The sequence below is a fragment of the Haliotis rufescens genome, unplaced genomic scaffold (assembly GCF_023055435.1).
Source record: "Haliotis rufescens isolate VD_foot unplaced genomic scaffold, xgHalRufe1.0.p SCAF_10, whole genome shotgun sequence".
NCBI classification, from domain to species: domain Eukaryota; kingdom Metazoa; phylum Mollusca; class Gastropoda; order Lepetellida; family Haliotidae; genus Haliotis; species Haliotis rufescens.
Window position 1 is genome coordinate 8,150,150 of NW_025963780.1, and position 138,822 is coordinate 8,288,971.

Consider the following 138,822-nt stretch of genomic DNA (forward strand, 5'->3'; position numbering starts at 1 on the left):
GAGGGAAACCCTGAAACTTGATTTATATGCATTTACAATGGTTTGTCAGTAACTGTAACGAACTAATTATAATTTCTCTAGGACAGGTGGTTTTGCCAGCGATCATCCTTTCTCTTGGCGTTTTGTTCTTATAAAAGCTATATTCTAACAAATCCATAAATGCATCAAAATTATACAGCCAGATACATAACATGTAGGGTTGTTCGTTTTTTATAAAATATTTATTCGTTGTCCCTTTCAGCTGGGAAGACGGCTTAGATTTTCTCATAGCTGTGTGACTTTCAATAGATATGTGACACATGACCAAGGAGTTAAGCACCTGTTGGTGCTTTCATCATCAATAGATTGGATGCCAGAGAATAGTGAAATCTCCGTAAACACGTAAGCAGAAACTAAACAACTACAACAGTCACTTTAAGTCACTGTGTCGTTACCAAGGGACCAAAAGCCTGATTTTACACATATAAAACAAAGGCAAATACAATAGAAAAGCCCCAAGCACAGGTATGGTTTTGACAAACCTAGAAACATAATTGGGGCGAACCGGGACTCTGCACAGCGAATTGCGGCGCCTTAGACGACTGGCCCGCCCGTAATCCCCCCTAATATGAACTACTACGCAGTTAATTAATATGAAGCTACACCTAGGATACATATTATCATTTTCTATGGACAGGTACTCTTGTCGAGTGTTGTCATTATTCCTGTGGCGGAAATCACTCACTCATTCACTCACCAGTCCTGTAATCCTGATAATCTCTTCAGCCATTGGGTATTTATACTGACATGTAATCATTCGCATTGTGTATTCAATTTTATATTTGGGTATCCAATATTTTCTTACTCCTTTGTGTCAAGTCTACTGGGTGTTTTTACCAATGACATTATTCACTGCTGCAGGGATCATGTATTTATGTAGCCTGCATTCGATCAGCATGCAATCCTCATATCATCTGCCATTAGTATGTTCTGATTAGTGCAACAGTCAATCCCCCTGCATGGAATTGTCTTATAGACACACAATATAAAACTTATGAATATACTGCCAGCCGACTGGTGTCCAACATCAGTATCGCAATGACTAAAAATATTTCACGGTGGCCCTATATTCAAGTCGAATATATAAGGGTTCCATTTCCTTACATCCTTAAAGTGTATTTCCTGTAAGTCTGTGTGTGTGCGTGCTGCATATACAACCAGGGAGTTTAATTTGGTGGATATTTAAAATCTGTTGACAGCCACTGAACTTACTTATATTGGAGATTTAACGTGCGCTTTCCGACTGCAAGCGTATGTCGCACACGGGCCCGGCCAGGCCATTTAATGTGTTTCCAAAAAGGGGAAAAGTGAGTTTGTGCAACCCAGGAGGGGGGCTTTAGGGGTTGCTTATATAGTAATTTTGAAATTTTGAGATTTGGAAAGAATGCCAAGAGTGGATGTGGGACGAACTAAGGGAGCTGTGTGTGTTGGGTGGTTGTTAGATAAGGTAGTTTTGGTTTTAATATTTTATTTGGGATTTAAATGCGACTAATTAGTCCTGTTTTAATTAGGTATATGCCTAAGGCTTTGAATTTTTCTAATTTATTTTGTGGATTTAGGATTGATTCTAGTGTAAGTCCGGTTTTAAGATTTAGGGTGGTCTGTAGTGTTGTTCGGTGTGTTTGGTAGTGTGTGCAGTGAATGAGTACGCGTTCTGGTGTTTCTTGTTGTTTGCAATGTGGGCAGTTTCCTGTTGTGTGTAGATTAGCTATTTTACGGTGATTATTTAGTTTGGTGTGGCCTGTTTGTAGCTTAGTAATTAATCTGTCGATTTTTTTGGATGGGTGTAGTATTTTTGGTTTATTTAGGGGTTTAGTGACACTTTTGTTTCTGATTTTGAGCTGGGTAAGTATAAGCTTATTTCTGGGAGTTTAAGGGATAATTTTGCTGCTTTATCTGCCTTTTCATTTCCAAAGATTCCTACGTGGGCGGGGATCCAAATGAACTCTATTTGTTTACCTGCCTTAGTTAAGTTGTTTGAGCTATTGAGTATTTGATTTATTAGTTTGGGGTGGTTTTTAGTGTTTTTATTTTTGAGGGCTTGTAGTCCACTAAGGGAGTCGGTTAGGATGAGGATTTTTTGGTGTTTTTTAGATTGCTGATTGTGTAGTGCTGAGGCCATGCCCATTAGTTCGGTCGTAAATATGGATTGGTTGTTTGGGAGTCGGTAAGATTGTGTGTTTTTGGTGGGTTGTGCGATGTGGACTCCGAAACCTGTGTGTTTTGAGATCGGATCGGATCTATATGTGACACCAATTTGGCCAATTTTCATGTATGTATGCTAGTGTGGTGGTTTTAGCGATGTTAGGATCGGTCTGTTTATTTAGTGTTTCGGCTAGTAGCGTGTCTATTTTTGGTATTTTAAGTTTTGGAGTAAAGATATTGGATGATTTATTGTTTTGTTTAAGATTATTTATTTTGTGTTCATTTAGGTAATTGGTTATTCTTTGGGAAATTGGAGTAAGTAGTGGATGTTTCCGGGCTAGGGCCTTGTTTCTAGGGCTAACATTGTTTTTTATTAAGTTTTCGATTAGAGGGTTTGATTGGGACGCGGCCCAGAAGTTTAGGGTAAGTTGTTCCTTACGTAGTTTAAGTGGCATTTCTCCTGTTAAGGCCTGGAGTGAGGTGGAGGAGGTGCCATGTTGAGTTCGTGTGATTAGTTTTAGGGTTTTAGTTTTTTAATGAGAGAGTTGTTTAAGGTGTCGTAAATGGCAGTTTGGATCTAATTAGTGATATATAGAGTGAGAGGAGGGTGTTTTTATAGGCCCCCCAGTTGGAGCCGGTTAGGCATCTTAACGTGTTTAGGTCTTTGCTGCATCTGGTTACTAGGTTTTTTATGTGAGCATCCCAGGTGAGATGTTCATCGAAGATTAATCCTAAGAATTTGGTTTGTTTTTGGAATTTGATTGGTTTGTTGTTTAGTTGGAGGTTTAGGGAGGCGGGTTGCATATTTTTGTGTTTAAATACTATTCCTGTGTTTTTTTCTGAGTTGAGGGAGAAGCCCCATTTGTCAGCCCATTTTTGTATTTTATTTAGAGATTTTTGTAGTAAGTTTTGGGCCATTTTAATGCTTTTAGTGCGGATCCAGAGGGCTCCATCATCCGCGAATTTTGATGTGCTTACTTTGGGGGATAGTCCCTCGAATAGATCGTTAATCATAATATTGAAGAGTGTTGGGCTTAGGATGCTGCCCTGGGGAGTGCCATTTTCTAGGGGACATTGGTCCGATAGCGTTTGGTCTATGCCCACGGTGATTTTGCGGTTTGTTAGGAAACTTTGGATGTAGTTAATTATTTGACCTTTAAGACCTATTTTTTTTAGTTTTTGTATTAGCTCGTTATGCCAAACCATGTCGAATGCTTTGGAGAAGTCTTGAAAGATGCCTGTAGTATATTGTTTGTTAAGTTGGCCTGTTTTAATGTCCTGCTCTAGCCGGGCGAGGTTATCCAAGGTTGAGCGTCCAGGAGTGAAACCGCTTTGGTCTGGATTTATTATGTTGTTTTGTTCTAAGTAGTGTTGTAACCTGTTTTTTTGCCATTGATTCCATTACTTTGCATAAGTTAGAAGTTAGGGAGATTGGCCTGTATGAATTAGCCTGGTCAGCTGGTTTATTAGGTTTGGGGATTGGTATGACCAGGGCTTGTTTCCAAGGTGATGGGACCTGTCCGTTTAGATATATGAGGTTATAGAGTTTTAGAAGAGTTTGGAGTAGTTTGGGTGGTAGTTGTTTAATTATCTGGTATGAAGTAAGGTCTAAGCCTGGGGCTGTGCCCTTTTTCCTATTTTGTAGGACGTGGAGTAGTTCTTCCATTGTGAAATGGAGATTAATTTCTAGGTTATTATCTTTTGGCTCTTTGGTAAATTTGGTTTCTGATTTTAGTTGTTCCTGGAATTTTTGGTTGCTATTGCTACTGACGTCCGAGAAGTGATTTGCTAGGTTATTAGCTTTTTCAGTGGGGTTTGTTGAATTGTTTATGTTGGGAGTTTTTGTATGACGTTTAATGCCCCTAATGGCGTGGATTTTGCGCCAAACTGTTCTGGCGTCTGTATGATTGTTAATTTCTTCGCAGAATTCTTTCCAGTCTCTAGTTTTAGCTGTTTTAACTAAGCTTTGTACTTTGTGATTTAGTTCATGTGCTATCTTTAGGTGTTTGAAGTCACGTTTGGCTTCATTGAATGCGGATTTGCGTTTACGTCTAGTTTGTTCTATCTCCTCGTTCCACCAAGGAACCGAGAGTTTGCCTATGTTGGTTGTTTTGAAAGGAATGGAGTTTTTAGCTGCGTTTATAATATAGTCAGTGAGGTTTTTACAGTTGATTTCGGGGTCGTTACTTTCTAGGTCAGTTAGGTTAGCCTGGTTGCAAATTTCCTGAAATTTGTCCCAGTCGGCTTTGTTGTAGTGGAATTTAGGTTCCTGGTTTTGGGTTGGTGTTGGGATGTTTACGTCTCCTATAGTTATATTTATGGGGAAGTGGTCACTACCTAGTGGTACCCCGTGTACTTCCCATTGAATACTTTGGGCTAAATCTGGGGTGTATATGGTTAAGTCGATAGCCGACATTTTGTGGTGTATTTTGTCGTATCTAGTAGGTTGGTTGTTATTTAGTAGTATTAGGTCATTTTGTTCTATCCATTCTGAGATGAGTTTTCCGTGTTTATCTATTTTATCTTCTAAACCCCAGGTAGGGTGGTGGGCATTAAAGTCTCTTAGGAAGATTGTAGATTTATTGCCTATTTGGAGGAGGGTGTTTAAATCCTCAGGTTTGACCTGTTTTTCTACCCAGTGGTATATATTTATGATATTAATTTTTTGGTTATTATTTGTTATTTGAATACCGTTTGCTTCTAGGTTTGGGGTGTTTATTTTTAGTTCTTTGTAGCTTAAGTCTTCCCTGACGTATATGATTAGGCCGCCTCCGGCTCTACCTTGGTTTGTTTTGGCTCGGTCAGTTCTTATTGAGTTATAGTTTGGTAGGGTGAATTTAGATCTAGTAGAGAATTTAGTTTCTTGTATCCAGACTATGTGTGGACCTTTGTCTCGTTTGAATATAGCTTTTAATTCCTGGCCGTGGGAGGCTAATCCGTTGGCGTTCCACTGAAATATATTTAGTCCTTCCATTTTGGGGGGATGAGAGGTTATTAGTTTGTTTTGAGTTTTAGGTTGTGTTTAATTGGTAGCTTCCCTAAGTTGGGAGAGATATAACTCAAAGGAGAGAGTTGTGAGTTTTAGTTTTTGCGCTACTGAGTGAAAAGCTTTAGTACTAGCATTTGGTGAGTTTTGCTTATGCATGTAGGCTAGGAGTAGTGTGAGGTTATAAAGAGTTTTAGTGCTAGTTAATTGAAAATCTTTGCGCCTGAAGTTTTGGTTTGTTTTAGGGGCTGAGAAAGTGATTTCATTTATTTCCTCGGTGGAAGAATATTTCAGCCACTGCACTTACTTACTTACTTACTTACTTTGGAGATTTAACGTGCGCTTTCCGACTGATGCGTATTTCGCACACGGGCCCGGCCAGGCCATTTAATGTGTTTCCGAAAGGGGCGAAAGTGGTCTGTGCAACCCAAGAGGGGGGTTTAGGGGTTGCCTTTTAGAATTTGGGAATTTTGAGATTTGGAATAGATGCCGATGGGGTTGGGGAGGAGAACTAAGGGAGCTGGGTATGGTGGATGTTTGTTTGTTTATGTGATTTTGATTTGGTAGGTTATTGTGTTTTTAGATGCGTTTTATTAGTTCCGTTTTTATTAAGAATACGCCTAAGGCCTTGAAGTTTTCTAGTTTATTTTGTGGGTTTAGTATTGCTTCTAGAGTGAGAGCCTTGTTTAGATTGCGGGTGGTTTGTAATGCGGTTCGATGTGTTAGGTAGTGTGTGCAGTGGATGAGTGCGTGTTCTGGGGTTTCTGGTTGTTTGCAGTGTGGGCAGTTACCTGTCGTGTGTTTTTTTATTTTTTTAGGTGGTTATTTATGTTGGTGTGTCCTGTTTGGAGTTTAGTGATTACTCTGTCGATTTTTTTTTTATGGATGGAGAATTTTTGGTTTGGTTAGTGGTTTGCTGAGCACTTTTTTGATTTCGCTATTTAAGTTTAGATATAGGTTATGCCATTTTTTTGGTGATTTTTTGCTTGTTTACACTTTTAATTTCTGATTTTGAGATGGGTAAGTTTAAGCTTATTTCTGGGATTTTGAGGGATAGTTTAACTGCTTTATCGGCGTTTTCATTACCGTATATTCCTACGTGGGCGGGTATCCACAAGAAGGTTATTTGTTTGCCTGCCTTAGTTAGGTCGTTGGAGCTTTTAAGTATTTGATTTATTAATTTAGGTCGGTTTTTGGTATTTTTGTTTTGGAGGGCTTGCAGTCCACTTAGGGAGTCGGTAAGTATTAGGATTTTTTTGTGGTTTTTGGATTCTTGATTATGGAGGGCTGAGGCCATGCCCATTAGTTGAAGGTTTGACAACAGTACTTATACTTGTCCTTGTATTCCAGACGAGTATATGGATCACAACGGAATATATAACTAAGTAAGGATAAGAATTTATTGACTTCTTTATTACAATTAAGAAAACTACAAGAAGCTATGAACATCAAAAGACTCCAACCGCCAATCAACCGTGGTCAAGTCTACTACATTTCCCAGGCGTAACATCAACTCACCATGACCCCAATCAGGCATAATCCTGTTGTTTTTATTACTGGCTTCATCCTTTGTTTATGTCACTGACTTCACTGATGATTGTCATTACTACCCTTGTGTGTACTTAACAGGCTTCACCACTGTCATCTACTCCTACTGTATAAACATGGCCTCATACTTGTATATATACCTGTCAACTTCACTCTGTATATCTCATAGCTGATAGCTGTATAGCTGATGACGGAGCAATATGGGTAAAGCACAGTCAGAGATTTTTCACAAATCAGAACAAACTCCAGTCAGCCCTGGACTGAGTAGATCAATGGTGCAATAAATGGGGATTAAACCTTCAAGTGAAAAAACTGTTGGAGTTCTATTCAAACGCCGGGAGAAAGATGCTATGATACCCCGTGTCTCCATAAAAGGCAAATTTATCAAATTCGAAAAATCAACAATTTCCTTGATCAACACCTCGCTTGGCGCAAACATATAGAATATGTGGAAAACAGATGTCAAAAAGACCTGAACGTATTACGGGCAATTTCAGGCACATCGAGGGACACTCAGCTGGACCTCTACAAATCTCTTATCAGATCAAAAATTGACTATGGTTGTGAGGCTTTTCATTCAGCATCAAATACTGTCTTGAGGCGCCTAGACAGAATACAATACAAAGCCCTAATGCTGGCCACAGGCGCAGCAACAGGCACCTCACTAGAAGCACGGGAGAACTCCGATTGAAAATAAGATGGGAGCAGGCAATATTATCGTTCTGGGGACGAACATCAAACCCTTTGGTTAAAAAGATATGGCAAGACAAAAACACTCGAGATGAAGCCCTAGCTCGAAAAAATCCCTCACCAAAGCCATCTGGGATATTAGTACGTGAACTCATTCGAAGTCACAATTGTGATGACATTCAGCCTCCAGAAAGTCACTACAAAGGGTTACTCCCTCCCTGGACTTTAAAAACTCCCAAAGTTGACACTGCTTTAACATCAGAAGTCACTAAATTAAGAAAACCCAACCCTACTACGATCAGTAGCTATCACTAAAATTCAAACTACCTGGGACAGCTGGGCCCATATACAACTCATTCCGAAACTTCCGGAAGCAAAGGCAGTCGTCCTATCAGACTCGCTAAGTGCACTTCAGGCCATCAGTGGCAGAAACTGAAACTCCAGGCCAAACACAGTCAACAGTATTCTATACGAATATACAAAACCAGCGGACCAAGGGCAACAGGTAGAGCTGTGTTGGATCCCCTCTCACATAGATATTCATGGAAATGAAAAAGCAGACTCACTGGCGAAGCTAGCTCTAGACAAAGCGGATATACAGCCTATTCCCTTTAGTAAACTAGAGATAAAAAGCAAATTCAAAGCCTCCATAGCAGAAAGATCGGCAGAAGGCTATACAAAATTCAACCCGAGGTCCAACAAAAGCCAAACTCATACTCAAATGAAAGGGAAATTGAAATTGCTATCTCACGCCTCGGTCACAAAAAGCACTATGACAAGGTTTGTTCATCTTGCAATCAGGCTGAAACCATTGATCACGTGTTACTAGAATGTCAAGACCATGCCCCAGCCCGGGCTAGGTTAAAACAAGAATTGCAGTTAGATCCGCTATCTGTCATAGATCTCCTAAAGCCAAGATATGCAATAGCGAAGGCCAAACTAACTCTATTTCTGAGAGATGGACAGCTACTCGAACGTATATAAACAGAGCAGCTAAGGATAGAAATGAAATCATATCAATATAAGAAAATAGAAAGCATATCAATACAAAAACAGAAATTATGTGAACACCAAACTCACAATAGATAGGTGTACCCTACTCACACACAGGAGTCCCAAAGAGGGACAGGTCAGCCGAAATTTCCTAGGCAGAAGGCGACCTCCTAAACACTAATATGCAACAACAACTCAGTATATCAATCGCTTGATAACGGTGTTAGAACTTACAACGAAACGTCGCTCTTAATTGTAATAAAGAAGTGAGTGAGTGAGTGAGTTTATTTTAGTAAAGAGGCCACCGGCCCATTATACAGTATGGATTACAACAATAGCAGGCGATTGCATTATTGCATATATTTAAAAAAACTGTTGTCGTTTCTTAAAAGCAAGAAAAATATATTTAGCTAATTTATTAATAACATGTTCATTTTGGCAAGACATAAGAGTGCAAAATTTATCAAATGAAGGTTGTGAATGGTAATACTTAGGTATAAGACTATTTCTGAGATCTGAGTAAAATTGACATTCAATGCAGAAATGATACTCAGTTTCAATTACACGGACTACACAAAATGGACATAAGCGTTCATCTCTAGAAAGACAAAATATTCTACCTTCTTCAAGCATTAGGTTATGGCTAGAACAACGGAAAGAACTAAGAGCAAATTGATATAATCTAACAGGTATTGATGTTAAATATCTTTCTAATACAATGCATGGTTTAATTTGTGAATACATTGTAAGTTTGGAAAATGTTTTTAATTTACTTAACCAAGTTTGCTGATCTATATCTATACATCTTTGTTTAAAACAAACAATAAACTTATTTACATTTTGAACATCTTGATTACACCAGACAGAACCAAAAACATATGATGATAATAATTGTTTTACATGAAAAGCCTAACATTCAATACCTTTATCCGCCAAGGACACTTGATAATCATAGACATATTTCAAAATAGGATTATCAGTTTGAAATAACTGTAATAAAGAAGTTGTTCATCCATAAATTCTTATCCTTACTTAGTTCTCCAACTTCTAAATGCCTTCTTGCATTCCTCTTTTAAATTTAATAATAATTCTCAGATAGAAAGCGACTATGATTTTGACAAGCTATCTAATAACGATAATATTATGTTGAATGAAGAGATATCGGAGAATGAAGTACTGATTGCCATACAAATATTAAAGCGAAACGTCGGGTATTGATTGTATACTGAACAACAAAATTTCCTGTGACATTGAATAAGATGTAATGTAAAGTTATATCTAATAGCTTTTGCCATTGACCTCTTAATGTCAATAAAATCTTTAAAAACAAAACACCAGCTTAGAAAGACACACGGATCATCAGTTTTGCACCAGTCAAATGACCGATGTTCAAGGTGACGGACTCATCTCAGAGGCGGAGTTCATGAGCGTGTGGGATCACGCTACCGCCGCAGCTCACGATCTGGCACGCGATGACTCTGCGGGGAGGAAGCTGTTCAAGATGGAGGACCACGACCATAACGGCAGTCTAACCATGACAGAGGCTATGAACATCTTTACAACTGCCTTTGATTCAAACAGTAGGTTTGGATTCTTACCTTATGGGGATTTGGAAATTGTTCACAAAAAAAGCCGTAATAGCAGAACCAATGCTGCAGATCTAACCGTAGGTGCAGGCGTCTGAAAGTAGTGTACAATACAAGCTGTAGTAGAAGTACATCAAGCTAATGCTGTTCATGCTACGAGTAGATGTAAGTTGAGGAAATTCTTCTTGGGGTACACCTAGTACGTATCAAAACTTGTATTAGGTGTATGTAGGGTAAATGAAGTTCATATTAGAAGTTGTATTAGTTGTATGTGGGGTAAATGTAGTGCATATTGGAAGTTGTATGCGTTGTATGTGGGGTAAATGTAGTGCATATTTGAAGGTGTATTATTTGTATGTTGGGTACATGTAGTGCATATTAGAAGTTGTATTACTTGTATGTGGGGTAAATGTAGTGCATATTTGAAGCTGTATTAGTTGTATGTTGGGTAGTACATGTAGTGCATATTGGAAGTTGTATTAGTTGTATGTGAGGTAAATGTAGTGCATATTGGAAGTTATATTAGTTGTATGGTTAATAAATGTAGTGCATATTGGAAGTTGTATGAGTTGTATGTGGGGTAAATGTAGTGCATAGTATAAGTTGTATTGGTTGTATGTGGGTTAAGTGCAGTGTATATTCGAAGTTATATTAGTTGTATGTTGTTGAAATGTAGTGCATAGTACAAGTTGTATTAGTTTTATGTGGGGTAAATGTAGTGCATATTGGAAGTTGTATTAGTTGTATGTTTGGTAAATGTAGTGCATATTGGAAGTTGTATTAGTTGTATGTGGGGGAAATGTAGTGCATACACTACTGCCTAGAAGTTCATTCCCCTTACACGCATGGGCAACGCGTTACGCAACCAGTGTGCATCGGGTTGGTCACGCGTGTGAGACCCGTGTGCAACGCGTTGCACACGGGTGTGCACCCCGTCCGCCACTCGTGTGCAACGCGTGACACACTCATTAGAGGGGGAACAAACTTTTGACCAAAGGAGGACCCGTCTTAAGCTGAACCTGGAGGTGGTAACAAGGAGAGAAAATTTTGTTATCCTGACGAAAAATGATAATACACATGTATTTCCTAATGTCTCCTTTCTTTATGTGATTTTGTGGGAATAACATGAATACTGTTGCGATTAAATAGATCTGTTTTGTTTTATACGACCATTGCTTCTAAATCCGATGGTGTTAAGAGAATACATGGTCCTGGAACATGTTATTGCAATTGAAATGCTTTTATTGTGATTTGACATTAACCGTCTGTAGTACGACTTTCAGTGATAATATGTATGAGGTTTGGCGGCGCATTGTTTTTATTGGACCCTAATTACTTTATGATGACTTGGACTCTTTATCACAGCTCCATAGCCGTGAGGCTGGAAAAGAGCAGCATGTAATTAATGAGGGTGGGTTATATCATTGAGGATACACTTGAGGGAGAGAATACTAATTACCGTACTACAGGAAGAGACCTGTAGAAGTAAGCGCGGGGTTGTGTTTTAGCTGGCCGTTTGATAATGGCCGCCAGGAGAAGTGAGCTTTGCCTGCATCATCTAAAATAAATAATAAGATACAGCAGTGTTATTTTCACGGTCTGTTGAATAAACTCCCAGCGCAACGGTCAATGTATCTTCTACTTGATCCTTGATACATCATTTTGTCTTTCACAATATATAGTATTTCAACGTACAAAGGACACTGATCTAAAGCAATTCCGCGGGAGTAGTTGTTACCTGTGCATTACTGTATTTTCCCAGTGAGTACCCGGATGATATAGCAGAAATCTAGACTTGTTCGCGACCTGTGCTCGCCATTCGTAAGCGCATTTTAATTGAAAGTAGAAGGACGTATGGTCACACTGATCAACAAAAATGAAATACAGTTTTTGAAATGTAGGTATATTTGTGGGGAGCATCGGTAATGGTGATGCAGTTTTGATAAGTCACTTGCTTGGTAATTGTGCGATCTTCGTGTACACTATTTTGACTTGCAACACAGAGTAAATATTTCACTGAACATTGCTTATTTTACCGTGTGTATATGTTTACATTCAAAATGTAAACAGATTTCACTAAGGAAATGTATTAAAACGCCTAAATATTCAGTTTATTTTACAAATTAACTGAAAAATATGTCCATCTTCATTAATATGATAACGAATTCCAAATATTTGTTTATGTTTAATACCATCACCAAGTACAGTTCTGTATTGTTTGGCTTCTTTTCTTAGCATAATTAATATATTGTGATGTGTTTAAGCTCTCTTGGTCGTCTTTATCATTTTTAGTCAGTCGGTTAAATAAATGAATGGATTATTCAGTCAATTTGTAAAATGACTGAAATATTTAGATATTTAATAAATTGCCTGAGTGAATCATATTTTACACATTGACTGTAACATATACACGCTTACAAAAGAAAATACTTGTGAAAACACCGTCTATCGCGCATCGAAAAACTTCCCAACCAAACGGAAAGGAACAAGAATGATTCTGTTCAAAGCTGCAGCGAATGAATGAAAACAAAATGCAAAAATCATTATAACAACCTACCAAAGTTATAATGTATCCGGGAATATCAACATACAGGAACAATATCCATTGCGTCTGCAGCTGTACAAAAATACTTATTCGATGTAAAATGTCTATGTGAGAATCAAATACTTTAATAATAATTATTTGGAGACAATATTTGGAATATATATGAAATATATTAAAATATTTAAATATATCGTTTTTAAACGTTATTTAAATGTATCGAATAGTATAACCAGTGTTTGTTTCTTAACTGATCACTTATTTTGTTTCAATTGTTTCACATAGGTGCCAAGTTAGCTGAGAAAGCCCACGTGACAACTATTTTTATAATGTCCACGGTTCTTAAAAACATACATTGAGTTAGATAACAATGAACAACCAGTCAGTGTATTATCGGTTACCCTTTGAACAAAGTATGTTGTTTTTACATCTGTACTTCACGCCATGATATGAGTATTCCCTAGGTTTAGTAACCCTACCTTCACATGTAAACACTTACTTTTGACATATCCACTGTGCAAGATAACAGTAATTAATCAATCAACGTATTTCCTGTTGATCCTTTGATGTCTGGGAATGATCAGTTGATTTACAAAAAAAGTAAAGCAACTGATCATACATCACTTGCTGGGCTGCGACGTGCATAACTCACATTCCACCTCACTTCAAACCTGGATTTAGATTAAATAATTACCCCAGGTACAAGAAAGACCAAATTTGAACCTTTATCGGGTAATCTGAGTGGTGCTACAACTAAGAATACATGTTATAAATTCATTAACTGAGCAGCAAGTGAATTACGACAAATACTTAAGTGTAGGGTTATACCAGAAAATGTGGATGACAACAAGGGAGTAGTAATTGTATCATCCACGCAATTCGAAATCCGCAAATGCTTTCACTCAGGGATACTTTTTTATTATCAAACTGTAACAATCAGGGGTATTTCCAAATGACGACATCCGATGAGCTTTCGCCGTTATTTGTCTGTTTGATTAGGCTGAAGAAATTAATTACCATGCGCCCTTTGTTGAAATCTTCATAGATCACGGGTAACCAATCAGTTTTCAAAAATGCGTAAGTTTATTTAGCTGTCCTTGCAGACTGGTAGCCCAGTCTCTTGTCACGCTCGGTTGCGTTAACGAGCAAATTGACTCACGGCAGCTAGTAAGCCCAAGCGGAAATCCAAAGGTCGTGTTACCTGAAGAATCAACCTTCATTTGCGAAATATCTACTGCTCTCAAAATCAATATTTCTCCCAATACTAAAAGTTAGAACTTTCTAACCAAGGAGTACCAGTTGAAACTGGTCGATGGCTGAACATTCCCAGGGAAGACAACCAGTGTCCACTCTGTGATTCTATCGCCGTGGGAGATGAATTGCATTATATATTCCGATGTGAAGCTTTTCACCAACGGCGATATGAACTCTTAAATATACAATATCTTAAGTTTCCAAACATTTAAGAAAATTATGACCACTAACAGTGTAAGAAATCTTAAAGGCCTATCTAAATTCCATAACAATGTGTACAATACAATTGGTAAATTGTATTTGTATCCACGTATCCTATTTTTATTAAATTGTACATAATAAAAATTGTAGATAATTGTATGTCATGTTATTCTAAGAATAAATGAGTTTGAGTCCGACACCCGAGAAGAAGCAAGAGATTAGTGCCCCTTTTTGAATAGTTTACAATCATGTGTTTTACGGTTAGCTGTGTGTTGGCTTAAACGTATTTTTATTTCAAAAGAAATCTGGATCGGTAAACAAGCAAAACATGCTTATGTAATACCTCTCCAGGTAACAACTTAACAACAGCTGGATATATATAAGAGAGTGATGAACATAAACATACAAAATGCACAAATGAAAGCAAGCAAGTGGTGTCTTTGAAATAAAGTAATGCAGTTTTCCTTTACTACATGCATAAAATTAAGCTACTCAAACCTTTTGCTTTTGACAATGATGTCATGAACTGATTTAAGAAGAGTCATGTTTGTAGAACTGCTTAACTACTGCCATGTAATATAATTTTTAGACCATACCCATGTGTGTAGAAATACACAGTGTTTCTGATATTATCGTATTTTTTAACAGTTATAGAAAAAGTGAATTGCATCTTCAAGGTGATATCCACAAGTGCAGTCTGGTATGTCTGATACATGTCGTCTAAACTTATCAGCGTTTAAGTCACTGCAGCCGAGCCTAAGGCGACAGTGGACAATTTGGCATGATCTATGAAAATATTTGAAGTCAAAATTATTAATAATTGCATCAGAACGATTAATTAAGGATTTGATTTCTTTTAATGAGCGAGCATTAGTTATTTTATCGGATAGAGGGTTCCGCAGGTTGATCATATCCAGAAGAAATGATAATAAGCATAGGACTGTGTTCTACATTTGATTGTTTGTATGTTGAATCTTTTTCTAAGGTTATATTTCCTGTTATCAGAGATTGAATATACACTTTTCAAATAATTTGGCTAAGCAACTTGTGAGTGCTACAAGTCTATAATTTGAGCATTCATGTTCATCGCTGACACTGACACCGCATCAGCCCGGCAGTGGACTTGACACAATTATTTGCGCACCGATTATATAACACCTACAGACAGGTGGGGTGGTTGTTCAAAGCGAAACGGACGACCCCGTCTGTTATCTAATAAATGCTGTGCGGCGCCTTTGATCTTGCCTCCAACCATACACCTTATAGTAGTAAACGACGATCAGGATGGCCTGGAAATAAACACAATTCTGTCTGCCCAATGCATCCACAATTAACTAGAATGCTTCATATCTACAAATATATATAGAAATTAGATATTTGCCCACAGCAAATATTCATTTGCTTAATTGCATCAGTGTGGTTTATCAGAACGTGTACAATGCTTTCTTACGCTTGGTGAGGCAGACTGAAATTGAACATTAGGATAACGTCAGCAGGGATAAAAGAGGTCATACCAAAGAACTTTATGGGGTGGGGGGGTGGGGGTGGGGGGTTGCACTTCTTTATTTAATCATTACCCTTTTTTACCCTAATAGTACAAGTGCTTCCCCGTGTGCGAGATAGGCTTAAGTCGGAAAGCGCACGTTATATCTCCGAGGTACCTATCTACCAGAACTCTATTTGCTGTTCTGGCCATACATAAATATATGTAAGTTACGTACATGGGGAGGCTAGATTATTTACAGCTTACAGCAATATAGTGCAAATATTATGTTCAATAAAAGAAAACGTTGATAGATCTATAACACACTTTTTGTACTATTAAACCAACTGTGGACTTTTAAGACATTTTCGCTTATTGTAATAACATCTAGCTAACCAATCATGTCTATCTCTGAAATCCACAAGCATAGTTGCTGTCAAACCTAAAAAACATATTCAGGGAGGTCAGTTTTGATTTGCCAAGCACCTTAAGGTGAGTTTATTTTTAAACTGTCAAAAGCGATTGTCCCTTCAATACTAGTATATGAAGAAGAAGAAGAAGAAGAAGAAGAAGAAAATTGTTTTATTAAAGTGTCACATGCTGCAGTACTAAATATATGGACATATAAACATTTCATTAAAAAACAGCACCCGGCCAGTTGGCCTACGAGACACTAATTACATAATGGTACATTTAAAATATTTAAAATAAAAAATAAAAAACTAATTAAAAAAATATAAAAAAAATAAAAATTAAAAATAAAAAAAAAAAATAAAAAAAAAAATTAAAAATTAAAAAAAGAAGAAGAAAAAAAAAAGAGGGAAAATTAGTTGCAACTTTGTATATTACTACACCCACACTCACACCGATACACCCACACACACATCCGCATTAAAATCCCGCTCAAAGCATTCAAACAGGTAAGCATACAAACAGGTAAGCATACAGGACGCTCACAGCAATCTCATACAGGACACTCACAGCAGTTTCATACAGAACACTCACAGCAATCTCATTCAGAACACTCACAACAATTTCATACAGAACACTCACAACAATCTCATTCAGAACACTCGCAGCAATCTCATACAAAACACTCACGGCATTCTCATACATGTCATACATTTATACACATATGCGTCCATATACACACAACTTTATACATCAATCGTGTATACTAGCCTACATGTATAACTAGCATACATACTAACATACCAACCTATATACATACCTATATTCATCAAACATAAATCAATCCTTATTATACATACACAGGTCCATCCATACCTATGTCCGTTTAAACACACCTCAATCCAAATATACTAACACACATACGACCATACATCCATACCTATATTCATCCATACACATATCGATCCATATATACATACACACATACAACCATACCTATATCCATCCATTCACACCTCAGTCCATATATACATATACATATACACATACAACCATACCTATATCCATCCATTCACACCTCAGTCCATATATACATATACATATACACATAGAACCCTACAAGTGTCGTACTGAATACAGTATGAACATACATTAAATACAACAGATGATATAAATGAGAGGCACTGTGTACTAACGTACATAAACACACCCGCCTACACACCTACGTGCATATATAAGACAATGCATAACATTATGGATGGGATAAAAAGTAATTAAAAATAAAAGCTAACAGTTTATATAAAGTTTACGGCGCCTGTACATTCTGTAGACAAGGGAGGCTAGGGATTTACTTATACATGTAGTATTCATTAGATAGCAGGTCTGTTGCAGTAGAGAAAAGGTCGGGAAGGAGGGCTCCAAGGAGGCAATGTAATTCCATAAATCATATCTTAGATCAGAATAAAAGTTACATTCAGTTAGAAAGTGGATTTCATCTTCGATTGCTTTAGAGTCACACATTTTACATATCCTTTCTTCCAAGGGGACAGTCGGTCGTGAAAATCTACCGGTCTCTATTTCAAGAGGTAAAGTTCCTGTACGTATTTTGGCGAGTGTACTTCGATAAGATCGGTCCATTATAAGTTGAACATATGGTTCAGTGTTAAGCGAGCCCTTAAAGCGTCTATATGTTCTAAGTTTGTTACCGTTTATAAGCCCTCGATCGTTCCACAGCTGACGTAGCCAGTCGTGGTAATCATTGGATATAAGCCAAGTCTTTATGTAGTCCATGTCAGGGGGTGTTAAATTAAATATATCTAAAATAGGTAGTTGCCACGACTTGATAAGTGTAAAAACCTTATTAGTCCATGATTTACGATAATTACGTGACCATAGATGGACTTTACTACTCACTCGAATGTTGTCACAGTTTTGTAGACGATACCATAGTTGTAACATTTCTAACTTTTGCTTGGTATAAGGCGAAGTCCAACCCATATCCCCTCGAACTGACAAGTTTGGTGACTTACAGCCCACTCCGAGAAAGAATCTACATGCTCGATTTTGTACAGCATTGATACAACTGAACTGACGGGTGCCCCACACAGCAGCTCCGTATGAGAGAATCGGTTGCACAAGGTTTTCATATAACTTATTAAATACACCGTAAGCCATTCCTCCACTGGCTTTGAATTTACACACAATCACACCTAAGGCACGATGAGCAGACTTGGCTATTTCCTTGGCTGTAAAATTAAGATCTAGGTGTTCATGAAACCAAACACCAAGATATTTATATGCATGAGTATAACACACTTCATTTTCACCGATAGTGAAAGTAACACCTGATATACTGGAACCTCTTGACCGGAAATGGACAACTTGTGTTTTCTTCAAATTAACAGACATACGCCATTTAGTACACCAGGTATTTACACAATTTAACATCTTCTGTAGACAACTTTCGTCGGGTGCAATTAAGGCAATGTCGTCTGCATACAACAGAACACTTAGTTGATAATTACTTATATTAATCCCACAATTCAGACAGTTGATTTCATCCACAAGATCGTTGATATACACAGAAAAGAGTGTAGGGGGAAGCACACACCCTTGGCGCACACCAGAGTAGACTGGAAATAGGTTTGTGTACCTATTATTGACACTGACTCTAGACCACGTTGAGGCGTACATTGAATTCACAGCTCTTAGAAAGTTTCCTTTAATTCCGAGTTTGTTGAGCTTGTACCATAAGCAATCACGGTTAACTTTATCAAAGGCCTTTGAAATGTCGATAAAACAAACAAATGTTGATTTTTTGGAGATTTTTCTATTTTCGATTGTTGAATGAAGACTGTAGATATGTTCCTGAGTGCTACGTTTACTTCGGAATCCGTTTTGTTCCTGTGCGAGAATATCGTTATGCTCTAACCATCTGCTGAGGCGAGTGTTGAGAATATCCGAGTAGATTTTACAAGGTATGGAGATTAACGAAATTCCTCTATAACCAAGCGGATCACGGGGGTCACAGTCAGGTTTTCTGATTGGCTTAATGTCACTAGTTGACCAGATATCAGGGCAAGTTGAGTTGTTAAAGCAGAAGGAGAATACCTTGAAAAGCAATTCTATGCAAGTTTTATTCTTCAGAGCCTCTGCGGGCAGATGATCTGGGCCAGCAGCCTTACCACATTTCGCACGTGCAATAGCGCGCTCGACCTCGGCGAACGTGATTGGTGAATCTAGGTCACTAGTGTCGTACGTCACCTCTTGCGTAACATTGTCGTTGTTGAGCTCGGCCTTGACCTTGTTCAGGTGATCAGCGTCGAAGCGAGTTGAAGGCGTGTCTTTGAAGAGGGCTGAGTAGTCTTGTTCCCATCTATGAAGCACTGACGAACGATCGGTGAGGACTGCACCATCCTGCTCTATTTCCCAGGGAATATTTTTGACACGATCTTCTGCGATTCCTATCTTTCCGATAGTTTTCCAGAAGGAACGAGAGTCTTTGTTATTGTGTTTATCTAATAAACGTTGATGTTCGCATTGTTGATAGTTCCGTTTATGTTTTCGTAAGGATTTGTCGAATAGTTTCCTGCGGTTGATGTAATATTGCTTCAGGTTTTTACGTCGATGGGTTTTACACGACAGCCACAGTGTTTCGGCAACACACACCTCGTCCCACTTGTTTTGAAGTTCCTCACACCAGTAAGGTTTGTAAAACGACTTTGGCTTCTTATTTGTTGGTTGTCTGAACGTACTGGTGGTAGATACTTTGTCCAGTTCGAAGCTCATAAATGTAAGAAAATCGGAGTATGCCTTATTTGCATCACTGCTAGCTGAAAGTTCATGCTCAATTTTAGAGATAGTTTCAATCACCTTGGGTCGAATATCTTCACTTTGTAGGAATGATGAATTGAGTTTATCTCGGCGGTATTGTTTCACTATAGCTATAGGATCGGAAGTAGTATCTGGGCTGTAGGTCTGTTCACTGGGTTCAACGGGGAGCTGGAGACTCCAGGTAAGTATGGAGTGGTCCGGAAGACTGTCAGGTACATTTGTTCCATCGATCAGACTTGTCACTCTTGTTACGTTGAAGTCTCTAAAGGTGAGTAGATTTTCATGGGGGGTTATGACATAATCCACGACAGAGGACCCATTTTTCACATAGGTAAAGTCTTGTTTTTCAGATCGGCCATTGAGCATGCACATGTTGCTATTCACTAGAAACTCTATGAATGCTGCACCATTCGAGTTTTCTTGGTAGTCAATGACTTTCCTCTCAGGGACGTCGTCTACTCCCTGTATGAAATCACTGTTACTAACCACCCTCGAGTTGAAGTCTCCACATATGCAAACAATACCTTCGTTCTGGTAGGTATACAGTTTACTGAGAAGTGTGTCAAAGAAGCGTTCAGAGTCACGTGTCCTTGAAGAACACGATGGGGGAAGATAGCACACACATAGCACCAAGTTGAAATCAGTATTCTTTCGTGATGACAGTTTAATGAAGAGAATGTCTTCGTCTGAGTCATCCAACACTTCCACAATGAAGTCACTAGTAAGAGTCTTTTTGACGAATACCCCAACCCCTCCTGACCCCCGTTTAGCACGCTTGTTGATATTTTTCCTGTTATTACCATACCATGTAAATCCGTCTACATTAAGTTTAGATCCATTTTTAAGGAAAGTTTCACACACTCCAAAAATGTCGCACTCCATTTCCGATATGTCTGGAAGCTGTCTCTCGGACTGTTATGAGTTATGATGTATTTTATGATATAACTGGGGAATGTTCAAATTAGTTACTGTCGTTTAATCCAACGTTCTAACTGTCAACTGTCTCAACAGGATCATAGGTTTGGTTATATATCTCCTCCCTGTCTCTATGTCTTAAGTTGTTAATCGGTAACTGCGGTCCAAATGTATCAACTTATTCATCTATTGTTGCAAACTTGACTGATTTAAACATATCTTATTGATCATGAACTACTCAGTCAGTCAAGCACCTGTATCAGAAATGTAAAACCAGCCATGTTTCATGTAGTCCCAATATCACTGAAAAATGCCGATGTAACGTGACAAATAAATTTACTCACAGACAATATATTTTTCGTGAGAGTGAAGCACAATTTTATTAAAGTTTTATTAACAATTTCATAAACTATAATAATATTAATATTAAAATTCATCATCACTTGCCAAGTTTATGAAAATGTCCCCATTTGGGAGATGTCACATATAAACAAGGATTCGAACTAAGTTTGATCGTCTTTGACACTGAGGTTTATCCCCACTTTGCCAGCAAACTGCAGAAGATTAACAGTGAGTGAGTGAGCATCGTTTCTATGTTTATACAAGAAAAGATGTCATGCCAAAAACGCTCACAGTAGTTAGTAAGTAAACTCACGACCTGTCATGACCTGGTTGAGTGACTTCCTCAAATGAACGTGAAAGGATTACCCACAGAGAAAGAAAGGATTAAAGTCACCCATAAATCTTATCCTAACGTAGTACTCCAACTTCTAAATGCCTCTCAAAGAAGGATTAAAATCCTAAAGATATCCTGTCTACGTGGTATAGGTACTCACAACCTCTAATAATAAACTGTTACGTTTGGTATCCCCAGCAATACTCACTATGGTAATTGGGCAAATGTAAAAATCACAAACCCTAACGAGATTCTGTCTACATGGTCACACCCGGTGATTGTGAAGATCTCAAATTTTATCAACTGTCAGACAGCATGGCTGTTCAGATTCATTTACAATATCCTCTTATAATTAGTATAAAAGTGTCCCACACAAAACCTTCTTTTATTTATTTTTCAAAATACAACACAGAAAGTTGGGTGTGGGGAAATGGGACATATTCCTACGTGAAATAATGAGACATTAGTGGTGGTGACGGCTATGTCATAATTGAACTGTCTAAAGCATAAATTTGGCGAACGAAAAACGTTATATTTGCAATCAAATGGAATGACTCGTGTGGGCAAATGAATATGTTTGCAATCCACAAACAATTATTTTATTAATGGCGAACATTTACCAACCCGCGACAATCGTGTCAACACGGGGGTTTCTTAGCAATAAACTCGCATCTAAATTCACTACTGTTCTACTGTCGGCTAGCCACAATGGCTAGACTGGACCCTAGTGGAATGGTTCATGCCATAAAAGTCTAGCAACCGAACACTAATTAAGATGGGCCGACCTTGTATTTACGGTCTGGTGAACACAGCTCAATGGCCGCTCATTAACTCAAATTTCACATCTCACTGTTTTGTTTTATTTCACTATTCATTTGATAAATTTGGAATCGTTGGAATCGGGTGTGCAACGGGTGTGAATCGCGTGTGCAACCCGTTGAGCACCCGTGTCACATGCGTGTTACACGCGTTCTCAACGCGTGTTAGGGGAATGAACTTTTAGGCAGTAGTGTAGTTCAAGTTGTATTGGTCGTATGTGGGGTAAATGTAGTGCATAGTACAAGTTGTATTGGTTGTATGTGGGGTAAATGTAGTGCATAGTACAAGTTGTATTAGTTGTGTGTTGGGGAAATGTAGTGCATAGTACAAGATGTTTAGCTGTATGTGGGGTAAATGTAGTGTATATTGGAAGTTGTCCTAGTTGTATGTGGGGTAAATGTAGTACATAGTTTTAGTTGTATTGGTTGTATGTGGGCTCAATGTAGTGCATATTGGAAGTTGTATTAGTTGTATGTTTGGTAAATGTAGTGCATATTGGAAGTTGTATTATTTAGCTGTATGTGGGGTAAATGAAGTGCATATTGGAAGTTGTCCTAGTTGTATGTGGGGTAAGGAAGTGCATATTGGAAGTTGTATTAGCTGTATGTGGGGTAAATTTAGTGTATATTGGAAGTTGTATTAGCTGTATGTGGGGTAAATGTAGTGCATATTGGAAGTTGTATTAGCTGTATGTGGGGTAAATGTAGTGCATATTGGAAGTTGTATTAGCTGTATGTGGAGTAAGTGTTGTGAATATTCGAAGTTGTCCTAGTAGTATGTTGGGTAAATGAAGCTCATATTGGAAGTTGTGGCATGTGGTGCTTATGACACCAATACATGCATCATAGAGCTGCCATGATACGTTTGTGGGTTTTTTCGAATCTCAGAAAAAGTATTAGTCCACGAGCCTGCGCCCTCTGGATATTGCAGTGAAAACAGTGTCAATGTGCGAGTTGTATTGCAAATAATGTGTACATAATTAAATTAGTAACTCCTGGATAAGAAAACCACATTATAAATCATTAGTGCTATTGTTTATCCTTCTGCGTTTATCATGATTATTTGCTTATATTAGGTGATGGTATGATTACCAAACAAGAATTCAAGATGGCATGGTTTAAAGTAAGTACATATCATTACTAAGAAGTTATCCCTGGGTAGATCAGATATCAAATGTTTTGCAATATCATCTTAGGATTAAATCTACAGTACATATAGTATATTAGTTTAAGAAATTCTGATCCATATATGTGTTAACGTGAACAATAACGCTGATATTGATGCACTACTTAGGCTATGTCTGTCAAATACATAAGTTTTGTATTGTTTATAGTGCAGACGACCCGTGAAGATCCGTGGTAGAATAGGTCTTCTGCAACCCATGCTTGTCGTACAACTCGACTATGCTTGTCTTAAGAGACGACTAATGAAATCGGGTGGTCAGGCTCGCTGGCTTGGTTGATGCATGTCATCGTATCCCAACTGCTCACGATGTCAATCGCTGGATCGCCTGGTCCAGACTCGATTATGTACATACAGACCGCCGTCATATAGCTTGAATATTGCCGTGTGCGGTGTTAAACAACAAACAAACATTATAATGCAACTTCATGACTGATATTTACACCTTCAACCAATGTACACTCCGAATACGCTTTGCGGACAGTCCAAAGTCCAGCAAGGCATATACAATTGCTGAATATATTGGCGATCGAGTGGTAGGAATGTGTGATCTGGTTTGTTCTGTCGCTTCGATCGTTTGTCTGTACGAGACTAGACTATTTACAAGTGATATTTACTCAGTGATTTTTACTTAGTGATTTTTCTAGTGCATATTGCAGTGTAAAACCAGCTATCATACCATCACACGGACTGGACAAACATAGGTAACAATGTCAGGGGAGTCTTGACCCGATGATCCTCTATATGAAGTTGTTATTCATAATTATGCATCTGCCATTGCTACGGATTCATCCTACCTTATCGAATGTAACAGTGCTCAATTCCTCTCCAGATTCATGACCATGGTGGACATGTGCCCACGGGAACGTCCATTCTTGGATAAGAAGATCAAATAAATGTACAACATGTTTAATGTTTGTTTTTTAGTGAGTAAGTGAGTGAGTATGGTTTTACGCCGCTTTGAGCAATATTCGAGCAATATCACGGCGGGGGACACCAGAAATTGGCTTCACCCATTGTACCTATGTCGGGAATGGAACCCAGGCCTTCGGCGTGACGAGCGAACACTTTTATCACTAGGCTACCCGACCGCCCCTGTTTTTTCAGTAAATGAAAGGTCAATATTGACCTTGATTCCTTTGTACTGACTTAAAAATACAAATATCTTTTTATTATTATGATACATGTACATGCATTTTTAATAAAACCTAACCGATTAATACCATTTTCAACACAATTGAATTGACCTGCATTTCAGTGAAAATTAAGTCTTGTAATCGACTATCAAAACAGAAGCTCAAATAATGCACATTTGAAGAGAGGCCAATCGTATCTTTGGACCTACGTACTGAGAACCGTTGACGCGGCGTTTTATGCGTTGTCACAAAATATTCATGGAAATGTAAATTTCTATATATTTACACATTATACGCATTTATTTGACGAGGACAGCAGTGCGGTCTTATTTATATATTGAAAGGCAATGTTTGCTTTGCCATATGCTTATTAGCATGTTCCAGTTAGAATGAAATGAATGAACCTAGGACACCTGCTCATCGTATTTTCTGTACACCACACGTCACAGTTTCACGCTAGATTTATCCCCTAAGTTTGGAAAGAACATGTAAAAACTGATATTTCCAACTTTTCCATGAGTGGAAATACAGATTGTAGCAACTGTGGCAGGTCTTCGTAATCATCACAAGTCTGTCTTTTCTATGCATTCTTTATTACAAGAACGGTACTCATAGTTTCGTAAAAAAAAAGATATCTCTGTTATCGAAAGAATACAACTGACATCGTTCTGGTTTTTTTCGTAGCATCGCATAGTCAGACTATAGAAGCAGAAACGGAAGAAACCGAAGAAAGAAATATTAACTCTTCACGCGGAGAGCTTTGAAGGGGAGTCAACTCTTCGTATTTTTAACCTCTAAAAATAAACATCCTGATCTACCGTTGCACTGATCATTCCAAAATTTCTAGCAGTGGGAAGAAAGCTTTTCCCAATTTTCTAAAATACATGAAAGGCTTTTGGAATCCATTGAGTACAGTGGATTGTTAATTTGGACAGGACATATTGGTCATATTTATTTTTATACGTAGTTATATTGCTTGTATAGGATAAATATTATGTTATCTTGCTATATTTAAATCCATTTGAGTACAGTGGATCCATTGAGTACAGTGGATTGTTAAATTGGACAGGACATATTGGGCATATTTATTTTTATACGTAGTAATATTGCTTGTATAGGATAAATATTATGTGTATCTTGCTATATTAATGGAAAATGTTTAAAGACATTTTTCATTAATATAGCAACATGATTTAGTTTGACGTGACCTCCACTTGCATTCGAAACCAAGGTTTTGCAAAAATGTTACAAATAAAAGAACTGAAACTTCAAATCATAATTCGAGTGGCAAAAGTACCTCTGTTGAAAACTCATTTCTTAGGAGTTTTTTTGCTAACTGAGAAAAGAAGTTAAGGAAGATCAATTTCGCGAGGGAAACCCTGAAACTTGATTTATATGCATTTACAATGGTTTGTCAGTAACTGTAACGAACTAATTATAATTTCTCTAGGACAGGTGGTTTTGCCAGCGATCATCCTTTCTCTTGGCGTTTTGTTCTTATAAAAGCTATATTCTAACAAATCCATAAATGCATCAAAATTATACAGCCAGATACATAACATGTAGGGTTGTTCGTTTTTTATAAAATATTTATTCGTTGTCCCTTTCAGCTGGGAAGACGGCTTAGATTTTCTCATAGCTGTGTGACTTTCAATAGATATGTGACACATGACCAAGGAGTTAAGCACCTGTTGGTGCTTTCATCATCAATAGATTGGATGCCAGAGAATAGTGAAATCTCCGTAAACACGTAAGCAGAAACTAAACAACTACAACAGTCACTTTAAGTCACTGTGTCGTTACCAAGGGACCAAAAGCCTGATTTTACACATATAAAACAAAGGCAAATACAATAGAAAAGCCCCAAGCACAGGTATGGTTTTGACAAACCTAGAAACATAATTGGGGCGAACCGGGACTCTGCACAGCGAATTGCGGCGCCTTAGACGACTGGCCCGCCCGTAATCCCCCCTAATATGAACTACTACGCAGTTAATTAATATGAAGCTACACCTAGGATACATATTATCATTTTCTATGGACAGGTACTCTTGTCGAGTGTTGTCATTATTCCTGTGGCGGAAATCACTCACTCATTCACTCACCAGTCCTGTAATCCTGATAATCTCTTCAGCCATTGGGTATTTATACTGACATGTAATCATTCGCATTGTGTATTCAATTTTATATTTGGGTATCCAATATTTTCTTACTCCTTTGTGTCAAGTCTACTGGGTGTTTTTACCAATGACATTATTCACTGCTGCAGGGATCATGTATTTATGTAGCCTGCATTCGATCAGCATGCAATCCTCATATCATCTGCCATTAGTATGTTCTGATTAGTGCAACAGTCAATCCCCCTGCATGGAATTGTCTTATAGACACACAATATAAAACTTATGAATATACTGCCAGCCGACTGGTGTCCAACATCAGTATCGCAATGACTAAAAATATTTCACGGTGGCCCTATATTCAAGTCGAATATATAAGGGTTCCATTTCCTTACATCCTTAAAGTGTATTTCCTGTAAGTCTGTGTGTGTGCGTGCTGCATATACAACCAGGGAGTTTAATTTGGTGGATATTTAAAATCTGTTGACAGCCACTGAACTTACTTATATTGGAGATTTAACGTGCGCTTTCCGACTGCAAGCGTATGTCGCACACGGGCCCGGCCAGGCCATTTAATGTGTTTCCAAAAAGGGGAAAAGTGAGTTTGTGCAACCCAGGAGGGGGGCTTTAGGGGTTGCTTATATAGTAATTTTGAAATTTTGAGATTTGGAAAGAATGCCAAGAGTGGATGTGGGACGAACTAAGGGAGCTGTGTGTGTTGGGTGGTTGTTAGATAAGGTAGTTTTGGTTTTAATATTTTATTTGGGATTTAAATGCGACTAATTAGTCCTGTTTTAATTAGGTATATGCCTAAGGCTTTGAATTTTTCTAATTTATTTTGTGGATTTAGGATTGATTCTAGTGTAAGTCCGGTTTTAAGATTTAGGGTGGTCTGTAGTGTTGTTCGGTGTGTTTGGTAGTGTGTGCAGTGAATGAGTACGCGTTCTGGTGTTTCTTGTTGTTTGCAATGTGGGCAGTTTCCTGTTGTGTGTAGATTAGCAATTTTACGGTGATTATTTAGTTTGGTGTGGCCTGTTTGTAGCTTAGTAATTAATATGTCGATTTTTTTGGATGGGTGTAGTATTTTTGGTTTATTTAGGGGTTTAGTGACACTTTTGTTTCTGATTTTGAGCTGGGTAAGTTTAAGCTTATTTCTGGGAGTTTAAGGGATAATTTTGCTGCTTTATCTGCCTTTTCATTTCCAAAGATTCCTACGTGGGCGGGGATCCAAATGAACTCTATTTGTTTACCTGCCTTAGTTAAGTTGTTTGAGCTATTGAGTATTTGATTTATTAGTTTGGGGTGGTTTTTAGGGTTTTTATTTTTGAGGGCTTGTAGTCCACTAAGGGAGTCGGTTAGGATGAGGATTTTTTGGTGTTTTTTAGATTGCTGATTGTGTAGTGCTGAGGCCATGCCCATTAGTTCGGTCGTAAATATGGATTGGTTGTTTGGGAGTCGGTAAGATTGTGTGTTTTTGGTTGGTTGTGCGATGTGGACTCCGAAACCTGTGTGTTTTGAGATCGGATCGGATCTATATGTGACACCAATTTGGCCAATTTTCATGTATGTATGCTAGTGTGGTGGTTTTAGCGATGTTAGGATCGGTCTGTTTATTTAGTGTTTCGGCTAGTAGCGTGTCTATTTTTGGTATTTTAAGTTTTGGAGTAAAGATATTGGATGATTTATTGTTTTGTTTAAGATTATTTATTTTGTGTTCATTTAGGTAATTGGTTATTCTTTGGGAAAATGGAGTAAGTAGTGGATGTTTCCGGGCTAGGGCCTTGTTTCTAGGGCTAACATTGTTTTTTATTAAGTTTTCGATTAGAGGGTTTGATTGGGACGCGGCCCAGAAGTTTAGGGTAAGTTGTTCCTTACGTAGTTTAAGTGGCATTTCTCCTGTTAAGGCCTGGAGTGAGGTGGAGGAGGTGCCATGTTGAGTTCGTGTGATTAGTTTTAGGGTTTTAGTTTTTTAATGAGAGAGTTGTTTAAGGTGTCGTAAATGGCAGTTTGGATCTAATTAGTGATATATAGAGTGAGAGGAGGGTGTTTTTATAGGCCCCCCAGTTGGAGCCGGTTAGGCATCTTAACGTGTTTAGGTCTTTGCTGCATCTGGTTACTAGGTTTTTTATGTGAGCATCCCAGGTGAGATGTTCATCGAAGATTAATCCTAAGAATTTGGTTTGTTTTTGGAATTTGATTGGTTTGTTGTTTAGTTGGAGGTTTAGGGAGGCGGGTTGCATATTTTTGTGTTTAAATACTATTCCTGTGTTTTTTTCTGAGTTGAGGGAGAAGCCCCATTTGTCAGCCCATTTTTGTATTTTATTTAGAGATTTTTGTAGTAAGTTTTGGGCCATTTTAATGCTTTTAGTGCGGATCCAGAGGGCTCCATCATCCGCGAATTTTGATGTGCTTACTTTGGGGGATAGTCCCTCGAATAGATCGTTAATCATAATATTGAAGAGTGTTGGGCTTAGGATGCTGCCCTGGGGAGTGCCATTTTCTAGGGGACATTGGTCCGATAGCGTTTGGTCTATGCCCACGGTGATTTTGCGGTTTGTTAGGAAACTTTGGATGTAGTTAATTATTTGACCTTTAAGACCTATTTTTTTTAGTTTTTGTATTAGCTCGTTATGCCAAACCATGTCGAATGCTTTGGAGAAGTCTTGAAAGATGCCTGTAGTATATTGTTTGTTAAGTTGGCCTGTTTTAATGTCCTGCTCTAGCCGGGCGAGGTTATCCAAGGTTGAGCGTCCAGGAGTGAAACCGCTTTGGTCTGGATTTATTATGTTGTTTTGTTCTAAGTAGTGTTGTAACCTGTTTTTTTGCCATTGATTCCATTACTTTGCATAAGTTAGAAGTTAGGGAGATTGGCCTGTATGAATTAGCCTGGTCAGCTGGTTTATTAGGTTTGGGGATTGGTATGACCAGGGCTTGTTTCCAAGGTGATGGGACCTGTCCGTTTAGATATATGAGGTTATAGAGTTTTAGAAGAGTTTGGAGTAGTTTGGGTGGTAGTTGTTTAATTATCTGGTATGAAGTAAGGTCTAAGCCTGGGGCTGTGCCCTTTTTCCTATTTTGTAGGACGTGGAGTAGTTCTTCCATTGTGAAATGGAGATTAATTTCTAGGTTATTATCTTTTGGCTCTTTGGTAAATTTGGTTTCTGATTTTAGTTGTTCCTGGAATTTTTGGTTGCTATTGCTACTGACGTCCGAGAAGTGATTTGCTAGGTTATTAGCTTTTTCAGTGGGGTTTGTTGAATTGTTTATGTTGGGAGTTTTTGTATGACGTTTAATGCCCCTAATGGCGTGGATTTTGCGCCAAACTGTTCTGGCGTCTGTATGATTGTTAATTTCTTCGCAGAATTCTTTCCAGTCTCTAGTTTTAGCTGTTTTAACTAAGCTTTGTACTTTGTGATTTAGTTCATGTGCTATCTTTAGGTGTTTGAAGTCACGTTTGGCTTCATTGAATGCGGATTTGCGTTTACGTCTAGTTTGTTCTATCTCCTCGTTCCACCAAGGAACCGAGAGTTTGCCTATGTTGGTTGTTTTGAAAGGAATGGAGTTTTTAGCTGCGTTTATAATATAGTCAGTGAGGTTTTTACAGTTGATTTCGGGGTCGTTACTTTCTAGGTCAGCTAGGTTAGCCTGGTTGCAAATTTCCTGAAATTTGTCCCAGTCGGCTTTGTTGTAGTGGAATTTAGGTTCCTGGTTTTGGGTTGGTGTTGGGATGTTTACGTCTCCTATAGTTATATTTATGGGGAAGTGGTCACTACCTAGTGGTACCCCGTGTACTTCCCATTGAATACTTTGGGCTAAATCTGGGGTGCATATGGTTAAGTCGATAGCCGACATTTTGTGGTGTATTTTGTCGTATCTAGTAGGTTGGTTGTTATTTAGTAGTATTAGGTCATTTTGTTCTATCCATTCTGAGATGAGTTTTCCGTGTTTATCTATTTTATCTTCTAAACCCCAGGTAGGGTGGTGGGCATTAAAGTCTCTTAGGAAGATTGTAGATTTATTGCCTATTTGGAGGAGGGTGTTTAAATCCTCAGGTTTGACCTGTTTTTCTACCCAGTGGTATATTTTTATGATATTAATTTTTTGGTTATTATTTGTTATTTGAATACCGTTTGCTTCTAGGTTTGGGGTGTTTATTTTTAGTTCTTTGTAGCTTAAGTCTTCCCTGACGTATATGATTAGGCCGCCTCCGGCTCTACCTGGGTTTGTTTTGGCTCGGTCAGTTCTTATTGAGTTATAGTTTGGTAGGGTGAATTTAGATCTAGTAGAGAATTTAGTTTCTTGTATCCAGACTATGTGTGGACCTTTGTCTCGTTTGAATATAGCTTTTAATTCCTGGCCGTGGGAGGCTAATCCGTTGGCGTTCCACTGAAATATATTTAGTCCTTCCATTTTGGGGGGATGAGAGGTTATTAGTTTGTTTTGAGTTTTAGGTTGTGTTTAATTGGTAGCTTCCCTAAGTTGGGAGAGATATAACTCAAAGGAGAGAGTTGTGAGTTTTAGTTTTTGCGCTACTGAGTGAAAAGCTTTAGTACTAGCATTTGGTGAGTTTTGCTTATGCATGTAGGCTAGGAGTAGTGTGAGGTTATAAAGAGTTTTAGTGCTAGTTAATTGAGGATCTTTGCGCCTGAAGTTTTGGTTTGTTTTAGGGGCTGAGAAAGTGATTTCATTTATTTCCTCGGTGGAAGAATATTTCAGCCACTGCACTTACTTACTTACTTACTTTGGAGATTTAACGTGCGCTTTCCGACTGATGCGTATTTCGCACACGGGCCCGGCCAGGCCATTTAATGTGTTTCCGAAAGGGGCGAAAGTGGTCTGTGCAACCCAAGAGGGGGGTTTAGGGGTTGCCTTTTAGAATTTGGGAATTTTGAGATTTGGAATAGATGCCGATGGGGTTGGGGAGGAGAACTAAGGGAGCTGGGTATGGTGGATGTTTGTTTGTTTATGTGATTTTGATTTGGTAGGTTATTGTGTTTTTAGATGCGTTTTATTAGTTCCGTTTTTATTAAGAATACGCCTAAGGCCTTGAAGTTTTCTAGTTTATTTTGTGGGTTTAGTATTGCTTATAGAGTGAGAGCCTTGTTTAGATTGAGGGTGGTTTGTAATGCGGTTCGATGTGTTAGGTAGTGTGTGCAGTGGATGAGTGCGTGTTCTGGGGTTTCTGGTTGTTTGCAGTGTGGGCAGTTACCTGTCGTGTGTTTTTTTATTTTTTTAGGTGGTTATTTATGTTGGTGTGTCCTGTTTGGAGTTTAGTGATTACTCTGTCGATTTTTTTTTATGGATGGAGAATTTTTGGTTTGGTTTGGTTAGTGGTTTGCTGAGCACTTTTTTAAATTGGCTATTTAAGTTTAGATATAGGTTATGCCATTTTTTTGGTGATATTTTGCTTGTTTACACTTTTAATTTCTGATTTTGAGATGGGTAAGTTTAAGCTTATTTCTGGGATTTTGAGGGATAGTTTAACTGCTTTATCGGCGTTTTCATTACCGTATATTCCTACGTGGGCGGGTATCCACAAGAAGGTTATTTGTTTGCCTGCCTTAGTTAGGTCGTTGGAGCTTTTAAGTATTTGATTTATTAATTAAGGTCGGTTTTTGGTATTTTTGTTTTGGAGGGCTTGCAGTCCACTTAGGGAGTCGGTAAGTATTAGGATTTTTTTGTGGTTTTTGGATTCTTGATTATGGAGGGCTGAGGCCATGCCCATTAGTTGAAGGTTTGACAACAGTACTTATACTTGTCCTTGTATTCCAGACGAGTATATGGATCACAACGGAATATATAACTAAGTAAGGATAAGAATTTATTGACTTCTTTATTACAATTAAGAAAACTACAAGAAGCTATGAACATCAAAAGACTCCAACCGCCAATCAACCGTGGTCAAGTCTACTACATTTCCCAGGCGTAACATCAACTCACCATGACCCCAATCAGGCATAATCCTGTTGTTTTTATTACTGGCTTCATCCTTTGTTTATGTCACTGACTTCACTGATGATTGTCATTACTACCCTTGTGTGTACTTAACAGGCTTCACCACTGTCATCTACTCCTACTGTATAAACATGGCCTCATACTTGTATATATACCTGTCAACTTCACTCTGTATATCTCATAGCTGATAGCTGTATAGCTGATGACGGAGCAATATGGGTAAAGCACAGAGATTTTTCACAAATCAGAACAAACTCCAGTCAGCCCTGGACTGAGTAGATCAATGGTGCAATAAATGGGGATTAAACCTTCAAGTGAAAAAACTGTTGGAGTTCTATTCAAACGCCGGGAGAAAGATGCTATGATACCCCGTGTCTCCATAAAAGGCAAATTTATCAAATTCGAAAAATCTACAATTTCCTTGATCAACACCTCGCTTGGCGCAAACATATAGAATATGTGGAAAACAGATGTCAAAAAGACCTGAACGTATTACGGGCAATTTCAGGCACATCGAGGGACACTCAGCTGGACCTCTACAAATCTCTTATCAGATCAAAAATTGACTATGGTTGTGAGGCTTTTCATTCAGCATCACATACTGTCTTGAGGCGCCTAGACAGAATACAATACAAAGCCCTAATGCTGGCCACAGGCGCAGCAACAGGCACCTCACTAGAAGCACGGGAGAACTCCCATTGAAACTAAGATGAGAGCAGGCAATATTATCGTTCTGGGGACGAACATCAAACCCTTTGGTTAAAAAGATATGGCAAGACAAAAACACTCGAGATGAAGCCCTAGCTCGAAAAAATCCCTCACCAAAGCCATCTGGGATATTAGTACGTGAACTCATTCGAAGTCACAATTGTGATGACATTCAGCCTCCAGAAAGTCACTACAAAGGGTTACTCCCTCCCTGGACTTTAAAAACTCCCAAAGTTGACACTGCTTTAACATCAGAAGTCACTAAATTAAGAAAACCCAACCCTACTACGATCAGTAGCTATCACTAAAATTCAAACTACCTGGGACAGCTGGGCCCATATACAACTCATTCCGAAACTTCCGGAAGCAAAGGCAGTCGTCCTATCAGACTCGCTAAGTGCACTTCAGGCCATCAGTGGCAGAAACTGAAACTCCAGGCCAAACACAGTCAACAGTATTCTATACGAATATACAAAACCAGCGGACCAAGGGCAACAGGTAGAGCTGTGTTGGATCCCCTCTCACATAGATATTCATGGAAATGAAAAAGCAGACTCACTGGCGAAGCTAGCTCTAGACAAAGCGGATATACAGCCTATTCCCTTTAGTAAACTAGAGATAAAAATCAAAATCAAAGCCTCCATAGCAGAAAGATGGCAAGCCCAAAGGGACGCAAGTAAGATCGGCAGATGGCTATACAAAATTCAACCCGAGGTCCAACAAAAGCCAAACTCATACTCAAATGAAAGGGAAATTGAAATTGCTATCTCACGCCTCGGTCACAAAAAGCACTATGACAAGGTTTGTTCATCTTGCAATCAGGCTGAAACCATTGATCACGTGTTACTAGAATGTCAAGACCATGCCCCAGCCCGGGCTAGGTTAAAACAAGAATTGCATTTAGATCCGCTATCTGTCATAGATCTCCTAAAGCCAAGATATGCAATAGCGAAGGCCAAACTAACTCTATTTCTGAGAGATGGACAGCTAATCGAACGTATATAAACAGAGCAGCTAAGGATAGAAATGAAATCATATCAATATAAGAAAATAGAAAGCATATCAATACAAAAACAGAAATTATGTGAACACCAAACTCACAATAGATAGGTGTACCCTACTCACACACAGGAGTCCCAAAGAGGGACAGGTCAGCCGAAATTTCCTAGGCAGAAGGCGACCTCCTAAACACTAATATGCAACAACAACTCAGTATATCAATCGCTTGATAACGGTGTTAGAACTTACACCGAAACGTCGCTCTTAATTGTAATAAAGAAGTGAGTGAGTGAGTGAGTTTATTTTAGTAAAGAGGCCACCGGCCCATTATACAGTATGGATTACAACAATAGCAGGCGATTGCATTATTGCATATATTTAAAAAAACTGTTGTCGTTTCTTAAAAGCAAGAAAAATATATTTAGCTAATTTATTAATAACATGTTCATTTTGGCAAGACATAAGAGTGCAAAATTTATCAAATGAAGGTTGTGAATGGTAATACTTAGGTATAAGACTATTTCTGAGATCTGAGTAAAATTGACATTCAATGCAGAAATGATACTCAGTTTCAATTACACGGACTACACAAAATGGACATAAGCGTTCATCTCTAGAAAGACAAAATATTCTACCTTCTTCAAGCATTAGGTTATGGCTAGAACAACGGAAAGAACTAAGAGCAAATTGATATAATCTAACAGGTATTGATGTTAAATATCTTTCTAATACAATGCATGGTTTAATTTGTGAATACATTGTAAGTTTGGAAAATGTTTTTAATTTACTTAACCAAGTTTGCTGATCTATATCTATACATCTTTGTTTAAAACAAACAATAAACTTATTTACATTTTGAACATCTTGATTACACCAGACAGAACCAAAAACATATGATGATAATAATTGTTTTACATGAAAAGCCTAACATTCAATACCTTTATCCGCCAAGGACACTTGATAATCATAGACATATTTCAAAATAGGATTATCAGTTTGAAATAACTGTAATAAAGAAGTTGTTCATCCATAAATTCTTATCCTTACTTAGTTCTCCAACTTCTAAATGCCTTCTTGCATTCCTCTTTTAAATTTAATAATAATTCTCAGATAGAAAGCGACTATGATTTTGACAAGCTATCTAATAACGATAATATTATGTTGAATGAAGAGATATCGGAGAATGAAGTACTGATTGCCATACAAATATTAAAGCGAAACGTCGGGTATTGATTGTATACTGAACAACAAAATTTCCTGTGACATTGAATAAGATGTAATGTAAAGTTATGTTTTTTACCAAATCTGAAACAATTTCGGTTTGCAACAGATAAAAGACTCCTGTAAGTGTTCAAATGGTTTAATTTGCCATACTAACTTCAGAAAATGCGTGATTTCATTTTTAAAAAAACCATGAACATGCCAAAATGTCAATTTACAAATCAATAGCGTGGTCCATATCCTTATTTATTACAAATAGATGCGTTATTAGCAGCCCAAAGGACATCCTTGACTATACTTAGTTCAGCTGAACCTCGGGAAATGTTTCGGAACATACCATGAAGTTCAAGGACACGAGATAAATGGTTGTGATTACAGTTTTTTCCAAACATAACAATGCTTATTCATTATACAGTACACTGCAATCTCTAGGACGGGGTTATTTATAGGTCGATGTCATCGTCCAGATTTGAATATATCCTTATCTATAAGGAAGCAACTTGATATAACATCTTCGCAAATCCTATATCATATGTCAGTGGCAAAGTTTATCCGTGATGTTATATTGAAAAGTGTTAATATCACTCGTTGTCAGTTACTGTTACATCTCTACATAAAAGGTCGCTGTCAATCTCAGAAAGGTCGTATTCAATAGAACGATCTTTTTGTTTTTTTACCTGCGGTGGTTATATGATTTATATGTAATTATATATAACTGATATCCGACGATGATGTACACTTAGCAGTTGTTTATGTAATACTGAACATGAAGTTTGTATATTCCTTATGGATTAGGCTAAGTGCATTAGACTATGTGCTACTTTTACTATTTCTTCAACCACTGGAAGTGACATCATTTCATCTTTCCTATATCCAACAACAAAAGTTCCTGTGACACCAATATTTTAGTGTATTTTTCAAGTTTGGTTTTCAATATTATAGTACATGTACATGTATGGAATCAAGTCACAAAAACGCAACTGCTACAGAAAAGCATTCATTCCGTGCAAAAGTTTACTTTTATGCAAGCCCCATGCATTTCGCTACCAAAGAATGCGTTAACGGGATTCCATATGCATTGTTTAGCATCGTGCTGACAACAACCACTCAGAAAAACAAAAAAATTACGCAATTATTCAACATTACGAAATGCCACGCATGTCCGAAAATGAGCGTCTGCGACCCATTGGTATGCTTGGAACAGGATCGAATCAACGTGATGTTGCAAGACAATTTAACGTCCACAGACACACCATTTGGTGTTTATGGCAACGTTGGCAACAGATGAATGCAGTAAGAGACCATCCTCGGAGTGGCAGGCCACGCGTAACCAATAATCCACAAGACAACTGGATTCGAACAACACACATACGAAATCGATTCCAGCCAGCAACAGTGACTGCAAGAAGCATCCCTGGCCTTCGACGAATATCTTCACAAACCGTACGTCGTCGCCTCAGATGTGCAGGGATTGTCGCCAGAAGACCCGCCAGACGCCCCATTTTGACAGAGATCCACCGCCAAACACGTCTACAGTGGTGCAGACAGCGTCTACGTTGGACGGCCATGCAGTGGGGACAAGTTCTATTCACTGACGAGTCTCGTTTCCACCTCAGCCACAGCGATGGACGGATTCGAGTGTACCGACGTCGAGGTGAACGCTACGTCAATCATTGTGTCATGGAAAAAAATCGGTTCGGGGGCGGCAGCGTTATGGTATTGGGTGGGATTACAGCAAGACAGAGGACCCGTTTGCTAGTGGTAGAGGGAAATCTCAATGGACAGCGCTACCGCGACGAGTTCATCCGCCCTGTTGTTCTACCGTTTTTGCGTCGTCATGACACAGGCATTACCTTTCAACATGACAACGCCCGGCCTCATATTGCTCGACTTGTTCAGGATTCTCTTCAACAAAACAACGTGAATGTCATCCCCTGGCCGGCTCGCTCCCCTGATCTCTCACTAATCGAGCACACGAGGGATGAGATGGATCGGCGCCTTCGACATCAACCACGTGTTCCACAGACACTCCAGGAACTTCAGAAACATGCTCCAGCAGGTATGAACAGATATCCCACAGGACTTTGTGCGACGCCTGGTCCATTCCATGAGACGAAGATGTGTTGCTTGCAACGCAACCAGAGGTGGACACACACGCTATTGTTTTGTAAATTGACATTTTGGCATGTTCATGTGTTTTTATGAAATCACGCATTTTCTGAAGTCAATATGGCAAATTAAACCATTTGAACACTTACAGGAGTCTTTTATCTGTTGCAAACCGAAATTGTTTCAGATTTGGTAAAAACATAACTTTGCATTAAATCTTATTCAATGTCACAGGAACTTTTGTTGTTCAGTATATTTCTAAACCTTTACTGATTTTTAGAACTGGTAACCACAAACTACCTATAGAAACAGGCCGATGGGAAAATATACAACGAGAACAAAGGATATGTCTATTGTGTGACTCACAAGTTATTGGTGACGAGTTCAACTATTTATTTAGATGTAATTCACTTTTAACCTTACGCTTTGGATGTATTAATGAATACTTCACACAATGGCTAGACATAATGAAATATCATAAACTGTTCACAAATGGTAAAGTATCTACTTTAAAAGAAACTGTCAAAGTTCCTCAGACATTTGAATGCTGTACTCTGTCATACTACCATATATACCATCTTGCTGTACATCTACTGTATTACTGTAAGTTTTGTTATTGTAAAACTCATGTGCCATCGATGGTGGTTATCGAGTAATAAAAAAGAGAATACAATCAATCAATCTTTATTACAGAAATACTGAAAGGTTATAGGCCTATAGTACATATCTTAGTGGAGATACTGGGTGGACACTGATTTCTATATTTTTAAGTCACTCATCTTATCATTTCTAAAATTCATTGCATGGAATATATACGCAGTCAAAGGCTTCTGTACACTAATATTTGTAGAAGACATTCCTTCATTAAACTTAACAATATTGGAAATTGGTACATTGATGGGAGTAGGTATGCAATTCGTAAATTCTGATAAAATGGACGAATGAGAACAAACTGCTACTCATCCTCTATAAGCTGTAGATTTCACATTTTACATAACATACTTTCCTTTGGGATTATGGAATAACTTCCCGTGTCAATATTTTATTCATGTGATCAGCATCTGAATCTAGAAAATGCAATTCTATATTTGTACAAGAGTGGTTTCAAAAGATATTTTACCAAGTGAGTGAGTGAGTATGGTTTTACGCCGCTTTTAGCAATATTCCAGCAATATCACGGCGGGGGACACCATAAATGGGCTTCACACATTGTACCCATGTCGGGAATCAAACCCGGGTCTTCGGCATGGCGAGCGAATGCTTTAACCACTAGGCTATCCGACCGCCCAAGCATAACCTGAATCATTAATGATCTTTGTAACTGACGAAACCCAGTTTTGCTTTCCATTTTTGTCATACAATACCATCATTTCTTGGGTATCCTTCATTTGGTATCCTTAATAGCCTTAACCAATACTTTATGACTTTAATTTGTGCAAACATATACATGTATAGTGGAATCCTACCACAATCATCATATACAACTATATTTTTGGTGGCATATAAATGGACCCTTTCAATCAAATTTAACTGATGTACACCCTAAACCTCAGCCCCATGTAGTAGAATTGGCTTTATTTTTGTGTCAGAATTTTAAAACAACATATTAAAGTTTAGACTCTCAATAGATCTGAGACGTTTTAGTATCCCATAGGGAATTGCCTTTGCTTCTGTTGCAGCCTGTATTGAATGAAGATTCCAAGATAATTTAATCGAAAAATGTACTCCCAGATATTTATAGCTTGTAATTGCGTCCAGATAATTGTCTTTGTAAAACCATCTCTCCCTTTTTGATAACATACCGCCGTTTTTAAATACAATCACTTTGGTCTTTTTAGTGTTAACACTTGAACCACATTGTTCACAAAATTGCCCCAGCACATTTATCTGACTTTGAAATCCGGGTACAGTACTCGAAATCATTACATCATCGGCAAACAGAAGAAAAAATATTTTAACAATATCTGGGTGTAGCTGTATACCACCTCTGCAATTATTTTGTATTTCTTCTTCCAGCTCTTTCATAAAGAAAATAAGGAGAAAAGGACTTAATATACATCCTTGTCGTACACCCATTACTTCTTACACAAGTTTTTACTTATTCATAGATAGTTGATAATTGTTTCAACATCTTGCTGCTTACTCTTCGTAATTTAAGCAAGGCCCAAAGTTTATCACGGTTAATGGAGTCAAATGCTTTAGAAAAATCTGCAAATCTTAACTTGTTAAATAACGTTGAATTAAGGAATGTAACACAAAAAAATTGTTTACAGTTCAATACCCTCTCTAAAACCAGCTTGTGCCTCATCTATTTTCTTAAATGATTCATCCCAAAATACTAATCTGCTATTAATGATAACTAAGAATATTTCGAAATAAAACATCTCATAGAGAAGGAGCGTGATTCTAGACTTGGATCATATAAAAAGTATCGCAGAGCTGTGAATGCTCTCGACGGAGTTGACACTGCACTTGTAAGGGCTTGGCGTAGCCAGTGTTGATTTATTATCAACTATAATCGACGCATGTATTGTACTTGGCATGGAAATAGCGGCCGCAGTCTCTGGACTGGCGGGAATTGTGATAAAATGTATTTCACGTAGGTTGCAAAAGACATTAAAACATGACAGTATTTGTGCACTCACCGAAGCAAAGTTGAATAGCGTTGAGGATCATATTTCAACAGCACTGGCTGATTGCAAGATATCCGAGGTGGAGTTCCATTTAGTGTTGTCAGAAGTCATCAAATACAACGCAATGAAGCAGGAGATTCGATCAAATTCTCATAAGACCAGTGGTATTAGGGAAGACGAGAAACAATGTTCATAGAACAGGGGAGACAACAAGCGAGTTAATTATTCCATGCCAAAACCAAAGAACTGGTTGGAGATTAAAAATAAATTGTTTCCTGGATACATCGTTGGATTGCACATTCATTTAGACAAATATCTACGTAAGTCTATACTAACGGAGAATTACAAGTCAACAAAGGAAGAACTTGAAAAAGCTATCGCAGCATTTATGCTCCGGGACAAAATTATCAAATGGCGAGAATTACCACAAGGTATATATTATATCAGTGATGTCAAACCATCCAAATACGGTTATCAATTTTTTCTTTCCAATGGCGATGAAGAGTATACAGTCTGGTCTCCTAGTAAAATGAATGAAGAACTTAGTAAAAATGTTGAAATATCACTTTGTTCAAAATGATGGTATGCGTATGAGTAAAAATAATAGAGAATATTTTAATTACAATTCAGTTTAGAGTCATGACGATCGTTGGAATGGCTCCAGGTAGTGGTGAGCTAGAGCCCTTTCTTTACAATTTAGCTTAGTCTCATGACGATCGTTAAATTACATCGTGGTTTTTGCATAAAAAAATACCTCTGTTGTATAGGTTTTGAGTATAAAACTGGCTCCAGTGGAAGTGAGCTAGAACCCCCATTGCCTATACTACTCTCGTCCCATTATGACCTACGTACGTAAAATCACCATCATCGAGTTAGAGCCAGATCTCCCATTCATTATGTGAATGTTAAGTACTGAGCACAAATACAGCAGACATTTACCGAATTTATTAACAGTAGTGTTACATGAATATCGCCTGATATGAAACTGATCAAGCAAATAGTCCTTATGGTTGTGCTCATAGCCCTGAATGTGTTCAATAATGTCATCTTCATCATAGTCCGAGTCATTGCCTGTGCATTAAAATTTCCACTGAAAAAGGGTATGACGTTACCTTCTATATCCAACAGTATATCAAGAATATCTTTTCAAAAAGGAAAATACCAATTTTACTTTCTAGTCCAGTATTGTTATACCATGTTGAATTCTCAGGGTCAATAAACACTGTGGAATATAAAACATCTGATGTAAGACCAAATCGTGGCCTGTCAAATAAAAACAATATGCACCTCTTAGTATTTTTAGTCTATTTCATGTATTTAAGATCCTTTCTTTACAAAACAGTTATTCCACCTGATAATCTTCCAGTTTGGGCTAGCTTTTCTGCTTCCTTATTTAGTATGGAGAAGTCATTTAACAAAGATTCAAGTTGCTGTGGTATGTCTTTAATCCATGTTTCAGTGAGGCCTACCACATCAAACGTTTTCAAGTAGTTCAGTGTATCTGTCCTCCATCTGTGAAGTTAATCCTGAAATGTTCCAAAATAAAAAAAATAAATCTTATTTCCTATCTTATTATCATGTGTTGTTTGGGACTATTGACGTTGATGCGTCGTAAAATCTTCCAGGCCCTGGCTGCACCCCTATCTCCTCTGTTCCTCTGTCTGGATTGCTGTGCACTATTCCCTGGGTGTCGATTATGTCGACCAGAGGAGTGGTAATTCCTGGGACTCACTTCTTTCCTGTGCCTGTGGCTCTACGTGTTGTCTCTCACTCTCCACTATCCTGCTCCCGTTATAGTAAAATCGCCTGTTGGAGTTCTTTTCTCTGAGACATTGTCAAATCATTAGCAATCCCCCATCCCACTTCTTTTAATGGCTCTCTCATTCCAATTGCCTGTAGTTTATCCTCCCAGTGGGTCAACCGTGCAATTACTGGGCTTGGTTTCCCATTTCTCTTAGATTGCAGTCGGTGAGCTCATAGATTATGATATTGTCTCTTCTACTTTGTCTCTCCTGTCGCTCTATTCTGTTTTCAAGTTGGCTGATATATTCCCAGGAACCTTCCATATCTTCAACCTTTTGTGCCAACTCTTCCACATCTAGATGTGTTTTGGCGTTTTGTCCAGGATGGTGTGCACACAACCAAACATGTCTGTACACACGACGACAGAAGACAGTTATCACGCTAAGTAACATTTTTCAATAACTAATCACTTTGTTTTCTCCTCTGTTACTATTCTATGATGAAAAATGATGATTGCGTTTTCATTGCCTCTCAGTATATATTGGCCAATTATTAAAGTATGGTTGTAATCACGTTCTGACACTCCAAAAATCATTACTATTGATTTCGAAACATTAACCTCAAGCTTCCATCTATCACAATACTTATCAAAAGAGTCTAACATGTTTAGCAAGTCCTATGTAGCAATGAAGACTGCATCATCATGTTGATCATACTATTCACTCAAGTGGTAGACTGTTCATTGCTTTTCTGATATATGTCACTTTATGTCTCCTTAATGGCAGAAACAATGTTGGAAATGATTTTACCTTTGTTGATCCCGAGGGTTTATCCGCGGTGGACTGTTTAAGTTAAAGTAGGTTTAGTAATGTGCTAGGCCCCAACTGTCTGGTAGATACAGCGGGATTAGTTGGGAATATTGACCCAAGTGCAGTTTCGAAGTTGGATCATCCATTGTTGACATAGACTGTGTGGTGTTTGGGATAACGTCAAGAATCCAACCATCACCTAGTGTATTACGTCCCAGGTCCCAGGAGAGTTTTTAAGCTCCCCAGCAAGTCTTCCAGCTGTTACAGCTAGAAGCAAACACGAGATGCATCCAGTAAGGAGCGGCAAGATATTAATACAGCTTTTGACAGGTCTGCCGTTGTGTCTTAAAAAACATGTGTATTGATTTTCCTAAAGTACTTTTTGACATTATTCAAACTCAAAGCGGCGTCGACGTAGTAAGGAATGTTTGTCAGACAGCTGGACGCTCTTTGGAAGAGAGATGTGCGTTGCGGAGAGAGCGTGGCGACCAAATACGTGGCAACCAAAATCTTACAATTTGAACTCAATAGTTGTATGTGTATATTATTTCATGTTTGTTGTAACGATGTGAGAAAAATTCTGCCTGTCAGTCTGTCTGTCTGTCTTGTTTGGCATGAGTGCATATACAGCTGCAGCTGTGATGCGTCTTTAAATGGCACACGTATAAAACATACCTGGGAGAATACATTGCAGTGTTTGGTTGGGCAAGAAGGACAATGGTCTCTGGGTTGCCAGAGGCGATGAGTGGAAGTCACCGTTCAAACCTGTAGGAATATATATTAAACTCGAAAACAATAAGTCTTTAATCCCTTTCTTTTCATAACTATTTGAGTTTTTAAAGAATTTTTTCATCCATTTAATAACCCCAAATGCTGATCTCTTTAACTCGAAAACAACAATTTTTAGTCTTTAATTCATTTGAGTTTCAAGGAATATTTTTCATAGTTTTTTCATGTTTGTTTAATTTCTATGACTTTTCTTCGCTGACTATTCTCTAAGTTGTATAACTGTGACTTTTTTTCGAGCACTATGTTGGGAACCAAGATGTGCTCAGGGCTTTGACAAAAACTGATCTCCGACACTAGTCCCGTAAACAACCGAGGCCAGCCTCATAGTAACGTCCCTTTTGTAGATGTTGTAACTTCCCATCACTTTTCTCTCATGAATCTATAAATTATGAAAGCATCAACCGTTTGGTGTCAATAAGCATTATAAAACAAGTGCTTATGATTATCTGCTTAGTCATGATATTTAAAGGTGTTGAATGTTACTCAGTCAACACAACAAAGTCACACAGCTACGTTAAAAACTATAGTTCTTGTAATTTACTGACGTTAAAACTTTTGAAATAATCCAAAATGAGAATTTTAGGGATGTGTGAGAACACGTTATTTATCTTTCCTACACAACACAGCGAAATTATGCGTAACCATTGTTTCATGAAATGTTGCCTTTCAAGTTTTTTTCCAGGTGTATTCTGATTTAAAGAATAGAAAAGAATATGTTTAAATAACAACGTTTAGATAGTTCGTCTTGTTTGGTTGTTTGTTTCTTTGTTTGTTAAAATAGATGAAAAGCAGCGAGTGTCGCAATATATAAATACATAAATAAATAGGTTAGACATGAAAGGTACATTTCTCGGCAAGATGAAGCCAACGGATTAAAACAGTATCCATTAAGTTCATATGCGGATTGTTATGCAAACATACAAGGTCAGGTAAGTATCACTTTCAATGTTTACAAGCAAACATGGCGCCGCCCTTGTCTAACGCATCTTCCCGAAGCAAGGGAGTTAACTGACTGTAAAAGTCCAGTTTGCACCCTTGCCGAACTAGGCTGGTATTATGGACTAACGAGTCTATGCATAGTCCAATCAAAATCGCAAACCGAAATCGAAATCCGGTTCGTAAACTGTCATGCAGAGTTCGGTCGACTGCAGGATTTGCGAAGCATGTACACCACCAATTCGTTGTCAACAGATATTTTCAAACTCTTTTCAAGTTTTTAATCAAGATGCTCACATGATTTGATGCACTTCGCGATGTAACACCCGTTTTATCGCAATATAGATCTTGATTGTCGCTCAGTTCGTCTTGTCTGGGCGCCGCCATTTTGTTTGAAACAAATGCAAGTGATACAAGAGGTGGAATCTTATTGGTCCATAGGGGAGGCGTAAAAGGTACATACCTCATAACAGCCACTGGTGGCGCTACAATTGAGCCCAGGAATTTCAGCCTAGTTCGGCAAGGGTGAAAACTGGACTTTAAAAGTCAGTTAACTCTCTTGCCTCGGGAAGATGTGTCTATCGGTGATCGAGTCAGAATTAACCATCGGGAATCTGGACAATTACTTGGATAATTTTCATTATTTTTAAAACTAATAATCTGAGATAACCGAAAATGAGTGTCTGACAGGGACGTAGCTGGGGCATTTTAAACATTTTGGCACCTTTGGCTATATATATTGCGGTTTGGTATCCTTTGCCCAATTTAAAACAGTTGGATTTGGCCGACAAATGTCCAAATTGTTACCTTCTTTCATTTTGTCACTGTGTCGACATCTGACTGCACTTCGTAACGTTGTGAGTAGCTGCCCTTTAACAAAGGGCAATTACAATAAATGGGCGGACCAATGGATTGCCACGAAAGGCAAATATAAAAATAGGTGCAAGTATTTGTTATTTGGCCTATATGTAGTAACACCACTGTCTAAAACACACAGGATTCAGCTCGAACTATATATCACCAGTTCGACTGACTAATCGCTGACCTTCCCACGCAATAAAATTTTACGCACACATTCCAGGAAAACTTAATGAGATGATCACCAGTGTCTGTTTGGAAACAGCTCATATCCTGTATAAGGAATAAACGCTATTTATTTAGAGAGCTTTGTGTAGTGCTAACAGGAGACATTTAGCATCCCAAACCGCACAAGCGTGATACATAATCAACTTACATTTTGGCTTTCCTTGTGAGTTGTTATGTTTATTTGATCCATTAACCTATTAGAATATTGAGTCCTACTCATATAAACATACACTTTATCAATTAAACTCAATTTATTATTTATATGTGAATACTTACACAGAATGATGTTAACGTACTGTCGGATATGCTGGAAAAATGATTTTCTAGCTTTAGTAAATAAATACGAGCCATAGGGCTATGAAAAAACACATATATCAAAATAACGCAAATGGACCTTATCTAGCCTATCCTAGCTGAAACTGTTGGTGGCCTTAAAATGTACTTTTACAAATAAAAAGATTGTAAACTTAGAAAGTATTCGTGTGTTGTAATGCAGGTGTGAAACGGCCTATAACCTCACACCGGCCAGTGCATTCTCACAGGCGCAAATGTCACCTGAGTTGGGGGTGGTCTCAAAATATTGCTGTTATTGTACTTAATTGATATGTGCGTTGATGGGGTAGCAATTTAGAATATGTACTGCATTATATTTGCTTGGAAAAATGATAGGATAGTTAAAAGCTATAACGGGTTGAGTATTGGGAGGTTGCAGTTCTTTAATCAAGAAGTATTTCTTGTTCTACAGATGATTTCTTCAGGTTGCATCTGACTCCGCTGATGACGTATGTGAATCTGTACTATCACCCATAGGTATGATACTGGTTCAACAAGGCTGATATCTGGCAAAGACTGCATTGATCCTCCCTTTTACATGTGTGAGTACGAATGTTGTGTTATGTCTTGCCACGAACCCTTTACAGTTACTAGGATAGGCACAATAGGGTTAAGCTCACAATGTCTGACTGGCGTATGTAAGACAACATAGCCATGTTATGCCGCCAGGACATATGTCTTGACTTTACTGGTTTCTTATTCAGGTTAATTTTCTCCATGAGTTGAATTTTCGTTTCAGATGGTCTGAAGTCGACATTGCAAGATATTCCTGCATAACCACCTTCAGACTACTCATGGTTGGCGCGACAGTATCTGGTTCCCGACGTTATATCAGCTGGCGTTATCCATGACAGTGACACTGGGGTTGTTTAGATTGGGCAGTGGCTGATGTTCCAAATAGTCAATGAACACATCACCTCCTATAATTTTCTTATGATAATCACCACTTTTCGTTTTCGCCTCGAAAACTAGCTCACATCCATCAATAAGCCCCAGATCATGGGGCCCGGAGTGCAAAACAATGACACGTGCTTTTCCTCCATCTAACGTAAGTCACATGTTGTCAGTGGAATGATTCTTATTCACCCAGGTTTAATCGTGTCTTTAATTTCCTCCCGATTTTTTCTACAAATCGGGAGTACCTTCTGCTCATAAAGCTTGTCCACTGTACGCCTAATCACTCTGTATCAAAGCTGTCTAATATCCTTTCACGTCCCGGGTTGGGTTTTGAGACCACCCCCATACCTTCTCTGTTTTATTTATCAATCCGGAGACTTGGTATGAATTAAAAAACCCATAGCTTGGCTGGTTCGGTAATACACCCATTCTAAACAAATAAGTGGTTACCCTCTATCTCTCTAAAGTGGAAAGAACTCTCCTGGTACAGACTCCATGTCGTGTACCATGGCTATGGCTATGCAAATGCAATGTAACATGCATCATGGGAGCAGTGTTGACAAAACAAATGCAGCACCTTTTTGATATTTTAGAAGACGCACATCTAAACTTTTTTCTAAATGATTTTTGGGTGTGAATTAGATGTTTTATGAAGACATTATTAGCAGTATGATTTCACATTTCTATAGACTGCCATCACTGGACTCTAAAATCTGTACATCTGTTTTCGTTCGGATTTTTCTCCTGCAAAAGTGTCGATAGGACTCCTTGTGACTTAAATACTTCAAACCACAGGGAGGTCAATCGGTAGTTACTAGATATTTCAATAGCAACAATCTGTGACAAATCTATCCTTTTATAACGGACAAAAAGAATTTTTTAGCATTTCCGACAGTACTTTATATTAGTAACTGTGGTCCTCGTATCGACGTTATATACATTTCACAGCTTATACTACCTGTTAATGACAGGTGATTCGTCCTACAATTGTGGTATTATGGCTTTGATAGAAACAGGTTCTCCGGTTTACGTTATTGTATATCATTAAATGCAGCAGGTACGGATTGTTTTCACACAAGAAACCAACATAATTCAATTCTCTTTCTTTTATGAATATGTTACATTTTGAATGCTTGTATCAAAATGCATTGGAACAGGTACTCCGTGTGTATTATTGTTTCAGTCTGAAACACATGTATATTACATACATATCAGTTTGGCTAAGTCAAGATGTTGGCGATAAACCATCATTCATTAATAGTTTTAAAAACGTTTTGATAAATATGTTCTACCAATCATGGAATGGTACTATCAAGGATAGTTCTAGGTACATCCTGTATAAAGAGTTTAAAGTCTCATGGAAGCAGAAAAATACCTTTCCATTATTGCTGAAATAAAATATCGAAATGTTATGATAAGGCTTAGAGCCGGGCTACTATGACTTAAGGTAAACGAAGGTAGATGGGCTGATATTGATGTACGTTTACGGATTTTCCCTATATGTGAAACACGTATAGAGAATGAATATCATTTTACTTTAGAATGTGAATATTACAACGATATTAGACAACTGTACTTACCAACAACTTTTTGCCATAATCCAAATATGCATAAATTTAAGATGCTGCTGTCATTTCCATGTAAACAATTGCTTGGAAAACTATGTAAATACCTGTATTGCAGCTAAGAAAGAGCCTGCAAATCTGTAAATGTGTACCTGACATTACCTTTTTTCCTGTACCACACTATTCCAAATGCGTGCAATGTATATGGGCCAGTGGCCTTGGTACAAATAAAATACATTTTCTTCTTCTTCATATCCATTCAGGGATTTGACTTCACAATGCCATTTAGAAAGTGATCAAAAGTAACAAGGGTTATATTTGGGATTCGAACCCACATTGCCAATTTACACTTTTCAGAGGGGTACACAAAGTACGTGATCTAGACAACCAGTTGTCGGACTTTCATTTTTTTGGAAGCCTCGGTGTCTGAGTGGGTTAGATCGCTGACTTTGTGTGATGTCGATTAGGTGCCTCACTCTGGCAGTGTGGGTTCGAATCCCGGACGGGACTCAGCAAAAAAAAGTTCAAGAATCTGTACTTTACTAAGAAAGTGTTTTCCCAAATATAACATTTGTTACATTCGGGGATTTATCTAGGATTCTAAAATAAGTGTCTCTGGAGTGCAAATTGGGAAAATCGTTATTTTCTTCAAATTCTTTTTTTTAGTTAATATTTTCTTAAATCCACAGGTATTGTTGATATTGCATTTAATGCAATAATATAAAACGAATAATTAAAACCTGTTCCTATTTGTTGGTATTGTTATGAGTGAATACTGATTGTGGGTTCGAATCCCGGTTCGCCCCAATTATGTTTCTAGATTTGTCAGCACCATACCCGTGCTCGTGGGTTTCACCGAAATGGTAAACGTCGGAGACCTGCATCACTTTGGGCTTTCATCCCACATTAAGCTGACACGCCGTGATATAACTAAAATAATGTTAAACTCGGCGTTAACCCGAACTCACTCACTCACTCTACAAAGCCATCAAATTAGTTATATATAACAATACATTGTAACATGGACTGAGAAAGGTTTAGTTCCAAATTGGGAATTTATATTGACAGTTTCTGCAAGCTTGGAGATCAATATCGGCCTCGAGCAGGTCCAGATATTAACCGTCAATAAGCATGTGACCGTCGTTATATGTGTGAAATAATGCCGAGACGACGTGAAATAGTGACTCCCACAATAAGCATAAGACACTACATGCATGTATTATGTTAATCTCATCCTTTTGACTACACTTGCCCGATATCGTAAAGAGTTTTTACTGATCACTCCCCCCCCCCCCCCCCCCCCCCCCTGCTTTGTTGTCAACCTCCCATTACATGTTATCCATTCAACACATAAAATCCAAGATTTACAGCCCGACTTGATATTGAAGCAGACAAACCATTGCTATATACCTTAGATACCGTTATCCACCCCAACCCCCACACACCACGTCCCTAATGCAGAACACACATGTTTCTAGACTTATGCTTTGGACATCGATGTTAACAAAGGTGTTAGTGGAAACAATAAATAGCGCCATATCTTGCTATTTGAATTTTTTTTTTTAGGCGAATGACACCACCAATAGCAGATAAGCGTCTGTTTCACAACATATGTATGTTATTTAACACAGAATCTGATATGACACCACATTATTTGTATGAAATGTTCAGGCTGCATATTTCCACATGGCTTGAAAATGTCCTTGTTTGGAAATATTATCTTTCAAAGTTTCCAAGGATGAAAGGTCAGGAAAGAGAGCCAGTTTTTCCAGTGATTTATCCAGATACGTCACACTTGCCAAGCCGCATTTAATGTATTGCACAATGTATTGATGCTTCTATAAATCACGATGCATGGATATTATTCTCTATATATTCTACGCGCTTTTCTCAATTTCGTTGATATGTTTCTACACTATCGACCTGTTGTTGATTACGTTGGCATTTTTGGTATATATATCATCAATAGAGGTAGTTGCTGGTCAGTGTGTGACCGTGCACCGTCCTCTACACCTCGGTCCAGAGAATATTTTCCCAAAACCACTCCTGTCTATTACCTCCATCACAAGCCCGGAGGTCAAGTTTATCTGAATGCTCTAGCCACGTCAGACACGTATTTGATGGAGGGTGGTAGATTGTTCGATTCTGAAATGAAAACACACATGAATGAAAATTGTAATTGTTTAGGTTTCAAACAGTTGGAGTTTCCAGGTGTTATAACTTCACAGAACCGACGACCATCCATGCAAAACACGTTCAACTGAATAGTCAGCTAGTTGGCGTGTTGCACACATATACATAGCCTGAATGTATCAGCTATTTGCCGTGTTATACATGTATACATAGCCTGAATGTGTCAGCTAGTTGGCGTGTTGTACACTTATACGTAGACTGAATGTGTCAGCGAGTATGTTGTACACATATACATAGCCTGAATGTGTGAGCTTGTTGTCGTGTTGTACATGTATACATAGACTAAATGTGTCAGCTAGTTGCCGTGTTGTACACATATACATAGCCTGAATGTGTGAGCTTGTTCCCGTGTTGTACACATATACGTAGACTGAATGTGTCAGCTAGTTGCCGTGTTGTAAAAATATACTTAGCCTGAATCTGTCAGCTAGTTGTCGTGTTGTAAACATATATATAGCCTGAATGTGTCAGCTAGCTGCCGTGTTGTACACATATACGTAGACTGAATGTATCAGCTAGTTGGCGTGTTGTACACTTATACATAGCCTGAATGTGTCAGCTAGTTGCCGTGTTGTACACATATGCGTAGCCTGAATGTGTCAGCGAGTATGTTGTACATATATACATAGCCTGGACGTGTCAGCTAGTTGCCTTGTTGTACATATATACATAGCCTTAATGTGTCAGCTAGCTGCCGTGTTGTACACATATACGTAGACTGAATGTGTCAGCTAGTTGCCGTGTTGTACACATATACATAGCCTGAATGTGTCAGCTAGTTGCCATGTTGTACACATATACGTAGCCTCCATCTGTCAGGTAGTTGACGTGTTGTACATGTATACATACCCTGAATGTGTCAGCTAGCTGCCGTGTTGTACACATATACGTAGACTGAATGTGTCAGCTAGTTGCCGTGTTGTACACATATACGTAGACTGAATGTGTCAGCTGGCTGCCGTGTTGTACACATATACGTAGACTGAATGTGTCAGCTAGTTGCCGTGTTGTATACATATACATAGCCTGATTGTGTCAGCTAGTTGCCGTGTTGTACATGCATACATAGCCTGATTGTGTCAGCTAGTTGCCGTGTTGTATACATATACATAGCCTGAATGTGTCAGCTAGTTGCCGTGTTGTACACATATACGTAGCCTGAATGTGTCAGCTAGTTGGCGTGTTGTACACTTATACGTAGACTGAATGTGTCAGCGAGTATGTTGTACATATATACATAGCCTGAACGTGTCAGCTAGTTGCCGTGTTGTATACATATACATAGCCTGAACGTGTCAGCTAGTGTTGTGTACATGTATACATAGCCTGAACGTGTCAGCTTGTTGCCGTGTTGTACACATATACGTAGACTGAACTTGTCAGCTAGTTGGCATGTTCTACACTTATACGAAGACTGAATGTGTCAGCGAGTATGTTGTTCACCTATACATAGACTGAACGTGTCAGCTAGTTGGCGTGTTGTACACTTATACGTAGACTGAATGTGTCAGCGAGTATGTTGTACACATATACGTAGACTGAACTTGTCAGCTAGATGGCGTGTTGTACACATATACGTAGACTGAATGTGTCAGCGAGTATTTTGTACACATATACATAGCCTGAACGTGTGAGCTAGTTGCCGTGTTGTACACATATACAATGCCTGAACCTGTCAGCTAGTGTTTTGTATATGTATACATACTCTGAACTTGTCAGATAGTTGCCGTGTGGTACACATATACGTAAAATGAATTTGTCAGCTTGTTGCCGTGTTGTACACATATACGTAGCCTGAATGTGTCAGCTAGTTGCCGTGTTGCACACATATACAATGCCTGAACGTGTCAGCTAGTGTTTTGTACATGTATACATAGCCTGAATGTGTCAGCTAGTTGCCGTGTTGTACACATATACGTAGCCTGAATGTGTCAGCTAGTTGGCGTGTTGTACACTTATACGTAGACTGAATGTGTCAGCGAGTATGTTGTACATATATACATAGCCTGAACGTGTCAGCTAGTTGCCGTGTTGTATACATATACATAGCCTGAACGTGTCAGCTAGTGTTGTGTACATGTATACATAGCCTGAACGTGTCAGCTTGTTGCCGTGTTGTACACATATACGTAGACTGAACTTGTCAGCTAGTGTTTTGTACATGTATACATAGCCTGAACGTGTCAGCTTGTTGCCGTGTTGTACACATATACGTAGACTGAACTTGTCAGCTAGTTGGCATGTTCTACACTTATACGAAGACTGAATGTGTCAGCGAGTATGTTGTTCACCTATTCATAGACTGAACGTGTCAGCTAGTTGGCGTGTTGTACACTTATACGTAGACTGAATGTGTCAGCGAGTATGTTGTACACATATACGTAGACTGAACTTGTCAGCTAGATGGCGTGTTGTACACATACACGTAGACTGAATGTGTCAGCGAGTATTTTGTACACATATACATAGCCTGAACGTGTGAGCTAGTTGCCGTGTTGTACACATATACAATGCCTGAACCTGTCAGCTAGTGTTTTGTATATGTATACATACTCTGAACTTGTCAGATAGTTGCCGTGTGGTACACATATACGTAAAATGAATTTGTCAGCTTGTTGCCGTGTTGTACACATATACGTAGCCTGAATGTGTCAGCTAGTTGCCGTGTTGCACACATATACAATGCCTGAACGTGTCAGCTAGTGTTTTGTACATGTATACATAGCCTGAATGTGTCAGCTAGTGTTTGTACATGTATACATAGCCTGAATGTGTGAGCTTGTTGCCGTGTTGTACACATATACGTAGACTGAACTTGTCAGCTAGTTGGCGTGTTGTACACTTATACGTAGACTGAATGTGTCAGCGAGTATGTTGTACACATATACATAGACTGAACGTGTCAGCTAGTTGCCGTGTTGTACACATATACGTAGACTGAATATGTCAGCTAGTGTTTTGTACATGTATACAATGCCTGAATGTGTCAGCTAGTGTGTTGAACATGTATACATAGCCTGAATGTTTCAGCTAGTTGCCGTGTTGTACACATATACGTAGCCTGAATGTGTGAGCTAGTTGGCGTGTTGTACACATATACAATGCCTGAAAGTGTCAGCTAGTGTTTTGTACATGTAAACATAGCCTGAACGTGTCAGATAGTTGCCGTGTTGTACACATATACGTAGACTGAATGTGTCAGCTTGTTACTGTGTTGTACAAATATACGTAGACTGAATGTGTCAGCTAGTTGGCGTGTTGTACACATATACGTAGACTGAACGTGTCAGCGAGGATGTTGTACACATATACATAAACTGAACGTGTCAGCTAGTTGCCGTGTTGTACACATATACGAAGACTGAATGTGTCAGCCAGTGTTTTGTAAATGTATGCATAGCCTGAATGTGTCAGCTAGTGTGTTGTGCATGTATACATAGCCTGAATGTATGAGCTTGTTGTCGTGTTGTACACATATAAATAGCCTGAATGTGTCAGCTAGTTGCCGTGTTGTACACATATACATAACATGAATGTGTCAGCTAGTTGCCATGTTGTACATATATACATAGCCTGAATGTGTGCGCTTGTTGCCGTGTTGTACACATATACGTAGACTGAACTTGTCAGCTAGTTGGCGTGTTGTACACTTATACGTAGACTGAATGTGTCAGCTAGTTGGCGTGTTGTACACTTATACGTAGGCTGAACACGTCAGCGAGGATGTTGTACACATATACATAGACTGAACGTGTCAGCTAGTTGCCGTGTTGTACACATATACGTAGACTGAATGTGTCAGCCAGTGTTTTGTACATGTATGCATAGCCTGAATGTGTCAGCTAGTGTGTTGATCATGTATACATAGCCTGAATGTGTGAGCTTGTTGTCGTGTTGTTCACATATGAATAGCCTGAATGTGTCAGCTAGTTGGCGTGTTGTACACGTATACATAACCTGAATGTGTCAGCTAGTTGCCTTGTTGTACATATATACGTAGACTGAACTTGTCAGCTGGTTGGCGTGTTGTACACTTATACGTAGACTGAATGTGTCAGCGAGTATGTTGTACACATATACATAGACTGAACGTGTGAGCTAGTTGCCGTGTTGTACACATATACATAGCCTGAATTTGTCAGCTAGTTAACGTGTTGTACACATATACGTAGACTGAATGTGTCAGCTAGTGTTTTGTACATGTATACATAGCCTGAATGTGTCAGCTAGTGTGTTGTACACATATACATAGACTGAATGTGTCAGCTTGTTGCCGTGTTGTACACATATACGTAGACTGAATGTGTCAGCTACTTGCCGTGTTGTACACATATACGTAGCCTGAATGTGTCACCTAGTGTGTTGTACATGTATACATAGCCTGAACGTGTCAGCTAGTTGCCGTGTTGTACACATACGTAGACCGAATGTGTCAGCTAGTTTCCGTGTTGTACACATATACGTAGCCTGAATGTGTCAGCTAGTTGCCGTGTTGTACACATATACAATCCCAGAACGTGTCAGCTATTGTTTTGTACACATTAACATAGACTGAATGTGTCAGCTAGTTGCCGTGTTGTACACATATACAATGCCTGAACGTGTCAGCTAGTGTTTTGTACATGTATACAAAGCCTGAATGTGTCAGCTAGTTGGCGTGTTGTACACATATACATAGACTGAATGTGTGAGCTTGTTGCCGTGTGGTACACATATACGTAGACTGAATGTGTCAGCTAGTTGCCGTGTTGTACACATATACATAGCCTGAATTTGTCAGCTAGTCAACGTGTTGTACATATATACGTAGACTGAACGTGTCAGCTAATTTTTTGTACATGAATACATAGCCTGAATGTGTCAGCTAGTGTGTTGTACATGCATACATAGCCTGAATGTGTCAGCTAGTGTGTTGTACACATATATATAGCCTGAATGTGTCAGCTAGTTGCCCTGTTGTACACATATACATAGACTGAACGTGTCAGCTAGTTGCCGTGTTGTACATATGTACGAGGACTGAATGTGTCAGCGAGTATGTTGTACACATATACATAGCCTGAATGTGTCAGCTAGTTGCCGTGTTGTACACATATACATAGCCTGAATTTGTCAGCTAGTCAACGTGTTGTACATATATACGTAGACTGAACGTGTCAGCTAATTGTTTGTACATGAATACATAGCCTGAATGTGTCAGCTAGTGTGTTGTACATGTATACATAGCCTGAATGTGTCAGCTAGTGTGCTGTACACATATACATAGCCTGAATGTGTCAGCTAGTTGCCCTGTTGTACACATATACGTAGCCTGAATGTGTCAGCTAGTTGCCGTGTTGTACACATAAACAATGCCTGAACGTGTCAGCTATTGTTTTGTACACATATACATAGCCTGAATGTGTCAGCTAGTTGCCGTGTTGTACACATATACGTAGCCTGAATGTGTAAGCTATTTGCCGTGTTGTACACATATACGTAGCCTGAACGTGTCAGCTAGTGTTTTGTACATGTATACATAGCCTGAATGTGTGAGCTTGTTGCCGTGTGGTACACATATACGTAGACGGAATGTGTCAGCTTGTTTGCGTGTTGCACACTTTTACGTAGACTGAACGTGTCAGCGAGTATGTTGTACACATATACATAGACTGAACGTGTCAGCTAGTGTTTTCTACATGTATACATAGCCTGAATGTGTGAGCTTGTTGCCGTGTGGTACACATATACGTAGACTGAATGTGTCAGCTAGTGTGGTGTACACATATACATAGCCTGAATGTGTGAGCTATTGTTTTTTTCACATATACATAGACTGAATGTGTGAGCTAGTTGCCGTGTTGTACACATATACGTAGACTGAATGTGTCAGCTAGTTGCCGTGTTGTACACATATACGTAGACTGAATGTGTCAGCTAGTGTTTTGTACATGTATACATAGCCTGAACGTGTCAGCTCACCTCGGTATAACGAATTTCTTGATTGCCTTTTAATCTGTGACAGGGATATAGAATCGGGCGACCTTTCCCTATGTCCATGCAGTTTGCTATGAGTCGCAGTTCATCATTTGGCATGACATAAAATATCTGCAACAAACACATGCGCAAACAGAACACACAGTTGACGGCAGTATGAAATCAGTATGTAGTGATAGCATGGCATGTTGTTCAATGCCATTACATTCTATTGAGCATAATAAAAAAAACATCATTAAATTATATTTTCCCACTTTAATTAAATTGTTGATGTTTTTCGTTTTCGCTCCGAAAATGAACCCAATCCTCCCTTAAACCTAAGTCCAATTTGTTGCCTTGGAAACCATAAATATACAAATAAAACATTCCAATGCATCCTTCTACCAAGAAATATTAAATGGTTTTGTGTTATCATGAGGATGCGCCACATGACGGGGGAACGGTTTAAAGGATGGTTAGTGAAAAAAGGTTCTGACGTCACCTAACGTATATCTTCTATTTCAGTTCAGAAATAAACTTTGACTCACTTGGTTATGAAAATACTTCTTTTCACATTTCCGCACAAGAACAAGTCTGTTAATGTGATCACTTTCGCCGTGCAAGCAGAAAGACGAGTCATGCTTGCTGTGAATCTGAAATAGAGGGCGACGTGTGGCAGACGGACTAAAGCCGTATATTATCTGGTAACAACAAGAGGGGCAGTCAAAGAAGTGGCAGGAGTGTGAAGCGGTTATAATATCCCCAGAGGTTGTGGTGGTGGTAATAATAGTAGAAGTCACGGTGATTGAAGTTGGTATAATGTCAGCAGTGGTCGTTGTGGTTATGGTAATAATAGTAGAAGTCACGGTGATTGAAATGGGTATAATGTCAGCAGTGGTCGTTGTGGTGGTAATAATAGTAGAAGTCACGGTGATTGAAATGGGTATAATGTCAGCAGTGGTCGTTGTGGTGGTAATAATAGTAGGAGTCACGGTGATTGAAATGGGTATAATGTCAGCAGTGGTCGTTGTGGTGGTAATAATAGTAGAAGTCACGGTGATTGAAATGGGTATAATGTCAGCAGTGGTCGTTGTGGTGGTAAAAATAGTAGAAGTCACGGTGATTGAAGTGGGTATAGTGTCAGCAGTGGTCGTTGTGGTGATGGTAATGATAGTAGAAGTCACGGTAATTGAAGTGGGTATAATGTCAGCAGTGGTCGTTGTGGTGGTAATAATAGTAGAAGTCACGGTGATTGAAATGGGTATAATGTCAGCAGTGGTCGTTGTGGTGGTAATAATAGTAGAAGTCACGGTGATTGAAATGGGTATAATGTCAGCAGTGGTCGTTGTGGTGGTAATAATAGTAGAAGTCACGGTGATTGAAATGGGTAAAATGTCAGCAGTGGTCGTTGTGGTGGTAATAAAAGTAGAAGTCACGGTGATTGAAGTGGGTATAATGTCAGCAGTGGTCGTTGTGGTGATGGTAATGATAGTAGAAGTCACGGTAATTGAAGTGGGTATAATGTCAGGAGTGGTCGTTGTGGTGGTAATAATAGTAGAAGTCACGGTGATTGAAGTGGGTATAATGTCAGCAGTGGTCGTTGTGGTGGTAATAATAGTAGAAGTCACGGTGATTGAAATGGGTATAATGTCAGCAGTGGTCGTTGTGGTGGTAATAATAGTAGAAGTCACGGTGATTGAAGTGGGTATAATGTCAGCAGTGGTCGTTGTGGTGGTGGTAATAATAGTAGAAGTCACGGTAATTGAAGTGGGTATAACATCAGGAGTGGTCGTTGTGGTGATGGTAATGATAGTAGAAGTCACGGTAATTTAAGTGGGTATAATGTCAGCAGTGGTCGTTGTGGTGGTAATAATAATAGTAGAAGTCACGGTGATTGAAGTGGGTATAACATCAGGAGTGGTCGTTGTGGTGATAGTAATGATAGTAGAAGTCACGGTAATTGAAGTGGGTATAACATCAGCAGTGGTTGTTGTGGTGGTGATAATAGTAGAAGTCACGGTGATTGAAGTGGGTATAGTGTCAGCAGTGGTCGTTGTGGTGATGGTAATGATAGTAGAAGTCACGGTAATTGAAGTGGGTATAATGTCAGCAGTGGTCGTTGTGGTGGTAATAATAGTAGAAGTCACGGTGATTGAAATGGGTATAATGTCAGCAGTGGTCGTTGTGGTGGTAATAATAGTAGAAGTCACGGTGATTGAAATGGGTATAATGTCAGCAGTGGTCGTTGTGGTGGTAATAATAGTAGAAGTCACGGTGATTGAAATGGGTATAATGTCAGGAGTAGTCGTTGTGGTGGTAATAAAAGTAGAAGTCACGGTGATTGAAGTGGGTATAATGTCAGCAGTGGTCGTTGTGGTGATGGTAATGATAGTAGAAGTCACGGTGATTGAAGTGGGTATAATGTCAGCAGTGGTCGTTGTGGTGGTAATAATAGTAGAAGTCACGGTGATTGAAGTGGGTATAATGTCAGCAGTGGTCGTTGTGGTGGTGGTAATAATAGTAGAAGTCACGGTGATTGAAGTGGGTATAACATCAGGAGTGGTCGTTGTGGTGATAGTAATGATAGTAGAAGTCACGGTAATTTAAGTGGGTATAATGTCAGGAGTGGTCGTTGTGGTGGTGGTAATAATAGTAGAAGTCACGGTGATTGAAGTGGGTATAACATCAGGAGTGGTCGTTGTGGTGATGGTAATGATAGTAGAAGTCACGGTAATTGAAGTGGGTATAACATCAGCAGTGGTTGTTGTGGTGGTAATAATAGTAGAAGTCACGGTGATTGAAGTGGGTATAATGTCAGCAGTGGTCGTTGTGGTGGTGGTAATAATAGTAGAAGTCACGGTAATTGAAGTGGGTATAATGTCAGCAGTGGTCGTTGTGGTGGTGGTAATAATAGTAGAAGTCACGGTGATTGAAGTGGGTATAATGTCAGCAGTGGTCGTTGTGGTGGTAATAATAGTAGAAGTCACGGTGATTGAAGTGGGTATAACATCAGGAGTGGTCGTTGTGGTGATGGTAATGATAGTAGAAGTCACGGTAATTGAAGTGGGTATAACATCAGCAGTGGTCGTTGTGGTGGTAATAATAGTAGAAGTCACGGTGATTGAAGTGGGTATAACATCAGGAGTGGTCGTTGTGGTGATGGTAATGATAGTAGAAGTCACGGTAATTGAAGTGGGTATAATGTCAGCAGTGGTCGTTGTGGTGGTGGTAATAATAGTAGAAGTCACGGTGATTGAAGTGGGTATAACATCAGGAGTGGTCGTTGTGGTGATGGTAATGATAGTAGAAGTCACGGTAATTGAAGTGGGTTTAACATCAGCAGTGGTCGTTGTGGTGGTAATAATAGTAGAAGTCACGGTGATTGAAGTGGGTATAATGTCAGCAGTGGTCGTTGTGGTGGTGGTAATAATAGTAGAAGTCACGGTAATTGAAGTGGGTATAACATCAGGAGTGGTCGTTGTGGTGATGGCAATGATAGTAGAAGTCACGGTAATTGAAGTGGGTATAATGTCAGCAGTGGTCGTTGTGGTGGTGGTAATAATAGTAGAAGTCACGGTGATTGAAGTGGGTATAATGTCAGCAGTGGTCGTTGTGGTGGTAATAATAGTAGAAGTCACGGTGATTGAAGTGGGTATAACATCAGGAGTGGTCGTTGTGGTGATGGTAATGATAGTAGAAGTCACGGTAATTGAAGTGGGTATAATGTCAGCAGTGGTCGTTGTGGTGGTGGTAATAATAGTAGAAGTCACGGTGATTGAAGTGGGTATAACATCAGGAGTGGTCGTTGTGGTGATGGTAATGATAGTAGAAGTCACGGTAATTGAAGTGGGTTTAACATCAGCAGTGGTCGTTGTGGTGGTAATAATAGTAGAAGTCACGGTGATTGAAGTGGGTATAATGTCAGCAGTGGTCGTTGTGGTGGTGGTAATAATAGTAGAAGTCACGGTAATTGAAGTGGGTATAACATCAGGAGTGGTCGTTGTGGTGATGGCAATGATAGTAGAAGTCACGGTAATTGAAGTGGGTATAATGTCAGCAGTGGTCGTTGTGGTGGTGGTAATAATAGTAGAAGTCACGGTGATTGAAGTGGGTATAATGTCAGCAGTGGTCGTTGTGGTGGTAATAATAGTAGAAGTCACGGTGATTGAAGTGGGTATAACATCAGGAGTGGTCGTTGTGGTGATGGTAATGATAGTAGAAGTCACGGTAATTGAAGTGGGTATAACATCAGCAGTGGTTGTTGTGGTGGTAATAATAGTAGAAGTCACGGTGATTGAAGTGGGTATAACATCAGGAGTGGTCGTTGTGGTGATGGTAATGATAGTAGAAGTCACGGTAATTGAAGTGGGTATAACATCAGCAGTGGTTGTTGTGGTGGTAATAATAGTAGAAGTCACGGTGATTGAAGTGGGTATAATGTCAGCAGTGGTCGTTGTGGTGGTGGTAATAATAGTAGAAGTCACGGTGATTGAAGTGGGTATAATGTCAGCAGTGGTCGTTGTGGTGGTAATAATAGTAGAAGTCACGGTGATTGAAGTGGGTATAACATCAGGAGTGGTCGTTGTGGTGATGGTAATGATAGTAGAAGTCACGGTAATTGAAGTGGGTATAAGATCAGCAGTGGTCGTTGTGGTGGTAATAATAGTAGAAGTCACGGTGATTGAAGTGGGTATAACATCAGGAGTGGTCGTTGTGGTGATGGTAATGATAGTAGAAGTCACGGTAATTGAAGTGGGTATAATGTCAGCAGTGGTCGTTGTGGTGGTGGTAATAATAGTAGAAGTCACGGTGATTGAAGTGGGTATAACATCAGGAGTGGTTGTTGTGGTGGTAATAATAGTAGAAGTCACGGTGATTGAAGTGGGTATAACATCAGGAGTGGTCGTTGTGGTGATGGTAATGATAGTAGAAGTCACGGTAATTGAAGTGGGTTTAACATCAGCAGTGGTCGTTGTGGTGGTAATAATAGTAGAAGTCACGGTGATTGAAGTGGGTATAATGTCAGCAGTGGTCGTTGTGGTGGTGGTAATAATAGTAGAAGTCACGGTAATTGAAGTGGGTATAACATCAGGAGTGGTCGTTGTGGTGATGGCAATGATAGTAGAAGTCACGGTAATTGAAGTGGGTATAATGTCAGCAGTGGTCGTTGTGGTGGTGGTAATAATAGTAGAAGTCACGGTGATTGAAGTGGGTATAATGTCAGCAGTGGTCGTTGTGGTGGTAATAATAGTAGAAGTCACGGTGATTGAAGTGGGTATAACATCAGGAGTGGTCGTTGTGGTGATGGTAATGATAGTAGAAGTCACGGTAATTGAAGTGGGTATAACATCAGCAGTGGTTGTTGTGGTGGTAATAATAGTAGAAGTCACGGTGATTGAAGTGGGTATAACATCAGGAGTGGTCGTTGTGGTGATGGTAATGATAGTAGAAGTCACGGTAATTGAAGTGGGTATAATGTCAGCAGTGGTTGTTGTGGTGGTGGTAATAATAGTAGAAGTCACGGTGACTGAAGTGGGTATAACATCAGGAGTGGTCGTTGTGGTGATGGTAATGATAGTAGAAGTCACGGTAATTGAAGTGGGTTTAACATCAGCAGTGGTCGTTGTGGTGGTAATAATAGTAGAAGTCACGGTGATTGAAGTGGGTATAATGTCAGCAGTGGTCGTTGTGGTGGTGGTAATAATAGTAGAAGTCACGGTAATTGAAGTGGGTATAACATCAGGAGTGGTCGTTGTGGTGATGGCAATGATAGTAGAAGTCACGGTAATTGAAGTGGGTATAATGTCAGCAGTGGTCGTTGTGGTGGTGGTAATAATAGTAGAAGTCACGGTGATTGAAGTGGGTATAATGTCAGCAGTGGTCGTTGTGGTGGTAATAATAGTAGAAGTCACGGTGATTGAAGTGGGTATAACATCAGGAGTGGTCGTTGTGGTGATGGTAATGATAGTAGAAGTCACGGTAATTGAAGTGGGTATAAGATCAGCAGTGGTCGTTGTGGTGGTAATAATAGTAGAAGTCACGGTGATTGAAGTGGGTATAACATCAGGAGTGGTCGTTGTGGTGATGGTAATGATAGTAGAAGTCACGGTAATTGAAGTGGGTATAAGATCAGCAGTGGTCGTTGTGGTGGTAATAATAGTAGAAGTCACGGTGATTGAAGTGGGTATAACATCAGGAGTGGTCGTTGTGGTGATAGTAATGATAGTAGAAGTCACGGTAATTGAAGTGGGTATAACATCAGCAGTGGTTGTTGTGGTGGTAATAATAGTAGAAGTCACGGTGATTGAAGTAGGTATTATGTCAGCAGTGGTCGTTGTGGTGGTAATAATAGTAGAAGTCACGGTGATTGGAATGGGTATAATGTCAGCGGTGGTTGTTCTGGTGGTAATAATAGTAGATGTCACGGTGATTGAAGTGGGTATAATGTCAGCAGTGGTCGTTGTGGTGGTAATAATAGTAGAAGTCACGGTAATTGAAGTGGGTATAACATCAGCAGTGGTTGTTGTGGTGGTAATAATAGTAGAAGTCACGGTAATTGAAGTGGGTGTAATGTCAGCAGTGGTCGTTGTGGTGGTAATGTGACCGATGTAGTTTTTTTATATATTTGTTTTAATTTCATTTTAGGTTTTTACGTATATTTATTATATATAACTAGTTGTCCGTTACAGTCAGCTATAACAAAGTGTATCTGACCTGTCTTACCTACTAACTGCCCCATGGCCAGAAGCTTCATTTGCTGATTGGCCAAGCTAACACCTATTGTTAAACTGCATGCTTTGATTACACTGCATACTCTCTCAGCACATAAACTGACAGAACTGCTCAGACCAGCAAAGGATAAAGAGAGAATATTAAATCAGGTGAGTTAAATGGTTATAATCTCTATCTTGTGTTGTATTTAAACAATACAGTATGTTTAAAGTGTTATATGAAGTAAACTAAATGTATGTAATCTAACATAAATGTTGATTATGTCTAAATATTTAAATCTGCATAAGATAAGCTAAACACCCATACTTTATCACTAAAATGTATTCTATCACTTCAATGAAATATGTGTGAAAGTGTTTTACCTCAAGAGTGTTTTAATAAGCTTTGTAATGTAGAGATTCAGATGTGATACAATGCAAATCATTGTAAATAAAATGTGTGTATTACTTTGTTCAATATATTAAATGTTAAATAGTGTTTTAGTCTATGTATTGTTTATTCAGATAATCTATGGTGTTGCCATACGTGTGGCAGTTGGGATCCACACCCTTGTATCACCCACAGGGTATGCATTGTGTTATTTATATTTGTCTAAGACTTACAATGTAATCTAATTGTGATGACCACATTTAATGTAAGATCATATCATTAATTTCTGTCTTAAAGTATTGTATATGTTTATGCCGAATGTGTAAGCGTTATGCATTTATATTATGTATATATATTGTGTATATATTATAGTCAAATGAAAGTCAAGGAGTTATCTCCCTTGAATGTCGGTATTGTTGATCATGTACATACTGTATATCTTCTAGTATAATCGTTTAAGGTTCAGTCTATCTTGTGTTTAATGGATGACTAATATATGTAAATAATTACTTGTAATAAGCCTATGCTATGTATCTAGCATTAATGATAATGTTTTACTTAGTATGTATTGTGTTATTATGTGTTTCAGGGTGTATGATATATAGATCCTTGATCACACTCAACGCATCGCAATAAAGACCTCAACCCCGTAGCATGTGTTTGTTCGCTCTAAAAAGACCTTCACTAAACTGCTACAGTAATACTAGTAGAAGTCACGGTGATTGAAGTGGGTATAATGTCAGCAGTGGTCGTTGTGGTGATGGTAATGATAGTAGAAGTCACGGTGATTGAAGTGGGTATAACATCAGCAGTGGTCGTTGTGGTGGTAATAATAGTAGAAGTCACGGTAATTGAAGTGGGTATAATGTCAGCAGTGGTCGTTGTGATGATAGTAATAATAGTAGAAGTCACGGTAATTGAAGTGGGTATAATGTCAGCAGTAGTCGTTGTGATGATAGTAATGATAGTAGTAGTCGCGGTCATTGAAGTAATAGTAGCAGCAGTAGCGACAGTAGCTGAAGCTATAATAGTAGTACTTGCCCCTTTCTCGGAAAGAAGGCTCGCCGTATTTTGGAAGACATGTTAATATCTAACCAACCATCATTGCAATACATATGTGGCAAACCTCAGCCAAACGGAAGAGACAGCCATTAATTCAAGGGCATAAATCTACCAACTGCTGAGCAAAACGGTTCCTTCAGATAAGTATTAATATTGTAGCCTTGTTTTGCACCACATCATTTATCAAATACAGAATTAAATTCACGTACAAGGCCACTAAGCTTTGCTCTTGTCGGTAAGAAAACTGTTGTGTAGACGTTTTCTAAATACCACTGAAAACTTCTACACTTGAGTTGTTGTCTGAGTTGTAGACGCGCCGACACATTCCCGTAGTTAACCTGAAAACCGAACAAATATGTTAGCTTTGTGTACTATATTAACAACAACACGGCTTCCTATCAGTTTGATGGGTTGTTTTGGACTATCTTTCATTTACAAAGATGTTGACATGTCACAGCTGACAGAGGTACCTGAAACTGACATAAAATATTGACAAAAACCATAAATAGTTTCCGTACTGGAGAAATCACTCGCATCCTCTTATTCTATTTCCGGAATCAATCGATTCGAGTGATTTCTTGGAGTTTAACCAGGTTATGACTGATATATAAATTTCTCTGTAGTTGTGCATAATGACCTATATTTGTGTCAGTGGGGCTGGGAATTTATAGAAAACAATGAATAGTCCCAGATAATGCTTGTAAGCAATAATCGTACTTGAGATTGTTGAAATAAATGATAATGTCTGTCACAAAAATACAGTGTTACAATTAAAACAATATTTAGGCTCATATTTTATATCAAAACATATCTTGTTTTGCAGATGAAGATGAAAATATCTTGTCTCCATACAAACCCCCAAGAGAATTTGGGAGTTTTAGAGTTTAAGAGTGAGTGAGTGAGTGAGTTGTGTTTAACGCCGCTTTTAACAGTATTCCAGTCATATCACGGCGTGTCAGCTTAATGTGGGAGGAAAGCCCAAAGTGATGCAGGTCTCAGACGTTTACCACTTCGGTGAAACCCACGAGCACGGGTATGGTGCTGACAAACCTAGAACCATAATCGGGGCGAACCGGGATTCGAACCCACAATTATAGGTTTCTGGCGTGCCCAAGGGACGCAACTCTGCACAGCGAATCGCGGCGCCTTAGACGACTGGGCCACCCGTGCCCCCCTAGAGTTTAAGAAGGTGGCAAGACTGACAAACCGGAAACTCCTTTATTAAGACCTTGTGGCCTCCCCATCCCAGTGTTCCTCATCCCCAGTTGGACTACTTCTACTGCATATTTCTTACCAGTTTTCTTCCTGACACCCTAGAGTAGAAATGCTTGTACTCGTCTAGCCACACTGCGGCTGTTCTCAGTGTGTTCCGCAGCCACTTGCCGGTGTTGGCGCCACCACTGTTGGGGTTTTTGGACCGAAAGATGTGACCAACTACAGAACAAGGTATCAGCTCGATTGTCCCTCCACACATCCAGATCTGCAAAACACATGAAATCAATGAGTTCATGACTAGTTGTATTATAGTTAGTGGAAGCCTCGATGGCTCAGTGGGTTAGATCGCTGACTTTGAGTGCTGGCGATTAGGTGCCTCATTCTGAGAGTGTGGGTTCGAATGCCTTATGGGACGCAACCCTCAAAATGGACTAGAATTTGTACTTTACTGAGAAAGTGTTATCCCAGGTATAATATGTGTTACAGTACACAAACATGTTCCCTCTTCCACTTACCCGAAATGATATTTCCACATTCTCGGCTCCCCAGAACGACATACCGTCATCATACGTCCCAACATGAAAGAAGAAATCCTTGTCTATTGCAAACAGTCCTCCTGGCATGGTAGGACTCCTGAAGAAAAATTCATACATGCTCTTCTGTTTCGACTTTCCATTCTTAAAAATATACGCATACTGCTACTTACATAATACGAATGGTATTCTCAAGTTGTGTTTTAGGATAAAACACGTCCGAGGGCTTTAAATGTCATAAAACCCCGAGGGGAAGTGTTTTATTTATCTGTTTTGGTTTCAGAAAGTTACATGGGGATGAGTAATAATTGGAAAGATGTAAACAAACTTTTAAAAGAAACTCTATCTTTGTCTCACATATGTATATTGATATGCGTAAATACGAAATACATAAATAATAATGAAAATAAATGTTGTGGCTCTCAATTGTTGACAGTATCTGAATGTCTCCACAGTTCTCGCTCATTATAAAATAATATTACCATAATGTAGCTATTACTTTGAAAAGATTAATTATGAAGAAATATTAATAACATTCCCACTGTAGATATATCAATGTCAATAGTATCGTGTATACCACTATGATTGTGTCCCTTGACAAATCAATAACAAATGTTTATGGAAGACATTGTTGTGAAAACATATCACTAGCTATTATTTTCATAATATGTTTGTTTTTCTACTTTTTATATATTACATAAACATTTAAACTGAAATGTGCCATAATCGCATTCCTGATTCTGAAGGGACCACAAGCAAATTACAATAAGTTTTACCTTCTGGGTTACACATGTGCGCTTTATGACAGTGTAGGTACTTGCATCAATAGGTAGGTATGCTTCAAATATTATTATTGCCGTGTTAATGCTATGAAAGTTATTTTGTCTTATATATAAACCGAACGAAACGTCTGAAACAATATTTGTCAATAACTTTTGGTTTCAAACACCTCAGAAAAGCCATGAATGTTAAAAAAGGAACGCAAAATATCTCTAGCTGGTGTATATATTCTTGAAAAAGAGATTCTAAAAAGCATTGTGGTTTTCCAGCTAAGCTACAGATACGAAGGTTGCAAGTTCGATCCACTGAAGTATAAAGAAGTCATTTTTCATTTCTTTTGCACATTTCGTTTGTGTTAAAATGCAAAATCCACCTCTAGCGAGGGGCGTGCTAATATAAAATACCCCAGGGGATAGAGGTACTTTCTATAGACACCCCTGGGACAGAGGGATATTCTGGAGTAAGTTCGTGCTGAGAGGTTATCCTCTATACGAAGGCACATAAAGTCAAGTAGATTTGGGTCGTGTTTCACATGAACAAACTTGTACCTACTTCACCGGGGAGATGGGCGTTGCTCTGTCCTCTAGACGAGGAGTTTCCCAAGTGTATACCAACGACCAGGTAAATATTCCAACTTGAAGAACTTTAGCATCCACATTTGTCTTGAATGCAAACGTGTTCTTATCAATACCGGGTATGGCTGGCCAAACAACTCTTGTTGAATTGCCACGTATTCTCATCAGCAGGGGAGGTAACCAGTCTGTAGTACAACACAAAGATATATCATCTAATAATTAATTCAGAGTATTACTAAACAGGATATGGATGATATTCAAGATATTGATAAAACTGTTCTCTGTTCAGTGAATGACCCGGTGACCTTTGCTTGCAAACAAGCACACACATCGTATTCTTCTATGAAGTGCAATTTCTTGGTGATTGTACAATTGGGGACGTTGCAGATGGCTGACTGAACCAAAATGCTTACTGAGCAACGGTGATTGTTTGAGATCAAGACTATTTGATCCCATCCGACTTCTATGAACTCATTAAGCAATAATCACCCCATCGATGTATACTTATCCTGTTTAATTGGCTTCCTGTGTTATTGGCTTCCTTATCATGTGTTCTCAGTCCACCATGTTATTACTGTATTATCCCTTTGTTGTCATGGAACACCTACAGGGGCGGTCGGGTAGCCTAGTGGTCAAAGCTTCGCTCGTCACGACCCGGGTTCGATTCCCGACATGGGTACAATCTGTGAAGCCCAGTTCTGGTGTCCCCCGCCGTGATATTGCTGGAATATTGCTAAAAGCGGCGTATAACCTCACTCACCATTTAGCCTTGCTTGACAACAGTAAGGATCTTTACCGAAACTTCGCCTCTACAGTAATTAAAGAAGTTGTTATCCATAAATTGTGACTACTTTGATTGTTTGGTAGTTCTCATTAATTTCTCAAGCCTTGCGTGAATTTCTATCGTTATTGAATGATAAGATCTTAATGTTAATTACTAATGATAGCCAAACGTATTAAATTCATCAACTCCATGAAAATCTTACTATCAGCACTAGTACCCTCATGAAAATATTACAATCAGCAGTAGTAACTTCATGAAAATATTACAGTCAGCAGAAGTAACTTCATGAAAATGTTACTATCAGCAGTAGTAACTTCATGATAATATTACTATCAGCTGTAGTAACTTCATGAAAATATTACTATCAGCAGTAGTAACTTCATGAAAATATTACTATCAGCAGTAGTAACTTCATGAAAATATTACTATCAGCAGTAGTAACTTCATGAAAATCTTACTTTCAGCAGTAGTAACTTCATGAAAATCTTACTATCAGCAGTAGTAACTTCATGAAATTATTACTATCAGCAGTAGTTACTTCATGAAAATATTACTATCAGCAATAGTAACTTCATGAAAATCTTACTATCAGCAGTGTTAACTTCATGAAAATCTTACTATCAGCAGTGTTAACTTCATGAAAATATTACTATCAGCAGTAGTTACTTCATGAAAATATTACTATCAGCAGTAGTAACTTCATGAAAATATTACTATCAGCGGTCGTAAATGGTGCTGGGATGCTTAGTAAAACCACAATTAACACACTCGCACACACTTAACCCTGCTTTAAACCTGGTTTTGACTAATTATTTTACTTTGTTTCCACGTAGGGGTAATTGTATTAGTAAAGTTTGAATTGGCAGTAGTTGGTACATATATTATATGTATGCCCTTACTTGTCGTGCATTCAATATGTGAGTCAAGGAATGTTAAGACTTTCCCTGAAGCGGCTTTAGCTCCCAATATGCGTGACCGCATCAGTCCTTCTGGCTGCATGTTCCGGAGGATCTTCACTTTCGGAAATCGCGTCATGTAAACCTCAAGGGGTTTCTTCAGATTTTCTGTGATGAAGAAAGCATTGTATCACATTTGCTGATGAGGGTAGCGAGTCTGAAACTTTCATATTGTCATCTTAATTCAAGTGGGTGAGCGAGTTAAAATTTAAAATCACATCGGCAATATTTCAGCCATATCGTGACTTTCAAAGGTTATATATAATAAATAGATGTAAACCATAAGACACCTCAATTCAAGATAACGAAATGCATAATCATATTTTACCATGACTCGAACCATCGTCGACAAGAATTATTTCCCTTAGTAGATGTGGAGGTGTCATGTTGATCACAGAGTGCACACTTCTCACGAGAACTGACCAAGCCTCGTTCAGGAAACAGATGATCACACTGGTATCCGGTAATACACCCGTGTATGTCAGATTTTTACATCTGAAATGATACAAATTGCATAAACATTCAAGTAAAAAACTTTATAAACAGAAAGTGATTTTATGACATCTGATTGGCTAAACAAGCAAAACAATTATGCCACGCCTACTAACGGACTACTGTTTCTTGATTGGATAATAATAGAATGTGTGGAGGGCTTGTGTTGCCTTATTGGGCTGAACAATGTCACTGCCTTTTTTTGTTTGAAAGTTTAAATAAGCAGTCTGAAGTTATTTTTGTTGACACATTTTATTATAAGAATTGACTCCAAAATGTTTTACGTTCATAACTCATTAAACGCAAAATATATTGAAGTCAATACTTCAATAAATCTGTGAAGAACCATAATTAAAATTGAGTCGGAGGGGCAGCGACTTGTCAAAAAACTATACTAAATGATATTATTTGCGAACATATTTGCCTATTTTGGTCAATCAACCTGAGTTATTTTCACAAAAGCAACTTGGCCACATCCGCCATCTTTGTCCCTCGGCGCGCCCCCTTCTCAAAATGCGCAGCAGGCGGCTCTCCTTCATTAGGAATTCTACCACGACGACGGGAAATACTCTCAAATAATATTTGATTGGACAATGAATACAACCACAATAAAAGTAGACATAACCAACTGGGATTGGAAAATCATCTGCTGTACCTTTTTGTATTTCAGATAACTGTTTATTGAAACGATGTGCTGTTACGTTCGATTTAAATGTGTTTGTCCTTTCATTGAAACTGGTATTGGCGCTATGAATGGTCTGTCGAAATAGTAAGTCCCGTGTGTCTAATGTACATGTAACATGTTGTGATTGTAGAAGGTAACTAATAGACGAGTAGATGGGAACAGGGCTTTTTAATACTCATTTTATGTCCCACGCGGTTGGTGTACGCAGTCAGCCAAGTCGCCAAGACCCCCTGGTCCAGTTAGCAGATAACTATGGTTCTTGTAGGCTTCAAAATGAACACTTCTACATGTAATATTGATGAGCAAAGTTCCGGCGTTGTTACTACGTTAACCTTAATACCTTAGAGGTACAAATATTCATTTCATGTCACATACACATAACGGAGGAAATACAGTCCACAATGTATCAGTTTACTGAAGTGAGTTCAGTTTTCAGTGATATCGTCCATTGAAGTTGTAATGTTTTGCACTTCAAAGTTTCAACTTTCTTTGGACTTGATGTTTTTTAGAAGAAGATTGATATGATGTCCCAGTTTGTCCCATGATCTGACAGCTGTAGACGAGTTAGCAAGCATGTAGATCGCTGTCCTGTCATCCTGTCTTTTGTCTCAACATGACTGCCTTTCATTTACTTGGTGACATCGCATATTTGGAGATTTAGACAGGAAAAACCTCAAAAGTTTGAAAACGTATCATCAGCCCACATGAAAAGAAGAAAATGTATTTGTTCTTTCTTCCACTGGAATCTTCCAAAGAAGGAGATTTATTGTTTTGAATCACTGTCTTGGTGATGTAAGAGACAGAGGTTGATTGTCACAAGCAGCTTTGTGATGAATGATGAAGTTGAAACATTCATGTCCCAGGGCATCAAATATTCTTAATGACGGTCATTAAATTTGAATACTGAATAGGAAACCGACAGTTTTCTCAATAAGTGAGTGAGTTAAGATCTATAGTCACATCGGCAGTATTTCAGCCATATCGTGACTGCAACACTTTAAACATCAATACGAAATATGTTTAGACTTTCTAAAAACCCGTCAGCAAAGGACAATGAAATAACTAGTATCACAGACATACTAAAAACTATACACAAAGAAATAAGTTAAGCACATTATTTCATTATTGTTTGGTCCCAATATTCGTAACAGTCATGAAAGATATAATTACGGAAAGAATTATATTTTCTCGAGATGAAGTAATCAGTCATGCGTGACGAAAGCTCACGTGCCATGCATGCTACGCTCGAGTATCTCTAAAAGCTGTATATCCAAACGTTAAAAATTATTTCTTAAGCTCGGTTTTAAACAATTATTCTATGACATTGGGTGACCAGGGCACATTTATCAAACGCCACAAGATGGCAAATAATCGGCATGCATTACGCAGGAATGTCTTGTAATGCCATTGGTCGGAATTTGGGGTATCATCACAGTACGTAAGCCGTTTAGTCGAGAAACATGCTCAGACCGGTGATGTACTGGGCCGTCCCAGATCCGGTAGATCTCCTGTGATGACACATCGCGAAGACAGGGACCTTCTTTGTCTCATACTCCGAGAACCCTTTTAAACAAGTACTCGTCTGAAACAGCAGTGGTTGCCCAATCGTCGTCTCAGCACCAGAACCGTCAGGGACCGGCTGAAAGCAGCAGGACTGAGAGCTAGGCGAGTCATAAAACGTCCCTTGTTGAGAGATCACCACAGAGCTGCTCGTTTAGCATGGTGTGTTGTGCGACAGAACTGGAATCTGAGAACTTGGAGACGGATCCATAGGTCAGACGAAAGTCGCCTTCTGCTCCACGTCACTGATGGAAGAACGAGAGTTTGGAGGCACCGGAACACGGCCTACACCCCCAGGAACATTAAACCGACTGTTGCATACGGCGGGGGCTCGGTAATGGTTTGGGGGTGTATCTCTCATGATTGCAGGTTGGATTTGGTCACCATAAGGGGCAACTTAACAGGGGCTCAGTACATCTGGGACGTTTTGAGGCCAGTCGTCGTTCCTCATCTCGACAACCACCCTCTTGCTACGCGACCTTAGTACATGGATGCCAATACCAGGCCTCATCGTTCGCATGCAGTCGAGAGTAATAACGACTCTAACCTGGCCAGCGATGAGGCCAGATTTGAACCCCCTTGAATATGTTTGGGATATTCTGGGGCGATGCATACATGCACGAGATCCTCCTGTACACGATTTACGCCAATTGGAGGCAGCATTGCATCAGGAGTGGTTGTTGTTGACCCATCAACAGATCCAACGTGTGACTGGAGGCATGAGGCGTAGGGTGGAAAGGGTCATCCGGGCACATGGCGGTTATACCCGCTACTGATCTGTTTCACGTGTCATGTCAAGTAGAGACCTTTAGGAACATTTTCACATGAAACATCAAATGTAACTCGTTTACTTAATCTTGCAGCTCCATACTTTTTATAGGTATTGTCTAAGGTAAAAAACAGTACCTGTGTTACCATGATGTCTTCAATATCTTCTTTATTTGTTGTCAAATGTGTGTTCTATCCGATGACATTATCAATATGATTACAATCATGATAATGACTCAATTATCGCCACCCTCTCGTGGTCAGTCATCACATGCGATGGTTTTGCCATTTGTCATGGTTCAGAAATAGGGGTGTGTTTAACTTTTAAACGATGTCACTATGCATAACACTATATTATAAAATCGAGCTTGAGATCGACAGCAACCAAAGTGAGGCCACAATACTGGGGACCGTGGGGACTTACGATATTTCTGCTTCCTGCACGGTTCCCCAGCAGGATTTACACCATCTCTTCATTCAAACAGGACATGCTTGGCTGTGATTCTCTCATCACAAGAGATAAAAAATGGAGGATCCTCAACTTTCAATAATTATTTATGTGTATATCTTCTATGGCCAACACGACATCGTTTTATTATGACCTCTTCAAATCTGGACTGACAACCCAAGCAGGTGTAGCCGATAGTTGGTTTTATTTCATGCAAAACATTTATACCTACTTGGGTGTCCCGCTTCTTTTGAACCATATCTCTAACGTAACATCTAATGACAGGCTTATGTATAGGATAAGATGTGGTGTCACAGCTTTGTTGAGTGCTGCTTTAGCCGTACTATCAGCCATTGTTACCAACAATTCCAACATGGCTCGGGAAAACAGTACACGATGCTGTATTGGCAAGTAGCTAGATCATTATATAATTCAACAATTTCGATTAAGAGTGGATGTGTATATGGCATATTTTTTATAGCCTAAATACACGAAAGAGAGTATGAAAATAGTATGAACTGCTTATGCTTAAATTAATTAATAATATACTTAAGAGCTGGCAATCAATGGCAATTGGTAAGTGGTCATGTGGTAACCTGGACGATACGGTTCTGGATCACAACAACTGCGTCACAATCCTTGGATCCATCAGTAAATATAGATTTGTATGTATCATATTTTGCTCTTAGTTGATTGTATTCTTGCTGATAAATGACTTGATTAATTTGTGATTTCTTTAGTTTTGTCAACGTCAGGTCTAAGTCTAGATTTGCCAGTTGCCAAGGACGCGAAGACGAAGTTTTTATCCTTTTTCCAAGAGGGGGAATAAGTTAAGATTTCTCTTGGCAAAGTTTCCCATAGACGGAATGAAAAAACGCAGTCGTACGGTGGATGACGCAGGATTAGATTGATTTGAAGATAATTTAGCGATATACTGTAAAGATACTTTTCATACGTCGGAGTTAAGGCGAGATGGAGATGTTGTGAAGGATCCTAGGCAGAGACTTAGTCCTTAATGATGAATATAATCAAGTATTTTAAGATTACTTCTGCATGCTCCTCTATAAACGATGGAGCCGTAATCCACTTTGGACGAATGAGAGCCCTATCTACATAGTTGGAGGAGGGTCTTCTGACCACCTCCCCACATTGAAACGACTTTTTATATGTCGAGCGTCAGACATTTGGCTTTAAGGTATTTTATATGGGGTTTAAATGTCAAATGTCTATCAAACATATGTCAATCTTGATAGGCGTGTCATCCAATTATAGTTCAGGATCGTGATGTGGCTTGTATTTTCGACACAAATGTAAACAATTTGGTCATTTTCTAGCAACCACTTTTTAAATTCTATTTGGAAATAACTGTAATTGTCTTTCTATTTCTGTATATTCTTACCCCGACAAAATATGTTAAAATCATCTTAGAAAATCTATTCATCTATAGAATCATTTAAAACCTTAGAGAGGCTAATTATCTTGTGGGACACCCTGAACCTGAACCTGATTATAATTATCAGACAGGACTGAGCCCACATGAAATCGTCTTTCAGTTAAAATTTTGTACATAAATTGGGGCAAACGGCCTCTCAATCCAAAGTTTTGTAAATCTATTCAAATACCGTATGTCCATGTTGTGTCATATTCTTTTTCGAGATCGAAAAAGACAGACACAGCATGTTGTTTATTTATTATGGCATTTTTGACAAATGATTAGAAAGGAACTAGTTGATCGATGGTACCTCATTGTATATTTGTTATAAAATTATTAGATTGTAAGTACCATGGTAATCGATTATTGATCATGCGTTCTATGGTTTTGTAAACGCAGCTGGTTGAGGAAATGCATTGTATGTCGATAATGTGAGGGATAAGTATGACCCCGTCCAGGTTTCGGAATTGGCACAACACACGCCACGAAGAAGGGACTTTACCGGGTGTCCATAATCAGAAGGATTCTAAGCCTGGTTCAAGTAGGTGCTTCAGGAGCTGATACTGGATGTTATCAGACCCTGAAGCAGTGTCATAAGCTTGAACGCCAAGCACCATCACATGATCGGTTTCAACAGCATGGGTCAACACGTGCTCGGCCAAGGACGGGACGACCAAGAGTAACCACCCCCACCTAGGATCGACTACGCCACCTACGTGAAACGACGACCAGGGCCACCGCATCCCAAATACCCGGACCGCGCCGAATCACCGACCAGACCGTACGAAACCGTTAAAGAGCAGCAGGTCTTGGAGCAAGACGTCCTGTTCGAAGCTACATATTGCGTCGACAACATCGTCAGCAACGACTGCATTGGTGTCAACACAGGGTATGGTCTCAACTGCGATGGGCAGATGTCTGGTTCAGCGACGAATCAAGATTTCTCCTCCGTCGAGGGGATAGAAGAGTACGGGTCTACAGACGTCGGGGTAACGTTACGTCGGAAAGGGCGTACAAGAAGTGGACAGGTTTGGTGGGGGTAGCGTTATGATGTGGGCGTCTATCTCTCATCATGGCGGGATAGGTTTGGTCCATATCCAGGGCAATCTCACGGCTCAACGATACATCAGCCAAATATCCCACCACACGTCCTCACAATAGCAGCTACGGCAACTATGTATTCCAGCAGGACAACGCTCGACCGCGGACAGCACGGATCACAAGAGCCTGTCTACACAACAAAGACGTTGATGTTCTCCCCTGGCCCTCCAGATCCCCGGATTTAATTCTTATAGAGCACCTGTATGATGAATTGGATAGACGGCTACACCGACGTCAACCACAACCCCAGATGTTGCAGCAGTTGGCCTTAGCGTTGCAGGCCGAGTGTGCTACAATTCCCAAAGATGTGATACGCATACTCGTCTCTTCCATGGGCAGGAGATGTCAGGCCGCTATTGATTCCATATATACTCTTCAAAAAAAAGAAACTTGACATAGATGTAAAACCACTTTTTGCCAAATATCTAAAATAATTACATTAAATGAGAACCAAATAAGTCAAACAGAAAGATGATGTGTCTATAATTCGCGAAAACACATGCAAAGCACATAAACGTAGCGTTTGGGGATCAATTTTACAGCTTCATCCAAACGCAACCGCCTGTTAAAAAAAGTGCAGCACAGGATCCTGCATTTAGTCATGTTCAACGGCTGTTCATACAGTCCTTTTAACGGCAGTAGAGGCGGTGACAGAATGCCAAGACTGAATGCAGCTCAACGGAACAACGCCATTGGGAGATTACAAGCTGGAGCAACTCAGCAAGAAGTGGCCAGGCACTTTGGCGTAACCAGACAGACAATCTCCGCACTGTGGCCCCGATACAACAACACCAACAGAGTTGACGACAGACCAAGGTCAGGAAGACCAAGGGTGACAACCCAAGCACAAGATCGATACATCCGGCTGCGACTCATCCGCACTACCACAGCCACGTCTACAACCACACAGATCCCTGGGGTACGCTGAATATCAGATCAAACGGTACGCAACAGACTGAGGGAGGCTGGACTTTTTGCACGATGACCTGTTCGTCGTCATGTATTGACCCCACGTCATCTGGCGGACCGTCTGCTTTGGTGCCAACAGAGGGTTAGATGGGCACGTGCAAGGTAGAGAAATGTACTGTTTACTGACGAGTCCCGTTTCCTACTCACACGTGCTGATGGGCGCGCACGTGTCTACAGACGTCGGGGTGAACGTTACGCCCCCAACTGTGTGCAGCAGGTTGTCCCATTTGGCGGCGGGAGTGTCATGGTATGGGCCGGAATTCATCACGGTGGTAGGACAACTCTCGTGCATGTGGCAGGTGCATTGACAGGTGTGCGTTATAGAAACTTGATCCTACAGCCTTACGTTCTTCCTCACGTCAACGTTCATGGCGGACAGTTCCAGCAGGACAACGCTGGACCGCATATTGCACGTGTTTGTCAGGACTTCTTACAGCACAACAACATCCAGACATTACCTTGGCCAGCCCGGTCACCAGATTTGTCCCCGATTGAGCATCTGTGGGACGAGTTGGATCGACGCGTTCGCAGAAGGAATCCACCGCCCCAAACACTTGCGACGCTTCAGCATGAATGGCAGCACATCCAACAGCGTGTTACTGACAACTTGATTGCATCTATGGGTCGTCGGTGTCAAGCGGTGATTGATGCACGTGGTGGGCACAACCGATACTGACATTTTCTGTACCCCTGAGACATTAACTGTATCGTGTACGTGTGTCTGTCTAGGTGACACGATTAATGTTTTGAACATTGTGTACATTGATCTCCAAACAGTGTTTCAATTATGGTTTCTGTGTCCTATTTTCAAACAATCGCATTATATTACATTTTGAAAGTCAGTGTCAAGTTTCTTTTTTTGAAGCGTATATACTGACATACGCGTTATTGTTTGTAGCTGACCTTCATCTTAGACTTTTCCTATGTACCGATAACTGAGATGACTACAATCACCAAGTGCTCTCTCCACAACATTTTGGCTCGATACCTCGTACGGTTCCTGGTATAAATGTATTTTTCTGAAAAGTACATTTTAAACAAAAAACTAGTGTTTTGGGCTGCAACACTTCATAAAATATCTGATTGTGAGTCAGGGTTTCGAAAAGGTTATTTCAACTACGATAACTGTTTTGTTTAAACTCTGTCATTCAGCGTTATCTTTCACAAAAAGGAGGTATTTTATGTAGCATTTATTGATTTCTCTAAAGCATTCGACTCCATTCATTATGGAAGCTATTGTAAAACATGGTTTGGGTGCTGATATGGGTCAAATATTGCAATCCATCGACAGTAATGTAAAGGCTTGTGTTCGTACACTTGATTGCTTCATGGGTGTGAGGCAAGGATGTATGTTTAGTCCCTTTTGTTAAGGTTGTTTATTAACGAACTGGTTACTGAAATGGAACAAAATTGTCGTTTTGGTGTTCTGTTACATCCGGAATTTATTCATATTTTTCTACTCCTATTTGCGGATGACCTTATTATATTTGTCAATACTGTCAACAACTTACAAAGGAAGTTGAATATCTTTCATGATTACTGTTGTAAATGGGGAATGTCAGTGAATCTATCGAAAACAAAAAAAGTTATTTTTGAAAAAGGGGGAAGTTTATCACGTCATGAAAAATGGTAATATGGTGGAAATGCGGTTGAAGTAGTTACTGGATACAGTTATCTTGGCTTTGTATTTTAGCAGCAGTTTACTGTGGTCGAATGTTTTAAATAATATTGCAATTCAGGCAAGAAATGGGTTCATGGTCCTGTTAAGCAGTGTACATACGTTGAAACTATACTCGCCTTTTTCTTCAAATTATTTGATGCAAAGATAACACCAATACTTTTACATGGGGCTTAAATGTGGAGGTTCAGTGACATAGAACCATTTGAAAAAAAGTTATCAACTTCAAATAATGGAGTGTTGGGCAAGTGTGGTAGATGTTCTATTCAGTCGCTTGCTGTTTTGAAATGTGTCCAATATTGGCTGTCTCTTTTCAATATGCAGGAATCCACAAAAATGTTATAATATGTTGGGGTTGTACGACAAACCAGGCCAAGTAAACTGGGTAACGAAACTTGAAACTGTTATTTTTAGATCAGGATTTTGTGATGTCTGGTACTTTTAAACATGTGGCAATAAAACCGTATTTTTAAATATGTTACGTCAGGGGATAAATGACAACTTATTTCAGTTTTTTTGCATAATGATCTATCCGAAAAACCCAAAATGGCTTATTATGCACACTCAACATCTATTTCTTGTGATTACTATTTGAGTAGTATAACTGTAAATAAATTCAGGACAACATTGACTCGTTTTCGACTCAGTTCTCACAATTTAGAAAATGAACGTGGACGACATTTCAATATTCCTGGTGAATTTGGAAAATGTAAAGTTTGTAACTTAAACCATATCGAAAATGAATGTCACTGTTTGTCAATTTGTCCAGCTTACAGCCATATTCGGCAAAGTTACATAAAATCTAAATTTACATATTTCCAAATATTTTGAAGTGTAATACACTACTGTCATCGCAAGTCCCCATTATCAATATATATATATATATATATATATATACACACAGCAAAGTACGCTAATGCTGTAAGAACACAAATACTCCAACTTTGATAATATGCAATTATGTTAAAACTGCTTTTTCCAAAAAAAGCGAAGGAATGTGTTGTATTTTATACTGTTTGCACCTAAATTTTATATCGTTTGTATTGAAAGGCGCGTACTGAATAAAGTTAAGACCAATTATTCGTAAAAGAATATATTTATCCTTCAACTTGGCGTGTTTTCACAGGAAAAACATATGCTAGAGCCATGGAACTCGTGAAAGTGCACTGCACCTTTCATATTCCAACAACCTCTCAACAACGACAACCTTGTCGTTATTTACAGATTTTCTTTATAGGTCATTACTGACGTTACATTTAGCCGATTTCGTTCCAATTTAGTATTTAAGTACAGTTATTTCAGGACTCAACCGGAAAGGTTCTCTTACTATCATAGCAATGTGACTGAGACATCTGATAGCTCGATTAAGTTGTTCGGTTTCGTCAAAAGATTTTTAGATATAGTTTTGCACACAAAGCACATTTTATTACAAGAGCAACGGAATGGAGTCCTCTGACTGGTCGAAATTTAGATAGTTAACCCTATTTGAGATATATAGATACAATTCCTTCTAAACTAATTGACCGATTTCAATTAAACTTTGTACACTTGGCTACTTCAACATGTTGTTGGGAACATTGCAATTGTTTGGTTTTTTTCATTTCGAAGTTCTTGCCATTTATTACTTCGTCGTTTCAATTTGTCTGGACAGCTAATACACTACTAGATCGATTTCTTTCAAATATGTACGTAGGTTTAGCAACGGACACTGTAGGACATGTCTTCATTTCCATCACCTTTGTGGTACCATGGAGGCCTCTGATTGGTCGAAATTTAGAAATTGTCTGATTTCGTTCAAATTTCGTATATTGACATGTTATCGGACTCCGAACTCAACCACACAAGTTTTTGTCCTTTAAGTACTCTACCCTATTTCGTATAATCTTAAAAACACAGAGTTTGCGATTATGTCGTGAAATATGATGGCAGAGGAACGTTTGGATGTTAACATTATCACACGTATGCGGGAAGTATTTAATTCCCCATAGGACAGTTCTGGTTAGCTTCATTTTTATTCATACATGCAAGATGCCCGAAAGGCTCATGTGACGTATTGCCATCCTTTGTAAGGCTGCGTCATTCCTCATGCGAAATCTATTCACCATCCAATACGAGTTTTTCATAAAATGTCTCGAAAGATAGCATCTACAGCTCACCTGGTGCGAAGTTCCGCGGTTCGCTTATGTCAGCTCCCCCAGAAGATCGAATGGTCGGTACCTAACTGACATGAAATACTCTACAGGTCGTATGCCTCATATCCCTTTTTCGCTGTTTTCAATCAACAATGGTCTACCTACAGGATATGCTAAACTGCCATAGTAAAGATATAGACTTCATATCCGAAAAATAGTGAGTGAGTATGGTTTAACGCCGCTTTAAGCAATATTCCAGCAATATCACGGCGGGAGACACCAGAAAACTTTTTACATTAAGAGTATTGTTTCACATTAAGAGTTGTAACAAGGGTGAACCCGCAACCCTAAATGGAACATCGGTTTCCAGCTACAGTGCCCTCAGCCACCAGACTTCCGTCTTCCACCGACATAGGAGCCAACCCCAAGTCACCTTTTGCAACCAGCAAAGTGGTGTTGGGGACACATTCCACCCAGAAATGTATTTGTTTAAGGACACAAGTAATTAGTCAATAACGCCTGTTTATTCGCGTGCCCACCCCACCCCCCCTCCCCCCACCCCCACCCCCCCACTACCCCACCCCACACAAACACACACACACACCTCCTCCCCCACACATTATGAGTGTTTAATGAGTCACTGTGTTGAGCTGTGAGTTTACGGAATCCAGAAAACACATGGCAAGACATGTGTTAAATGTATCTGATGTATTGCAAGTTAATTTACTTATGCCGTGGGTCACTATGCTATGTGAGTGGGTGTGAACTCATACTTACAGAGGGTCTCTCATATCGGGAAGCCTTCTATCCACAGATATCAAATTGCTTGCATATTCATTGAAGTCATTGTTCGAGAAACCAGCTTCGTAAATTCCTTTTTCTTCTCCATCCAGATTCTTTTCGTCGATGAAAACGGGTTCCCCCATCTGTCCTGCAAAATATTCCAGTTGGTTCTATTAGATTCCTTACATTGTACATATAACAAGGAACATCAAATACTCGTTACCTTTGCGGTAACATCAGCGAACTTGCAGCGATTTTTTATCTATTATATTAGTTAATGTCACTAAAGACAGGCCTTTCTTAGAAAAAAACATAACACTGTAGGGCACCGGTACACTCGTGCGGATTAATTAATCCTGCCACACACATGCTACAATACAGACAATCCCATAGCCTTCAGCGCTCACTTTCAATTCAAACAACTTCCAACCAATAAAACTGGGTGTATTTACTTCCACGTGAAAAATACCATCTTTCCTAACTTTGATTTAACTTCATACAAACAACACACACGATCCTAGACAACTCTATTCAACGCAGTCCAAAGCTATCATATGTATTCCACGTGTGTGACCATTCTTGGAAAGAGAGTTATCGACACCTAGGTTAAGACAAAGTACACACATTGGAAGTTTGTACTGAACGTTGAATGAACATGATTGGCAAGACTTTGTTCCGCTGTATGTATATATCATATATGTACACACTCACATGACATCTGTACTCATTTATGAATCGATTTTAAATGAAAATAGCTGAGAATTAAAAATGACTGAGAATTATTGATTAATGATCCACATCTGTCTCTGTTTTTATTGATATTAATTTATTTTGTGCAATGCCAACAGACGCTTTAAAATTCTGAAAAAGGTATGTCGATCTGCAATAATCTGCTGCTGGTAGCGGAACGATGTTTGTATAAGAACTGACTGACCTGGTCCCGCGTCATTAAACACTAATGGCGGATATTGCTGGTCTTTCGCTTCTGGTTGTGAAATAACTTCTTGATTCATATCTTTTTTAATGTTGCGTTTGTGCTCTGCAGCAGCTTTTCTGGGTTTTTCACCATCCTCAACGTCGTCGCTGTCGTCATCATCATCTTTTAATTTTGCTTCTGACTGGTTATGTTTCACAACCAATGCAGCATTTCGTTTGTGTCCATTATTGACCAACGACTGTTCCATAACAGTGTCTTGCTTCTTGACAGGTTGTTTGGCGTCACTACCACTGCTAATGACGAACCGAGAAAACGCATCCGATGGTTTTGCTTCAGAGTCAGTGGCTTTTTGATGAGATTGGAAATAATATCCAGTGAATACAAAAGTACAGACGATATATGTGACGAGCCCTAAACTAAATGCATGCCACCATCGTCGTGGAACCCACTTGCTCACGGTACTACACAGAGGCATGCGCGACATGATGTATTCACAATGGTTTAGATCCTCGGTCGGTCAGCGATATTCCAGTGACTTTCTCAAAAGTAGAAAAAATCCAACACCTGCGGCACTTAGGCCTTTCCTCCAACAGTAAGCTGACACGCTGGGCTATAACTAAAATGTTGTCAGATCGAATTTAACACATTCACAACGTTCTGTCCTTTTCATTCGTAGCCTGGAGATAAATAAAATATTTTGTACACAAGGTGGTACGGCGAAATAATTAGCAATACGTATATGAACTGTGGCGTGACTACTAACCCTGCAGAAATATGAACAACTGGAGTGGGCGTCTAGAACAGATTATATTGATAGTTTATCATGAGAACCTTTACAACGAAGTATTCATTTTGCGTTATACAGCACTAATAAATATGTTGATAATCAACTATACATGGTTAAAAAATTATCTCAAAATATGATCATAAAATATTAACTGATAATGAAACAGTATACAATTTACACAGGACTTCGCATTAAGATTGTCACCTACCCATGATGTTTGTCCTGATCTTGTATGAAAGTTCTGTCTGTGGACATATCTGCAATATAGTAAGCTTGAAACGTGTTACCTGTAAAATCGACATACACCAAAGGACAAGCTGTCACTCTATGAATAAATGTTGCTCGCCGTTAACTGAATCGATTAACAACATGTTGTTTCTGGATAGGCGCGTCTGTGTGGTGAGCAAATGACATTACCTCCAGACAACATTCTTATGAATTATACAAATCGACAAGGTCATAAATCAAATTGTTTGTGCGGGCTGGATGTGAATGGTGATCCGGAAAACATTTAAGGCCCGTTCATCACTGAAACACGACCTCAGTGAACTGACCCGCTTTACACTGGCCACAGAAAAAAACATGTATCACTGGCAAGAGGCCACAGTACTGACGACTGAGACACAGGATGACCTAACGAGGAAGGACTGTGATAGACAGTAGACCACACAGGATGGGGTAGTAGATGACACAAGTTGGGATAGTAGATCGCACAAGTTGGGTTAGTAGATCACACAAGTTGGGTAGTTGATCACACAAGTAGGGTTAGTAGATCACACAAGAAGGGGAAGTAGATGACACAAGTTGGGATAGTAGATCACACAAGTAGGGTTAGTAGATCACACAAGTTGGGTAGTTGATCACACAAATAGGGTTAGTAGATCACACAAGTTGGGTAGTTGATCACACAAGTAGGGTTAGTAGATCACACAAGAAGGGGAAGTAGATGACACAAGTAGGGTTAGTGGATCACACAAGTTGGGTAGTTGATCACACAAATAGGGTTAGTAGATCCCGCAAGTTGGGTAGTTGATCACACAAGTAGGGTTAGTAGATCACACAAGTAGGGTTAGTAGATCACACAAGTAGGGTTAGTAGATCCGCAAGTTGGGTAGTTGATCACACAAGTAGGGTTAGTAGATCACACAAGTTGGGTAGTTGATCACACAAATAGGGTTAGTAGATCCGCAAGTTGGGTAGTTGATCACACAAGTAGGGTTAGTAGATCACACAAGTAGGGTTAGTAGATCACACAAGTTGGGTAGTTGATCACACAAGTAGGGTTAGTAGATCACACAGGTTGGGTAGTTGATCACACAAGGCGGGGAAGTAAATCACACAAGATAGGGTTTGATCACACAAGTTAGGGAAGTTGATCACACAAGATGGGACAGTAGATCACACAAGGCGGGGAAGTAAATCACACAAGATGGGGTAGTTGATCAGACAACGTGGGGTAGTAGATCACACAAGTTAGGGTAGTTGATCACACAAGGTGGGACAGTAGATCACACAAGGCGGGGAAGTAAATCACACAAGGTGGGGGTAGTCATCACACAGGAAGGGGTAGTAGACCACACAAGATGGGGTTGTTGATCAAACAAATTGGGGTAGTAGATCACACAAAATGGGGTTGTTGATCACACAAGGTGGGAAAGTAGATCACACAGGATGGGGTAGTCATCACACAAAAGGTGGGGGTAGTCATCACACAGGAAGGGGTAGTAGACCACACAAGATGGGGTAGTAGATCACACAAGGTGGGGTAGTAGATCACACAGGATAGGGTAGTAGATCACACAAGGTGTGGTAGTAGATCACACAGGGTGGGGTAGTAGACCACACAAGACGGGGTAGTTGATCACACGAGGTGGGACAGTAGATCACACAAGGTGGGGTAGTTGATCACACAGGATGGGGTAGTAGATCACACAGGATGGGGTAGTAGATCACACCAAAGGTGGGGGTAGTCATCAGACAGGGTGGAGTAGTAGACCACACAAGATGGGGTAGTAGATCACACAAGGTGTGGTAGTAGATCACACACGATTGGGTAGTTGATCACACAAGATGGGGTAGTAGATCACACAAGGTGTGGTAGTAGATCACACAAAATGGGGTTGTTGATCACACAAGGTGGGAAAGTAGATCACACAGGATGGGGTAGTAGATCACACAAAAGGTGGGGGTAGTCATCACAAAGGGTAGGGTAGTAGATGACACAGGTTGGGAAAGTGAATCACACAAGATGGGGTTGTTGATCAAACAAGATGGGGTAGTAGATCACACAAAATGGGGTTGTTGATCACACAAGGTGGGAAAGTAGATCACACAGGATGGGGTAGTAGATCACACAAAAGGTGGGGGTAGTCATCACACAGGAAGGGGTAGTAGACCACACAAGATGGGGTAGTAGATCACACAAGGTGGGGTAGTAGATCACACAGGATGGGGTAGTAGATCACACAAGGTGTGGTAGTAGATCACACAGGGTGGGGTAGTTGACCACACAAGATGGGGTAGTTGATCACACGAGGTGGGACAGTAGATCACACAAGGTGGGGTAGTTGATCACACAAGCCGGGGTTGTACATCACACAAGCCGGGTTAGTAGATCACACAAGATGGGGTAGTAGATCACACAAGATGGGGTAGTAGATCACACAAGATGGGGTAGTCATCACACAAGGTTGGGTAGTAAATCACACAAGCCGGGTTAGTAGATCACACAAGGTGAGGGTAGTAAATCACACAAGCTGGGGTAGTAGATCACACAAGGTTGGGTAATCATCACACAAGGTTGGGTAGTAAATCACACAAGCCGGGTTAGTAGATCACACAAGATGGGGTAGTAAATCAAACAATGTGTGGTAGTAGATCACACAGGGTGGGGTAGTAGACCACACAAGATGGGGTAGTTGATCACACGAGGTGGGACAGTAGATCACACAAGGTGGGGTAGTTGATCACACAAGCCGGGGTTGTAGATCACACAAGCCGGGTTAGTAGATCACACAAGATGGGGTAGTAGATCACACAAGATGGGGTAGTAGATCACACAAGATGGGGTAGTCATCACACAAGGTTGGGTAGTAAATCACACAAGCCGGGTTAGTAGATCACACAAGGTGAGGGTAGTAAATCACACAAGCTGGGGTAGTAGATCACACAAGGTTGGGTAATCATCACACAAGGTTGGGTAGTAAATCACACAAGCCGGGTTAGTAGATCACACAAGATGGGGTAGTAAATCAAACAATGTGTGGTAGAACATCACACAAGGTGGGGTAGTAGATCACACAATGTGAGGTAGTAGATCACACAGGATGGGGTAGTAGATCACACAAGATGGGGTAGTAGATCACACAAGATGGGGAAGTAAATCACAAAAGATGGGGTTGTTGATCACATAAGTTGGGGTAGTTGATCACACAAGTTGGAGAAGTAAATCACACAAGATGAGGTAGTAGATGACACAATGTGTGGTAGTAGATCACAAAAGATGTGGTTGTAGATCACACACGATGGGGTAGTAGATCACACAAGGTGGGGTAGTAGATCACACAAGGCGGGGTAGTACATCACACTAGCCGAGGTAGACCATCACACGAGGTGGGGAAATAGTCACCCAAGATGGGGTAATAGATCACACAAGGTGGGGGTAGTACATCACACAAGGTACGGTAGTACATCACACAAGGTGGGGTAGTAGATCACACAAGATGGGGTAGTAGATCACCAAAGATGGGGTTGTAGATCTAACAAGGTGGGGGTAGTACATCACACAAGGTAGGGTAGTACATCACGCAAGATGGGGTGGTTGATCACACAAGTCTCGGACGTTTACCACTTGGGTGAAACACGCGAGGATGGTGAATGGTATGGTGCTGACAAAATTTGAAACATAATCAGAGGTTTCTAACGTGCCCAAGGGACGAAACACTACGTATACGCAGCGAGAAGTGCACCCGGGAAGTAGTAGATTACACTTGGTTGGGTAGAAGTAGATTACACGTAGTAGGGTAGCACTAGATTACACGCAGTTGGGTTGTAGCAGATCACACGTTGTTGGGTAGAAGTAGAATACACGTGGTTGGGTAGAAGTAGATTATACGTAGTTGGGTAGCAGTAGATTACACGTTGTTGGGTACCAGTAGATTACACGTTGTTGGGTAGAAGTAGATTCCACGTTGTTGGTACAAGTAGATTACACGTAATTGGGTAGAAGTAGATTATACATAGTTTGGTAGAAGTAGATTACACGTAGTTGGGTAGCAGTAGATTAACGTTTTTGGGTTGAAGAAGATTGCACGTGGTTTGGAAGAAGTAGATTACACGTGGTTGGGTAGTAGTAGATTACACGTATTTGGGTAGTAGTAGATTACACGTATTTGGGTAGTAGTTGATCACACGTGGTTGGGTAGTAGTAGATTACACGTGGTTGGGTAGAAGTAGATTACACGTATTTGGGTAGAAAAAGATTGCACGTGGTTGGGTAGAAGTAGATTACACGTGTTTGGGTAGAAGTAGATTACACATATTTGGGTAGAAGAAGATTGCACGTGGTTGGGTAGTAGTTGATCACACGTGGTTGGGTAGTAGTAGATTACATGTGGTTGGGTAGAAGTAGATTACACGTATTTGGGTAGAAAAAGATTGCACGTGGTTGGGTAGAAGTAGATTACACGTGTTTGGGTAGAAGTAGATAACTCCTATTTGGGTAGAAGAAGATTGCACGTGGTTGGGTAGTAGTTGATCACACGTGGTTGGGTAGTAGTAGATTACACGTGGTTGGGTAGAAGTAGATTACTCGTGGTTGGGTAGTAGTTGATCACACGTGGTTGGGTAGTAGTAGATTACAAGTGGTTGGGTAGAAGTAGATCACACGTCTTTGGGTAGAAAAAGATTGCATGTGGTTGGGTAGAAGTAGATTACACGTGGTTGGATAGTATTAGATTATACGTAGTTGGGTAGAAGTAGATTACACGTGGTTGGGTAGAAGTAGATAACACATAGTTGATAAGTAGAAGATTACACGTGGTTGGGTGGTAGTAGATCACACGTAGTTGGGTAGATGTAGATTACACGTAATAGGGCAGTAGTAGTTGGTTGGGTAGTAGTAGATTACACGTGGTTGGGTAATAGTAGATTTAACTTGGTCGGGTAGTATTAGGTCACATGCAGTTTGGTAGGAGTAGATTGCACGTGGTTGACTAGAAGTAGATTACACGTGGTTAGGTAGATGTAGATTAACACGTAGTTGGGTAGTAGCAGTTGGTTGGGTAGTAGTGGTTGGGTAGTAGTAGCTCACACGTAGTTGGGAAGTAGTAGATTACACGTAGTTGGGTAGTAGTAGATCACACGTAGTTGGGTTGTAGTAGATCACACGTAGTTGGGTAGTAGTAGTTGGTTGGGTAGTAGTGGTTGGGTAGTAGTAGATCAGACGTAGTTGGGTAGTAGTAGATCACACGTAGTTGGGCAGTAGTAGTTGGTTGGGTAGTAGTGGTTGGGTAGTAGTAGATCATACGTAGTTGGGTAGTAGTAGATTACACGTAATAGGGCAGTAGTAGTTGGTTGGGTAGTAGTAGATCACACGTAGTTTGGTAGTAGTAGATTACACGTGGTTGGGTAGTAGTATATCGCATGTAGTTTGGTAGTAGTAGATAACACGTGGTTGGGTATTAGTAGATTACACGTCGTTGAGTATTAGTAGATTACACATAGTTGGGTAGTAGTAGATAACATGTGGTAATGTAGTAGTAGAGTACACACGTGGTTTGATAGTAGTATTAGAAGTAGTAGTAGTTCACACGTAGTTTGGTAGTAGTAGATTACACGTGGTTGGGTAGTAGTAGATTTAACTTGATCGGGTAGTATAAGGGTAACATGTAGTTCGGTAGAAGTAGATTGCACGTGGTAGGATAGTAGTAGATCGCATGTAGTTTGATAGTAGTAGATAACACGTGGTTGGGTAGTAGTAGATTAAACGTGGTTTGGTATTAGTAGATTACACGTCGTTGAGTATTAGTAGATTACACATAGTTGGGTAGTAGTAGATTACACGTGGTTTGGTATTAGTAGATTACACGTCGTTGAGTATTAGTAGATTACACATAGTTAGGTAGTAGTAGATTACATGTGGTTATGTAGTAGTAGAGTACACACGTGGTTTGATAGTAGTATCAGAAGTAGTTGTAGATTACACGTAGTTGGGTAGTAGTAGGTTACACATGGTTGGGTAGTAGTAGATTTAACTTGATCGGGTAGTATAAGGGTAACATGTAGTTCGGTAGAAGTAGATTGCACGTGGTTGGATAGTAGTAGATCGCATGTAGTTTGGTAGTAGTAGATAACACGTGGTTGGGTAGTAGTAGATTACACGTGGTTTGGTATTAGTAGATTATTCGTCGTTGAGTATAAGTAGATTACGCATAGTTGGGTAGTAGTAGATTACACGTGGTTTGGTATTAGTAGATTACACGTCGTTGAGTATTAGTAGATTACACATAGTTGGGTAGTAGTAGATTACATGTGGTTATGAAGTAGTAGAGTACACACGTGGTTTGATAGTAGTATTAGAAGTAGTAGTAGGTTACACGTGGTTTGATAGTAGTATTAGAAGAAGTAGTAGGTTACACGTGATTTGATAGTAGTATTAGAAGAAGTAGCAGGTTACACGTGGTTTGATAGTAGTATTAGAAGAAGTAGTAGGTTACACGTGGTTTGATAGTAGTATTAGAAGAAGTAGTAGGTTACACGTGGTTTGATAGTAGTATGAGAAAGAAGTAGTAGGTTACACGTGGTTTGATAGTAGTATCAGAAGAAGTAGTAGGTTACACGTGGTTTGATAGTAGTATTAGAAGAAGTAGTAGTTTACACGTGGTTTGATAGTAGTATTAGAAGAAGTAGTAGGTTACACCTGGTTTGATAGTAGTATTAGAAGAAGTAGTAGATTACGCGTGGTTTGGTATTAGTAGTGAGTGAGTGAGTGAGTTTGGTTTTTCGCCGCTTTTAGCAATATTCCAGCAATATCACGGCGGGGGACACCAGAAATGGGCTGGTATTAGTAGATTACACGTAGTTGGGTAGTAGTAGATAACACGTAGTTGGGTAGTAGTAGATTACACGTAGTTGGGTAGTAGTAGGTTACACGTGGTTTGATAGTAGTATGAGAAAGTAGTAGTAGGTTACACGTGGTTTGATAGTAGTATTCGAAGAAGTAGTAGGTTACACGTGGTTTGATAGTAGTATTAGAAGCAGTTGTAGATTACACGTGGTTTGATAGTAGTATTAGAAGCAGTTGTAGATTACGCTTGGTTTGATAGTAGTATTAGAAGAAGTGGTAGGTTACACGTGGTTTGATAGGAGTATTAGAAATAGTTGTAGATTACGCGTGGTTTGATAGGAGCATTAGAAGAAGTTTTAGATTACACGTGGTTTGATAGTAGTATTAGAAGTAGTAGTAGTAGATTACACGTGGTTTGATAGTAGTATTAGAAGTAGTAGTAGATTACACGTGGTTTGATAGTAGTATGAAAAGAAGTAGTACGTTGCGCGTGGTCTGATAGTAGTATTAGAAGAAGTTGTAGATTACGCGTGGTTGGGTAGTAGTAGGTTACTAATAGTTGGGTAGTAGTAGATTACACGTGGTTGGGTAGTGGTCGGTTACACGTAGTTCGGTAGTGGTAGAATATACGTGGTTGGGTAGTAGTATGTTACACGTGGTTTGATAGTAGTATTAGATGAAGTAGTAGGTTACACGTGGTTTGATAGTAGTATTAGAAGTTGTTGTAGATTACGCGTGGTTTGGTAGTAGTAGGTTGTTACTATAGTTGGGTAGTTGAACCATTACTCGTGGTTGGGTAGTGGTCGGTTACACGTAGTTCGGTAGTAGTAGATTACACGTAGTTCGGTAGTAGCAGATTACACGTGGTTGGATAGTAGATTACATGTGGTGGGTAGTAGAAGTAGTGGTATTATTAGTATTGACGAGGTTTGGAAGTAATTAATGGCATGAGGTCGGGTAATAGTAGATTACACGAGGTGGCCCAGTTGTCGATCACACGAAGTTGGGGATTTGTGACAGTTAAGTCTAGAGTTCACATCCATACAGCGTTTTGGGTACACAATTTTAACGAGCTTGGCATTTTAGGCTGATAACACTCGTATCTAAGCGTCCTACATGCAGTTGTGATTCTCCCCATCCTGTCCATAATGTGACAACAGGCATCTGCAGTTTATTTACTGGTTTATTCATGGAGGACACGTCAAGACTTAAAGAAGAAACGTGACTGTATGAGAAATAGATCCTGGAGGCAAGGTTGATCTTTGGCTATATATTGCAAGATCACCCGCTTGTGTTGAGCATCCAGCGTTTAAGTTTATCACCACTGAAGCTTTACTTGATGCATTTGTGTTATTGAGGAGTTCATCTACGTATGCAGGTATAGTTTTGCTGATGGCACAACATCTGGCCCACAACCCATCAAGTAGTAGGATGCCGTGGGGGAAAGTTTGACAACTCTTCGTGTCGAGCATAACCTGTCTAATGGTAGCCATATTCTACAAGACACATCAATATGACATGCGACACAAAGTCAAGGGCTTTTGGTTAGAGTCAGGGTTAGCGTTAGGGTTGGGGTTAGGGTTAGAAATGCAACATGAAGAGAATCATTTCTTCTCCGTCGTGGTGAATGGTCTCTTGGGGTTATTTAAAGCATGTGTTGAGAACTTTAAGAATAAAACTGGGCTGTCGTATTCCAACCCATTATATAGCTGGCACATGTGAACAAACAAAAGAAAAACAGTTTTTAAACATTAGGCGATACAACAGAACATTCCACTGACCAGGGATGAACGTGCAGTTCATGTTTGTCAGTGACAAGTCCACAAGTAAAACTGCACGTAGTATGCGTTATCAAGGATTCGCTGGTGAGAACAGACTAGTAATCCTACAATCGATCCACAAAACCAAAAAGAGAATAAAAATCAGCGAGTTGTTTTCATATAGTTTTATTCAATGTCAGCTGTTAAATGATACCCACAGCCACTGTTGTGCCCGACTGTTGTTGCAAACTAGTAGTGATACCTGTTTAGTTTGGGGATCTACAGCTATGCATCCATCTACTCCTTTGTGGTATAATGTTCTATCCTACAAAAAAAGACAGAATGTAAGTATTCAGGAGATGATCGTCGTGTTTCAAGCATTTTCCGATTGGTGTTCTTGAGTACATTACAAAATTGAGACACCCTGAGGTCTTCGACTGTTCTAGATCGTAATCAACTTGGCGGGTTACAGCATAGTGACCTCGGACTTAAACCTGAAACGCCGTGGTGAAATACGGTTAGAATCGGCGTTAAATCCAAACTCCAAACTCACTTGTAAAAACATTACTAGTTTTATGAAAAAATATTATCGTTGAAATATATGGATGTTGTCAACGCCAACAAATGTCTTGCTAAACATACTTCCAGTATTGGTTGCCACAGTATTACTAACGTGTATCATGTGTACTTCCAGTACCTTCTTGCCACAGTATTACTAACGTGTATCATGTGTACTTCCAGTACTAATTGCCACAGTATTACTAACGTGTATCATGTGTACTTCCGGTACTGATTGCCACAGCATTACTAACGTCAATCATGTGTACTTCCAGTACTGACTGCCACAGTATTACTAACGTTTATTATGTGTACTTCCAGTACTGACTGCAACAGTATTACTAACGTTTATTATGTGTACTTCTAGTACTGGTTGCCACAGTATTACTAACGTGTATTATGTGTACTTCCAGTAATGGTTGCCGCAGTATTACTAACGTGTATTATGTGTACTTCCAGTAATGGTTGCCACAGTATTACTAACGTGTGTCATGTGTACTTCAAGTACTGATGCCACAGTATTACTAACGTGTGTCATGTGTACTTCAAGTACTGGTTGCCACAGTATTACTAACGTTTATTATGTGTACTTCCAGTAATGGTTGCCACAGTATTACTAACGTCAATCATGTGTACTTCCAGTACTGACTGCAACAGTATTACTAACGTTTATTATGTGTACTTCCAGTACTGACTGCAACAGTATTACTAACGTTTATTATGTGTACTTCCAGTACATGTTGCCACAGTATTACTAACGTGTATTATGTGTACTTCCAGTACTGGTTGCCACAGTATTACTAACGTGTATTATGTGTACTTCCAGTAATGGTTGCCACAGTATTACTAACGTCTATCATGTGTACTTCCAGTACTGATTGCCACAGTATTACTCACGTTTATTATGTGTACTTCCAGTACTGGTTGCCACAGTATTACTTAGGTGTATTATGTGTACTTCCAGTACTGATTGCCACAGTATTACTAACGTGTATCATGTGGACTTCCAGTACTGGTTGCCACAGTGTTACTAACGTGTATTATGTGCACTTCCAGTACTGGTTGCCACAGTATTACTGACGTCTATCATGTGTACTTCCAGTACTGACTGCCACAGCATTACTAACGTCAATCATGTGTACTTCCAGTACTGATTGCCACAGTATTACTAACGTCAATCATGTGTACTTCCAGTACTGACTGCCACAGCATTACTAACGTCAATCGTGTGTACTTCCAGTACTGATTGCCACAGTATTACTAACGTTTATTATGTGTACTTCCAGTACTGGTTGCCACAGTATTACTAACGTGTATTATGTGTACTTCCAGTAATGGTTGCCGCAGTATTACTAACGTGTATTATGTGTACTTCCAGTAATGGTTGCCGCAGTATTACTAACGTGTGTCATGTGTACTTCAAGTACTGATGCCACAGTATTACTAACGTGTATTATGTGTACTTCCAGTACTGGTTGCCACAGTATTACTAACGTTTATTATGTGTACTTCCAGTACTGATTGCCACAGTATTACTAACGTCAATCATGTGTACTTCCAGTACTGATTGCCACAGTATTTCTTACGTGTATCATGTGTACTTCCAGTACTGATTGCAACAGTATTACTAACGTGTTTTATGTGTACTTCCAGTACTGACTTCCACAGTATTACTAACGTGTATCATGTGTACTTCCAGTACTGATTGCCACAGTATTACTAACGTCATTCATGTGTACTTCCAGTACTGACTTCCACAGTGTTACTAACGTGTATTATGTGCACTTCCAGTACTGGTTGCCACAGTATTACTAACGTCAACCATGTGTACTTCCACTACTGATTGCCACAGTATTACTGACGTCAATCATGTGTACTTCCAGTACTGACTGCAACAGTATTACTAACGTTTATCATGTGTACTTCCAGTAATGGTTGCCACAGTATTACTAACGTGTATTATGTGTACTTCCAGTACTGGTTGCCACAGTATTACTAACGTGTATTATGTGTACTTCCAGTACTGGTTGCCACAGTATTACTAACGTCTATCATGTGTACTTCCAGTACTGATTGCCACAGTATTACTCACGTTTATTATGTGTACTTCCAGTACTGATTGCCACAGTATTACTAACGTGTGTCATGTGTACTTCCAGTACTAATTGCCACAGTGTTACTAACGTGTGTCATGTGTACTTCCAGTACTAATTGCCACAGTATTACTAACGTTTATTATGTGTACTTCCAGTACTGGTTGCCACAGTATTACTAACGTGTATCATGTGGACTTCAAGTACTGGTTGCCACAGTATTACTAACGTGTATTATGTGTACTTCCAGTACTGGTTGCCACAGTATTACTGACGTCTATCATGTGTACTTCCAGTACTGACTGCCACAGTATTACTAACGTGTATCATGTGTACTTCCAGTACTGATTGCCACAGTATTACTAACGTCTATCATGTGTACTTCCAGTACTGACTGCCACAGTGTTACTAACGTCTATCATGTGTACTTCCAGTACTGACTGCCACAGTGTTACTAACGTCAATCGTGTGTACTTCCGGTACTGACTGCCACAGTGTTACTAACGTCAATCATGTGTACTTCCGGTACTGACTGCCACAGTGTTACTAACGTCAATCATGTGTACTTCCGGTACTGACTGCCACAGTGTTACTAACGTCAATCATGTGTACTTCCAGTACTGACTGCCACAGTGTTACTAACGTCTATCATGTGTACTTCCGGTACTGATTGCCACAGTGTTACTAACGTCTATCATGTGTACTTCCAGTACTGGTTGCCATAGTATTACTAACGTGTGTCATGTGTACTTCCAGTACTGGTTGCCACAGCATTACTAACGTCAATCATGTATACTTCCAGTACTGACTCCCACAGTATAACTAACGTGTGTAGAGTACATACCATCCTATACTGCCAGTACTGGTTGCCCCGTTGTCCGTGACATCCAGTCATCTTGATTGTGGCGTAGGTCGGGTCCAGCCCAACATCTAGACAGTTGTAGCCAGACCGTAACTCGCCAAGTTTAGTTAGATACCACGCCTGAAACAATCATGTCGTCATTGGGTTACAGGTTCTCTTGACACATTAAATAATCAGAAGTAAAATGGATTTATTCGATAAATGTCATCGGTAGTAGAACGTTTCTGTAGATATTAAGTGACACTAGTGTGATAATGAACATCCTGATAGTAATCAACTTTAAACCGTGCCCGCCCGCCGGCCCGCCCGCCCCGCTTCAAGTGCGTCCAGGCAACGGCCACCTCCACAGTGACTGGTCAAGAACAATGTTAAGAAGGGACTTTTTTCGCATTGTGGAAATATAACGAATCCAATGTGTCGATATGGTAACAAACAATTTATCACATATGCATCAGATACTATAGCCATTTAAAAAAACTACAAAATGTCGCAGAAGCAGTGATACCAAATGTCCTGTCTCGTCACAGCTCTATGGTAAACTTATGGGAACACTATATCTCATCTTGGGCATAATGGTTTTTCCCTCACTTCGGGCAAACTTACTTTATCTCACCTAGGACGTCAGTACTACCTTATATCTCACATCTTGCATACACACTGTATCTCTCACCAAGGACGTCAGTAGTACCTTATATCTCACATCTGGCATACACACTGTATCTCTCACCAAGGACGTCAGTAGTACCTTATATCTCACATCTGGCATACACACTGTATCTCTCACCAAGGACGTCAGTAGTACCTTATATCTCACATCTGGCATACACACTGTATCTCTCACCTAGGACGTCAGTAGTACCTTATATCTCACATCTGGCATACACACTATCTCTCACCTAGGACGTCAGTACTACCTTATAAACTTTAAACTTCAGAGATTGTTGTGTGATTCTTGTAATTGTTATTTGTGGTATTAGCGGGAACCCCTGCCGTTCATACCACACGTAACAGCTGTATCTCTTACCTAGGAGACCGCCTCCTTGGACAGTGGTAGAGCGTCCGCCAGGAGAGCGGAAGGTCCGGGATTCGATTCCCGGCCGCGTCATACCAAAAGACGTTAAAAGATGGTACTTGTTGTTACCCTGTCTGGCGCTCGGCATTAAGGGGCTAAAACAAGGACTGGTCGGCTCGGAGTCAGTATAAAGTGTCTGAGTGGGATATTCATGTTGAACTGCGGTATGGTATCTCGGTGAGCTAGCACTATAAATCGGCATCAGTCCGGACTAGTACAAGCAGCCACTCAAACACACACACGTACATGCACGTCGCTATATAAGTGCAATAATCTTGGACGCGACGTTAAACCCCATTTCACCTCACCTCACCTTACCTAGGACGTCAGTACTACCTTATATCTCACTTCTGACATACACACCGTATCTCTCACCAAGGACGTCAGTACTACCTTATATACCTCCTTAGACGTCATTTCCATTTTATCTCTCAATGGGGCATACACACTTTATCTGTTACCTGGGACGCCAGTACCATGTTATCGTCCTACTTCATCTCACTGGCGCATACACCTTATCTCTCACTACGCATACACATTTTATCTCTCATTGAATTAAGAATATCTCTCCAAGAACAAACATAGTAACATCATATGTATGAATATGTTACCTTTCTTGCAAAATGCATGTTTATCTCACCTAGAACAAAATGCATATTTCACCTTGGATAAAGACGGTTTAGCTCGAAATATATACGTATTACTCACCTGACACATGCCTTTTTTACGACACTGTGTTAGTTGAACTGCTTTCTTGTGGGCCCTCTTTTCCATTGCATCTAAACAAAATGCCTCCACGCCAGCAGATTGGATCTGTAATCAACACAGGGAGTTACCTGCGTATGTTGAGATATGTTTTCATGAATCAGAGTTAGAGGCTTTAGTGTCGCTGTTACAGCGGTCAGTTTTCGAATGTATGCGGGGGTGGTGGGGGCGGGGGTGAGTTTGGGGTGGTATAGAGAGAGGCTTACCTGAACCAAACTGCAGTATCAGAGAATGTAAAGCCTAATAGCCTTTACGATTTTTCACATAGTCTCTTACCGATCGATATTAAATGAAACGTTTTGTGTTGCTAATTTCAACATCGACCGTTAACTCCTGGTTCTGTGCAGCCCCGCATGAGAGCAAGGCATCCTGTGAAGGGTATAGCCCCAACAGCTTACCAAAGGCGGCAAAGTTTGGGTTGGGCTGGCCAGCACCAGGGGCGGGCTGGGCGCCAATGGCGTCACACCATGTTTACAGAGGAATCAGGATTTTGCCCATTAGTCACAGATGGCAGAAAACGTTGTTTTCCACGTGGCGGCGAGCTGTATGTCAGGCCAACAATAATATTCTTGACCATGATCGGTATGGGGGCGTTAGTTTCATGGTGCGGGGCGGTATCACACATGCTGGCGAACTGATTTGGTTATTGTGAAATGACATTTGATTGGCTAGCGGTGTGTTGACGAAATTGTGCCTCCTGTCCTTGTTCCATTCGCTAGACTCATTAGCAGAACTTGCAAGATGACTATGCCAGACCACATCGTGTCCAGGTCGTCAACGTTTATTTCCGACGAGAAGGCATGAGGACATTGGACTGGCCCGCTCTGTCCCTTGACATGTCCCCAATAGAGCATCTGTGGGATGTCCTCGGGCGGAGAGCGTACGCCAGAGACCCGGCACCCTCCAACGTGGTATAGTTTGGGGTAGCTCTTTAGTCGTAATGGCGGGCAATACCAAGGGCATACGCAAGTTAATCAACAGGTGCCGTGCATGTATCGCCCAATGACGATGTGTGTTCATGTATGTTTCTGTACATACTACAGAGAGTGCATATGGTAACGCTTACCTTCAGGCTGATTGGACCTGGTAGCATGATTTAAAATATATTTGTTTATAGATATTTAATATATATAAGATCTGAAAGACTTATCAATGCGGTTAATGTTTTAGTATGATGGGTATACAAGTACTGGTGAGAGAAATGGCACTTTTGCATGTTACTAGAATATCTTGGGTTTAAAGGGTAATCTGATAATTCGGTTTGGGCGAATTGGTGGATTTGTAGGTATCTAGTCTAGCTAACCCTGGCGGTCACCAGTGAAAGCATTATTTCCCCCTCAATGTGACCAACCGATCCCCGACATACACGGAAGCTGTTCTGCTCCACTGGTTGGGAAGGGCAATGATGACCTTGACTTACAGTTCCTCTCTGTAACGCCTCAGAAGGAAGAAACACTTCGGGGTATATGTTTTTAATGTACCAATCAAAGCTCTGACATTTTAGGTCTCGCCTCAAGTCCTGACGTTGTGAAATATCGCCTACGTCCGCCTGAAACATTGTAATAACATCAGTATCAGATTGTTTGCTAAGTATATCATATAAATACACACAGTGTCGTAGCGAATTGATTCAGCAATAACACAATGCCTTCTACACGTCCCCTGTTATGATGATAACCACCAGGTCACAGTGGCGGCCCGATCTTCATTGTAGTGAGCTCATACAACAAGCATACCGGGACCAGTACTGAGGTGAAATGGTGTTTAACGTCGCGTCCAAGACTATTGCACTTATATTGCGTGGGCGCTTGTACTGGTTCGGACTGATGTCCATTTTGCAGTGTTGGCCGACTGAAATACCATTGCCGCAGTTTAACATGAATACCCTACTCGGACACAGTATACTGACTCCGAGCCGAGCTGACCTTGTTTTAGCCACTTAATACCGAACGCCAGGGACGGTAACAACAAATATCTTTTAACGTCTTTAGGTTTGACGCGGCCGGAGATCGAACCCCGGACCTTCCGCATCCCGGGCGGACGCTCTACCACTAGACCATGGAGGCGGTCGACCCATCTCTACTCACAGATGGGGATATAACATCATGCCAGTTCATCAACGTGATATTTTAGATTAGTAAAACTGAATGCAGAATTAATACAGCTGAGATATGCAGTGAAATCGTTTTCCTGCAGTGGGCAACCATTTGTTGATAAAGTAAGTCTTTGTGAAAGCGTAACACAAAGCGCAATCAACTAGACTCTCACAGATAGACCCCCATCCAGGGACCACAACCTGAAGACATTGTGACCAACCGATCTCCGTTATAATCGCCTCACAACATACAAGATACCTCACTAGGAATAGTATGCTTATAACTTTAACTTAACTATATATTCTTATGTGTGGATATATGTTTTCAAAATTATACAGAGATGATTCAGGTTGGGGCCTCATGTGTAATGTCTAAGCTCTTCTTCATACAAGTAAAATATATCTCTGTGTTAGTTTTCTAGTTTCGTTACAGGAAAAGTATATGTGTTCTAGGGTTTCACATTCTATCATGCAAATAGAGCATAAGTCATCTTCACTATATACAATTTAAGTACAATGAATTTGATAGTTACACGGTGCTTTTCTGAAACATTTTAAAGCAATTTGACAAATAGTTTTCCGGTATTGTTTAATTGATTCCCACTTTACAAGAACAATATCAAGTGATAATGCTTGTATTGACAGTCAAATTTTGTTTAATATTAATAACCGTCCTTTTACTGAATTTGACAGGTTTATCTAACAGTTTTTTAAATCCTATTTAGTTAATAATAAAGACAGTTTGTCTCCTTCGGCTTTTCAAATGTTTCCACTAAAATGTATTTACTAAAGAATGTCCTTATGTCTAACACCACTTCTGAATCACACGATAAATAAAAGCGACAAAACCCCATATTTATGAGAAAGCGCTGCTCAAGCTGGGTCGATTTTACGATTCTGACTACAAGTAAGCATGTGTTCGCCAAATGGTGAGAGTATATCGTCCCAAACACATGCAAAGGCATGTCAATTGTTCACCTGAAAAAAACACGTGAAAAGAAGGTACAATTCAAAACAGGAAATTGCATCGGACATCATTTTTGTCACTGATGCGTCAAATTTGGACATGTCCTCTGCCTGTCTGCTATAAAACCGTTTGAAAGCTTTCCTGGGGCCTTAGATGTTGTAACCTTGATCAAACAACTTCTGAGTCGTGTGAGGTTCTTCGAAATCTTGGTTGAATGGACAAGCTTGATTGTATCTCAAAAGTATGTAACCATTAAAGGATTGACCTGCTAGAATATTGCTCGATGTAAAGGGAAATGTGAAGTCATCCCTCTTGTCATACAGTCTTGTGGGGAATCTTTTGTCACTCTGAATCTTTCTGCATAAATCTAAATATGAAACAGATGAGGCAGTCTAACTGGTTTCTTTATATCTAGTTCAGGTGGGCAAATCAGTGGAAGGGAATTAGCTATTTGATGGTTAAAACGATATCAGATCAGCGATATATACCTGAGGTTTAAGTTAAACTTCTTGGCCATATTACCGTGTTTTGATTTTGCCAATCCGAGCAGAAATTTCGTTTAATATGCATAGAGAAAAAGATCGGCAACAAGGGGAGCACAGTTGGTGCCCATACAAAAGGGTTTTGAGTTGTATGAAATTCAAAACAAGAAGGGACATCCATCTTTTCAAACACTTTGGAATTCTGGTAAATCCATCATTTTGTAGATATGTTATGGACAACTCTATTAACCAAGGCATTCACAATGACAGCTAGACACGTTTGGATCTTCGTCAGTGTGATGCTACACTGGCCCTTACTAGCTTAGTCCCGATATGTTCGTAATAGATGTCTTTATACTCGTCCAGCCAGATCTCTGCTACTCTCTGCGAGTTACGTTGTATGGTGTTGGCCGCGAAGTGCATTGGCGACGTCCGTCGGAAGATGTGGCCGACCAGAGAACACGGAATGATCTCCATGGACCCACCACACATCCAGATCTGAGGGGAGACATGGTCAACACTTTGATTATCCACTGAATTATAACAACAACCGAGCTATGTCCCCGCGAGGACACAAGAGTGGGTGTTTCCAAGGTAGAGACAGTTTACCTGTATAGTGACTGCGCTAATTTGAATTTGGTACCGAACGTGAATCATAACATTGCAGTTAGCAAAGATATTGAGTAGAGCGACATTAGTTGAATTCAGTTTCGATCTAACTTATGGAAACCTCGATACAAGTATATTAACAAAGTATGGCGCTGTATACGCTCCAGCATTGTTATTGTACATCCGACTTTACTCGCACATATTACAGACATTGCTACTTCGTAAGCTGACAAAGTGTTGGCGCCTGTAGCCAAAATGAAGTGAGCCTTGCAATTGATGATGAAGAGTGAGTGAAAGAGTATGGTTTTACGCCGCTTTCAGACATATTTCAGCACTATCACGACGGGGGACACCACAGATCGGCTTCACGCATTGATGGTGCAGATACCCAAATGTATGGCATGATGTATAATACATTAGGATTACAGGCTCTTAGTTAATATGTTCTTTTTGCCAAAAAGAAAGTATTTTCCAAATGATGCAATTTCTTTTACATGTCTAAAATATCACCTTTTCAAACTTTTCGGGGCAAAAGTTCTCAAATGTTGATAAAATTAGTCATTTACTGATGATTCTACATGCGAAGTTAGACATTGTCTTGAGACATCCAGTGCACCATCAAAAGAACAATGACATATAAACCTAAAATAGTCAAATATCACAAGAAATAAGACATTTATAACACAGTAAAACCAGGCGAGCACTCTTCCTCCAAGTCCGTGTGTATGCAGTGAGCTACCTCAGATTCTCCAGCATGGCCAGCTACCCATCAGTGTCTCACCTTGAATGATAGTTCCATATTTTCTCCACCCCAGAGTTCAAACTGTGGGTCGTAGGTTCCAAGGTGCTCAAAGAATTGTTTGTTGATCATGAACAGTCCTCCGGCCATGGTCGGAGATCTGGGAGGAGAGTGATCACATTTATGAAGTAGGCGAGTCCTGTCTGGAGCGCTACTTTGCTGTGGTGCAAGAGGAGCACCTTGACTGTATCGTGTCTACATGTTGACAGCAGTCAAGTGAAATGGGAAGTATCTACAGCATTACCTACTGATACAATAATGACAGTCATTCAGTGAATAATATTTTACATCGGAAGTAGTAGCAGCAGAACCATCAATAACAGTAGTAGTAGTAGTAGAAGTAGTAGTAGTAGAAGTAGTAGTAGTAGTAGTAGCAACGATAGTAGTTGTAGCAGTGGACGAACCAGATGCAGTAGCAGCAGTAGACGTAGAAGTTACAGTGGCAGCAGTAGACGTAGCAGAAACAGTGGCAGCAGTAGACGTAGCAGATACAGTGGCAGCAGTAGACGTAGCAGAAACAGTGACAGCAGTAGACGTAGAAGTTACAGTGGCAGCAGTAGACGTAGCAGAAACAGTGGCAGCAGTAGACGTAGCAGAAACAGTGGCAGCAGTAGACGTAGCAGAAACAGTAGCAGCAGTAGACGTAGCAGAAACAGTAGCAGCAGAAGACGTAGCAGAAACAGTGGCAGCAGTAGACGTAGCAGATACAGTGGCAGCAGTAGACGTAGCAGATACAGTGGCAGCAGTAGACGTAGCAGATACAGTAGCAGCAGTAGACGTAACAGAAACAGTGGCAGCAGTAGACGTAGCAGAAACAGTGGCAGCAGTAGACGTAGCAGATACAGTGGCAGCAGTAGACGTAGCAGATACAGTGGCAGCAGTAGACGTAGCAGATACAGTGGCAGCAGTAGACGTAGCAGATACAGTGGCAGCAGTAGACGTAGCAGATACAGTAGCAGCAGTAGATGTAACAGAAACAGTGGCAGCAGAAGACGTAGCAGAAACAGTGGCAGCAGTAGACGTAGCAGATACAGTGGCAGCAGTAGACGTAGCAGATACAGTGGCAGCAGTAGACGTAGCAGATACAGTGGCAGCAGTAGACGTAGCAGAAACAGTGGCAGCAGTAGACGTAGCAGATACAGTGGCAGCAGTAGATGTAACAGATACAGTGGCAGCAGTAGACGTAGCAGATACAGTGGCAGCAGTAGACGTAGCAGAAACAGTGGCAGCAGTAAACGTAGCAGAAACAGTGGCAGCAGTAGACGTAGCAGAAACAGTAGCAGCAGTAGACGTAGCAGAAACAGTAGCAGCAGTAGACGTAGCAGATACAGTAGCAGCAGTAGACGTAGCAGATACAGTGGCAGCAGTAGACGTAGAAGATACAGTGGCAGCAGTAGACGTAGCAGAAACAGTGGCAGCAGTAGACGTAGCAGATACATCGGTAGCAGTAGACGTAGCAGATACAGTAGCAGCAGTAGACGTAGCCGATACATCAGTAGCAGTAGACGTAAGAGATACATCAGTAGCAGCAGTAGACGTAGCAGATACAGTAGCAGTGGACGTAATAGATACATCAGTAGCAGCAGTAGACGTAGCAGATACAGTAGGAGTAGACGTAATAGATACATCAGTAGCAGTAGACGTAACAGATTCATCAGTAGCAGTGGACGTAATAGTTACAGTAGTAGCAGTAGACGTAACAGATACATCAGTAGCAGTGGACGTAATAGTTACAGTAGTAGCAGTAGACGTAGCAGATACAGTAGCAGTGGACGTAATAGATACATCAGTAGCAGCAGTAGACGTAGCAGATACAGTAGGAGTAGACGTAATAGATACATCAGTAGCAGTGGACGTAATAGTTACAGTAGTAGCAGTGGACGTAATAGTTACAGTAGTAGCAGTAGACGTAACAGATACATCAGTAGCAATGGACGGAATAGATACATCAGTTGCAGTAGACGTAACAGATTTATCAGTAGCAGTGGACGTAATAGTTACAGTAGTAGCAGTGGACGTAATAGTTACAGTAGTAGCAGTGGACGCAATAGTTACAGTAGTAGCAGTGGACGCAATAGTTACAGTAGTAACAGTACTACCTGACTGGGCTAGTAATGTCTTGTCTGTCCACATTGTCATGTTCAGTGATAGGCTCCCATCTGAAGTTCATGTCCCAGTAGAAGCCCCCCTTTGCAGACACTAGATCCTCCGGTTTATGCTTGAACTCGAATGTGCTATGGTCTATGCTAGGGATTACTGGCCACACCACAACTGTCGGGTCGTGGTGGACTCGTGCAAGTTGTGGCTCCGCCCATCCTGTGTCAAAAAGATTGTTTATTTCTCACATGTAAGACTATTGTACCAGAGGCAAGAGTATCACTTTCATTCTGTGATATAAATCGTTTTTGCCTAAACCATATTGGATACAAACGATTTTATTGATATTAGTCCAACATTTGTATTGAGTTTTCTGTACTCGACATACAATAACGAAGTCATGATTACACAATTTCATGATGTCTATGAATATAAAATCTTTTTCGACATCATTTCTAACTCCAATAAGTATTTAACTGCCGGGCAAATAAAGTAAACACTTGAAAATTGGATTTGACAAACAAATAACAAATGTTATCAAAACGTTACGAGTCGCTGAAACAACCCATTGAACAACTGCCGTATCCATATCAAATACATGATTATTGAATAACCAGTTTGTTTCATTTTAGACACTATCAGAAGTGGGAGTTTACTTTCTTTTGCCCAACAATTTAAGTGAAACAGTTTAAGACGCTCAGAAATATATTTGCAATAACATTCTAAAGAATATCCGGAAATAAGTTAGTTTCGCATCAAACATGTTCAATTGATTAATTTGCAAAGTACTGACTTAATGTGGTATACATGGTGAAGTATGACAGTCAAGCACTGAACGCATCATGCTAAATATGTGCATAATAGTAACTTGTCCTTTGATAAAAAAAAAGTCAACATGAGTCGATAAAAGCTTAAATATCATTATGATGTTGAATATGTAGATCCGAGCATTCATTGTTTGATAGGTTCCTGAATATTTGCTGCTCTTTAAGGATTATTTCAACTTGTCTTTGAGTACAATAGTGCCACGACACTGTGGTTCATCCGGATGTGTAGTCAACAGCTTAAAATAGTAAAAGTAAGACAATGACTTAACAAAAGATTTCCAAATATTTTCTGCATGGATAAATAATGAGGACTAATTGACGAGTAACTACATTTTATCAATATTTCTTAAGCCTCAACATAAAAAAAACATTTTCACATTTTTCTATTTTTAAATGTAGCTTATTTATGTTGCTGATTTAATCCCTTCTAACATATTATGGCGATACACATTTACGTTCACAATATTTAGACACAAAAACATCGTCTGTGGCTTAAATGCCTTGCTTGGAGCCTTTAGTCTTCTTATAACCATTATCGTTGATAGAATAGGTCCCCAGAAGTCGTGGGTCGTTTGCTCATATTTGGACTGTTGGACTGTTGGGAAATTTGCGTTTATAAATATACTAGCAATGAAACCGTGGTATTTGAAAAATATGTGATGTCATCATAAGTGATAATATACTACTCTCAACTAACTAAACGCCTTCCAAATTTCATCATATTTTGAACATTAATGGCTGGGTAATAGTTGTAATAAGAATTTTCAATATTGCTGCCTTTGTACTTTTTACCTCTGATAATTGGTTTAACAAAAAAAAGGTAAAATTGCAGCTTCACTGGTCCAGTAAAGTTGGTTTTTTTGTGAGAGAACGTTCACAAAACGAATTAAGAGCATGATCAAAGTACAAAAATGATATCACGGTAATTTATAATATAGCAAAATAAAATACAGCAAAATATACCAGTATAAATGTGCTACTATAATGACAATTAGCAAAACATATTTTGTATTTCCTTTTGAAAACAAATGAAGTAACTGCCACAAACAGGTTTTTAAAATGGCTGCCGTGACCGCAATATTGAAAATCGGAACAACACCTAATGAACAAATTGGGGTGACATCATTGGTGGGGACAACTATGTCAAGTTTCATCGGCGATAATGGTTTCGGAGAAGATGTTAACGGCGGACAGGCCAAAGTTACAAGTAAATAGTGACATGCGAGTAGCAGTTGTTGGCACAGGAGTATGTATAATATAGTAAATCAACTGCAAACTGCAGAAATTGACCCAAACTGATATATTGAGTATTAATAAGCGGAATCTCTATGGAGACGAAGGATACTTTAAAACATCAATTACATCAACGAATAAGTTAATTTTCGTTAAGTTACAAGGCTGTGGCTTCCTCTTCGTGGGGACGATGGGACTTAGCAGCGCTTCGCATTACTGATATACTTGGAGTGAGTGAGTGAGTTTGGTTTTACGCCGCTTTTAGCAATATTCCAGCAATATCACGGCGGGGGACACCAGAAATGGGCTTCACACATTGTACCCATGTCGGGATTCGAACCCGGGTCTTCGGCATGACGAGCGAACGCTTTAACCACTAGGCTACCCGACCGCCCCTGATATACTTGGAAATATTGTCACATCTTAGGTTTCGGTGCGTATTATAACCCAAATATCGGCATGCTTCTTCTTTGTTATGATAACTCAACCATTTCCTCGGTACATCGGTAAATTCACAGGCACATACCCATCACACATTCGCAATGCGAGTCAAGGAAAGTTAGAACTTCCGCCTTGGCGACTTCCGTCCCCATCAGCCTCGCTCTCACTAGCCCCTCCCTCTTGGGTGAGCGAATGACCTTGACCTTTGGCAACTTGGCGACATGTGTGTCCAAATCCTTTTTCAGATGAACTATAATAACGACACAATGGCTTGTATAACACTCGTATTATCAAAAACCTTTTATTGAGCATTCCACAAAATAGTTTACAGCATGCAGGTCGTGTGAGTAGTATATCATCTCAGTAAGGGCTCTATTTATAATGATTTGGTTAAGTTGCGTTTTTTTAGTCGGAGGGCAAAGTAAAACAATAATTTTGAAAACATTGTTTAAATCATCTCATATACAATACTTTTAAGAACCAGAGAGGTTTAGCTCTACTTACCCATGGTAGAGGCGTCATCAACAAGGATTATTTCTTCCAGTAAGCGCGGATGTGTCGTCTTCAATACGCTGTGAACGGTCCGCAAAAGCGTCGACCAAGCCTCGTTGTGAAAACAGATTATTACGCTCATTCTTGGAAGTGACCATGAATAAGTCTGACTTCTGCACCTGGTGATGACAAAGAGTGTTGTGTGGTGTAACCTCCAATATCATAGAAATTTACATATAACCAGTATTACATTACACATTACTATAAAACCCATTTCTAATCCTGTAAGATTCATTCCACAACACTGCTTATTGCCATCTAAAACGATAGTCACAGTGCTACCTTTCAAAACTATAAGATATAATACTACCAACCAGTAATGTCATATCTTATCATTTTAACAAAGATACACATAACAAATATAAGATGCAAGACCACTAACAAGGTTGCCTATTCGTGCAGCATTCTTAGCGCTAAGATTGTCGTAAAGGATGTCGTTGCAAAACAAATCTTAGCTGATCAATTCTCAAGGCTGCCATATGTTAAGTCTACAACACTAAAAGACAGGACAGGACCTATCCTACATGTAGGCATTTCTCTCATTATGGATTCAAGATAATATTATGTAGATCCAGACCCAAACACGTGCCAGGGAGGGAACGGGCGCCAGATTCCATCACTAGATGAATGCTAATGGAGACAGAAACCATCATATCCCTGGTTAATGGATCAGTGTACACTCCATTTTCATTCTCAGCTCCATTTGGGAGTATACAGCCATAATAGCTTTGTGATATCGTCGTGTGCCTCCGGAATACAAAAATTCCTCGATCACATCTTGAACGCATCTGTGCCGGGTGCTATGTTTGTACGAGACAGGGATGGAGATACAGGTGGAGGCAATACATGCACTGTTCATCCTATACTATGAGAACAACTTTAGATGCATTTCGATTTTTCATTCTCCAATTTCTTGACCACCAATTAAACTGTTGTTTTGGTATTGGTGAAAATTTCTCAACTCACAGTGGGTGCCTGAGGTCGGGCAGGTCCCTGCTTAGTGGTATTCTATCACTGACAAACTGGTTGAAGGTGTTGTCTGACCACCCCTTATCGTACAGCTCCTTCTCCTCGGGAGACAGTTTTTCAGGGTCTATGATCACTGGCGCTCCCATGAACCCTGACAAGACATAAAGATGCATCTGTACATGGGTGGGCTTTGGAGGATGAAAGGAGACACCAGAGAGTGGCGTTGTGTTTTAACTGAGTTAGTGACCTAAGAAGCAGCACAAGGAGGGTCTTGGTCGACTTGACATGAACCTGCAGCCCACAGCTTTGTGTTACTCACACTTATCGGCTAATACAAAGACAAAGAAGAAAATATCAATAATGCTTATTGCATAGTCACATAGGTCTGCAACCTGACAACATTACAGTACATTCTGAACGATGTTAAACCAACATCGGGGCTCCAAGGCCTGAAATGATTCCGACACACACGACCGCCCAGTTCCACAGTACGCTTACATATGTTTGCCCGTTTGGTCGAGGTTTGTATCAGGAATAGTGGATCTGGCGTTTATTAAGAATATAGATTTTGCTACTCAACCTCAAATTCCCTAACTAATTTCACTCATCTCCCCCCCCCCCCCCCCCCCCCCCCTCCGGACCACCCTGACCTACTGTTACGCAAGCTAGTTTACCCTATACGTCCAATACCTGGTGGTGTCACTTGAGCACTGTCATCGTTGTAGGTGTTGTCGTAAGCGGCATCTCCATGTACGATGGATTTCAGATTCTTCGCCTCCAACTGTCTCACCCCGGCTCGGATTGGCTTTTGCTTTTTCTTTTGTAAACTCAAGTCCGGTACTTGATTGAGTAATACCTTTGCAAGAATGTCATTTCTCATTGGTTTCTCCTCAGCATGCTCTGCATTTTCCGTTCTAACAGCCAACACCGTCTGACCTTTATTATTCAATTCTACTGATTTCATTCTTAAAAGTTCGAGTTCCCGTGTGCCTGTGTCGTCAATGAGGCGAAGTAAATGAAATGATATAATAAATGTGTACACAATAACAAAAAGGCCAATGACCTTCACTTCCTTCCATCTGAGTGAAATGATGTGCATGTTTTGCTGGGTGGAACTTTCTCCCACAACACGTTTGAGAAGACACTGCAAGGATAAAGTCAGTGCATGTATTCATTTTTAGTACTTTAATGAACTGCAACACGTTAACATAAAACATTGGATAACAAGCAATAACAGTAAGAGTGAAGGGATATAGATGAATCGTGTGAACTAAAGCAAGGGATTTTGGTATGATATTGTCACCCTTGTAGATATATTAACCACCCGCCCCACCCACCCCACCCACCCAACCCCAATAATGAATGATAGATTCTATTCAATCGAGGACACACACTTATTAGTTTGCTGCAAAACCTGAATGTTTGGAAAAAGGTAGGTCTATATTCGTTTAGCTCGCCTGGCCAATATACAGGTTATGATAACCTTTTAAACAAATAGGTCAGACCCCACTTCACAACATAATTGGCGTTAGTCAGAATCAGATCTGCTACCAACGATGTTTTTTGGTAGTGAAAGACTCAAGTCTCTGGTCACGAAGCTGACTGGAGGTTGTTCTAAAGAATCAGGAACTGAGTTATATCCCGTTAGCTGACTGGTACCTCAGTAAGGTGATGTTAGACGACTGGTACCTCAGTGAGGTGATGTTTGCTGACTGGTACCTCAGTAAGGTGATGTTAGCTGACTGGTACCTCAGTAAGGTGATGTTAGCTGACTGGTACCTGAGTAAGGTGATGTTAGATGACTGGTACCTCAGTGAGGTGATGTTTGCTGACTGGTACCTCAGTGGTTTAATGTTAGCTGACTGGTACCTCAGTAAGGTGATGTTTGCTGACTGGTACCTCAGTGAGGTGATGTAAGCTGACTGGTACCTCAGCGAGGTGATGTTAGCTGACTGGTACCTCAGTGGGGTCATTTTATGTAACTGGTACCTCGGTAAGGAGATGTTAGCTGACTGGTACCTGAGTAAGGTGATGTTTGCTGACTGGTACCTCAGTGAGGTGATGTTAGCTGACTGGTGCCTCAGCGAGGTGATGTTAGCTGACTGGTACCTCAGTGGGGTCATTTTATGTGACTGGTACCTCGGTAAGGAGATGTAAGCTGACTGGTACCTCAGTGAGGTGATGTTAGCTGACTGGTACCTCGGTGGTGTGATGTTTGCTGACTGGTACCGGAGTAAGGTTATGTTAGCTGACTGGTACCTCAGTGAGGTGATTTTTGCTGACTGGTACCTGAGTAAGGTTATGTTTGCTGACTGGTACCGGAGTAAGGTTATGTTAGCTGACTGGTGCCTCAGTGAGGTGATGTTAGCTGACTGGTACCTTAATTGGGTGATGTTTGCTGACTGGTACCTCAATAAGGTGATGTTAGCTGACTGGTACCTCAGTGAGGTGATGTTAGCTGATTGTTTCCTTAATGGGGTGATGTTAGCTGACTGGTACCTGAGTAAGGTCACGTCAGCTGACTGGTACCTGATTTAGTTGATGTTAGCTGACTGGTACCTCAGTGAGGTGATGTTAGCTGACTGGTACCTCAGTGAGGTGATGTTAGCTGACTGGTACCTTAATGGGGTGATGTTTGCTGACTGGTACCTCAGTGAGGTGAAGTTATCGGACTGGTACCTCAGTGAGGTCATGTTAGCTGACTGGTACCTGATTAAGGTGATGTTAGCTGACTGGTACCTGAGTAAGGTGATGTTAGCTGACTGGTACCTCAGTGAGGTGATGTTAGCTGACTAGTGCCTCAGTGAGGTGATGTTAGCTGACTAGTGCCTCAGTGAGAGGATGTTAGCTGACTGGTACCTCAGTGAGGTGATGTTAGCTGACTAGTGCCACAGTGAGGTGATGTTAGCTGACTGGTACCTCAGTGAGGTGATGTTAGCTGACTGGTACCTCAGTGACGTGATGTTAGCTGACTGGTACCTCGGTGAGGTGATGTTAGCTGACTGGTACCTTAGTGAGGTGATGTTAGCGGACTGGTACATTAATGGGGTGATGTTTGCTGACTGGTACCTCAGTGAGGTGAAGTTATCTGACTGGTACCTCAGTGGTGTGATGTTTGCTGACTGGTACCTGAGTAAGGTGGTGTTTGCTGACTGGTACCGGAGTAAGGTTATGTTAGCTGACTGGTACCTCAGTGAGGTGATGTTTGCTGACTGGTACCTGAGTAAGGTTATGTTTGCTGACTGGTACCGGAGTAAGGTTATGTTAGCTGACTGGTGCCTCAGTGAGGTGATGTTAGCTGACTAGTACCTTAATTGGGTGATGTTAGCTGACTGGTACCTGAGTAAGGTCACGTCAGCTGACTGGTACCTGATTAAGTTGATGTTAGCTGACTGGTACCTCATTGAGGTGATGTTAGCTGACTGGTACCTCAGTGAGGTCATGTTAGCTGACTGGTACCTGATTAAGGTGATGTTAGCTGACTGGTACCTGAGTAAGGTGATGTTAGCTGACTGGTACCTCAGTGAGGTGATGTTAGCTGACTAGTGCCTCAGTGAGGTGATGTTAGCTGACTAGTGCCTCAGTGAGGTGATGTTAGCTGACAAGTGCCTCAGTGAGAGGATGTTAGCTGACTGGTACCTCAGTGAGGTGATGTTAGCTGACTAGTGCCTCAGTGAGGTGATGTTAGCTGACTGGTACCTCAGTGAGGTGATGTTAGCTGACTGGTACCTCAGTGAGGCGATGTTAGATGACTGGTACCTCAGTGAGGTGATGTTAGCTGACTGGTACCTTAGTGAGGTGATGTTAGCGGACTGGTACCTTAATGGGGTGATGTTTGCTGACTGGTACCTCAGTGAGGTCATGTTATCTGACTGGTACCTCAGTGAGGTCATGTTAGCTGACTGGTACCTTATTAAGGTGATGTTAGCTGACTGGTACCTGAGTAAGGTGATGTTAGCTGACTGGTACCTCAGTGAGGTGATGTTAGCTGACTAGTGCCTCAGTGAGGTGATGTTAGCTGACTAGTGCCTCAGTGAGAGGATGTTAGCTGACTGGTACCTCAGTGAGGTCATGTTAGCTGACTAGTGCCTCAGTGAGGTGATGTTAGCTGATTGGTACCTGAGTAAGGTCATGTTCGCTGACTGGTACCTCAGTGAGGTGATGTTAGCTGACTAGTGCCTCAGTGAGGTGATGTTAGCAGATTGGTACCTTAATGGGGTGATGTTAGCTGACTGGTACCTGAGTAAGGTCACGTCAGCTGACTGGTACCTGATTAAGTTGATGTTAGCTGACTGGTACCTCAGTGAGGTGATGTTAGCTGACTAGTACCTCAGTGAGGTGATGTTAGCTGACTGGTACCTCAGTGAGAGGATGTTAGCTGACTGGTACCTTAGTGAGGTGATGTTAGCGGACTGGTACCTTAATGGGGTGATGTTTGCTGACTGGTACCTCAGTGAGGTGAAGTTATCTGACTGGTACCTCAGTGAGGTCATGTTAGCTGACTGGTACCTGATTAAGGTGATGTTAGCTGACTGGTACCTGAGTTAGGTGATGTTAGCTGACTGGTACCTCAGTGAGGTGATGTTAGCTGACTAGTGCCTCAGTGAGGTGATGTTAGCTGACTAGTGCCTTAATGAGAGGATGTTAGCTGACTGGTACCTCAGTGAGGTGATGTTAGCTGACTAGTGCCTCAGTGAGGTGATGTTAGCTGATTGGTACCTTAATGGGGTGATGTTAGCTGACTGGTACCTGAGTAAGGTCACGTCAGCTGACTGGTACCTGATTAAGTTGATGTTAGCCGACTGGTACCTCAGTGAGGTGATGTTAGCTGACTGGTACCTCAGTGAGGTGATATTAGCTGATTGGTACCTAAGTAAGGTGATGTTTGCTAAATGGTACCTCAGTGAGGTGATGTTAGCTGACTGGTACCTGAGTAAGGTGATGTTTGCTGACTGGTACCTTAGTGAGGTGATGTTAGCTGACTGGTGCCTCAGTGAGGTGATGTTAGCTGACTGATACCTCAGTGAGGTCATTTTATGTTACTGGTACCTCGGTAAGGAGATGTTAGCTGACTGGAACCTCAGTGAGGTGATGTTAGCTGACTGGTACCTCAGTGAGGTAATGTTAGCTGACTGGTACCTCAGTGAGGTGATGTTAGCTGACTAGTGCCTCAGTGAGGTGATGTTAGCAGATTGGTACCTTAATGGGGTGATGTTAGCTGACTGGTACCTGAGTAAGGTCACGTCAGCTGACTGGTACCTGATTAAGTTGATGTTAGCTGACTGGTACCTCAGTGAGGTGATGTTAGCTGACTGGTACCTCAGTGAGGTGATGTTAGCTGACTGGTACCTCAGTGAGAGGATGTTAGCTGACTGGTACCTTAGTGAGTTGATGTTAGCGGACTGGTACCTTAATGGGGTGATGTTTGCTGACTGGTACCTCAGTGAGGTGAAGTTATCTGACTGGTACCTCAGTGAGGTCATGTTAGCTGACTGGTACCTGATTAAGGTGATGTTAGCTGACTGGTACCTGAGTTAGGTGATGTTAGCTGACTGGTACCTCAGTGAGGTGATGTTAGCTGACTAGTGCCTCAGTGAGGTGATGTTAGCTGACTAGTGCCTTAATGAGAGGATGTTAGCTGACTGGTACCTCAGTGAGGTGATGTTAGCTGACTAGTGCCTCAGTGAGGTGATGTTAGCTGATTGGTACCTTAATGGGGTGATGTTAGCTGACTGGTACCTGAGTAAGGTCACGTCAGCTGACTGGTACCTGATTAAGTTGATGTTAGCTGACTGGTACCTCAGTGAGGTGATGTTAGCTGACTGGTACCTCAGTGAGGTGATATTAGCTGATTGGTACCTAAGTAAGGTGATGTTTGCTAAATGGTACCTCAGTGAGGTGATGTTAGCTGACTGGTACCTGAGTAAGGTGATGTTTGCTGACTGGTACCTTAGTGAGGTGATGTTAGCTGACTGGTGCCTCAGTGAGGTGATGTTAGCTGACTGATACCTCAGTGAGGTCATTTTATGTTACTGGTACCTCGGTAAGGAGATGTTAGCTGACTGGAACCTCAGTGAGGTGATGTTAGCTGACTGGTACCTCAGTGAGGTAATGTTAGCTGACTGGTACCTCAGTGAGGTGATGTTAGCTGACTGGTACCTCAGTGAGGTAATGTTAGCTGACTGGTACCTCAGTGAGTTGATGTTAGCTGACTGGTACCTGAGTAAGGTGATGTTAGCTGACTGGTACCTCAGTGAGTTGATTGTTATCTGACTGATACCTCAATGAGAGGATGTTAGCTGACTGGTACCTGATTAAGGTGATGTTAGCTGACTGGTACCTCAGTGAGTTGATGTTAGCTGACTGGTACCTCAGTGAGAGGATGTTAGCTGACTGGTACCTTAATCGGGTGATGTTAGCTGACTGGTACCTCAGTGAGGTGATGTTAGCTGACTGGTTCCTCATTGAGTTGATGTTAGCTGACTGGTACCTCAGTGAGAGGATGTTAGCTGACTGGTACCTCAGTGAGGTGATGTTAGCTGACTGGTACCTCGGTGAGGTGATGTTAGCTGACTGGTGCCTCAGTGAGGTGATGTTAGCTGATTGGTACCTTAATGGAGTGATGTTAGCTGACTGGTACCTGAGTAAGGTCACGTCAGCTGACTGGTACCTGATTAAGGTGATGTTAGCTGACTGGTACCTCATTGAGGTGATGTTTGCTGACTGGTACCTCAGTGGTGTGATGTTAGCTGACTGGTACCTCAGTGGTGTGATGTTAGCTGACTGGTACCTCTGTAATGTGATGTTTGCTGACTAGTACCTCTGTAAGGTGATGTTTGCTGACTGGTACCTCTGTAAGGTGATGTTGCTATCAGTCGATTACTGAGATGCGGGAACGTTAGTGTTTCAAGTTGGTCACTTGATTGATCAGTGTTGGAATGCAAATGGTTCCTCCCGTATGCTCTGAAAATGAACATTTGATTGATTGTCTAATTTGTTATCATGGAAACTAGATATTTTGAGCGGTCTTTGAGTTATGCTCCATACCAAAATCAGACACTCACGTTATGCTCAAATTGTTCTCATGTAAAAGATACTTTTCAGAAATCCCTCAACACAAAAAGGAAGAAGTTTAGTGTATGTCCGAAGGTAGGCAAAGATTTGTGATAAAATATTGAAAAGTTCTCAGTGATGTTCCGGAATCCAAACGTGACCTATTCCAATATTCCCTACCTTTTCATGGTGTGGGATAATAATAACAAGCATCCAAGAATGGCGGATTATCTGTTGACAATAATGCATGCACAGCACACTTTCTTGTAGCCATACAAATCATCATTTAGGATTTATTGTTTGATGAGTGAGTGAGTTGTATTAGGTCATGGCAACTGATGTGGATGTGATGTGCCTACAAGCACAAGGTTGGTAGGCCAAGGGTCATAATACGGTGAATCTGGGATTGGAGAACAACATGAAACAAATGACGTGATATTGCTGAAATTATCAAAGCTCAGGCTCCGCAATTGACAATGGTCTGTCAGACCATATCTGTGATAACCCAAGCTACAGCATCCAGTGGGTTAAAGTCAAAGCCCTCACCACCAACCTCAAAGACTTTAAAATCAGAAAACTGCAGGAAACCACCAAAATCTAAAGACTCCAACCATCAATCAACCGTGATCAAGTCTATTACATACCCCCTGCGTACCATCAACTCTTCAAAGACCCTAATCAGTCATGTTCCTTTTGTTTATACTACTGGCTTAACCGGTGAGATTTTAATGTTTACCCTTTTGTGTACATTTTGTGTCTCCTCTCCAGTATAACTACATCCTAATCTACTCAACTGTATAAACACTGCCTCCTACCTGTATATTTACTTGTCAACCATACTCTGCAAAACCCTTGCTCGACAACGGTGTTAGAACCCTAAACCGAAACGTCGCTCCCAATTTTAATAAAGCAGTTGTTCATCCATATATCTTATCCTTACTTCACTGAAGTAATATTTCTGTGTGTTATTTTCTATGAAATACAGAAACATTTTATGCAGTTAAATTCGGCTATTACTTTAACATAAACATGCAGCACCCAGTCATACAAAATAGCTACAAATCCCTCAGTATAAATAAAGGAAGACTAATTTTAGTGCATTTTTATATTTATTTGCGAGGTGGTGGTCCTTCATTATTTTAAGTGGGGGGCTCAAACGTCAACCTGGTCATCTGATTAATCCATGGTATTCGAACTTGTTTATTGAGACTGACTAATACTAATTTACACATCAAATATGGAATATAAAATAAAATTATATAAATATGAAACAAAACGATCTGTAAAGTAGTAAAACCCAAAGACTTGCCAACTTGTATCGAAATACTCGATATCTAAAGCCCAGTAAGAATTTTGAATTGAGCAACGAATATTCCTTCTGCCGTACATTTGTGTAATGCAAAATACAAATCACAAAACTGCAAAGTGTATTTTCTAAAGTATTCTGGAGAGCAGCTGCAGTGACCATCAAGTGATGCTGACCACTGTTTTTGCTATGGGATATTGGGATGTCAGTGTGTATATTACATCCTATCATGATTATGAGCTTAAGTAACATTGTGCTCAACCTCACTCAGTATAGACTTTCTACACAACTTTCGAAGCATTATGATAATGGACCACTGAGAGACTTAAGGGAGTTAGGCAAACTGACTTACACAACTGTCTAGAGACTGCAGGAATCACAGCAATAATTTCCAATTCTAGGCCCACGGATGTCTGTATCAGTAATATTCCAGCCATATGACGGCGGTCCGTAAACATCGAGTCTGAGCCAGACAATATATTGATTGATATCATAAGCATCTATGTACGTGATTGGGATACGATGACACACACCAACCAAGTCAGCTGGCCTGACCACCCGATCCCTTCCGTCGCCTGTTACAAGTATGGGTGGTGGAAGGCTGTATCAGGCTGCCCTACACCAAGGAGGCTGTTGTGCTGTAAGACTGCCGGTCTCACTTTAGAATGTAAACAGAACATAAAGGGTAATCGAGGGCTTTATCCGGGTGTATCTAATAGAGACTCAACGCTAACACCATAAGCCCCGTTCAACAAAGCGATGTTATTGTAAATCAATGTGGAAGTATGGGATTTACCTTAGTCACTGAACGGGGCCCAGGTCACATTTTCGAACGAAACGACTCAGAGAAACCGACCGAAGGCAGAATGAATGCGACACGTGATGCCAAACGCTGGACAGTATGTACATTAATAAAAATTTAAAAAACTTTCCAAATGAAGAGGGAAAATAGTAAACGTTAGCCTTAATTTGCCGATCTCTAACGGAAGTATGAATTAATACGACGACAAATGTGAAAGGTTTTTTCTGGTTTGTGGAAGCCAACAGCCTGGCAACATGTGTGTGGTAATTCCTGTATTCTTACCAAATTCTTTCCAACTCTGTGGCTTACCGTCCGATATCGTCTTGGCACAGACTCATATGTAAACCTTCAAAACACTTAAGTTTGTTGTTGCACCTTACACTATGTAAGTATTGGTGATTGCTATACGACGTAGTGATACGCCAAGCATACTATATAGCATTCCTCTGTCACATTTGAAGTACTGGGTGTCTGACGAGGCGCGTGGCAACATTGTTGACATTTTTGCAGTTTCAGTCGATAGCATTTGAGTGGTTCAACGAACAACTGCATGTTGATTCACACACGCTCACCTAGAGGTGCGCCATGAAATATATCCTTCTATATTACGCAAGTGTAGCTTATATTATTTGCACTTCTTTGCTGTTAACTGTCATAGGGAAAATTATGAGATCAAAATGGGATACTGAGTCAGCCGTCCCCGTATTTAACCGACGTCCACACGATTACTGAGAACGGCATTAACGTGAAACACGTGTATTCATGGCTTTACCAGCAAGGGGGAATCGTGTTATGCATATTCTTCTAGAGTAGGTATGCAACAATTCACCGATATATGTTTCTCGCATCAAACATAGTGATGAATATTGATTAAAAGGTCGGCGGCAACTCCTAGACGTACACGTTGCAACTGCGTCACTGGTGCGTCCAGACCAGCTCCAGTGGCACGGTCTATAGTTTATGTAGGTTTTGATACACGACATGCAACATGAGAACAGTAAGTTTTTACAAAATCTGAATAACTGTTGGAGGAAACACAGGTACTTACTGTGCGAGTGAAGTAGAGACTCCTGTATGTAGAAATGATTCCAGCCACCGAGCAGAGTTATAATAAAGTCAATATAGATGGCAACAGCCTGCGGGCGTTCTTTAGTGCACGAATCGACTCCTGGTGTTGGGACTGTTTGACAGAGTGAGACGACGCCTATTGAGCTATTTCAATTCAGTTCTCATAGCATACGTGTGGACATTTCAACATGCAGTTTGACTATTGAAATACGTTGTGAAACGTTGACATTATTGTTAGGCATATTGTGTGTTTATGTAACGTCTATCTGCATAACTTGTAAACATATTACCAATAAAACTACTGATATCAGTCATTCTAACAAAGACAAATTCAATGCAATTGTTCCATTGTTGTAATAGTTCCGGTTATTACAGTAGGACGTTATACGAACGTGACAAGGAAGTCAACATGATATTATCCATTCTTCAATACGTGTCAAATGAGATTTCAAGCGACATTTATTGGAGCTATTTTGTTCCTTAAAAAAGAATTAATCCTTTGATCGTAGGTTGTTCCCTAATCTGCATACAATAATATATTTACATTCGACGTTTCCACGATATACGTCTTTTCCGCTGATCGATAGGATGGTTACGTTACCGCGAAACTGTCGTTCATAAACGGGTAACACTATAAGACGTTCTTACCTTTTTCACGTGACTTGAAATGACGTTAACAATGACGGTCTACTTCTGCATTCCTGGCCAAACCGCGGTGGAGTCCCTACCCTGAATAAATTCAAAACCGCTGTTTATTTTCACATACATACTATTATCTTGTTTGTTTTTTGTTTGTTTTGTTTGCTTTTGTTGTTGTTGTTGTTGTTGTTGTTGTTGTTGTTGTTATGTTTGTTTTTGTTTCTTGGAAGTGTGTTTGTGTGTTACGTTTCAGAGGGTTTGACTGTATCCGTGATAGAATATTACCCATTCCAGTGAACATATAGTTTCCGATGGTCACTGAAACTCACCAGCATTCTGTATTTATGTAATACTAGGAAATTACTTCCGATTCGGCAAATCTTTATAAGTGACTTTAAATGATGACTCACACCTAAATGCCCTTCTGTCGCGTTGATTGTGACGGCCATTTGACGTCGTGTAGCTGAAGTCACTGTATTACGACGCACGATCACTATGACTACCTGAGGCATTTGTTAGATAGAATTGCTTATCTGTCAGTGATATTATTCAAATCTATTTATTGTAACCACACTACAAAAGATGTTACTGTGAGGCATTGTGAAAACACAGACGCTCATATTTCCGTTCGCTTTGAAGAAAGATTACTTCCACGAGACAAATGGTAGTCATATGTCTGTCATTGGAATTTAAGCGAGCCTTCACTGAGTGACGGCTAGTCATTGTCAAAGTGAACTCCAAGGAATAGAGAGTGGATTAGTATGTGCATTTGCCTTGCGTTAACAAGCAGCATGAGAAATATATTTGTGTTAATAAACTGTTCTTATAATAATAATTTCACGTGTTGTATGGTATTGTTTACGTAATACAAATATCAGTGTTCAAGTATTCATTAAAATAATACGTATTATTATACGCCACAATAGTAACTGCAGTGTTGACGGTATGTTTAGTATAATACCATGTAATGCTCTTGGTACGGATTCCAATATAGATGACACGTCTTCACTAATAAAGTTCATGATATTGACACAGTTCTTCTTGTTATATACCTTAAGTGTACGGATCGTTCTCGTGGCGGCAACACAATTAAACTATGCAGTGTCACACAATGTGCGAGGCCTCTCATTTTACCCTCACGATCGTGGATCGATGCTCATAATGTCAATTACTAGATTGTCTGATCTATACTCGATTACTTACAGACCGCCCGCTAGGCATATTGCTGAGTGCGGCGTTAAACACACAAAAAAGGGAAAAAAAGAAATACCCTCGCGATCCTCATGTTAGTCATGTGGAAACAAGCATGGAACACTGACGAGTACATATACGCACAACTAGAATCATTCTCAGCTATCTGGGAAGTATACAACCAAAGCTGCCTGTTAGGCGCTAGAATGTTAACAACCATATTTCCATCTCATCCTACCGGGTACCCATTCACTGCTGGGTGAACAGAGGCACATTTCGAACACAGTCACAAGGAGACGCCACATGTGTCACATGTGCTTCAGTGTGGGGCAGGACTGAAGCCCTGGAAACTCTCATGAACCAAGCTGCCGACACGCGATCCCCCATTCCAAGGACTCTCCGCGACCGACGTTGCTTAATTTCATCTGATTTGTAACCTGTGCGCTGTGGTGGGGCTGACTAAAGTAAATATATAACAATAAGACAATCAAGATGTCAACTCACTTCAACTTCTGTTCTGCATGAGCACATTGCTCCCCACACTTCCATGTGTTCGTAACTGTCAGGAAACGCAGACCGCCAGGGGCAGATCTGCTTGAAATGTCAGCCACGTCTCATTCTGTTCCTCACGACAATCATGGACTGCACGTAATCACCGTGGCTATGACAGAATGTAATCGCGTTGCCATGAGCCCAGCATTCAGTATCCAGCGTGACGTTTATCATATTTACAAAAGCTGAATGTATAATTTTTAATTTTACATAAAACTGTAATAAAAGGCGTTCGTAATGGACCTTTCTTAAAGTTATAAAAATTGCAAAATTGTAATTTTCAAGTGAACGGAACTTACGGGGTCAAGGGCCTCCAAAGAACTAATCACCAATAATGTCGAGCTGGAAGGTCAATATGGCGGACCCGGCCAGCGGTCTGTTGTCCAGGTTCTGGATGTAGCATGTTGTGTTATGGGTACATGACCTTCCTAACACATATCAATCTGTACATCAAATAACGTACGCCTGTTAACGATATACACCAATAAGAGCGTTGTTTTATCTGTATCTTGTGAAATCAATACAAATTACTGTACTTTTAAGAATATCTACTAAACTGCAACTGAGGCAATGTTCTGCTTGTTGTCACACCATCGATACTCGTGCATAAGTGTGAATTATTTTTTTAAACCAAAACATAACATATGATCACTGGACATGCTGGATGCCGAATGATGATGTCAAATATGTTTTTGCGAAGTCTACAAATTAAGGACAAGTAGAATTTCCTCTTAGCAGATATTAACATTTTGCGTCAGTATATAGAGAACGCTAGCGTGAAACATTTGTATCAATACAGTTCGTCAGGAGAGAATTTCATGCAATGTCCACAAGCAACACGTCTGCTGAGGCGTTCAATTGTGACTGTCAAGTCGTGGTTCAAACCCATGCATCAACCCCAATGACCTAGAGTGAAAGCATTCAGAATTCATCTTCATGACGTGGCAAATCACCAGGTGTGTGAAACTATCTCTGATTACACACCTGACACCAAGTTGCAGTGAGTCATTGAATGGTTGGGGGATTCAATTTCCTTAATGTAATATGTTGGCAGCCAGAAACAATAGACTGTTGTACTAACTTTCATCTTCACCACGACGTCACACAAAATGCTTCAATTTCATATTTGACGTATTTAAATTTACTCTGACCTTATGACAATTCAAATACTCTTTGTACTGATATGAAAGGTGTCTGCATTTAGATTGAAATTGTACGAAATATTTGTGAGAAATACATAAGACACTCAGCAATATTCCAGCTATATGAAGGCGGCCTGTATAAATAACCGAGTCTGGACCAGACAATCCAGTGATTGATATCACGTGCATCAATCTACGTAATTGGGATACGATGACATGCATCAACCAAGTGAGCGAGCCTCATCCACCCGATTCTGTCATTCTCCTCTAACAACAAACATGGGTTGGTGAAATTCAATTCTATAATCCTAATGTTCACGGGGGACAATCATAGATTGCTGATCATGAAGATTAACAAACTTTCAGTGCTTCAACACCTTTATCATACTTTGTATTCATGAACAAACTGTGCATGTACCAACTTGGTCTCGTCGCTATATCGCGTAAATAATGCCGATGCGACGTTAAATTTTAGCTCACTCACTCACTCATATTATATGAGGTGCTGCTTATATGTATTCCTTTAATGATAAAAACGTCATGAAAACATGTCCTGAAATACTCACCTTCTGGATGCGAGACGGTCTAGTTTGCTCTACAGTGACACGGTGACCAGTGTATGACCACTGTATGCCTGCAATGACCGACCGCCCACTGCATGCCTGGGCTTATGTGAAGTGTTGGTAAAATCAGTGGTCGGTCTAAGGTTTCCAGTTAAGGTGATTATAGCATACATGCACGTACGTGTGTGTGTGTGTGTGTGTGTGTGTGTGTGTGTGTGTGTGTGCGTGCGGATTATGCCGATTTTATTATGCTCGCCCACTGAGATACCATGCCACAGTTTATCATGAATACCCTACTCAGACACAGTATACTGACTCCGAACCGACTAGTCTTAGCCCCTTAATGCCGAGCGCCAGACAGAGTAACAACAAGTACCATCTTTTAACGTCTTTTAATCTTTTTTCCAGCTTGGCAAATCCACCAAAACGTCGAAGTCGTATCAAGTAATGGGTTTAAAAATATTGACTACTGGTACAATGTCGATAATATTTACCTAACGATCACTGTATAATGTTAAAGCATGCATCGCATTGACACACTCCCGTCAACAGCCAAACACTTTTGTCTCCACGCAGCCGAGACCGTTCGAGGGGTGTTCAAATTTTAATTTCTGAACTTCATTGGTTAGGTACTACTTTGAAGTTTATATCATTGTGGTACATGTCATCCTCCGCCTCACAATGGTTGCTTAGTGTAGGAATTGGTTGTAGTCGCTGCAGGCTCCCAAGAAACATACACAACTGCCCAGGATAACATAATATACTCTTCAAACATAGAAGGGGGTCAGGGAATATATATGTTAATACCAAGTATTAAAACAAAGATAAGTGTTGACAAACGTCCTATGCAAGATCGTTTATGCCTGAAAAAAAACACACATACTATAGTTTGCACGTGCCTCACGCAGTCATTTCCGATTTTGACACTTTCAAGAAAGGTCGATTAATCTCTGTGGATAAATATTTCTGTCAAATGTTATTGATTCTGCTTATCATACAGTTGTGATTTATTTGATTTCATCCATTGTTTGTGTATGAACTAGTATGAACTGCAACGCGCAGAAAGTCTATGGGCTTTTAGCACGCTGGAAGTCAGCGTGCAGTGGCCAATGTTCAATGTTTCACAGTCTGTGATGATCTGACTTTTGAACAGATACAAGCAAACTCAAAATGTTAACGAGACCCTATTCAGGGCGTCCCAGGTCGACGACAAGAGTGCAAGGTCGACTGATCGAGCTCAAACGGCGAATCAAATTGCTGCAAACTGTCATGCTCCTGTAAACTGTACTCGATGGCGACGTGTTGGTGTCGCACCTTACAAATCGGCATATTGCCAACAGACGTCAATGGTGTACACAACGTCGAAACTGGGGTAATCGTCGCTGGTCACGATAGGGAGACGTGTACGTCAACGTCACAGCGCGGACTCCCCAAAATCGCCTTTGGGATCGAGTCTCTTTCGCAGTATAATCATTATTATTAATTTTTACAGATTAAAATAAAAACAATACAGCAAAGAGGGTTCAGAAGATCCTGGCGCAGTCAGGCTTGCTCGGCCCATCATCAGCTCAGGGCCCTTGCCCCCTCCACACGAAACGCAGACAGCAAATGGGACTTCTCCGAGGAAGCGCTGCAAAGTCCAACCCACCCAGAACTCTCCAATGTCAGACAACAGATTAGGAGGTACCAAACCTAAGCCACCGAGAAGAATGGGGAATCGGACAACTTTGGACTAAGTATGAAAGCGTGACATTTCGAAAGCGAGGTCCGCATATTTGCCTTATTTTTCTGAATCTTGTCAATCACATAATTACGAAAAAGGGCAGAAACTTCAATGATATAAATGATTTCATTTGATTTATGAAAGAGGACAATATCTGAGGCTGTATACGGGCCTATTCCAAAGAGTTTTATATTTATCATTTTCCATGACGCCCTCTACTTTGCTGGGTCGTACCATTGGTGGACCTCTGTGTCAAAACCACAAGCATGGCGTAGACGGTAATAAAAGGATCGAGCCACTCCATCATGTCGCTTAAGATACGGTGTTTGTGCCACAGCGTGGCATCCACTGATCATAGGTTTGGATAGTCTCATTATATTCATTGCATAATCTACATTTCATATTTACATTTTGATGCAAAATCACACATTGACATTTCGAGTGGGAAGTGACTGGTCCTAGCAGCAAACAGAAAGCCTTCTGTCTCACTTTTCTGACCAGCCGACTTCATCCAAGCGAAGGACTCTGCAGGGTTGCTTTTGTTCTCAACACACTGCACACGGGGATGCAGTGGTCGTTCAGAGAGCCTCTCTTTGAAAAACTGAGTCTGGGCCGATTTGATTATGGGGCTTTTTTTCATTGACACTCCAGAACCATCAACAAAATCAACATTGACATAGAGATTATGTCCCACATCCTTGGCTCGTTTAAGAAAACTGTGGAATGTCTTGTTTTCATTTTGAGTCTTGACGTGCTTCACAAGACGATCATCATAGAACTAAATGCGTGCGAAAGTGCACAATACAATTCTATCAAGAAGAGCCTCGACGTTAATCAAACCACGTCCTCCAGTGGTGACTTTATTTTGTTCATGTACACTATCATTGTGATCCCCTGCCTATGGTTCCTCGAGGTTACAGATGCCAGGTACAGACCACAACTGTTTCCAAAACCTTTGACTGGAATCCATGGTGGGTCTTTTCTCATCACTACCATTGGTTGTATTTAATTGCCTGTCAAAATGTTTTACATCAGTTGCTTGTCCCATCTTCTTTTTATTTCTGTCCAAACCTTCAACTTTGCCTTCAGAGAATCAAGAATTTGATTTCGAATTTTCTGTCTTGTTGTCTTGTTGTTTTTTATCAATTTTTTCCAAATTAATTTTAGGCGTTTTGACATTGATTTCCCTGAGGAACGTCATTTCAAGCAAAGTTCTATCCAGGTTGACTTGCCTTGTTTCATTCAGTTTTATTTTGAATCATGTTTTCCTTGAATTATTGTGTGTATTACCCTTTTGTTGTTCAATAACTTTGGAAATTTTATGGAATTCTTCCAGTTTTCGAGCAGCAGCATACACACAACAATTAATGTCATGCAAAGAGAGAATTCGGCAAAACGAACAGCTAAACAAACGTGATCAATAAAAATGTGACATTTGAGATAAATAATCACTTGAAATTATGATTTACCATTTAAATTGTATTTTCTGTTCTGCTAGGCATTGTTTTTATGTGCAGAAATAAAGATTACCGTGTGTATTTTCTCGTAAACTAAGCCGGAAAAAAGCAATCAGAAGATGAGTGTATTGACCAATGAGCAAGCCTACACTGAAGTTAAGATTCTTCAACTACAAGAAATCGGTATGACTAAGCCCAGAAAGAAATAATACCATCTCCTTGACAACTGATGAGGGGGAATCCCATGGAGTTCCTGACTTTTAATAAATGTACCCGAGTGCCCTGTGTCAAGAGCGTAATGTCTTTTAATGTTTATACATTATACATTTTGTACATTTAAAAAAAATCTATATAAAAATAACTTTGTCAAACAAACTATGCCCGGTGTCTGCAATGGCCAGGACACGGAACAGATCACACTATAATATCCCGCATTGTTCAGCCAATTAACACCTGCGCTACAACTGACTGCACTTCAGCTCAAAAGGGGGATTTTGAGCTAACTGGGAACTAACCAACTCTACTTATAATCCCTCCCTTGCTTTACTGCCACGTGCATATTACATAACATGTAGTATATTAACCACATCAGACCTGGATATATAAAACAATCGTATATTAAATAATTACCCCAGACAGTCTTTGTCTGAGTAGTTCTACCACTAATTGTACAGTACATGTAGTCTTAAGCAACCCATGCTTGTCGTTAGAGGCGACTAACGGGATCGGGTAGTCAGGCTCGCTGACAAGGTAAATGCATGTCATCGTATCCCAATTGCGTGGATCGATGCTCAAGATGTCAATCACTGGATTGTCTGGTCCAGACTCGGTTATTTACAAACCGCCGACATATAGCTGGAATATTGCTGAGTGCGGCGTAAAACAACAAACGAACAAACATGTTATAAAGTCATTAAATGAGCATCAAGTGAATGACGACAAAGACGCGGGTGGAGGGTTATACGAGGGCTTGTCAAAATGTTCTAAGCTTAACAAACAAAACCAACAATGGTGAAAGTGTTTATAATTTTCTTTTCAACCTAATCTCCCTGCTTTTCAATACAATTCTCATATCGATAGTGAAACTTTTAAAATCCAGTCAGGAAGACGTTTTCTGAAGCCACCCTGAACAAACTCATCCATGGCAGCTTTTAGGTCATCGTTGACATCAAATCGCTTTCCACGAAGGTATTCTTTCAGTTCAGGAAACAGGTGGAAATCACTTGGTGCGAGATCTGGCGAGTGTGGAGGGTAAGGATGCTCTTCGAAACAACATTGTCGCATAGCAGCCTTTGCAAGTCAAGAGGTGTGAGAAGAGAGATAGTCCTGAAGTAGTAGAATTCCAGCAGTCAGTATACCTCGCTGCTTCTCTTTTATAGAATCTCTCAGGCGATGAAGCAAATCAGCATAGTAGGCACCGGTAATCGTATTTTGGCTTTCTAAGTAATCAACAAGGATCACACCCTTTGCATCCCAGAATACAGTGTTCATAACTTTCTTCACTGATCTTGAAGACTTGAATTTCTTTGGTGCAGGAGAAGTGGAATGGTGTCATTCCATGAATTGACGTTTTGACTCGGGATCATAGTGGTAGACCCATGTTTCATCACCCGTTACTAATCTCCTTTTGAATTTGACAAAATCCTCCTCAAATAGCTCTTAAGGAAAATATGAGACATTAAAATGTCAAAATTAAGGTTCCGACCAAGAAGTCCATCTATCATGTTATTGTTATATATAAGATAAGTATCGCCTATGGTATGTACTATAATCATATTGGCTTACTTTGAAGTGTCAATGTGAAGCACATATATGCAACTGCTTCAATATTGTCAGTAACTCATTACCAAATCCATTATTTTTCTCCAATACAGTAAGATACATTTAGTCTCTGCCACCACTGCCACTGTTACTCAAGCTCTCAGGTATATGATCTGTGACTGCAGATGAGATGAATGATATATCAGCCGCCGTATTGTCGTTTGAACCATGGCTCTCAATCCAAACCGACTTCAACATTTCAACATGTGTCAGTAATGTCGAGAAAGCTGTCTTCTTTGAATGTATAACCAGACATCATCATAAGAATATCACGTTTCACAATGTTCTAGATCACAATTGCCACCGTGCAACTGCCTTTCACGATTCACTCACAAATATATAACAGAGAATACTCAGTCTCGATTATCTCAGCTCAGTGCAATCAGGCTATTGAAGCTTGGGTCCAAAGCAGTATATCGTTAAGTTAGAATGTGAGTTCAAATATGTTTCATAAGATCTTATCCTTATCTCTGCTAATATTTAGTCATCTAATATGATCTCTGTCTTCATAATAGAGGTGGGCACACTCCACCGCCCCACCCACCACTATAGCTAACCCTCTAAACCGTTTAAACGTTAAGGTACTTGGTGTATCTTGCTCTGAGATGCTTACAATACGACAACATCAACACCAAGCAAGAGCTTAAACATGTCCTTTCACATATGTACATTTCTACAATCCTTGCTCGACTCTTGCTTGCTGCTGTTTTTATCAAAGCAAAGTGATGAAATATTCAGATAATCAAGTATTTAATGTCTAAATGTGTTTCCATTGGATATCGTACAACAGTGGACATTTCTCTTCTGACTCTTCTAGACTCATGATATAACGATTGTTACGACAGCAGATGTATGTAAACGTACCTCGTCTTAACTAATGAATGACACCAATAACTTTATTCCACACTTTTCATGAACATGTTATGTTCAAAGCATTTTGATATTTTGGGATATTGAGCCCCTGACATGTGTTTACATGTCATTAACGTATAGGGTTGAAACACACAGAAAATGTTGTTCCTTTCAGCGACATAAATCCAAAGCCTGTTTACATTTAAGTATGTTTAAAACCTATTTTATACCATAGCACATTATTACAGTCTATTAATGTGGTAACATCTTATAGACACGACCCTTAAAATTAAGATAACACACAATGTTTTTGTTATAAAACGTCAACACCAGAGAATAACCAGTCCCGAATGTCCGCCAATACAGATTCCACTGGGCGTAACAGCAAAATACCCGTGATAGTTATATGAATGATCACTGAAAATCAGTGAAAAAGGTAAACGTGTCCTGCCCTACCGGTAACACATTGTCTTTAATGAAACAAGAGAATCAAGTAACAGGCCAGACAGAAAGTCCAGTGACACCATATACTCCTTTTTGTGGAAACTAAAAACCGATATGTTAATTTTCAATTACGTCTGCTGTGTACAAGAGCAGAAGTGTGATTGGAACGCAATATTGTTTTTATGCTATGGGTAAAGATATTTCTCGGTTATCTCTCGATCATATTTATTTGTTGTTACTTTTGGCTGCATTTGACAGTCTAGTCATACCGAACTGTACGCGTTTTGTGGTTAAAGTGACTTTCACTTATAAAGAATCATTATAATTACAAATAAAATCATAAGAGTGCACTCCTTGGGTGTTAAGAGCAATAGTGTATTCATCCATATTCTGATTTATATGTCAGATTATGAGGTTAAGATACCTTTATGCAGTCTTTGAATGGCATTTAAAAGTGATACACATAAAGAAGAGAATTATGGATGTCAACTTCTTTATTATGAGGAGCATATACTTACTCCTTCATCAAGTAATATGAAACAGAAAACATACACGAGTATATGGACCTGTAAGAACAACAAAGATAACAAAGCTAGAAACTTAAAGGAAGCCAACAGTTAATTATATTCTCTGCTACATAGCATTAATTCACCTGATGCATGAGTAAGTGTATGCTCTGAAACGTTATATTCCTCATAATAAAGAAGTTGCCCTTATTTCCTTATACCTTTTATGTGTCATTAGATTGAGTCTACAGTATCATCTGTTTGTCTTATTTTGAGGGGAAGCAGTTATTTTGATCTTGTTGTGCACATTTCTTTATTGTCTCTTGGTATATTCTATAGGGAATTACCAACTATACCCAGAACAAATGATGACAGTTGTATGTGTATTTGTAGCATTTTTTAATACTATTTATGTAACAATTTAAAACTTGTCCTTCAAAGTGACATTGACCTTCAAATGTACCTCCTCGGTGGTTTAAATAATCATTGATTTTAAGCAAACCTTTAATAATATCCTATATAGAAAAGGTATTTGCAAACGGTGATAGGTATGTGTTGTAAAAATCTATTATACATGAAATTAACAATGTGCACATTTTGACAAAATGGGGGATGGGATAACATATTACCATTTTTTTTTAAAACTCTTAAAAGTTAGTTAGAATATGAACACTGTCATCTCATTTTAAGCCGTGTCGGATCATGTTGAGATATCAAATAGCTTTGTTGATAATACTAATAATTCATTACTGGTCTTTTTCTAATAAATGGAAAATGAAAATAGAGCAAAATTCACCAAATTTGGCCTTATTTCTACTAATAATTCAATTTGTTGGAGGCTATAATTATAAAAATAATAATAATTCAAGTTTAGCATGTGTAAATAATCACGTAAATATTAAAAATAAGGATTCAATGCTTACACTACCTTTTGGGGGGACTTTATTTGATTTTCTCTATTTTTAGAAAACTGCATTTTGACCCCAAAACAGTATCTGCCACCAAAACATTTGACCACAGTCACCATTTTGTAGTCTGCTGGATACAAAAAGATAAGGAAAACCTAAGTTTGCTTTGTTCTACTATGGGTAGGGGTATGTCGGCAGTTTGAGGGTCTGGCCACTACTCTATATTGTGGTGGGATCACCATATCCCCGATCCCTGAACAGACAATGGCATCCCTTGTGGGATCTACGGTCTGTCTGAAGGAGACGATAGAACCCCAACAGCGACAGTGCGTTCAAGGATGTCCCGTGTTCATGACTAATGTCATCGTCGATGTTTCTAGTAAACTGAGAAGAGACTGTGGACTGCCATTCACTCTATAAACACGTAATCAGCCTTTAAGATCGTTTCATCATCAGAGATTGTTTCAGAAGATTTCATGCATTGGTGATTGTAATATCATAAGTCCATGTTAGTATACAACTATGTTTGTGATGTTTATATATATTAGTTGTGCAGAATACATGTTTGTCCCGTGATTGACCAGTCTGCGACTGGGTTTAATATTTACAGCAATTGTATATTGCCTGCTGCCATCATACTTTGCTAGCATATGCTACAACCTGTCATGTTAGACTAGTCAGTTTAGAATAATTAGTTGATACATTAGTTAATCTTGATTAGTTTTCATGATTAGTTGCTCATTGTCGTAATTGGTATGTATTTACATGCAAAGGCATTTTTGTTTAGATTATAAGTTAAGCATAGTTTAGTTTAGTTTAGTTTAAGCCAGTTCAAGTGTTGAATTTGAGCATAAGTCGTTATCCGGCATACTTCATAAAAGCGTTTATTGCCGAGTTAGTTCTAGTTATAACTTGTGTTGATTTCTGGGAAAGTATGTAAATTCCCCACCTCCTGCATATTAGGTGAGGTGAGGTGAAATTGGGTTTAACGTCGCGTCCAAGATTATTGCACTCATATAGCGACGTGCATTCACGTTCCTGCATATTAACTTGTGGTTACTACTACACTGGTTCATTTGGGTAAGGCACAACACCACACAGGTTTGCTCGTCTGTCCTATATCTGTCCTTTGGTCTATCTGAGTACACTTGGGTGTGAATCTGTGTATTGGGTTGTATATATTATTGGTTAACTAATTTGTGCACATTAAAATTTTACTAATTTATAAGTACTAATACTCCCACCATTAAAACAAAAGCCACATACAACATGTAGTTTACAAATTACTTCTCTTTTGTGTTGTAGAACACATCCAAACTATTCAATATGCAAACATTTAGCATGCAAACAATGGATTTCTCCACATTCTAGCGCGGCGTCTGTATCTTTACAATGTTCTGCTATCATTTAGTTTGCTTGGTTTTGTACTTTGATATTTGATCGCACCATGTCTCAGTTGGCATCTGAAGAACTTGATTCCTTCCCTGAAAGTTTCAAGAAGTTAAGTGTGATACCTACAGGCAAAACTGAAGATGAACTGAGGGAATGAGTAACCGCTGCAACTACCCTGAGGTAAACGGGTTCACTCAGTGTTAAACAGCCACCTCGGCTGGAATCCTACAGTTAAAGATGAGACGCCTTTTGATGTTTGGCTGTATGAAGTTGACAGTTTGTTAACGGATTTATCTTTCTCTGAAGAAGAGATTTAACAGTCTCTTGGGAGAGCTCTAGAGGAGATGCTGCGCACATCGTTATGAGGTTTGGTCATTCGGCCTCTGTCACTGGGATTGCCTAAAAGTCGGGCCGGGCCGGGCCAAGACGGGCCAAAGTGTTATTGGCTAATTACTTCATTATCGGCGATCATATCTACATATTATTGATGCAACATACACACATGACACTACTGAACAATCACCAATCCAAAACGTGCAGCATAATTAAGTAATTCGGAGTAAATCACTTAAAAACTAGAAAGTGGAGCTGTGTGTTAGCGTCGCTGATCTAGGTAACATGTAAAAGAGCAATCGTTAAACGAAATAGGATTTGACACGTATCAAATACTTCTAGCTATCGTCATACGAATTTCCATCTGTCGGCATAGCGTTTATATTATAGGAACGTACTATATCTAAGTAAATACCACTTTATAACGTCACTGTTCATCGTATTTAAAGCAGACACGTTGGTTAAAGTAGACCTCTTCTCCCTCTACTCTCGACAGTCACACAGTTCGCTCCGACTTGGCCCGGGCTGTCAAAATCAACTTTAAACAGACAGATTTATCTTCAAATGTGATTACCTCTATAGATTAGTGTTATATCTACATATACACCACTTTATAATGTTACAGATCGCAGTATTTATAGACAACAAGGGGCTCAAAGTGAAGCCCTTTTCCCTCTACATTCTCAACATAGTCTCTATCAGAAGTGTTTGGCTTGTGTTGGGTCCGACTTGGCCCGGGCGGTCAAAATCAACTTTAAACACACAGATGTATCTACAAATGTGATTAAATCTATAGATTAGTATTATATGTACCTATACACCAATTTATAATGTCCAGGTGTATCGCATTTAAAGAAATCTGCGCCCTTAAAGTGAAGCATTTTTACTTTATTTTCTTTAAAAAATCCAAGTCAGAAATGTTCGGTCCGACCTGGCCCGGGCTGTTAAAATCAACTTAAACCTCACAGATGTATCATCAAATGGATTCACATCTATAGATTAGTATTATATCTACCTATACACCACTTTATAATGTCACAGATTGCAGTATTTATAGACAACAAGGGGCTCGAAAGTGAAGCCCTTTTCCCTCTACATTCTCAACATAGTCTCTATCAGAAGTGTTTGGCTTGTGTTGGGTCCGACTTGGCCCGGGCGGTCAAAATCAACTTTAAACACACAGATGTATCTACAAATGTGATTAAATCTATAGATTAGTATTATATCTACCTATACACCAATTTATAATGTCCAGGTGTATCGCATTTAAAGAAATCTGCGCCCTTAAAGTGAAGCATTTTTACTGTATTTTCTTTAAAAAAAACAAGTCAGAAATGTTCGGTCCGACCTGGCCCGGGCTGTTAAAATCAACTTAAACCTCACAGATGTATCTTCAAATGTGATTAAATCTATAGATTAGTATTATATCTACTTATACACCACTTTATAATGTCACAGATTGCAGTATTTATAGACAACAAGGGGCTCGAAAGTGAAGCCCTTTTCCCTCTACATTCTCAACATAGTCTCTATCAGAAGTGTTTGGCTTGTGTTGGGTCCGACTTGGCCCGGGCGGTCAAAATCAACTTTAAACACACAGATGTATCTTCAAATGTGACTAAATCTATAGATTAGTGTTATATCTACCTATACACCAATTTATAATGTCACAGATCGCAGTATTTATAGAAGACATGGGGCTTAAAGTGAAGCCCTTTTCCCTCTACATTCTCAACATAGTCTCTATCAGAAGTGTTTGGCTTGTGTTGGGTCCGACCTGGCCCGGGCTGTTAAAATCAACTTAAACCTCACAGATGTATCATCAAATGGATTCACATCTATAGATTAGTATTATATCTACCTATACATCACTTTATAATGTCACAGATTGCAGTATTTATAGACAACAAGGGGCTCGAAAGTGAAGCCCTTTTCCCTCTACATTCTCAACATAGTCTCTATCAGAAGTGTTTGGCTTGTATTGGGTCCGACTTGGCCCGGGCGGTCAAAATCAACTTTAAACACACAGATGTATCTTCAAATGTGACTTAATCTATAGATTAGTGTTATATCTACCTAAACACCAATTTATAATGTCCAGGTGTATCGCATTAAAAGAAATCTGCGCCGTTAAAGTGAAGCATTTTTACTGTGTTTTCTTTAAAAAATCCAAGTCAGAAATGTTCGGTCCGACCTGGCCCGGGCTGTTAAAATCAACTTTAAACACACAGATGTATCTTCAAATGTGACTAAATCTATAGATTAGTGTTATATCTACCTATACAACAATTTATAATGTCCAGGTGTATCGCATTTAAAGAAATCTGCGCCCTTAAAGTGAAGCATTTCTACTGTATTTTCTGTGTTGGTTTAACACGAATTAGTAAAGGTTAATTACCTAAACACGTTAATTAATGAAAGAAGAGTAGTCAAAACACTGTCGTTTCCTGCCCAGGACATCACACCCCTACACGCTAAGGTCGGTGAGAAGCATTCTAATCAAAGAATACACAGTCAAGACGCTGACTTTTCTACGAGACTCACGGTATGTAGTCATAATCATCAGTTAATTACATTGTTGAAGGTGCATTTTTATTCAAACTCAATTAAATGAGCAAAACTATACGTTTGTGGACATTTGAGATCTGCCTAGATATGCGCGTTTCGTTTTATTATTCTGCAATCCATTTTTAGTATTACCCGCGGGCCCGGCCCGGCCCGACTTTTCTTGGCCCGACTTTTAGGCAATCCCTCTGTCACTTCCATTCTACGTAAGAAGTATCCATGTTGATTGGCATGGTTAACCAGCTGTCTGCTAAGATTGACAACATGGAGACAAAGATGAGCCAGATGCCATCCATTCACTAACCATAGCTTCAGCAAAACAAACAAGTCAGTTTTACTGATGACTCCATTCCCTAATCACGGAACTAATATTTTAACATGACCACAAGACGACCGCCTCAAGATTTCGAGTTGCAATCCGGTGTACAGTGTTACAGATGTGGGCAGTATGGACACATTTCAGGGGTTGTAGGGTCAGGCTTGACCACTTGAGGCATGGTAATTTAAATGGGAGAGGGCCAATGTCAAGGGGCAGACATTAGGTTCTTTTAGACAGAGCCCCACCGAGTTTGTTCGTCCTAACCTACCTGCTTTTTTGATTGGGACGGAAAATGAAGCCATGGTTACTATCAATGATTTTTCTAACAAAGCCCTTTTAGATACAGGTTCGTCAGTATCAACCAACCCAGAGACATTCCATTGTGCGATTTTATCTTCTTTGGAGATAAAACCCCTTTCAGACTTTATTCACATAGAATGTGTAGATGGTGAAAGTTTGCCGTATAAGGGTTATGCTGAAGTTTCAGTTGAAACATTTGGTATGTCCCCTGGACATTCTTCTACTTGTCTTCGACAGTCAGTATAACGTGACTGTACCTATCTTACTGGGAACCACATATCTCATTCCAGTTCTTGAGTCTTGCAGGAAAACTGTCGGACCTCATTTCCATCAGCACAGCAAATGCACACACCCTGGTATCTTGCATTTAGGTGCATTGTTCTGCAAGACAAAGAGCTGATTAGGAATGATGGGAAACTTGGACTAATGAGAAGCTGCGAAACATCTAGATTAGTGGTACCACCTAATACAACCATGACAGTAAGGACATCAATCTACAAGGAATTGCCTTACCGAGACACCTGTGTCATAAAAGAGCTTCCATATCACCCGGACTTGAGATAGCACCAGCTTTTATTCCACTATCAACACAAGAAGAAAGTTCAAGTCCCAGTTCAACTTTCCAACCTGACAAACCAGCCAGTGGTTGTATGTCCCAAGTCCATCCTCTGCGAAATTAAGCCAGTCCAAGAAAGAACGCCCACTAGAAAGGTCACAAATGAACGGAAGAAGCTTGGTGATGATTTATTGAAGAAATACAGTAACAATTTTTCGCCTGGAGACTTGGACATTATACTAAAGTCAGGCACCAAATTGAACTTACAGATACTACGCCATTCAAGCAACGACATAGACAAATTCCACCACCAATTTTCTAAGAGGTGAAGGACAATCTACAACAACTGCTAGCATGCGGTATCATTAGAAGATCACACAGTCTATGGTCTTCTAATGTTGTTCTTGTTCACAAAGCTGTGAGAGTGGACTGAAGTTAGCTGCCAAAAAGTGTGACTTCTTTCAGGAACATTGTCACATTGTCTCTACTGATGGGATCCATACAGACCCTGCCAAGATTGAGAAGATTGTTAACTGGCCCACTCCTAAGAACTCTGAAGAAGTCAGCGGATTTGCTGGGTATTACAGGAAATATGTCAACAATTTCTCCCATATTGCCCGTCCCCTTTCAGAGTTACCTTCTTTCAAAGTGGATAAGAAACAACATTACAAGAAGAACACAGACAGTACTATAAAGTGGATATTGGACCAACAACAATCAGCTGCCATCCAACAACTGAAAGATGTTCTTTCATCTGCACCCATCTTGTGTCATCCAGACTATTCTTTACCATTTCAAGTTCACACTGATGCCAGCTCCCATGGTTTAGGTGCAATACTGTACCAGGAACAATATGGTAACAAGAGGGTTGTTGCATATGCCAGCAGAGGTCTCAACAAAGCCAAGAAGAATTATCCCGCACACGAGCTGGAGTTCCTGGCGTTGAAATGGGCTGTCACAGAAAAGTTTTACGACTATCAATATGGACACAACTTCACTATGATGACTGATAATAACCCCCTTACTTATGTGTTGACCTCAGCAAAGTTGGACGCCAGTGGACACAGATGGTTGGCAGCATTATCCTCATTTAACTTTGACATCAAGTACCGTCCAGGCAAGAGTAATGCAGTTGCTGATGCACTTTCACGATTGCCACAACCAGAAACAGAAGATATGGCTGCAACATCTGTCAAGGCTATATGCAACAGATGCCATAAACCAATTTATGTGGAAAGATTGTGTTTATCTGCTAACATTATTTAAGTTGATGACAACTGTTACAAGCAGAGTGAGTGAGTGAGTGAGTATGGTTTTACGCCGCCTTTAGCAATATTCCAGCAATATCACGGCGGGGGACACCAGAAATGGGCTTCACACATTGTACCCATGTCGAGAATCGAACCTGGGTCTTCGGCGTGACGAGCGAACGCTTTATCCACTAGGCTACCTGACCGCCCCGACAACAAGCAGAACGTTGCCGTTATGTCTCTCAGGGACTGGAGGAAAGCTCCGGACAAGGATCCAGTTCTCCACAAGGTCATTGATGGAATTCATCAAGGCAACATCCCGGAAGACATACCAGTAGCTCTGTCCAGGGAATTCAACCATCTTTTACATGGAGTTCTCTACCATGTAACTCTTCATGAAGGAGTTGAGAAGAAACAACTTGCTCTGCCTGCTAACTTCATCAAGGTAGTCTTGACAGGATAACATGATGATATTAGCCACATGGGAAGAGACAGACATTGGCATTGTGCAGAGACAGGCTCAACTGGCCAGGAATGGCAAAGGATGTGGATCAGTGGATTAAGACTTGTGATAGGTGCATCAGAAGAAAACCTACAGAGAACAGGGCACCTTTAACATCTATTGCCACAAGCCAGCCTTTGGAGCTAGTTTGCGTTGACTTTCTTTCCCTTGAAATGTCTAAAGGAGGATACCAGCACATTCTTGTACTCACAGATCATTTCACTAGATATAAGGACCGCGTCCTAATGACACAGCTTGCCTTTGATGGGAAGGTGGGAAAATGACACCTATGTTGTTGGGGATCAACCTAATCCAGGTGTTCCTGTGTACCGTGTACAGAAGGAAAATAGAGAAGGAAGATCCAGAACACTTCATAGGAACTTGGTGTTGCCAGTTTGTTCATTAGGTTCACCACAAGATTTTACTCCGGTTGTTCCTGTTCCTAAACCAAGGACGACGTGCATGGGGAAAAGGACGGAAGAACACAAGATGCCTGATCAGTCAGATTCAGAAAGCGATTCTGATGATGATTACCCCGTTTTGCTGACATGCAGTTTCTCAGCCTGTTGACCCAGCCGGCAATTCTTCAGAGACCAACATTCCACCCAATGTTAGTCCCGTTACTGAAGACGTGGAACCCAGTGGATCTAATGGACCAGAATAATCTGTTTCCACTGATGCCATGGATTCGACGAGGGTAGAGGGTGCTGAGGTCACAGTAGGCAATGTATCTCAAGCTGAGACTGAGACGGAGACCAACGTGGAACAGCAACCATTCCAAGATCTGATACCGGAACCACCAAGAAGGTTACCTAGGAGAGTTCTCCTAACTCCGCCACAAAGGAGATCCTTGAGAGAGAGCCACAGGCCTGCGTGGCTGACGAGTGGAGATTACTGTAAGAGTATGGTACCAACAGCATCAACAGATTGGAAATGCAGGGCATCGTTTCTCCAACCCAGACATGTGACATTGTAAGTCGGGAGGGAGAATGTAGCAGAATGTAGCAGAATGTAAATATTGTGTATTTTAAGTTACGTATTTTAAACTTAGGTAAATAATTGAGT

General features: G+C 40.0%; 2 protein-coding genes and 1 long non-coding RNA gene across 9 annotated transcripts; 1 reads left to right on the forward strand and 2 right to left on the reverse strand.

The window, feature by feature from the left end:
• Window positions 1–49,820: 49,820 nt before the first annotated feature.
• On the reverse strand, window positions 49,821–83,566 carry LOC124118629 (polypeptide N-acetylgalactosaminyltransferase 1-like). The gene is made up of 12 exons (XM_046480824.2): window positions 83,475–83,566; window positions 82,477–83,156; window positions 81,537–81,690; window positions 69,823–69,989; window positions 69,438–69,602; window positions 67,732–67,939; window positions 66,382–66,499; window positions 65,946–66,131; window positions 64,861–64,989; window positions 57,037–57,141; window positions 56,495–56,620; window positions 49,821–50,485 (listed from the first exon to the last, which is right to left on the reverse strand). Exons 2-12 carry the CDS (start codon window positions 82,961–82,963, stop codon window positions 50,348–50,350), a joined length of 1,983 nt encoding a protein of 660 aa, XP_046336780.2. The 5' UTR covers window positions 82,964–83,156; window positions 83,475–83,566; the 3' UTR covers window positions 49,821–50,347.
• LOC125375254 lies at window positions 63,399–64,241 on the forward strand. Its single transcript, XR_007218826.1, has 2 exons — window positions 63,399–63,785; window positions 64,179–64,241. It is a non-coding gene; the product is annotated as an uncharacterized LOC125375254 (long non-coding RNA).
• An 8,698-nt stretch (window positions 83,567–92,264) lies between the features above and the next one.
• On the reverse strand, window positions 92,265–121,205 carry LOC124118621 (polypeptide N-acetylgalactosaminyltransferase 5-like). 7 transcript variants are annotated; one of them, XM_046480807.2, is made up of 15 exons: window positions 121,077–121,205; window positions 119,391–119,471; window positions 118,723–118,854; window positions 115,334–115,476; window positions 109,204–109,657; window positions 108,511–108,664; window positions 107,497–107,663; window positions 107,078–107,242; window positions 104,494–104,710; window positions 102,377–102,494; window positions 101,305–101,484; window positions 98,863–98,991; window positions 97,386–97,490; window positions 95,588–95,725; window positions 92,265–92,417 (listed from the first exon to the last, which is right to left on the reverse strand). In XM_046480807.2, exons 5-15 carry the CDS (start codon window positions 109,610–109,612, stop codon window positions 92,289–92,291), a joined length of 1,911 nt encoding a protein of 636 aa, XP_046336763.2. In that variant the 5' UTR covers window positions 109,613–109,657; window positions 115,334–115,476; window positions 118,723–118,854; window positions 119,391–119,471; window positions 121,077–121,205; the 3' UTR covers window positions 92,265–92,288. The 7 variants fall into 7 exon arrangements, with proteins under 7 accessions (XP_046336763.2, XP_046336761.2, XP_046336760.2 ...); XM_046480805.2 differs by having other exon boundaries at window positions 115,244–115,476; XM_046480804.2 differs by having other exon boundaries at window positions 115,184–115,476.
• Between the last annotated feature and the right edge of the window lie 17,617 nt (window positions 121,206–138,822).

Excerpts from the sequence above, each read along its gene's own strand:
- LOC124118621 (XM_046480809.2), bottom strand. The coding sequence starts at position 109,612 with ATGCACATCATTTCACTCAGATGGAAGGAAGTGAAGGTCATTGGCCTT. Across the intron at positions 108,665-109,203 it reads TGCTCAAGTGACACCACCAG|GGTTCATGGGAGCGCCAGTG; the intron begins GTATTGGACGTA and ends ATGTCTTGTCAG. Across the intron at positions 107,243-107,496 it reads TGATGACGCCTCTACCATGG|TTCATCTGAAAAAGGATTTG; the intron begins GTAAGTAGAGCT and ends TCGTTATTATAG.
- LOC124118629 (XM_046480824.2), bottom strand. The coding sequence starts at position 82,963 with ATGTCGCGCATGCCTCTGTGTAGTACCGTGAGCAAGTGGGTTCCACGA. Across the intron at positions 81,691-82,476 it reads GTTTAATGACGCGGGACCAG|GACAGATGGGGGAACCCGTT; the intron begins GTCAGTCAGTTC and ends AATATTTTGCAG. Across the intron at positions 50,486-56,494 it reads AAGAAATTCGTTATACCGAG|AATCGAACAATCTACCACCC; the intron begins GTGAGCTGACAC and ends TTTTCATTTCAG.